This window comes from Phyllopteryx taeniolatus, chromosome 7 (genome assembly GCF_024500385.1).
Source record: "Phyllopteryx taeniolatus isolate TA_2022b chromosome 7, UOR_Ptae_1.2, whole genome shotgun sequence".
Taxonomy (NCBI): domain Eukaryota; kingdom Metazoa; phylum Chordata; class Actinopteri; order Syngnathiformes; family Syngnathidae; genus Phyllopteryx; species Phyllopteryx taeniolatus.
In genome coordinates, this window is record NC_084508.1 from 27,978,616 (window position 1) to 28,122,794 (window position 144,179).

At 41.1% G+C, this 144,179-nt stretch overlaps 1 protein-coding gene and 3 long non-coding RNA genes across 6 annotated transcripts; 1 reads left to right on the forward strand and 3 right to left on the reverse strand.

Moving 5' to 3' along the window:
- Positions 1–30,966: 30,966 nt before the first annotated feature.
- On the reverse strand, positions 30,967–35,670 carry LOC133481205 (uncharacterized). The gene is made up of 3 exons (XR_009789474.1): positions 35,555–35,670; positions 35,281–35,453; positions 30,967–31,391 (listed from the first exon to the last, which is right to left on the reverse strand). It is a non-coding gene; the product is annotated as an uncharacterized LOC133481205 (long non-coding RNA).
- A 3,933-nt stretch (positions 35,671–39,603) lies between these two features.
- Positions 39,604–58,876, forward strand: LOC133481035 (uncharacterized). The gene is made up of 3 exons (XR_009789435.1): positions 39,604–39,835; positions 40,245–40,303; positions 58,661–58,876. It is a non-coding gene; the product is annotated as an uncharacterized LOC133481035 (long non-coding RNA).
- On the reverse strand, positions 50,905–108,677 carry LOC133481034 (uncharacterized). 3 transcript variants are annotated; one of them, XR_009789434.1, is made up of 6 exons: positions 108,626–108,677; positions 102,671–102,752; positions 57,833–57,870; positions 55,640–55,724; positions 51,989–52,037; positions 50,905–51,913 (listed from the first exon to the last, which is right to left on the reverse strand). It is a non-coding gene; the product is annotated as an uncharacterized LOC133481034 (long non-coding RNA). The 3 variants fall into 3 exon arrangements; XR_009789433.1 differs by lacking the exon at positions 108,626–108,677 and adding an exon at positions 105,134–106,490 and having other exon boundaries at positions 51,989–52,034; XR_009789432.1 differs by lacking the exon at positions 108,626–108,677 and adding an exon at positions 105,134–106,490.
- Positions 102,977–105,140, reverse strand: sox2 (SRY-box transcription factor 2). Its single transcript, XM_061779907.1, has 2 exons — positions 104,014–105,140; positions 102,977–103,796 (listed from the first exon to the last, which is right to left on the reverse strand). The coding sequence occupies exons 1-2, from the start codon at positions 104,970–104,972 to the stop codon at positions 103,787–103,789; spliced, it is 969 nt and encodes a 322-aa protein (XP_061635891.1). The 5' UTR covers positions 104,973–105,140; the 3' UTR covers positions 102,977–103,786.
- Positions 108,678–144,179: the final 35,502 nt, after the last annotated feature.

Sequence of the window (144,179 nt, forward strand, 5' to 3'; positions counted from 1 at the left end):
GAAGTGTGTTGGTCCTTTGCATTAATCACTATTCAAGAAGTAGCTTTCAGTTTCAACAGGGGACAGCGCCCCAGCAACACTGAGTCTGAACCCCTCTGTGGCCTGCCTTTGAACGAAGATTATACCGGTACATTACTGTAATTATTAAAATTGTAATACAGATAGTGTCGGCATAAAAGGCAGAAAAAATGCGCATGGCTGAACATTCTAGTTGAATTTTTTTTTACCTTGCCATCTTTTGAACCCTTTCCAACAGACCACAAGGTGTATTTGAAAATGCAAATTTAAATTAACGTCTCAAGGCAACAACACTCGCTGACACTCGGGCAAGATCGGCATAACACATCCACTTAAGTCCAGCCTTCAAAATATAACCACTCCATTGAAATGACACGATTACACCACAAGATCCTTTCATGTGTTAATACGTTTTGTTGTTATACGCCACAAGCTCGAAATTACCGGCATCCGCCCAACGAGCGGCAGTCAAATAGCAAGAAACGATAACTACGAACAATATTGCAGTATTGCAGTGATACAAGTTCAGAGTAAGAGTAAGTTCAGGTCAAGAAATGTTTTTGGCTGACTTTATAAATTATAATAGCAGCCTGCTAGACCAGGTGAAATAAATATTTGAAGAACATTTTTAATCTTCATAAAACTCTGTTTATTGTTATTATGATTTTCACTCATTTCATCAAAGCAAGATTTTCATTGCTGTTTTTTGGTTCGTTGATAAGTGAGTGGCAGTGGTAAAGGCTAATATTGTACTGTGGAACAGTACAACTTTATATATATATATATATATATATATATATATAATATTTTCTATGCCCATCTACCTCAGTCAAAAGAAATACAAGCACATACATTTGCTTGAACCAAGTAACCTGTGAAGGTAATTGGTGGTATACAGCCTATAGATTCTTCATATAATTGATTTTTAAACACAATTACCACATTTTTTAGTCACCATTCAGTAGTTTTACAGGGTGGTATTGTGCAACTGATGCAGTGTGCTCACTACACTCAAGGGTGGCTGCCAAGACATGGGGTTATCTTATTTTGACTTAGATCTTGGAACCAGTAACCGCCCCCCACAATCCAGTTGGGAAACTCTGAGAAGCGTAACAGAGGGAAAAAATTTATGTGAACTGCAGGGAACTGGTGCGTGAGTTTGATGTAGTGTGAGGATTACTAAAGCTAATACCAGGTGTTAGAGACCAATCACCTTGTACACGTAGACATACGCACACACACGCACACAAACAGTCGTTTCCATCAGCAAGGAGATAAGACAAACACACCCACGGAGATCTGTGTGACTCATTTCACACACATACACTCATACAGGTATGCACGAATATCTACACCTGGGAGCTCACAGTTATGAGTGTCAAAACAAGCATACATTACAGATTGACTCTCTCTGTAATCCACATTATTTTGTTGTAGCTAGCTGTTGCTTTCAGCCTGTTTTTTCATTACAATGGGATATTTAGGACACCCAATTTAAGACATTCTCAGTTCCACAAATTTTATATTTGTGTGTGTAAATATTTTCCTCAATAGCTCTATTTTGACCTTTTTCAGTGCATTTAAAAGTAAAAAGGTAAAAATGGGCTGATATGTTCAGGTCAGGGATCTTTTAAAAACATTCAACATTCTGGGTAATAATGTAGAGGACACATTTTCATTACCATCAATGGTCATTTATTTCTGTAATGTAAAGTCATCGTCACTCCTCACTGTTCTATCTAATTTGAATACTAAAACATGACATCAAAACTTAAAAATCTAACCTGAACCTCCTAGACCTGTAGTTGTGTAACAGGGGTTAACACTCCAGCATTTCAATAAAAATCAGGGATCCTTACTTTTCAAATACTACTACTACTACTACTATTAATAATAATGATAATAAGAATAAGAATAAATAATAATATAACAATTATTATTATTTATTATTATTATTATTATTATTGTTGTTGTATTATTATTGTTGTATTATTATTGTTGTATTATTATTGTATTATTAATAATTTTATAAATTTGTCTTAAGTTTATTTTTGTTGCAAACCTTCCTCTTTCACTAAACTAAATCTCAGACAAAAACTACACAAAACCCGTTGAAAACTATACTGTTGGAAAAACAACTGCATGCTACATTGTAATAAAAAAGGACACGTACGGACAGATACGTTATGAAATAGACAGATACAGTGGACACATGTTTATTACATCTGGAAACGTCATCAAAATAAATATTCCGCACCTCAATGGTCAGTAGAGAATAAAAAAACTGTTTGGGCAGGTGCAAGCTCAAGTTCATTCTATGTTCTCAGTATTTGGATATTCTTTATTCAAGTGAGTGTGTATTTGAAAGCATGCGTATCCCTCAATTATGTCTGCTCTGTCTATCTCTGTGTGAATGTATGATGTGGGCGTGCGTGAGCTACAATACTGTTGAGTTTCAAGTGTTGAGAGACGAGGAAGGAAATAGTTCCAAAGTTCTCTCGATGAATGCATACACGGATGCCTCTGAAAGACAAAACAACCACAGGCACTGGAGGAAATACAGTGTTTAGTGTGATACTGAATTTTGAGGTAGGTCACACAAGTCTTTCATGCTGGCTTGTTATATAAAGCACCATCACATTTGGCAGTTTCTTATGGTAATGTTCCGAAGTTGAAAACCGACCACCCCAAAACAAGCTGAGTAGAGCTGAACCAAGCCAAACTGTTTGACAATTTTCTGTACACTTATCTGCTTCAGAGGGCCGAAAGATGGAGCCAATCCCAGCTGATGTTGGTCAAAGGCAGACTACAGCCTGGACTTGTAAGGAGTCAATCACTGGGCACATAGACACACAACCATTCACACTAACATCCACAGCTACGGACACTGAGTGGGAATCAGTCTCCCGCTGGCTTTATCAAAGTCAGTAGGTGAAACCATTACTTTACCATGAAGTGACCTCTACGCTAGTTCAGTTGACAATAACACAAATGGAATGTAAATCGCAAAGTCAGCTGTATGCGAGGTTTTGCATCCTTTCAACATCTGCATGCTCTTTAGTGCAGTTAGTGTGTCCTTTCTATATCTTCTACAACCCCAATTCCAATGAAGTTGGGACGTTGTGTTAAAATAAATAAAAGTAGAATACATCCATCCATTTTCTGAGCCGCTTCTCCTCACTCGGGTCGCGGGCGTGCTGGAGCCTATCCCAGCTGTCATCAGGCAGGAGGCGGGGTACACCCTGAACTGGTTGCCAGCCAATCGCAGGGCACATAGAAACTAACAACCATTCGCACTCACAGTCATGCCTACGGGCAATTTAGAGTCTCCAATTAATGCATGTTTTTGGGATGTGGGAGGAAACCGGAGTGCGTGGAGAAAACCCACGCAGGCACGGGGAGAACATGCAAACTCCACACAGGCGGGGACGGGGATTGAACCCCGCACCTCAGAACTGTGAGGCTGACGCTCTAACCAGTCGGCCACCGTGCCGCCAAGTAGAATACAATGATTTGCAAATCATGTTCAACCTATATTTAATTGAATACAAGATATTTAATGTTCAAACTGATCAACTTTATTGTTTTTTTTAGCAAATAATCATTTACCTAAAATTTTATGGCTGCAACACATTCCAAAAAAGCTGGGACAGGCTCATGTTTACCACTGTGTTACATCACCTTTTCTTTTAACAACATTCAATAAATGTTTGGGAACTGAGGACATTAATTGTTGAAGCTTTGCAGGTGGAATTATTTCCCATTCTTGCTTGATGTACATCTTCAGCTGTTCAAAAGTCCGTGGTCTCCGTTGTCGTATTTTACGCTTCATAATGTGCCACACATTTTCAATGGGGGACAGGTCTGGACTGCAGGCAGGCCAGTCTAGTACCCGCACTCTTTTACTACGAAGCCACGCTGTTGTAATACATGCAGAATGTGTTTTGGCATTGTCTTGCTGAAATATGCAGGGGCGTCCATGAAAGTTACCCATGCCATTGGCACTAACACAGCCCCATACCATTACAGATACCGCATTTTGAACTTTGCGTCCATAACAGTCTGGATGGCTCTTTTCCTCTTTGGACCGGAGGAAACGACGTCCACAATTTCCAAAAACAATTTGAAATGTGGACTCGTCGGACCACAGAACACTTTTCTTTTCCACTTTGCATCAGTCCATCTTAGATGACGGTGGCCCAGAGAAGCCGGCGGCGTTTTTGGGTGGTGTTGATAAATGGCTTTTGCTTTGCATAGTAGAGTTTCAAGTTGCACTTACGGATGCAGCGCCAAACTGTATTTACTGACATTGGTTTTCTGAAGTGTTCCTGGCCCATGTGGTGATATCCTTTACACATTGATGTCGGTTTTTAATGCAGTGCCGCCTGCACGATCGAAGGTCACGTGCATTCAATGTTGGTTTTCGGCCTTGCCGCTTACATGCAGTGATTTCTCCAGATTCTCTCAACCCACCTGTTCCCAATTAGCCTGTTCACCTGTGGGATGTTCCAAACAGGTGTTTGATGAGCATTCCTCAACTTTCTCAGTCTTTTTTGCCACCTGTCCCAGCTTTTTTGGAATGTGTTGCAGCCATAAAATTCTAAGTTAATGATTATTTGCTAAAAACAATACAGTTTATCAGTTTGAACATTAAATATATTGTCTTTGTAGTGTATTAAATTAAATATAGGTTGAACATGATTTGCAAATCATTGTATTCTGTTTTTATTTAGATTTAACACAACGTCCCAACTTCATTGGAATTGGGGTTGTATTAAAAATGTTTACTTAAAATTAATAAACACTAAAAAAAGTTGGGTTATTTCATCAACCCAATTCCTGGGTTGTTTGTGTTGGGTCAAATTTCCTTGGTTGATTTTCTGTGCATAACCAATTGTTGGGTCAAACTAACCCATTGTTGAGTTATCAAGCTGCCCTGCGCCCGACCAAAAGCGATTTCAATTGGAGTGTGCCACACCGAAGTTATGTATGCCACAGCCTCTTTGACTGCCATATTCATTGATAACAATTTAACAATCTAGGTATATTCCCAATATGATTGATCTAACAATGTTTTTGTTTCCAGCTCATCCAAAAATGTTCTCTTTGTGTCTATGTCAAAAAACCAAAAGTTGTATGTGTGTATGTTTTGGTGTAAGAATCGTACCAGTAATACCAAAACAATGTCACGTCCTGAAAAGGTGACCTGCCACATAAATTATGTACATTCTGTAATGGGCCAATTAAGAACTAAATCCTTCAAGGCCCGGCCAGCTGCTGAGTGTATGTATGCTTGTGTGTGTGTGTTGTGTGCGTGTATGTGTGTGTGTTTGTGTGTGTGTTTGTGTGTCTGTGTGTATGCCAAAGGGCTGCAGGGAAAAGGCGGATGGGAGGTGTGGAAGGGAGGAGAAAGAGAAAACACACAACCACTAGTTCACGTGTACGAAAATAACCACGCATGCTCACACTCATCTAATTTTCTCTCTTTCAGCTGTACACAGACATGCGCGCGCGCGCACACACACACACACACACACACACACACACACACGCACACATGCAAACATGACCATTTTCGCAGCCCTTGCAGGCATAGGATTATGCCTCACTAGAAAGATTATCCACTGTGTGAAACATGAGGAGTGCTTGGGTTGAACTTTAAACTAATTCAATAATTACCTCCACCAAGGTGTTAATTTTTTTATTTCCATTAAAGTTAGTTAGTTAGGGGGCAGCATGTACGAGTGTTTAGCACGTCTGCATCGCAGTTCCCAACTCCAGACTTCCTGTGTGATCTTTGCATGTTCTCCCTGGGCTTGCGTGGGGTTTATCCATGCACTCTGGCTTCCTCGCACATTCCATAAATATACATGTTAGGTTGACTGAAGACACTAAATTGTCTACAGCAGGGATGGGCAACTTAAATAATAGCGGGGGCCACAATTTTTCATCAGCGTTTCCAGGGGGCCACAGACCGCGTACTTCCTAACCAGATGTATAACAAAAATGCCATTTTAAATATGGACAAAATACGTGCATGTATGTTTTTTTTATTTAACCAATGTACACCACAGTATCTTAATGTACGTTGTAGTTCATGCACAAATGCATTTATAAAAGATCCAAGCAAACAACAAAATAATCAATTTTTTTTATTTTATTTATTCCAGTGCAAAGTGCTCTCATGCATAAAAAGCACCAAAAGAGCAAACAACATAGAGTGCAAGAACTCATTTAATAGTAATACAGTACTTTGTAATTGTTGTAGTAATACTGAATTCCAGTGTAGGTTTAAATAATCGCTCCAGAAACACATGCAGATATAGTGCTTATAAATACAGAGCTCTGGTGTGTGGCTACAACAAATCCAATCAAACAACAAAGGACCCTGTATATTGGCAGTTTGGCATTTTTGAATTCATCTATTCACTGATATTTCTGAGGGGTCCTATCCTCCAGTCACTGATGATGTACTGGTGCATTCGCCAGACTTTGGTGTGGGCAGTGTGCGTTCAGTTCCCACTCAGGGACGGAGTGAGTGGTTTCCTGTGTCTATATGTGTCCTGCAATTGACTTGTGACCAGTTTCAGGGTGTAGTCTGTCTTTTGCTCGAACTCAGCTGGGATTGGCTCCAGCACCCCACAACCCTGAACAGGATGAGTGGTATTGAGAATGAATGGATGGATGGGTCCTATCCTCCATATTCACTGAAAATAAAATTCTGTAATGTATCGGAACAGTTAGAAAAATATGATTTATTTTTTATTTTTGTCGCAAGGCATTGTCTACAGTATGTATGCTATTTATTGTATTGTAGCGTCTCTTAAATTGAGACAATGAATGGTTACTGTGGGCTATTGCAGTGCTATTTTCTATTTTAAGCTAACATTTTCAATGTTAAAAATGCTAAAATTATGTTTCGACCACTTTCAACCCACCTGTTACAACCTGTTACATACATTAATGCAGATCTCCGTCAATCACTTTGCCTTCTTAACTACGTCACGGCATACAACATGAGTCTTGTGTCCCAGAGCTTGGACACCCCATTAACAACTTGTCTTCCATTTTCGCAACACTGTTTTCGATGTACAACTCCGCCAAAATCTCTTGCTGTTGAAATCACTTGAAATCACTGGGCCACCATCTCGCTGAGATGTCATCACAGCTTGTTGCCGCTTGAATTTAACATTTTTGAACATTTTGAAAATTCTTCATGAGGCACGCGCTGCGTCGTTACGATGCCGCAGCACATACACAATGAATTGGTTGGTCGACAGCACACTGCACTGTCCTAAGAGCGTTGAGAAAAGCTTGGATCCAGTGGTCATTAAACACCAAATCGCTAACTCATTGTAGCATTACTCTGCAAGATGGAATACAGAATACAGAATACAAGTGAAAACTTAGGTAACAATGATTTTATCTGAGTAGGCTCCTAAACTAAATGTCTATGCATGAAAAAACAACAACAACAACAACATTGATCGGTCTGTACCTGTCTGCATCCTGACTTTCCCTCCATGTCGACCTACGTGTGTCCTATTAATTATCAGGCCACACAAAGTCAAGTGGTTCTCACTAAGAATTGTGTGTACTCTGATCTCCATTGTAACATAATAATGGGACAAACTGGAGGTTCTCCCACTGACCTCATAATATTTGCATGTAGCTTTCAGCTTTTAGTTACAAATGACTTAAATGACTGTTTAACAAGGTGTTACATGTATTGCATATGCTGTACACAGCAATAAATCTTCCATCCATCCATTTTCTGAGCCGCTTCTCCTCATTCGGGTCACGAGCGTGCTGGAGCCTATCCCAGCTATCATCGGGCAGGAGGCGGGGTACACCCTGAACTGGTTGCCAGCCAATCGCATGGCACATAAAAACAAACAACCATTCGCACTCACATTCACAACTACAGGCAATTTGGAGTCATCAATTAACCTACCATGCATGTTTTTTGGGATTGCGGGAGGAAACCAGAGTGCCCGGGGAAAACCCATGCAGGCACAGGGAGAAGATGCAAACTCCACACAGGCAGGGCCGGGGATTGAACCCTGGTCCTCAGAACTGTGAGGCAGACGCTCCAACCAGTCGTCCGCCGTTCCACCGCAAGAATTGTTTAGTTGACTCAATCCTAGGCTCACTTCAATTCATAACCATTACAGAACTACCAAAGGAGCTCCTTTCAGTGACATGCAGTAAAGTTCATGACTGCTGAGGCACTGATATTAGAATCAGATTTAGAAATTTAGCCAAACAGAGTGGCGTACTTGCCTCCAAATTAGCAGCCAGACATGAGAAAATAGTAAAAAAAAAAAAAAAAAACACCTATATGTCATCATTCTTTTTACACTCATAATATTTGGCCATGAAAGACATTATTTCCTGTGGTTTAGAGAAAGCATATTAGCCATTCAAAATAAGAATAACAAAAAACCAAAAACATTTCAAGACTTCAAAATCAAATTTTTTTGGTTTGGATTTTTGAATATTTGTTCCATAATTTGGTCTTCACATTCAATTTAAAAAGCTTTATCTTCTTACCTTTGCTTGTATATGAAGTCCATGTTCCGCTCCCTCAGGTTACGTTCAAGTAAAGTTGTTTTTGTAACTCAGTGTAATTGTTATATATATATATATATATATATATATATATATATATATATATATATATATATATATATATATATATATATATAATTTAACATGCATACCTGTGCGTGGGTTTCATGATGACTGGACTATAATTGTCTCTTCCAGTTGGTCGTGGTTCTAGGGCACTTGTGGCCACAGATTAACTTAGTTATTTTATGTTTATATGTGTATATGTTCATATAGGCCGGCACGGTGACCGACCGGTGAGCACATCTGCCTCACAGTTCTGGTGACTGGGGTTCAAATCCCGGCCCCGCCTGTGTGGAGTTTGCATGTTCTCCCTGTGCCTGGGTGGGTTTTCTCCAGGCACTCCGATTTCCTCCCACATCCCAAAAACATGTGTGGTAGGTTGAATGAAGACTCAAAATTTCCCATAGGTGTGAATGTGAGTGCGAATGGTTGTTTGTTTATATGTGCCCTGCGATTGGCCGGCGTCCGGTTCGGGGTGTTCCCCGTCTCCCGCCCGAAGATAGCTGGGATAGGCTCCAGCAGCCCACAACCCTAGTGAGGATAAGTGGGAAAGAAAATGGATGGATACCATTGTAATCAATGACACCATAATAAATTTGTGTTTTTTTAAATTTATTTCAATTTCATTGATGAAACCCCAGCATATTAAATTAGTGAATGAACATAATTATGGTGTGCTAGCTGTTGTGTTCATGTGAGAGCGGGTGGGAGTGACTGGGACTGCTTTTTCGTCCACCGTTGCCGTTTTGTAGTGTGTCTGTCTTGTCGAAAAATTGTGACGTGTGTCGTCTTGTGATGACGTATTGGTTGGATGCGTGCGCTGTGAGCATCCATACTGCACTCGCAACGGATACATATCTCATTTAAATCCACCTATGAAAGGCTAATGTTCACACTGCAGGTCAGTTCCAATTATTTTGCCCAATATGACATGTATCTGATTTTTTCATGTCAATATGAACAGCACAGTTCATATTTTTTTCATATTTTACCCTGGGCACTTTCATATCTGAATATATATCGGACACTAGTGCAGTGTGGAAGCTCACATCCAATTTCCACGCACTCGAGGTGAGGTAATGCCTAGATCAGACTACAGAATTTTAACCCTGATATGGGCCCAATTGGCTATAGCGGGCGACTTCTCAGATCGGCCTGCCAAGCCGTAAAGTATTAAAAGTATATGAATATACCTCAAGCAATCCTTGAATGAATGTCCTCTCCTGATCACCGGTGACGACCACCACACGTTTTTCCTCATTTTGTTCTTTTTTTCCCCACACGATACATTGGCACGATCCATTGTTGTTGTCGTCACTATGGTAACGGGTGTATCCGGTCGCGTTGACCGGGCACACATTTTCTGGTTCCACCTCTGTTTGATTTAACAAGATAAAGCCCAGTGATGGGATACGGTGGTATCGGAATACATGTCATGTAATGTTGCCGAGATACGGCAAGATTGGATGGCAGTCGTCTGACATACTCCAATTGTTAAAGACCAAATTTGTCTTTTAGTCTGATCCGGGCATAAATCAAATGTGTTGTTGGTGGCTTCTTCGGATTAATCGGAGCAACAGATTTCTTCTTGTAACTCAGTAATTTATTTGTGTGCCTCTTCCACTAACACTTCCAATTCCATCACATCCAATTTTATTTTGTGCTTGTGCTATCCCAAATGTTCCCTTGTGAAAATCAGCAGAGCTACCTAAAGCCTGCTGCGTGATCCAGTCGAAGACGACTGGACCAGACCATTGCATAAAAATAGGAGTTGCCGACGCACTCCCGTACAGTGAGCAATTGTATGAATGGACGCCCTGAACAGAGAGCCTGTGTTGCCGTCTGATGCTGTATATACACTATATTGTACTTCATCACACTTGAACCATAAAAAGATAGATTCATAGTGTAAAACAGAAGCGGGTTGCTAAAAAAATAGAGGACGTTGGCAAGGATTAATGCGAAAGTGTGGATATTTTAAAGGACTCTCGCTTCCTCCATTCACTTGTACATACCCAGCAAGGTACATATGGCTCACGTACATTTTGGTCACACGTTTCGCTTTTTCATCCACAGGCACATATACATTATGAATATAAACTCATTCACTGCCAGCCTTCCCAGTTAACATGGATATTTGACTACTAAAGTCGTCAATGGCAGTGAATGTGTTTTAAGAATTGATGTAAAACATAATATTTGATGCTTTCTGTACTATTTATATGGCTTGAGGTGGCGCGGCTCAGTTAAGCCCGGAAATAGATTTTCAGTGTGAGGGAAAGCTTATGTGCATTTTGATTGGCTGTAAACTGCGACGGTGTACACCCAGGATTTAAATTTTGAAATGCGGCAAAACCAGTGGCTGACCGATCAAGCACTCATGAAAACAATTGCCAAACTAAGCACAGTGTGCGACAGTTCAGTCAGGTTTGCCCATGTCACTCAGTGTGGGGCAGCCTTTTGGTATAAACCCGTCTTATAAATATGCCGCTCTCCACAACTTTTACACCTGTTGCCAACAGTGCGCATTCTTTTAGAATGAGTGAACACACAATTTAGAGCCTGCTATTTGGGATCTTTGGGGAATATTCTCCTGTATGCTTCAGTCAGAAAAGACGCAAAGCCCTGTGCTTTTCTGACTGTGCGCACCTTCTAGACATTTACCCACTCTGGGGGTAAAAAAAGTGTGGGCTGATCAACAGCTGGCTCACTCGCTTTGCTATTGATGGCCCAATTGCTGGCCATCCAAATGTGTTCACTCATAAGCACAGTCTTCTATTTAAATTACATCTATGGCACAGTATTTATTTCCCAGAGAATGCAAAATTACATGCTCCTTCAAAGGAGACTGTTAGACGAGCGATGCTCACTGTCTCACTGGCGACACCTAACATCCGGATGAGCTATGGGGGTTAATTTCGCTTTGAATGTGTCGACATATTTTCCAAATGGATTTCTATGGCAATCACATGTCTCAGAGAAACTTCACTTTCCAGTTATTCAAGCCTCCTTGAGATATCAGTGAGTCACGCCTCATAGGTGGTTGGGCACATATTCACGGTATGCACAGGGGTGTGTCATATTCGGGAGAATCAGCGCAACCTTGACAGTGCACTAGCCAGGCGAGTAAAAAGAAGACTTAGGCACAATCGGGAGAATATGTCCCTTAGTGAAGATCTCAATCTTAGTAGATCAAATGCAACACAACCACAAACAGCGCACGCGGTCTGTTAGAGTGAACACGTAATTTAGCGCCCACTAGTTGGGATCTTTGTAAATAAGCCCCTAAGTCATAGGTGTCAAACTCAAGGCCCGGGGGCCAGATCTGGCGGGCCACATCATGTTATGTGGCCCACAAAAGCAAATCATGCTTGTCAACTTCCGTGATTTTTGCTAAAATCTGTACCAAAATTCAAAATTTTCATAATAATAAACAATAATGTTGAGATATTGCATTTTTTCTGTGACAAAACCCTTCTTCTACAGTAACTTAAACAATACTTGAACAAACTATTATCCTTGTCTTCTGATTTCAAAACTAGTTATCCCTCAATTTGTTATGTAATGGTAATAATATGATTTGGTGATTTAACATTTCACTGTTCTAACGGCCCTCTGAGGGAAATCATAACGACAATGCGGCCCGAGACAAAAATGAGTTTGACACCCCTGCCCTAAGTAGTTTAAGCTTCAGGGATCAGTTATAGGCATTGTTGGGAAGTTTACTTTGGAAATGTAGTTGGTTACAATTATAAGTTATCGTGTTTAAATTTTAATAGTAGTGTAACTATTTCAATCCCTTTCTCAAAGTAATAAAAGTAATTACATTTGATGACAATTAATGCATCAACAGGACCCTTGGATGTTTCCTCTTAAAAAAGTGAACAAAAAGCATAGGTCATTATTTTGAAATGAACAACACTCTGTATGTATTCTTTACACAAATAATAAAGTGATAAAAAAAGATGAAATGTAAAAAAAAAATGTTTGATGCATTATATGTGTACAGCATGTGGAAAACCTCCACAGCATACCATGCTGACCTAATGACAAATCTGCACAAATGAAACAATATACTTCAAATGACAACCAAAATAAGTGAATGTTCCATAAAAAAGTCTGAACATATAAAAATGAAACTGTTCAAAAGTAAATGTTATTTTATATGTTCAGAAGTGTAACTATGAGTCAACTTTTTCAGAATTTCAGACAAACTAAGATTACACCACAAGATGGTGCTTAAAGGTCATATTTGGCAAAATATGTCACGTTTGAGACTATAGCAGAATGGCACATGACCCGAGAGAGCGAATCACAACCATCAGCTTTAGGGAAGTCAGGAAATTATATGGAACATAAACTCTGATCTTTTGCAGCTATTTTTAAAATGTAACTAAAATTGTAATACAGCGAATATTGGCTTTGGATAAAAAGGTAATTAATTTAGGAAAAGAATACGCTGGAAGCGAACGCCTGCGTTTACTTCCGGTTTAATTGACATACGTCAGAAAGTTACAATCAAACTATATTTGACTCAAAAGGGGCACCACGTCTCTTTTTATATTCATAAACTTTAGGAAAAGTGACAAAAACCTCTAACCAATCTCTCTATTCTGGAAGGTTTGATACATGGTCGAAATAAGAGTTCTAGATTACAGATGTTTCACTGTTTCACTCAAACACACAAAAATGACACAGGAAGTGGAATTTTATAGAAAATTTTATAATATCTAAGGGGGAAATCTACAGGAAAAGAATGCAGTGGGACTCGACTACAAAGATTACATGCAAATGTATGTAAAGAACAAAATGTAGTGTGAATGACTGAACTCATGATGTGAGGGTGGAATGAGAATGTGCAATGACAATGCGAGAGCTCAGAACTTCTGTGACCGTGAGTTAAGCTCAGTTATGCACCAATTTGTACCTAGGAAACAGCAAGTTGTACTCACGTTGCATAGAACAGAATTTAGGCAGGCAGGTCGCTCCTCCCACTGGATGGGCATGGGCGCCGACAGATGGAATTGAAGAAAAAGGAAGCTTGGGGTTGCGTTGGTCCTCCACGGGCTCAGGGAAAACTTGCACCGCAATTCCTTCCTGATGGATCTTTTATATGTAAGATGCCCCACACACACAAAAGTGTAGCTTCGGGGTGCGGGCAGAGTGCTTTTGTGGTAGGGCTCCCTGGCGGTGCGCCAGTGTCTTCGGCAGGCAGGAGTAACCAAGAGCTCAGAAGAACAAAAGCTCTGGCTTTTTATACCAATGAGAAAAGAGGATGCCCTCGAGGATTTCTAGCGGGAAGAGAGAACATGCCTCTGATTTTTAAAATTAATTCTATAATTTTCCTGTGGTTTTAATATTGTAATGGACATGTTGGTGAAGGAAATAGGGGTGATGAAGAAGTGATGGGTAAGTACGGCAGGAAAGGAACGTGGACGGACAGATGGTGGTAGACTGCAAAAAAAATGTACCGGCATTACCAGATTACCAGATAACTAGCAACCCTTTACTGCTCAGTGACTGTTTTTTTTGTCAAAGGCTGCCCCCGCACTGAGTGACATGGGCAATGTCTCAAAAGTGTTCTCTGTCAATTGACTTTCTGTTGTCGTACTAGAGCGGCTCCAACTACCGGAGACAAATTCCTTGTGTGTTTTTTGGACATACTTGGCAAATAAAGATGATTCTGATTCTGATTTTGGATTCTGAAAAAGGATGAAAATGGCTGTAGTGAACACTTTTTTCCAGAAGAGGCAGGAACATAGGGTGACCTACAAGAGCGGAGGTAGAACCACGCAGGTGGATTACATCTTGTGCAGATGATGTAATCTGAAGGAGGTTACCAACTGTAAGGTTGTGGTAGGGGAGAGTGTGGCTACACAGCATAGGATGGTGGTGTGTAAGATGACTCTGGTGGTGGAGAGGAAGATTAGGAAGACAAAGGCAGAGCAGAGAACCATGTGGTGGAAGCTGAGACAGGACGAGTGTTGTGCAGCTTTTCGGGAAGAGGTGAGACAGGCTCTCGGTGGATGGGAGGAGCTTCCAGAAGACTGGACCACTGCAGCCAAGATGATCAGACAGGCAGGCAGGAGAGTACTTGGTGTATCTTCTGGCAGGAAAGGAGAGAAGGAGACTTGGTGGTGGAACCTCACAGTACAGGAAATCATACAAGGAAAAAGGTTTGCTAAGAAGAAGTGGGACACTGAGAGGACTGAGGAGAGGCGAAAGGAATACATTGAGATGCGACACAGGGCAAAGGTAGAGGTGGCAAAGGCCAAACAACAGGCATAGGATGACATGTATGGCAGGTTTGACACTAAAGAAGGAGAAAATGATCTATATAGGTTGGCCAGACAGAGGGATAGAGATGGGAAGGATGTGCAACAGGTTAGGGTGATTAAGGATAGAGATGGGAATATGTTGACTGGTGCCAGCAGTGTGCTAACTAGATGGAAAGAATACTTCGAGGTGTTGATGAATGAGGAAAATGAGAGAGAAGGGAGAGTAGAAGAGGCAAGTGTGGTGGACCAGGAAGTTGCAATGATTAGTAAGGGGGAAGTTAGAAAGGCATTAAAGAGGATGAAAAATGGAAAGGCAGTTGGTCCTGATGACATTCCTGTGGAGGTATGGAAGCATCTAGGGAGAGGTGGCTATGGAGTTTTTGACCAGCTTGTTCAATAGAATTCTAGCGGGTGAGAAGATGTCTGTGGAATGGAGGACAAGTGCTGGTGCCAATTTTTAAGAACAAGGGTGGTGTGCAGAGCTGTGGGAACTATAGAGGAATAAAGTTGATGAGCCACACAATGAAGTTATGGGAAAGAGTAGTGGAGGCTAGACTCAGGACATAAGTGAGTATTTGCGGGAAATGATATGGTTTCATGCCTAGAAAAAGTACCAGAGATGCATTATTTGCCTTGAGGATGTTGATGGAAAAGTACAGAGAAGGTCAGAAGGAGCTACGTTGTGTCTTTGTAGATCTAGAGAAAGCCTATGACAGAGTACCCAGAGAGGAACTGTGATACTGCATGTGGAAGTCTGGAGTGGCAGAGAAGTATGTTAGAATAATACAGGACATGTACGAGGGCAGCAGAACAGTGGTGAGGTGTGCTGTAGGTGTGACAGACAAATTTAAGGTGGAGGTGGGACTGCATCAGGGATCAGCCCTGAGCCTCTTCCTGTTTGCAGTGGTGATGGATAGGCTGACAGATGAGGTTAGACTGGAATCCCCGTGGACCATGATGTTTGCAGATGACATTGTGATCTGCAGTGAAAGCAGGGAGCAGGTGGAGGAACAGTTAGAAAGATGGAGGCATGCACTGGAAAGCAGAGGAATGAAGATTTGCCGAAGTAAGACCGAATATATGTGCATGAATGAGAGGGGTGGTGGGGGAAGAGTGAGGCTACAGGGAGAAAAGATAGCAAAGGTGGAGGACTTTAAATACTTGGGGTCAACCGTCCAGAGCAATGGTGAATGTGGTCAGGAAGTGAAGAAACGGGTCCAAGCAGGTTGGAACGGGTGGAGGAAGGTGTCAAGTGTGTTATGTGACAGAAGAGTCTGTGCTAGGATAAAGGGCAACATTTATAAAACAGTGGTGAGGCCAGCCATGATGTACGGATTAGAGACAGGGGCACTGAAGAGACAACAGGAAGCAGAGCTGGAGGTGGCGGAAATGAAGATGTTGAGATTCGTTCTCGGAGTGACCAGGTTGGATAAAATTGGAAATGAGCTCATTAGATGGATAGGCAAGGTTCGATGTTTTGGAGACAAAGTTAGAGAGAGCAGACTTCGATGTTTTGGACATGTCCAGAGGAGAAATAGTGAGTATCTTAAGGATGATGAGAATGGAGCTGCCAGGCAAGAGAGCTAGAGGAAGACTAAAGAGAAGGTTGATGGATGTTTTGAGGGAAGACATGAGGGTGTTGGTGTTCGAGAGGAGGATGCAGGAGATAGGCTTACATGGAAAAGGATGACGCACTGTGGCGACCCCTAAAGGTACAAGCCGAAAGGAAAAGTAGATTAAAAGTTCTCATAACTGTCAGCTGGCAGGTGGTAGAGTGTGACTTCTTCAATATCCAAAATGGCATCTTTGGGGACGTCAAGCCATATTGTTCGATTGGGCAAGGTGAGTCTAGTTATAGTATCGTGGAGGTCGTAACTCAGAGTTGCACTTAGGGCTGGTGTGTTGACTAGCCCTTTGGTACCAACAATTTCCGCGTGAGTTGGAGTGACCAGGAAGCGAGGTGTAGTTTCTGCTCCACATCCTGGTTCAGGCCACAGATCTTATCCGCTACATCTCGGATGAACGGCTTACTGGGACACAAGCAATGGATGTCTTTTGTGAGGATGCATATTTACAAATTTGGCGCCAGGTACAGATCAGGATTGCTATCATGATAGGCTACTCACCACGGGAGTAGTGACTCAAATGTAAGTGTCGTCCTGCCAGATGCCATCATTAGTCACGTCTTTTAAGCGATAGATGTTTCGAGAGCCGATAATTGGGAGAGTGACAAGGAAGGCTAGTTCTCGTAACTCAGGGTTGACATACAAGACGGTGGAAATCCTGAGAGAAAAAGCCAATTGGGCTTGGACAGGACTAATGGGGCTTGCTAGAGCTTTAGAAAGGATGCTTTCTAAAGGAGCATGTGTGTACGACTGGATGCAGCATGGTTGATAGCGTTCTGGGACCAAGTAGCTCCGGCGAAACTGTTTTTGGTGGCCGTCCCGACGTGTTTCAGGTACATTTCTCGCAGTTGTAGGTGGATGAACACTTTTTGCGTGTGAGTTCGACAGTTGTTGCTAAGCAGCCCCGGTTGGTCTTTCAAGGCGATTCCAGCGGTGGGTCCCGGCCAAATTATTTCAGGTTGTGCAGCAATGGGGAGCAGGCACAGCACGAGCAGCAGCAGCGTTATTTTTCCCTGGCAACAAAAGGACAACAGGTAGGTGACTTTACTGACTTGGGTCGGTTTGGTTTCGAGACTCAAAGGTTCCAAATCTTGAGGTTGAACCTCCGAGTACCACCAGTTTTAAGTCCGATCCTGAGTCAAGGTCTTGATCACATTTAGTGTTGCAAGCATAGGTTGTTTCAATTTAGCATCTCTGTGGAACCGGATCTACTGCTCCCTTGTCGTTGGGAACGACCTCCAGTCGAGGCTCCAGCAAAGGACTTAGTGGTTCTTCATCGGGGACCATGGGACAGTGGTGTATCTTTATTTTATTGCGATGAACCCACTTTAAAAGCATGCAACAATGCGAGAGCTGAGAACTTCTGTGACCGTGAGTTAAGCCCAATTATGCACCAATTTGTACCTTGGAAACAGCAAGTTGTACTCACGTTGCGTAGAACAGAATTTAGGCAGGCAGGTTGCTCCTCCTGCTGGATAGGCATGGGCGGATTTGAAGAAAAAGGATGCTTCGGGTTGCGTTGGTCCGCCACGGGCTCAGGGAAAACTTGCGCCACAATTCCTTCCTGATGGATCTTTTATACATAAGCTGCCCCACACACACAAAAGTGTTGTTTTGGGGCATGGGCAGATTGCTTCGGCAGTGAGAGGTGGGGTCCCTCGCAGTGCACCCATGTCTTTGGCAGGCAGGAGAAACCAAGAGCTCAGAAGAAAAGAAGCTATGGCTTTTTATACCAAGGAGCAAAGAGGGCTGCCCTCGTAGGTTTCTAGAGGGAGGAGAGAGCACTCGTCTGATTTTTTAAATTAATTCTAGAATTTTCCTGTGGTTTTAATACCAGTGAATAGGAAATTAATTATTGGATGTAAGATAAAGAAATCGGTTCCCAGCTTTTGCATGGTCACGCACACACCCTAGTTAATCTATGCAATGAGTGTTTCCGCCTTATATGGTGGCTAAGAGCACTTAATATTTGTGAGGTAACATTTGTGTTGTGTGATGTAGAATCTCATCTGATTCAGTTGACAAACAGATTTAACCAGCAGACCTGTGGGGAAACAATCATTGGTGGCATTGGTGTCATAATGTGCACTAGGAGATTCATGCAAAGTTTGTAAAATATCAAAATAGACATTTAAATTTGGTGAAAACTGGGCACAGTTCGCGGCTTGCAGTAACTCTTCACCATCAGCGGGTGTCACCCATGTTCCAGCAATTGTCCCAGAGCTCTTGGCCACTTTTGAAGAGAAAACAACAAATGGTCCATTGAACTTATTTTGAGTTCCTTGTCACATTCGGAAAGAGGTTCTCCGAACCTTTCGGTCATTATCTCAGTTCTGCACAACAAAGGGTCTTTGATGTATTGAAGCCCAGATTTTTCTACGGGAGCTGTTAATTAGTTTAAGGTCCGGGTGACTAAACCGAGCTTCCTGTAACCGTCTGGCTCAGTGGAGCAGCAGGGAGGAATGCAGAGTTTATCAGTTGTGGGGCTTGCTGTTTGCACCGTCAGGGCGTACACGCTACAGTAATCATGGAAAATTTCAAGACCAACTACAATTTAATTACACATTTTCTCCCAGTAATGTAATGAATTACAATTGTATACATTTTGTAATTAAATGACTTAATCACACTGGTTATAGGCAGAGGTTGGTTATAGAGAGGTTGTAGTTTCAAATCGCAGTTTAGGCCTTTCTGTTTGCATGTTCTCTATGTGTGGCTTTTCTCCAGGTACTCCAGGATCTTCCCACATTTCAAATAATTAAAAAATAAAAACATGCCCATTAGGTTCATTATTCATTCAGTCATTTTACGAACTGCTTACCCTATTATGGCCGCGAGCGTGTTGGAGCCTATCCCAGCTATATTCGGGCAAGAGTCGAGGTACACCCTGAACTGGGCACCAGCGAATCGCAGGGCACATATACAGTAAGCAAACAACCAGTCACACTCACACCTACGGACAATTTAGAGTCTTCAATCAACCTACCATGCATGTTTTTGGGATGTGGTAGGAAACCGGAGTACCCGGAGAAAACCCACACTGGGACGGGGAGAACATGCAAACTCCACACATGCGAGGCCGGATTTTAACCCGGGTCCTCAGAACTGTGAGGCGGATATGCTAACCAGTTTACCACCGTGCCGCCAATTAAAGACTCTTAATTGTCTTTAGGTGTGAATGTGTCATTTCGGATAGGCTCCAAGTGATATATAGAAAATTGATGGATAGATCAGTTATAAATGAAGTAATATGTTTACAATTAGCATGGTAAACAACTGGTTACACGTCTGCCTCACAGTTTTGAGGTCCAGGGTTCAAATCCGGCCTCCCTGTGCGGAGTTTGCATGTTCTACCCGTCCCTGCGTGGGTTTTCCCCAGGTGCTCCGGTTTCCTCCCACATTCCAAAAACATGCATGGTAGGTTAATTGAAGACTCTAAATTGTCCGTCGGTGTGAATGTGAGTATGAATGGTTGTTTGTTTATATGTGCCCTGTGGTTGGCCAGCCTCCAGTTAAGGGTGTAACCCGCCTCTCGCCCAGAGTCGGCTGAGATAGGCACTAGCAAATCCGCTAACGTAGTGAGGATAAGCGATTAAGAGAATGGAGGGATGGATGTTTACAATTCAACAAAGCTGCTTGGGCACAAATAGTATATTTAATGCCAAAAAAGTTACTGCTACAAACCACAGTCATGATGAAGTCAAATATAATTGTACAACCCCAATTCCAATGAAGTTGTGGCGTAGTGTTAAACAGAAATAAAAACAGAATACAATGATTTGCAAATCATGTACAACCTATATTTAATTGAATACACTACAAAGACAAGATATTTAATGTCCAAACTGATAAACTTTATTGTTTTTAGCAAATAATCATTAACTTAGAATTCTATGGCTGCAACACGTTCCAAAAAAACTGGGATAGGGTCATGTTTACTTTTAACAACATTCAATAAACGTTTGGGAACTGAGGATACTAATTGTTGAAGCTTTGTAGGTGGAATTCTTTCCCATTCTTGCTTGATGTACAGCTTCAGCTGTTCAACAGTCCGGGGTCTTCATTGTCGTATTTTACGCTTCATAATGCGCCACACATTTTCAATGGGAGACAGGTCTGGACTGCAGGCAGGCCATTCTAGTACCTGCACTCTTTTATTAGGAAGCCACACTGTTGTAACATGTGCAGAATGTGGTTTGGCATTGTCTTGCTGAAATAAGCAGAGGCGTCCATGAAAAAGCCGTTGCTTGGATGGCAGCATATGTTTCTCCAAAACCTGTATGTACCTTTCAGCATTAATGCTACCTTCACAAATGTGTAAGTTACCCATGCCATTGGCACTAACACAGCCCCATACCATCACAGATGCTGGCTTTTGAACTTTGCGTTCATAACAGTCCAGATGGTTCTTTTCCTCTTTGGCCCGGAGGACACGACGTCCACAATTTCCAAAAAAAAATTAAAATGTGGACTAGTCGGACCACAGAACACTTTTTCACTTTTCATCAGTCCATCTTAGATGAGCTCGGGCCCAGAGAAGTCGGCGGTCTTTCTGGATGTTATTGATAAATGGTTTTTGCTTTGCATAGAAGAGTTTCAAGTTGCACTTACAGATGTAGCGCCAAACTGTACTTACTGACAATGGTTTTCTGAAGTGTTCCTGAGCCCATGTGGTGATATCCTTTACTCATTGATGTCGGTTTTTGATGCCGTGCCGCCTGAGAGATCGAAGGTCACGGGCATTCAATGTTGGTTTTCGGCCTTGCCGCTTACATGCAGTGATTTCTCCAGATTCTGTGAACCTTTTGATGATATTATGGACCGTAGATGATGAAATCCCTAAATTCCTTGCAATTGTACGTTGAGGAACATCGTCCTTAAACTGTTCGACTATTTTCTCACACACTTGTTCACAAAGAGGTTACCCTCGCCCCATCTTTGCTTGTGAATGACTGAGCAATTCAGGGAAGCTCCTTTTATACCCAATCATGGCACACACCTGTTCCCAATTAGCTTGTTCACCTGTGGGATGTTACAAACAGGTGTTTGATGAGCATTCCTCAACTTTCTCAGTCATTTTTGCCACCTGTCCCAGCTTTTTTGGAACGTGTTGCAGCCATGAAATTCTAAGTTAATGATTATTTGCTAAAAACAATAAAGTTTATCAGTTTGAAAATTAAATATCTTTTCTTTGTAGTGTATTCACTTAAATATAGGTTGAACATGATTTGCAAATCATTGTATTCTGTTTTTATTTATGTTTAACACAATGTCTCAACTTCATTGGAATAGGGGTTGTACAAAAACATAAACAAAGGTGAGCTCAAACTTTGACATTGGAGGTCTTGGCATGTGTGTTTGTGTGTGTGTCTCACTGTACGTTCATTCACACTGAGTGTGTTTGCGTACAGTGTCTGTATTCACGCCAGCTCATTGAAATTTGTTCATGTGGATGTTGTGTGTGTAGACCAGATGATCTCATTGTAGCACTATGAATGGTAATCACACAGCCCCCTCTCAGTAGCCGTGTGTTACCTACTGAAACCCAAACAGGAGATGAAGGCGATAATGCAGACACACTTACACACACAGTATGATAGGAGACGCTGGGCTATTGTGGAACTTGAACCCTCATGTCTCACTCCCAGGTGAGCTCATGTTTTGGCCAAATACGAGTGAGGGAGAGAGAGAAAGAGAGACAGAGAAACATTCTGATCAGCAGCAACATTTAAAAAAAAAACAGACAGGTTCAGTCCCAAATGCATGCAGCAGTTCAGCAATGAGTCACCTTGTTGTGTGACTTGTATTTTACAGTATATTACAAATTATAAAAATAGTTAAATATTGTTGTAAAACATAACAAATGTATACTTATAAACTATTTGTAATGAATTGGCGGTGGCTGAGACTCGCTTGCTTAATACCCGGAAATGCCATGTTGCCGTTGAGCTGGGTTGAGTGGCTGGATACCTAACAAATCACAACGACACCGATTTCAAATCAATCCATTTTGCAGGTATTATGCCATTTATTGCCTTTTGCCTTCAAACTACAAACCACACAGATCCATCCATCCATTTGCTACCGCTTATCCGAGGTCGGATCGCGTGGGCAGTAGCTTTAGCAGGGACGCCCAGACTTCCCTCTCCCCAGCCACTTCATCCAGCTCTTCCAGGGGGATCCCGAGGCATTCCCAGGCCAGACGAGACACGTAATCTCTCCAGCGTGTCCTGGGTCTTCCCCGGGGTCTCCTTCCTGGCCTGGAGGTGGGGCTCGAAGGCGAGCGCCTGGTGGCCGGGCCTGCACCCATGGGGCCCGGCCAGGTACAGCCCGAAAGGGTAACGTAGGTCACCCTTCCCATGGGCTCACCACCTGTGGGAGGAGCCATAGGGGTCGGGTGCAGTGTGAGCTGGGCGGTGGCCGAAGGCGGGGACCTTGGCGATCCGATCCCCAGCTACAGAAACTGGCTCTAGGAAGGTGGAATGGGGCAAAGAAAACTTCAATCCATTCATATTTTTAATCATAGGGGTCTTTTTGCCGTGCTTTGTCTGGTCCCTCACCTCGGACCTGTTTGCCATGGGTGACACTACCAGGGGCGTAAAGCCCCAGACAACTTAGCTCCTAGGATCATTGGGACATACAAACCCCTCCACCACAATAAGGTGACAACTTCCAGGAGAGGCAAACCGCACAGATGTCAAACTTAAACTATGTCACAGACTCATCTTTTACCAAAAGTATGTTATGCATTGAACAGTACCAAAAATATGATTTTGATGATCTTTAAAGTACTAGATATACTATGCATTTTTTTCCCCCACAAATTTAAACAGTGAATCTAGCTTTCATTACCATGACAACTGGAGGTGGAGCCAGACTTTGAAACTACAGAGGCTTCTTTGGTTCCCACTTGTCATCTTGCCGGCAAGTGTGCAGTGTGGCTGGTTGCTGGCTTCTACTTGCGGATGTGGACGCCAAAGTGTGGGAGGGGGGGAAGCAAACGCCCGTAAATGTAGTTAAAGCTTTTGACTGTGGTGAGGCAGCAGTGAATTGTGTGCAAACGTCACCAAACACAAATACCAATCCACAACACACATGTAACAGTTGGATTAAGCATGGGTTGATTGGTCATACCTGGGGAGTGACGCACAAGGATGACGTTATAGAAAGACAAATTTTCTTGTGTTAATGTCTTGGATGCTGCCTCAGTGTATCAACAGAGCTAACCCAATAACCCAGGCATTAAAATAACGATATAAATGATACAGGGTTGTATCGTATGGTAAACATTTTTATAATTTAGATCAATTTAGATCAACATATTGCACAGCTCTACACCACAGCATCAACAACTTCAATGAGCAATGAGGTAAGTGGCACTTATCACAAGGTACCGCTGTTAGCTATTGTTATTCTGTGCATCCAATAAAACTCAGTGCGGCTCTGCTTGTATTTTGGCTTTGACATGATAGCGAGGCAGCGGCATGGTGGACGACTGGTTAGCACATCTGCCTCACAGTTCTGAGGACCGGGATTCAAATCCCGGCCCCGCCTGTGTGGAGTTTGGATGTTCTCCCCGTGCCTGTGAGGGTTTTCTCCGGGTACTGCGGTTTCCTCCCACATCCCAAAAACATGCGGGGGAGGTTAATTGAAGACTCTAAATTGCCCGAAGGTATGAATGTGAGTGCGAATGGTTGTTTGTTTAGATGTGCCCTGCATTTGGCTGGCGACCAGTTCAGGGTGTAACCCGCCTCTCGCTCAAAGATAGCTGGGATAGGCACCAGCACGCCCGCAACCCTAGTGAGGATAAGTGGAACGGAAGATGAATGAATGAATGAATGATAGCGGGGCATCGCATCTGTTAGGGACGTGGGTGTTTCTGCCTAATATAGTGCCTCTGCAAGATATTGTTTCAGACAGTGTAGTCCGGCGGTGGGAAGCTTGTAAGTGGCTCTGAAGCATTATTATGAATCCCAATTTAGGCAGGACACGGCCCGCTGCAATATGATTGGCTGCAGGACATGCGCTACTGTACCCCACTAACTCTAACTTACTCCAACTCTAACCCTAACAAACTTGATTGGTTTTATTTGTACAAATGCGACACATATTTGCAATGGTCGTTTCATGCCCTTCGTGCCTGCATGCAATCTTCTGCAATCTTTAGCCAGCCTAGATGATGAAGTCCTGTGTGACAAAATTTAGTGTGGAGGTGGTTATTATGTACATTTTCAGAAAAAGGCAGACTTTACTTGGTACCCATTCCAAATGTACAGTGCCTTGCAAATGTGTTCACCCCCCTTGGCTTTTCCCACAATTTGTCACATTATAATCTTCAATATAAGACATTTTTAAAATCTGCATCGCATTTATGGATCGGCACAAAGTAGTTTTGGTTTTCAAGTTATTTTTTTTTTTAAATAAAAACTGAAAATTGGCAGGCGGTACAGCAGCTGACTGGTAAGCACATCCGCCTCACAGTTCCAACGTTGTGGGTTCAAATCCGGGCTCCAGGTTTCCTGTGTGCCGTTATTCTCCCCGTGCCTGCTTGGGTTTTCTCCGGGTACTCAGGTTTCCTCCCACAATCCAAAAACATGCATAGTAGGTTATTTGAAGACTCTAAATTGTCCGTAGGTGTGAATGTGTGTACAAATGGTTTTTAGTTTATTATGTGCCCTGCATGCAATCTTCTGCAATCTTTGGCCGGCCTAGATGATGAAGTCCTGTGAGAAGAAATTCAGTGTCGATGTGGTTATTGTGTACATTTGAAGAAATAGGCAGACTTTACTTGGTTGTTTAATTGATAGGTGTGCAGGCACTCCAGAGACAAAACTATTTGTATACAAACAGTAAAAAGTAAATTTTCCACAAGATGTCCCTCTAAAATTTGGTCTTAGCTTATTTATATTTGACTGACCAATGCAAAGTTAGGTTTGTTTTCTTACTAAATTTTCCTTACCTCTCAACTTGGATTGTAAACAGGTGCAAATTTCGGGGGACAGGGTAATAATCATAGTCATTATCTTGGAAGATCCTCATATCGTTATCCACCTCTTCCATGACAAATTACTTTGTTAAAGTATAATATGAAATAACAACAAAAGGAAGTGTTGCGATGTTTTTGTTTTGCCTGTAGTTAGTTCATACAAAAAATTACATCCATTATACCTAATATGTTAAATATACAGTAAATGAAACAGAAGCCTGTTAAAACTAATTATTTGTATCATTGGGTATTACAACGTTTGATGTTGGTTTGCAATAATTTGGCCATTTGATTTTTTATTTAAATGTAATACATGTTGACAAGTATAGTTTGCTGGCACCATGCAGAGACACTTAGGCCTAGTGTGGCTAAAACTGTTCATTAAGAGGACAGATGAATGGCTCAGGAGAGACACTAGGGTGGGGAAGAAAGAGGGAAGAAGAACCCTAAAGAGAGGGAGGCGGGGCAGAAGGGATGCAGAGAGCAATGGAGGGCAGTCACCTGTGGTGTGGGAATGGAGAAGCAGTCACCATGGGGGTTAATGCTTCTCTACTGATGCAGCGACAAATAGCCAGTGTAGTCTACTTTGCAGTTATAATTTGCCTGTATTCCCTAACATTTATTATTGTGTGTAAATGCAAAAAGGTGAATTCAGTGATTAACACCATAAGTCTAAAGTGCTGGTGCGCATTTGTTTGATCATTTGTGATGGCACATCACTTTGTGCTTGCGTGTTTAGGCTAGTATACTATCTAATTCTATTGATGAGCTAGCCTGTTCAGTTGATTTGTTTGCGTTCAGCTAGTATTTAACTACTGAATATAATCATTTACGTAAAATGGATTCATGATCGTCTACACGTTAGATTCATGGCGTTGAAGCTTTGCTAATATGTTTTGCCTGTGCTTTTACAGACTACAGTAAAAAAAAAAAAAAAACATCCAAACATTTATTTCACAATAAAATATTGTATTCGACAATTGCCCCAAATGCTAGGCTAAGTTTGAAAGAAGCAGAATTGTGAAGCTGCGTGGTTGCCAGCACGCATTGCACCATGCAATGTTGAACTGTTGCCCTAATACAGACGTTAATCCGTAATGTTCATAACTGATAAGGATGAATTTAACAGGAATCGTCTGTTCATGTTACCCATAGTTCCTTGAATATGTGTCTTATTTATTTCTCATGTTGCATTTATTGTTGTACTTTGTTTTCATGAAACCCTAAATGTGGGTTGTGTGCGATAAAGTGACATCACAGTCAATTCTGCTGTGTGCTAAAAGTGAAGCTAAACTAAATGTTACCTCGTGACGTATCAGCTGTGTTAGATACAAGCCTGTACTTCCTTGTGAATAGTGTTGGGCACTGAGAATCGAGAACCGATTGGAACCAGAACTAACATTCCGTTTCTCCCGGATTTGTTCAAATATTTTAAAAAAAAATTCAGTTTCTAGTTTCGATGCCTACAGTTCGCCGACCTCAGAAATGAAAGGGGCGAAAACCAACAAAGACACAGTGTAAACCAAGAAAGAAGAACAGGCACAAAAACGTGCTTGCGCTCAATGGCGGCGGCGGACAAAAGTGTATCTTAACTTAATTAAAATAAATGACCAGTCAGCCTACACCGCACTGAGTTAACAATAAATTACGTGTATGCCAACATTGAGGCAGCTAACAGGTTAAACGGTGGGTTGCACTCTTGCACTGATGGTTTTTAGTGTTTATTTTAGTCTTCAAACCAACATAAGAACTGATGAAAGACACAAAAATAAAATATAAATGACTTTACCATACTAGAAAGAAAGTAGAAACGGTCGCATTACAACCTTAACATTGAGCTAAAACTTCACCAAAGGTAAAACTAGCAACTTTACATCACAATGAATGGGACAAAATTCACATAAACGTTGTCTCACAGTATCACAAACACTAACCTTTTGCCTCATCGGTGGGTAGGTAAAGGAATCAACGTTTTACAGAGCATTTGGTTCCATTCACTACTCTTTTTCTTGCCATCTAGTTTTACGTTCGTTTTTCACCAAGTTACTTTTCATTCCAAAACAATGCTGTATTTAACTTTTAGCTATATTTAACTTTTAACTGAAACAATGAATGAATATTAAGTTAATTGGGTTAGTTCCTCACAAATTGCCTTTTAGTTCATAGTTTTGATATTGATACTGATTATAAAGAACGCCCGAATGTTCATTTTAGTCTGTGCTGGTATTTGGAGACCCTTTTTTTAAACCCAAACCCCCAATTTTGTTTTCACTGTCATCTAACTTTTATCTGTTATGTTGTTAATGGGTAGTACTGTATGTTTATGCATCCATCCATTTTCTGAGCCGCTTATCCTCACAAGGGTCGCGGGAGTGCTGGAGCCTATCCCAGCTATCGTCGGGCGGGATGCGGGGTAGACCCTGAACTGGTCGCCAACCAATCGCAGGGCAACTGTATGTTTATTGGCAATTAATGTTGATTTGCACCTTAATAATCATGTTAGACACAAACGTTTGCTCCTTGGGGGACAGTAATGAGTTCTTGAACTTAACGATTACAATATGTTGAACACATTTTATGTTAATAATAACTTTGATATCTTCATAATTCTGTTGGCAATAATTTGGAAACTTTGGGATACAACGTAACAAACTACATGTGATGACATCCTTCTTAATGGGAATAGTGTGTGTGCGTGCTGCCCTGTGTCCCCTAGGCAGCTGCTTCCAGATGACCCCCAGCAGAGAGCTGTCATTGGACATCTGCATCACACACACATGTGTGTCTCAGGGTTTGTGTATGTGCAATTCATGAGTGTGAGTGTCTGTACGAAGGTACGAGTGGGGTGGCCTCCTTTCTACTTCGTTGGGCTTCCGTCACAAGTATTCCAGGCGTCTCCCAGCTACACACACTGACAACCATTAACACTCACCAGAGGTGGCTGGATTGCTGAAGGCTCCTAAAGTTTCACATCATGATTATATGTTTAAAATACACTTGGTGAATTAATTATTTTGTAGCACAATTTCCAAGAAAATGATCTCAGCCAGGTGCTTTTAAAGGCACCTGTAATGGTTTCTGTGAAACGATAAACCAATAAAATGATATCACATGTCAACTTGACAGAAGAATTAGTGCAAAAAGACAGATGCTGACAGACAGGAAGTCAGAACTTTTTCTTTGCAGTTGTCTCTAACTCGTTCCACTGTGCTCATAAGATGCACATTTGACAGAGCAATCTCCTCTAATCTGTTGAAACAATGTGATGAGGTATGTGTGTCTGTGTGAGAATAGAGCACGGGTAGGCTAAGGTCCCACACCACTGTGATTGGGGCCAAAGGTCGCTAGGGAACCTGGGAGCTGTCATGCTTCATTACATGGTGCTACATGACAGAGCTAACAGTACAACACATTAAAAACTTTAGTTCACTTAACACACTCATTTTTCACTTATTTGGATGCATACATACTGTACAACATGGCAATGCTTATTTTCTCTGTCATGCGGTAGTATCAATAAATTACTGAAATGTCTAAATCCCTATTATCCATTGCAATTTCCAAGCATCCATCCATCTTCCATCCATCCATCCATTTTCTGAACATACAAATGTAAAAATATGTTACCAGCTGTTCATATTAAGCCATTAAAGCTAAAACATTCTTAACTTTAATAGGAATTTAATATAATAAACTTTAGTAAAAATGTATTTGGAAATTAATTGGAGACATAAAGTGAAGGTTGTCTGCATTTCCTATGGAAAAATTATTTACTGTCACTTGATTACAAAAATTACTGTGCCCTAAATTTGATTGCAGGTCACAACACGTACTCTGGACAAAGGTATTAGGACACTGCTTCTGTCATTCTGCTTTGAATGGTCTTCTGCATAGTTAAGTTGTCTCTTCTGAAGTTCTTCTTTTTAAACTTGAACTTTGACACTTATTCCATAGTTGTGGACTTTTCTGCGGGAAAGAAAATAACTCAGTTGTAATTTTAGCCCTGTGTTTTCAAGACATATTTTATTTTCATTCAGATTTTGGTGTTTTGAAGACATATTTTCATTCAGATTTTGGCCCACCCGCATTTTGGTCACATCAGCCTGTACCGGCCTGACACATTAGGTGCAGATGACATTGAACTACTAACTGTTCTGTGGTGCAATTGTCACCTACTGTAGATCGAAAGTCCGGATGTTTTGTTTTAGACAATAACAAGTAAAACATAGTGATAGTAAGACATTTTTGTTGGCTTGTTTTGTTCAAATCGATCATTGAAATGCGTCATTGAAGAAAGAAGACAGCCACATGAGGTAAGTTCTTGCAGATTCATTTCTGCCTTCACATGGCGTTTCGTCAGCTCAGTGTTGTATTGCTTGCATCACACATGCTTCTAAGATCTTTGAAAAGAGTTCCTATGGATGATGTGACACAGGCGTCATGTGACTTTGACAAACTGTAATGGCCACGGCTGGCTGCACTGTGTTTGTATCATCCAACCATCCATCCATTTTCTGTACTGCTTATCCTCACTATGGTCGCGGGTGTGCTGGAGCCCATCGCAGCTACGTTCGGGCGAGAGGCAGGGCACACACCCTGAACTGGTCACCAGCCAATCGCAGGGCACATATAACAAACAAACATTTGCACTCACATTCACACCGATGGGCAAAAAAACCTACCACGGATGTTTATGGGATGTGGGAGGAAACCGGAGTACCCGGAGAAAACCCACCCAAGCACGGGGAGAATATTCAAACTCCACAAAGGTGGGGCCGGATGTGAACCCCAGTCCTCAGAACTGTGAGGCAAATGTGCTAACCAGTCAAAAACACCGGCTATGCAGTCAATTTACCAATTGCTCCAAAACAGATTGATATTGTTGGAAATGCCTGCCAGATTAATTTTCCTCAGCAAAAAAACACAGAAAGACAACTTGTTTATGAAATATGGACTCTCTAGATCAAGGGTGTCAAACTCATTTTTTGTTGCGGGCCAGATCATAGTTATGGTTTACCTCAGAGGGCCGTTATAATGGTAAACTAGGGATGGGCGAGGTCTGATACCAGGTATCGGTATCAGGCCGATACTGGCCTTATTTCAGTGTATCGGGTACTCGTGAATGCAGATACCAGCCACCGATACTTTAGGCAAAAAAAAAGTCTGACATCGAGTAATTCCACCTCACCAGTAGTTGCCACTACACTGCAGATTGACGCATCAGCGAATCATCATGTGTGTCAGTAAGAAAGAAAGGTATTTTTTGTAAACCAAGGACCCCTTGTATTTGAACGGAAGGGCTTGCAGACTAACATTGTGCATCACAAATTCCTTGTGTGTTTTGGACATACTTGGCAAATAAAGACGATTCTGATTCTGATTCTGATTCTTTACTTATTGTAAATGTACAACTTGTCTCCTTATATTTAACTTGAGATCAGTGCTTACACATATTGCTTTTGTAGATTACAATATAATATCATTGTTACAATAGTAATAGGAGTTGTGCACTGAGTTAGAACCGAGGTTAAAAAAACAACAACATGTAAACATACATTAGCATCAATGACCATCTCCCTACCTGGCATTTCAAACTCCTCTGTCATAGGTTGCGTAGCTTGAAAATGACCACAGAAGAATGTTGATTTCAGAGGTTTGTGTTTTTCTGTCAGAGCCACCTTCCCACCAGCAGACTAGCTGTTTCCCTGACAGAAGGTGCTCTCAGATGTCCACAGTCTATTCACTCCAACAGGTTGGCTGGCTTTATGTCTGCTCACTCTGGAGAGAGACGTGTTGATGGCACACACGACAGGTGTGTCTGTATGTGTAAAGCTGTTCGTCTTCATTTGTCTGGTTTGAACAAGACATGATTGATAGGACACAAGATTGAATTTACTATTAGCGGTCCCATTACACCACTTTTTCAAAACTTTAAGATTCATTTTAGTTTTTTTCTAAAATTCCCATCCAGTGGGCCAATTCAACAAGATCAAGTCGAGTACTTAGCTCCTCATACACAATAAGGGCTTTAAATAAAAGTGTCAATTTCATTTAAAAAAACACCTTGGTTTTGTCATACAAGTGTCCACAAAAGGCTTGATTTCAGGCCTATATGCAGAAAAAAATCTGTGACTAAGTGGAAAATTTCAATTCATATTTTACATGTTTAGTGAGGCACCATCAAGGCAATATTACATCATAAATACTAGAAAAAATTGGTATGGCAAAACATGTCCACTTTAAAGAAAACTAACTAGACCCCCGACAGCAAGCACTTTGGTGACGGGAGCAAAGGGGGAAAAAAAGCAAAAAAGCACAAACAACATACATAGACTGGGACTTGAAAATAGATGCATACAACAAAAACGTTATCAATAGTTATAGTCAGGGGTGCTCACTGGAAGAACTTGTAGACAAATCCTATCTTTACTATTTTTCTGTACAAATAAAGGAATACAACTTTTTTATTTTTACTTTTTTAGTTCACATCTGGTAAACAGCCTGTATATACGCCCATACTTGTTGCAACAGGCATTCATTTAGACACATTGTATATTATTTTATACCTTGCATTCTGCATATACAGTACATGAAATTATAGATAGCTACTTATTTTATAATCCCACAAGGAAATTTTCATGTTATTTATTTCAAATTTATGGAAAAGTAGGGGACTGCGGTTGTGCCTACCCACTGCGCGATCAACCGCTTTGGCGCATTTGACTCGGGCAGCGGTCCCCAATCTTTTTGCATCACGGTCCGGTTTCACGTAAAGACATATTTTGACGGACGGTCGTAACTGCTGTGCAGCAAGACTGAGACGCCCACGCCCCACGGAGCCCGCGGCCTCGTCGGCAGTCGATGCACACACTCAGACACCGTTGCCCCCTGTGTGGAAAACTTTCTTGTGCACCACAGGCTTGCAGCTGAGCTGAGGAAAGAACGAATCAGTTCATGATGTGATTCTATTCAGTAAGTTCACTCAAAAGACTGATTCGTTTGAACTAGTTGTTCGTGAATGACAACGCTACTCGAGTCCTGTCTACTGCTGTGCTCCCCCTCCGTCCTAGAAAAAAAAAAAAAGAAAATGCTGTGGTGTGCAAAAGTGCACTGACGAATTGTGTCTGCTTTTAATATTTTTGTTCCGCATGCGCATCTGTGCACCAATTATGTGCACCCATTTTTATAGCAGTACAACAATATTCGACAATATTTGTGAGCAACCACAGGAGGGAGAAAAAAAATGTAACTCAATTCATGCATTCATCCCTCTTATCCACATTAGGGTTGCAAGTGCGCTGGAGCCTCTCCAAGCTGACCCACCAAGAGGCTAATTTCAAGTTTACAGTGACCCTCATTTGCATTTTTTTAGAATTGGAATTAAAGCTGGAGTACCCAGAGAAATATCATGGAAGCAGGTAACTTGCAGGGGATTCTTGGTTTACGACAGTCCCAACCAGGGGCGTTTCTAGACACCCCCAAACACACACACACACACACACACAATAGGACAATCTGCAGTCCCTTCTCAAGGTTTCCTTTTTCCCAAAATGGGGTTTTGAGTTGTTCCTTGCCCAATTGGGGGGTTTACATTAGGGAATGTCGACAATCGTTGCCAACTGTGGCCCTGCGAAGCCCTTTGAGACTCTTTTGTGATTAAGGGCTATACAAATAAACTTGACTTGACGAGCGATACGCAAAGCTATCCTTTACAGCATCGAGCAAGGAGGAGACGATGTCAACCCGTCCTCGTGTCTGGGGAATGTTAGATTTGTCCCCAATAAGATTGACAGACGAGCGCTGACATGAGAACGACTGCTGTTTACGGAGTCGTGGCTGGCAGCACTGACACCAGACTTGTTTTTTTGTGAGGCACTCTGTGAACCTGTCGCCTCTGCACTGTGTGCAGTTTCATGTATGTTGTGTTGATGAACTTGAGCACATACAGTAGGTAGCGTACATTTCTGTGTCCTCCTTGCTTGCTATTCCTTTTTCTTTTTTGTTTCCGGTAACAACTATTACTGCTGAAATGATGCAAATTTCCCCATTGTTGGACTAATAAACTAATCTATCCATCCATTTTCCGTACCGCTTCTCCTCACTAGGGTCGCGGGCATGTTGGAGCCTAACCCAACTAACTCTGGGCGAGAGGCAGGGTACACCCGGAACTGGTCGCCAGCCAATTGCAGGGCACATACAAACCAACAGCCATTCACACTCACATTCACACCTAGTGGCAATTTAGAGATTTCAATTAACCTACCATGCATGTTTTTGGGATGTGCAAGGAAACCGGAGTACCTGGAGAGACCTGGAATTAAATCAAATTAAATAATTGACAATGACATAAGAAAATAACTTTTACTATATTTGGTTAGCTTGCATTAATATGTTTATGCAAGTAAAGAATTGTGTGCTACAAACACTCAACATTTGACATGTGTATGGAATAAATAAAGAACAGCCAGGTGCAGTAAGAACTTCAGTGCTTCATATTAACATTTTTTAATGTAATATTTAGCCTATTCTATATCAGAAAATTAAAGAAGCTATATAATAGCTTTCTTTTCCAAACACAAATTAATCTCAGTTTGGACATACCAAGGTTGGTATCATTTGACAACAAATGCATTAAGTGATGTGAACTACTTTTGTTATGTTTCAGATACACATTCCCTCCCACTATCACATTCTTTCTGTTCACCCTTTTCTTTGAATGTTTTTTTTGCTTGTCCTGAGTGACAGGTTTGCTTACTTTTGTTGTATGTAGGTGTATTCCAACAGTGTCAAATCAGTGCAGGGTCAAATCAGTGCTTTTTCATTTCACTAGTATTCTGATTTACATACACATTCGGGTTACGTCACTGCGGCGGGAATGGAACTCTGTCGTAAACCCCCAGTATCTTAAATACGGTACATATTTAAAATTATTGTTTTATTTAATCACATTAAAGGGCGGCACGGTGGACGACTGGTTAGAGCGTTAGCCTCACAGTTATGAGGAGCGGGGTTCAATCCCCGGTCCCGCCTGTGTGGAGTTTGCATGTTCTCCCCGTGCCTGCGTGGGTTTTCTCCGGGCGCTCCGGTTTCCTCCCACATCCCAAAAACATGCATTAATTGGGGACTCTAAATTGCCCGTAGGTGTGAGTGCGAATGTTGTTTGTTTATATGTGCCTTGCGATTGGCTGGCAACCAGTTCAGGGTGTACCCCGCCTCCTGCCCGATGACAGCTGGGATAGGCTCCAGCACGCCCGCGACCCTAGTGAGGAGAAGCAGCTCAGAAAATGGATGGATGGATGGATAATCACATTAAAGAGGTGATAATATCCTGTAAAGGAAAAAAATGGAAGTAACATGTTTTATTATAGGTGGTTTGTAGTTTTGACATGTTTGAATTGTTCACAAAAATATTTCGGAGTGACCTACAGGCAAAAGTAGTGACTCTGGACCAGAGGCTTACCTCTGTTACCACAGCACAAAATATGTTAAATGAGAGTGAGAAAAGCTCGGAGACAAAAAAGAACAAATCAGACATGAAACTTGCACGACATCATTTAGAAACAGTATTTTAGATATATTCGCTTTCAATAAAGAGTAAAGTTAGCATCCCCCAAATAATTATTTCACTTTTAATTATCATTATATTGTACTTTAACTGTTGCATTTTTCTAACCTGAACGAGCTTCTGATTGTTGCTATTCCTAACTACCATTTCCTCTAGTTTACGAGTAACACTCACATTCTTGAGCAGCATTGCCCTGTTGGACAACTTTTGCCTGCTGATAAGGGGACACAAAGGTAACCTGTGAGAACTGCTGTTGCCGGGATGCTGGGATTCCCAGCAGGTCTGTGTGAAGTGGGAGGCGATAGTGCAAGCCGCTCCAAAGCAAGCAGCTCTTGTTTAGTCGAAGCCTGGTGGAAAAAAAAAAACCACACACACACACAAAAACTGGCCTAACCTGTCCCATAGTCCCTTTGCTATGTCACTGCATGCGTGTGTGTGGGCTACTTACCTCACTGGGTGCTGTAGAAAAACATCCGAACATTCATCAAAACAGTAAAACACAGATAAAGATAAGGCTGACTGTTACATGACATGTCTGTTTTTTGGTGCGTGTTCCCCCTGGAAGAAACGTGTGTAGCAGAGGTAGGCACTACCTACAGTACTGTTTGGGAAGGACAAAGAGCAGGTCACAACTTGTTTTAAAGCCTTACGCTGCCACCAGGTCAAATGTCTGCCTTTGACTGGAATGCTCGTGGAGGGCCGATAAGAAAAGCGGCATCAGTGATGTGTGGAGATGCTTTTCAGTTCTGATAACATTAAAAGGGAGTTCCGCCCAAGCTTCTTTTTTGAACAGTGTAGGTGGGCAAAACATTCTAAAAATATGGAACATGGGTGGTTTTGCTCCCCTATTGACCTGGAAAAAACATTTTAACCACCAATTAGAACAGAAATGAAAATCAGTGGTTTTGTCTTTGCAGTAGCTAATAACACTTTACAGACTCGGTTTCTTATGAAAGCTGATGTGCATCTGAGCTTGTGATGGTGTTGCTAGTTGAGGTGTCGTGCACCTGTCCAGACTGCGCCTACGACACAAACCCTCCGTGGAAAATTTCTGCTTCTGCTACATTTCTGTTTCATTCTGCTCAACTTGTGTATGAACCATACAATATGTCCCCCCCAAAATATTATGTTTAATCTAGTGGGCATGCTGGAGGAACATCAGAAATACTGTAATATTAAATCAAATAAAACCATTGTTAAATGACTGGCATGACAATATGTTGGCAGCATTTTAACTCACTCATACTTTGAAATTCAAACTTTTACCACCGAAAATTATTATTATTAGTATGTGCATAAGCTGTTCTTACTTAGCACTAAGTTACTGTTTTGATATGTAAGTATTATATTATTATAATAGCCAACTATTATTGTTTTTCTTTTAAATTACATTTGTGTAATCTACCATTCTTTCATGTTTTTAATGACAAATCTTTATGACCTTTGTTTACTGTGTGGTCAAACAATTTGTTTTACTGCCTCATAATGAGGTTGGTGGAGTACATTTTTACTTTATTTGAGGAAGAACAGTTTCTTGCCTCATAAAAGGCACATTTGTTCTTTCTGGTGAATAGCTCTGTGATTTCCTTGGTGACCGTGGATAACTTTTAGAGGTCAATAATATTGGCGGACCAGGCTGGACACGTCTGTTGTTGTGTTAGCACCAGCGTCAATTAGTATTCGGTGTGCAATGATTTTACAATCTTTGCTGCACACTTCAACGATGATAGTGTTATTTCATGATACACTGACTTTAGCTATAAGCTTGCATTGATTCAGTGGCCTTCTATAGCCTCTGACCCTGTCTTTGTTAGCCAACAAATATTTTACATATTTTACTGCTGTTCATTTGTTTGCAGTGGCTTAAAAGTAAATTACACTCCAGACCTTTTGGAGGCAATACAAATTGAATTCCTTCAGTTGCTTACAGTAAAAATAATCATTCTAGGATAACTTACACCTAATTAAAGATATTGGTTGGATAGTAATAATACTGATTTATTTATAGAATCAATAACCACCTATGGGTTTGATGAAACAAATTCAGATTGTGTAAAAAAGAAAAAATCCTTTGTCTCAGTGTCTCCCTGAGTGTGCATTAGTGTTTAGATTAATATTATTTGTTTAGCATACATAATTACAACACATAAATCACTCATTACAATAATTTGCAAAGAATGCCTTGCACATAAACAAATCATTCTTACAGTGTCTAATTATGTGAGAAACCTTTCTATAAACTACTGCATACTGGAGAGAATTTTTCCAACAAATATGATTGACTTTTGATCACATTGGCCAAAGCATAACTGAAGTACTGTAATTATCCAAAGAAAAATACATGTTGTTGTATTTGAATGAAAGAGGTCTACTTAATTAGCAGACGAATTGACTAAATGGCATTAAAAAAAGACCTTCACGAATCTTCCGCCCTTTATTCACCCTAAGATGCACGAGCACATTCCACACGACTGCAGCAAGACGAATTCTGCCCTTCTGAACTTGGAGCCAATCCTTAAACATTTGACAGTCCTGTTTTATTAACTGTTACCCAACATGCAGCTTTAATGCTGACTACGGCTTCTACTTCATCTCAAGCAAATCTACACTTTCATATTTGCTCTAAATGTTCCAGCCAAGGAAAAATATTTAATGAAATTGTGAGTGTTAACATCCACATGAAAGCATGTTCTTTTCCTGCTCCAAAAGTTAACCTTCTAAGTGAGCGTGTTAATATGTTTGATGAAGGACGAGCTTTTGACTTTCATCCCTCCCGCCCGACAACACTTTAATATGTTACACATTAACTTTGCAGACGATGTCGGAGGTGTCAGACCAATGTGTGTGTGGCAGGGGCGTGTAATTGTGTCGTCGCCCAGCTCTAAGGTTTGTTTTCCAAGTCGAGAGATGATTGGTATTGATAAGGCTCAGCGCTAAATATAAAGTTGGGAAATCATTAAAAGCACGTAAATATACCCCTCCAATCCCTTTACGCTAATCCTCACCATGGCCAATGAAACTATTCATTAGAAAATCATCAGCTTTGCTTCGTTCCAGGATTTTCACTGTGTGTGTACGTGACTGGTGTCTAAGCATATGAGTGTGTCATATGCAGCTTAGCTGCAATTATCCATTCGTGTCTGTGTGTTCATATGTTGCCTGTGTGTTTATTGCTTATTTATGCAAATCACTGTGCCATTTTTACATGGGTAAAACTGACAACATTAGCTTTAATCGTTATAGCTTTAATATGAGACTTTATTCTGGAAAATGTCAGTGGATTGGTCATCTAAAAATTTGAGAATGAGCGCCAATCTAAATGTCTTGCACAGCAAAACAACAGGGCTAGGTAAACCACATGGACATCGGCCTAAATGTCAAATGAATCACAGTTTACTTTTCAGCAATTTCACATTTTGATTTAATATATTGTTTATTTACATTGTCTTTTGTACTGATGAACCATTCTCAAACGAATGGCAATTAAAGGCCGCACATATAGTAGTAATAGTTAACAGGTCTGCCTTACAGTCGAGAGGTCCAGGGTTTGAATCTCTGCTCTGTCCTGTGTGGAGTTTCAATGTTCTTCCCATGCTTGCATCGTTTTTTCCGTGTACTCGGCTTCCTCCCACATTCCCAAAATACAGTATGAATGTAGGTCTATTGGAGATTCTAAATCAGGGGTGTCAAACTCATTTTTGTCACGGGCCACTTCGTAGTTATGACTTCCCTCGGAGGGGCGCTACAATTACGCACAACGTATAAATGAAAGATTACCTCCTATAGTGTAATTACATACAGTATACACAACATATTGATGAATAGCTAGTTTTTAAATCAGAAGCCTATAAAAACATGTTTTTCAACTATTACTTTTCTTTTCAAAGAGGGATTGGTAACAAAAAAAATGCTTTCCGCTACCAGAACGTGCCCAGCAGTGTGTTAACTATTCATTCATTCATTCATTCTTCTTCCGTTCCGCTTATCCTCACTAGGGTGCCGGGTGTGCTGGAGCCCATCCCAGCTATCTTCGGGCGAAAGGCGGGGTACACCCTGAACTGGTCGCCAGCCAATCGCAGGTGTGTTAACTAGCAAAAGATAATAATAACTAACTATACATTAGTAATAATGGTGTGGGACATTGCAACATAATAAACAATTATTAAGACCTACAGTCTTATGTTGTCACTTATTGTATTTCCCTATAGTAAAACAGTAAGTTGCACATATAGCTATAGAAATAGAAAGCTATAAAATGTTGGGATCTCAGTGCTTTGGTCAAAGAAGCAAGTCTTTTCGAGTCAATGGGTTAAAGTCCAAGTAAAGTCACGAGTCCTTGCTGTTCAAGTCCAACTCGAGTTGCAAGTCTTTTAACATAATGTCAAGTCATCCAATTCATGACTCAATTCTGACTCAAGTCTAAGTCATGTGACTCCAGTCCACACCTCTGGAAATTTATGACAATTTTTCCAGACCAACATTTGTGAGGTTACACACTGATGTTGGACGAGAAGACCTAGCTCTCAGTCGCCGCTCGAATTCATTTCAAAGTGTTCTACAGGGTTGAGGTCGGGATTGTGCAGGCCAGGAAGGAAGAAAACAGGAAGAGGCCATCTCCAAACTGTTCCTACAAAGTGGGAAATGTCCAATATATTCGCCCCTGAGCTCATATTAAACCATATGGATTTAGAATAAGATACCACTTAAAATCATTTGGAAGTCAAGGCAGGTGAGCGAATACTTTTGGCAATATTGTGTATGTGGTCGAAAATTGATGGATGGTTTCACATCCCAATGCACAACATGAAGTTTGAATCTAACTTTTGATAATTTTCAGAATTTCCAGAAGGACTAATAAAGTATTTGCCTACCTAAAAATCAACCTATAGATGCCAATCTCACCAAGAGTCTCACTGTAAATAAGTACAACTCCTGAGATTGCAGTAGCTAATTGTTGCGCCACATTTTCTTGTAATAATATGCCCTTTATTTACCACGTGTTCTCAACAAAGCTCTAAATAGGAGTATTGTCATGAGTGGACATTAATTAAATAACTCAAAGAAGCCATTTTTTCATACAGTGCAGATTGTGTTCACAAAACTAAACAATGTTTTGTGTTATGCTCCTTGCCAACAAGATGGAAGAGAGGGCCTCCGCTTCAGGCCAAGCAGTGGATATCGGTGAACCTTCCCCCAGGTGTGTGAACATGTGTATGTGCATGTATGTTTCTGTGTGTGTGTCTGTGTGTGTGTGTGTGTGTGAGTGGTGAGGCAGGCTACTTGGCAGCCAGTTTGAGGAAAGATTATCTTGACAAATTGGATAAACATCTTGTGTGTGACAGGATGCTGATGGAGGGTCCGCCTGTCCACACATACAAACACACACACTGTCGCACACAGGTGGGGTGGTTGGTTTGTTTAGCCGCAGAGTGAGTGTGTCCTTGTTGCGTGTATGTGAGTGTGAACTCAGCCTAAAGGCAGGTAACAACAGGTCTCCCTCCTCAAACAGAACATGCAGGTTCTCAGGTGTGTCTGCTTTCTCTCTCTGTACTCTTTGCATGTTTGTTTGTGTGGAAAAGGGCATGCCACAGATCAGATTTAAAAGGTTGCATTTGTTTCTATATATATATATATATATATATATATATATATATATATATATGTCGGTATATATATACATATATATATATATACCGACTGGTTGGCACATCTGCCTCACAGTTCTGGGGACCGGGGTTCAAGTCCCAGCCCCGCCTGTGTGGAGTTTGCATGTTCTTCCCGTGCCTGGGTGGGTTTTCTCTGGCCACTCTTCCTCCCACATCCCAAAAACATGCGTGGTAGGTTGATTGAGGACTCTAAATTGCCCGTAGGTGTGGACGTGAGTGCGAATGGTTGTTTGTTTCTATGTGCCCTGCGATTGGCTGGCGACCAGTTCAGGGTGTACCCCTGCCCAAAGATAGCTGGGATAGGCTCCAGCAGCCCACGACCCTAGTGAGGATAAGCGCGAAAGAAAATAGATGGATGGATGGATATTGTAATTTATTAAATTAAATAGTATGGCGTTAAACAACAAAAACACAGAATTGAGAGTTTATAAAGAAAGATACCACCTCCCCTCTTTTTCTCTATGGATACCAATATTACAGTCCTGTTCACCATTATTGGCACCCATGAAGTTGAAGTACTGACTGTGGAATATCTCCTGAAGAAAATGAATCAAGTGAAACAACAGTTTTCCATAGAGAACTTGAGCAAATGATAAAAAATATTTTATGGGCAGATGAAACAAAAATAGAGCAGTGCAATGAAGCCTTTCAGGGAAAGAACACCCTGCCAACAGTCAAGCATGGTGGAGGATCCATCATGCTATGGGGCTGCTTTGCTATATCTGGTACTGGAGTCCTTGAGTGTATCACTGTAATCATGAAATAAGAACATTATCGAATAATTTTAGAGCAAAATGTCTTACCAAGTGTAATAAAACTTGTTTTGAGGTGTACATCATGGGTCCTCCAGTAAGACAAAGACCCAAAGGAGACATCCAAAAGCACACAGGGATGGTTGAAAAGGAGAAAATGAACTGTTTTAAAATGTCCAGCAATAAGTCCTGATCTCAATCCAATTGAAAATCTTTGGGGGGAGCTGAAATCTTCCACTGGTGAAAAGAACCCTGCATATTTTCAAGAGCTTCAACAAACTTCAAAGGAAGAGTAGAAGAAAATACCACCTGAGAAATGCAAAAAGCTTATAGATGGATACAAGAAACATTTAGAGGATGTCATCGCTGCCAAAGGGTGTGCAACCAAATATGAAGGAGGGGTGCCAATATTGCTACACATGCTTTTTTTCAGTTCTTTTTTATTTGAAATTACAATATGTTAAATTACTTTGTTCCTCCAATTAAGAGATCCTGAGGATATAAGTTCGGTACATTTCCACTTATTTCTGAAGATGTTATCCAGGTTATACAAAAAATGAAGGAGTGCCAATAATGGTGAGCAGGGATGTAAATGGGAACTAAAACAAAACAAAAAAACTGTAAAGCAAGAATACGTTGCATGTGCCAGAACTCCTTTACTCTGATTCATATACTAATACAGTACTCTGATATTGTGTTCATGGAATAAGAAGTAAATAGAATGATTGAAGTAAGGGCAGTGCCATGTCGGGCAAAATCATTTGTAGCTGCAGACCGGAAGTGGGGTCATATCCCAAGTAGCTCCTTGCCATTTAATACAGCTGGCCATTAAAATGCCAATCCTGTGTACACCACAGCTGAGGTGAAAAACATGTAGTGGCCATCAGAGGAAGTGTAAAAGTGTTGTACATTATTAGCTCATAACTCGTTAACTACATGTAAATCATTTACATTATGATCATGGTTCATTATGTATTATTTGTTCGTGTAATGAAATCGAATATGAAGCTTTTTATTGCTAAAAAAAAAAAAAAGAATGCCCATTGCCCAAATTAATCACACAGGTAAGAAACTTGTGCATTAATTTCTGGAAACACAATCAACAAACCAATTTACAAACAAGGTGAAGGGAAGCGAATGGATATAAAAAGTCTACACACCCAAATGTCAGTGGTTTATTGTGCACTGCAGATCAGCGAGCGGCACAATACTCAAAAGAACACAAATACCCATCTGATATCAAAACCCATTTGGGAGGAATTGATGACAGAGATGAAAGATATGATGAATGAAAATTAAAACTGGGCTCAAGGCAAAGGGCACTTTTCTCATCCGCGGGCAAAAGAGGCTGTTGCTAGAATACCACTCCTGGTCTATCTGTGCACGTGCCTAGTTTTCTTAGTAAATAAAGCAGGCAGGAGTTGGTGAACATACTGTACATCACATTCTCACAAATTCGCACCCTCGCGAGAGTGAAAAGACGTAAAAATGGCTGACCCAGTAAACAAGTAAATACAATGTTTTAAACATATTTTTGAATAGATACTTACTTACTTAAATACTTACTTATAAATATATGATATGCATATTTAAAATAGAAAGAAAGTTTTGACATCTTGTGTTTAGTTCTTGTGCTCAGTTCCTCTTTAAGTTCAGGAGCTCCCTATATCCTGTCAAACCAGTTAACTAAATACATCTTGTGTATGTGTTTTGTTTGTAATGTTTGATGAAAAACGACTGATGTTTTAAAAGTCTCTACGTAAGAGACACGTATGAGAGAGTGCCAGAGAGTACTGCAAACATTCCACAAGTGCAATGTTAACTCTTGAAATGGGCCTAGGAAATTAGAAAAAAAAACGTTTACAAAGAAAGAAACACTTGACCACTCAGTAGCAGAGTAGAATTGAGAGTAGAAAGGGAATTAAAGCTAACAACAAGCATATTTTCACAATGGGTCAAAGGGTTTGGGTAGATTATTTATAGCTATTGCACTAAATATGCTCTTGTTGTCTGCAAATTAGTTTAAAAGTTTCTGAAATTTCTTTTTATCATCAATTATATTTTCCATCCCTAAAATTGAGATGAAGAAACAGATAAATGTAGAGTTTAAAAGTATAGAATGCTGTACATCGTCAATGGAAAAATGCATTGTTTGTAAACGAGGTCAGGCGTAGGAAGAGACTTGTAGGGTGTGACGCTATTAGTCACTGGGTGATCAAGCTGGAAAAGCAAAAAAATGCAAGAATGAACTACTCTGTTGCAACAGTTTGGAAACTTGAAGTATACAGTAGAATGGAAGACTAAGGGCCTGCTGTTCACTCTGACAGATTGCCTCTACTAAGATTGCCATCTTTTACTAAGATCCCAAAAACCAGGCCCTAAATTCCATGTTTGCTCAGTCTAATAGATTTCAGGTACTGTTGGCAATAGATGTAAAAGTCACGGAGACCGCCATATTTAAAAGAGGGTTTTGCACTTTAGGTAGCTGTGATGGTTTACACAAAGGAAAATTTGGGAATGAATGAAATATGAAGTTTGAGGTGATGGAATTGGAAGTGTTAGTGGAAGAGATGACACTAACAGACATAAAAGCCATGTTAGGTTAAAAAAGATGTAAACACTCAAGGTAGTAGGCTGGATAAATGCTGTTGTGTTGACGATGTTAGATTGTCATCTCGTAAATTTGGAAGAGATTGCTGTGAAGCCATAAAATTTTGGAATGGCACTGATTTTGTGCCTATCTGCCAATAAAATGATTAAACATTAAAAGTTATGTTTAGTTTGATTTAACTCTTCTCCAGTGCTTTAATTGGATATATCTGCCCATCTTAATTAAAATTCCATTTGAAACTTCGGACAAAATAGCTCTTCTGGGAGAGACCAGCTCCAGTTGTTACAGTGTGCTGACAAGACCAAGGCTCACGGAAATGTACAGTTTAAGGAAGTTTTGTTATCAAAATAAAAGCAATAAAAAAAATCACATTTTATTAGTACAGCGATTTTCATACGTAAAAAATGCAACCCAAAGTCCTTCTTCATACTGACTCCAAGTCAGCTCTTAGAACTTCAGAAGCTCCAAAAGTCATCTCAAGTTTCATAAATTGCATTACGTGTGCTAAAGCAAGCTGTTTGCATATACTCCTCCCAGAATTCCCAAAATTAAACTATGCAGCAATTTTGCTTGTTTGAGAGAGGCAATCCTGAGGCCACCCCGTTTAAGAGCACAATCAGGTTTGCGCTCTTTTCAGGTCCTAAATCAGTATGGCCAATGCAAAAGTCTTCAAGAGAAAAAGTGGCTTCTTCTGAGGACCATAAAAAAAGTTTGCATTTTATCATGTTCCTGCTCGTATTTTTGTTTGAGTAGTTGTAACATATACCAATTAACCCATTATTTCTGTGGCATAGCTATGAAATACTATCAGTTATTTCTTTTCACATACAGAAGATGTCTATACTGATTTTGTATAGTGATTTTTTTAATAACCTCACTAGTTAAAAATTAGTGAGACAAATTCCTTGTGTGTTTTTGACATACTTGGTAAATAAAGATGATTCTAATTCTGATTCTGAGTAATAGGTATGCGAAAGAGTGTTACATGAAGTTGGTAATAGTCAGAGTACGGTTTGCAATAATCTAGCACATTCTTTTACTGTTTTGGCAAGCAATGGTGAATGGTGGCTAATTTTTTTGTCAATTATGTTACACAGTTATACAGATATACATTATATGATCAAGAGTTGAAGGTTCTCTGTTAGAGTTCATGGTGGTTGTCTGTGACCATTTCTTGTTGGAAATCAACTTGTATACAATTCATAGTCACTGCAACACATATCTGAATTCAACGCTGGGGAGGCCATGGGCTAGTGGTTAAAGATGCTGCCTGCCACCCAGGTATTCCCTGAGCAAGGGGCCGAAACTCTAAAACTGCGTACTGGGCGTGTGCATGTAAAATGTTGATTTAATTAAATCTGTTGAGTTGAGTTCTCCTTTGCTAATGCTAATATAAAATTTACTGAGAGGTCATGACCAAAATCCCCTGGGTTTCCCTTAATCTGCAAACTCCCTTTGTTCTTCATGCTCCAAATAAAATTAAACACACAGGCACACAAGAAATCACACATGCACATCATCCTTTTTCACTCAATATAATTGTGGACTAAATCACATTTAAGGTGATTCAGACTTTTTCATGAAGATATAGAAAAATGACCTACACACGTTTACACATTTTTTAACATAGGTTAGAAGCATATACAGTAATTATCCAAAATATTCTTCCATCTGGAAGAAGCCGGCGGACTCGGTGGCAAAGCCCGCCGCTGGGAGGTCCGTTGCCGCCACGGGCTAAGGGGCGAGATCCGCTGCCACCCCGGCGGCAATGTCCACCGCTGGCTGACTCGGTCCCGCAAAGGAACGGAGGTCAGAGCCTAAGCGGTCGTGTGCGTCTTCCTCGGCTGGGACAAACGCTGACGTGAGGCTGGCCGGCGGAAATGGTCTGATGGTCCAATCCAGTCAGTTGCGGGGGGTAAAATCACGATAGATGTGATTTATTGTTCTCATATTTGTATTGGAACTGTGTAAGGCTTCAGGCTCTTGACCCTATTGCATTTTCCAGGTGAGAAATCACATCTATAGTCATCTGCAAGCTTCTGTTGCACAATTTAGGTATGTCATCTCAATAAAATAGAATAAATGTATTCTAATTTACCGGCACGGTGATCAACTGGTTTGCGTATCTGCCTCACAGTTCTGAGGACAGGGGTTCAAATCCCAGCCTTGCCAGTGTGGAGTTTGCACGTTCTCCCTTTGTCTGTGTGGGTTTTCTCCGGGTACTCTGGTTTCCTCCCACACCCCAAAAACATGCATGGTAGTTTAATTGAAGACTCTAAATTGTCCGTAGGTGTGAATGTGAGTGCGAATGGTTGTTTGTTTATATGTACCCTGCAATTGGATGGCAACCGGTTCAGGGTGTACCCCGTCTCCTGCCCGCAGTTAGCTGGGATAGGCTCTAGCATACCCGCCACCCTAGTGAGGATAAGCGGTGTAGAAAATGGATGAATGGATGGATATTGTAATTTATTGAAATGTACGTGTATATAATAAAACGCTCTACCTCAAAGACTGTGCAAGCAGTTTGGCATTGCAAATATGAATCAGTTCTCATTTACCTCACCTTGATAAAGGGTTAGTTTTTTTTTTTTTTTAATTTCAAAAATATTTGAAATTTACATTAAGATTTAAAATAAGACAGTTGAAAGCTTGAAATATCAGCATTTTGTTTTAGATCCAGGAGGTGTCGGTAATCAGCAATCAGCCTCATTTGCTTAAGCTACCCTGAACTAATAGGTGCGATGGAAAAACAAACCACATGGGCGACAGGAACCTTTTGCAAGCAGGAACCCAAAGTTCCTGGGCTGGTTGGTGGAAAAGTCCTGTATGGGTGGTCATGTTGACTTCCTTGTGCCATTTGATTGGTGACCTGGAGTCAAACATCCCTCGTGGTTACGTTGGATTGGCGCAAAAGACAAAGTCTAAAAATAGATCTCCCACACAATAATTAATAAATGAAGTAGCAAGTGGCATGTACTTTAGATCATTATAACAGAGTAAAAATACAGTCTATTCTTAACATAAATACTCAAGTAAAAGTAAAACGTATGATGCATTAAAACTAATCTGACAAGTAGCCTACAATTTATCCACAATGTTACTTACAGTAAATGTAATGTGTTTTTATTTTCACAGCTGTTTGTGCTTGCTTGCTCCACTTGTTCTTTAGCAAAGCGTGTGAGACTAATGAATGCAACCACACACCAGAAAGACCAGTGATATCGATGTGTTGTGTCTTCAAGGTTTTAATGACAGAATTGGTGTTATGTGCAGTCAGTCCAGTCACATAAACACAAAATTCAAACATGAGAAGGAAAACAATTACAAAATCCAACAAAGCTGGCTATGACCATGGCCATTATCATGCTACAGTACAATAAATTTAAATTGTATATACTTCTGTAGCCTTCACTTTTTGTTTTGTTTTTTCAGTGATTATTACAAAGCTCAATGCAGCAAAAATTTTAAATGTCCCGATGAGTTTTTAAAGCTTGAATTATAGCCTATTTAATAAAACAAAGGTTACTCACAATTGAATGAAAATACTTTGAACAATAACAAAACAAGGTTAGACTACGTTAATATAATTTAGCTCAATGCAAGCAGTGATTCAATGTCATCTTCCAGGAAGCCACCAAAAAAAAAAAAAAAAAAAAGAAACGAATTAGAAGGAGTCCCCCTCTGGTTATATGTAATGAAGGCAAATGCACAGAGAGCCAGAGAGATGTGAGGCAACGCTGCCTTCTCACTGACCTCAAAAGTGAACTGTAAAATTATTTCTTAGTTGTTCCTGTGAGGTGAGATGGAGCCAGTATTCCACAGACCTTGAGGGCATTTAACATTGTCAAAGGTGTAGGTTTTCAATTACACTGTCTGGGAGTGTGTATGTGTGTGTGCGTGTGTGTGTGTGCACGTGTATGTGTGTGTGCCTCTGAAGCCACATTCACTTCCCTCATCTAGTTGGCACATACAGTAGGCTACATGTATGCAATGACACACTTTTGATGACACCTTATATAATACTATGCAATACTACACAGGAATTTGGTCACATTGAGCAAGCATTTGAGTAAAGGTCATCTAAATGTTTCTATGAAAAACAATGACGCATTCATAGTAGGACGTCTGAGGAATAAATAATAACAGAGCAAACATGTCTTTTTTGAATTGTACAAACAACTTTTTAAAACACATCTAGATAAAAAAAAAAAACGGCGGAACAGCGGCCGACTGGTTAGCACATCTGCCTCACAGTTCTGAGGACCCGAATTGAAATCCACCCTCACCTGTGTGGAGTTTGCATGTTCTCCCCGTGCCTGCGTGGGGTTTCTTCGGGTACTTCGGTTTCCTCCCACATCCCAAAAACATGCATGATAGGTTAATTGAAGACTAAAATTTGCTTGTAACTCTGAATTTAAGTACGAATGGTTGTTTGTTTCTTTGTGCCCTGTGATTTGCTGGTGACCAGAGTCAGCTGGGATAGGTTCCAGGACGCCCGCGACCCTAGTGAGGATAAGCGGCATGGAAAATGGGTGGAAGGATGAAGATGAAAAAGTTACTGAAGAATTAGCGAATCGACAAATAAAAATAAAAGAGGAAGGAACTTGAGGTTATGGTCTTGGCTCACGTCTTCCGTTCCTAAAAGCCTTGGGTTACATCAAATTGTTCAAAGCATCCAAGTACAGTATGACAATGTTAAGACCTTAGAAACAACAAAACTTGGTCATTGATTTGTAAATTTATATGCAATGAATAGAAAATATGTCTTATTGCTCTTCACTTGACTGCTTTTACTGATTAATCTGCTGTCCAACACTATCAGCTCATCTCCACCCAGTAAACAGAGATATCAGTGGTTGATTAGCTTGATCTGTGTCAATATGGGCAAGACCAAATCAATAAGGTTAAACACACTAATGCAGTTCTCGAGAGCATGAAAGCGTATGTGAGTGTGTGTGTAAGTGTGTATCAGCATGTGTGATTGTGAGATAGAGGGCATTGGGGTATTGTGTGTGTGTGTGTGTAGGTGTGTGTGTGTGTGTGTAGATATTCAGTGTAGAAACCAGTGGTGTAACAGACAGTAACAGAATCAGTTTCATCACCTGAGGCATCGAGGATGAGCAGGAAGACATGAAGACGGAGAGACGGGAAGGGGAGTAACATAAAGAGCATAAAATGATTAGGCACGCACAAACACACACACACACACACACACAAATACACGCTGTCAGCCTCCATCAGTTGCCTGCAGAGCTTTGCGTCATGACCACAGTCATGTGATCATTTACACTCATTTCAACAGATAACCAGAGGCTACTGTTCTCGAACTTCTCACTTTGCGTGTGTGTGTGTGTGTGTGTTGTAAATAGAAAGATAAACATGAAACTAGCTGGTTAGGTTTGCAGAGATTTTGTTGGTCTCTGCTACCCTGCCCCCGGAAGAGCTGGATGAAGTGGCTGGGGAGAGGGAAGTCTGGGCGTCCCTGCTAAAGCTACTGGCCCCCGCGACCCGACCTCGGATAAGCGGTGGAAAATGAATGGATGGATGGATGCTACATTTCATCTGAGACTGAACCTTCACTGAATCGTTTTCCCTATCACTTATTTAAATCATACAATTTGACTTATTTAATGAAAGAAATACATTTATAAGACCTATATTATTTTGTAATAAACTTATACTCATGGTTAAAGGCACATATTTTACTTTAAGTCTGCTGTAGTTTCAATAATAATAATGAAAAAATTCCTGATTCAGTATAATTTATCTGCATTCATCCATCAGTAAAGTGGAGCCCCTCATGTTCACTGTTCAGCAGTTGCAGGTTTCGGGGGGCAACCTATCCTCCGTTATTCGTTCCGTTATAAATTTCACCAATCAAGATTTTCTGTAATGTGGCAAAATATGTCTGGAAATTATTAATTTTTATTTTCATGGCAAAATACTGTCTACATTATGTACGACATTTACTGTTATGTAGTGTCTCTTTAATTGAGAAAATGAACGGTTACCGTAACCACACAAAAAAAACATGAAACTAGGTGTCTGCTCAAAATCAAACTTCAACGGCGCAAGGGCAGAAAACAGTTGTGTGAACTGGAGTACATTTTCAAAACTTTGCGCGTGGGTTGCACTCGCGTATAAAGGCAATCTATGCTCAGGACAGCCGCAGTGACGTCAGCGCGGTCGCCGTCCGTGCAATTATAAAGAAGCCTTAAGAGTCCCATTTCTACAAAACTCTACAACTGTTTACATTTTCTCCTCATTGATCACTCCTACAAAATTGAAAGTCACATTCTTCATCACTAGTAATCTCATTTTAGAACAGGCCCGCGGGCTACTCATAGGATTCTCGGTGGCTACCTGGTGCAGACGGAGGTTCCGCCAGCGCGCACTGGCCATTTTAGATTTGTGATTGAAAGCGGGAGAGAAGGATTGAAGGATTGGGGGTGCCTATGTCCGCTGCGGCTGCTTTGGATAGTTTTGCCAAACTCTGACCAAACACGGCATCAAAACCAGGTGAGTCCGTAAAAACAACTCAGTCGAACATGGCTAACCCTATCTATCTACGACTGGCAGTGCCTGTTGTCACTGCATGGATCCAGTAGTTTTGGGTCAGTAAAAATTGAAGTGCTATCCATTTTACGTAACCTCGGCCTACGAAGCGGCGGCGTTTCACGCCAGGAGTGTTGGTGCCACTGATGTAACTCATGTGCTTTGTCAAATGTTCACTGTTTTACACTGGACTGCACCACCATAGTAATTCTTCATCATCAGCATCAGAATTATTGACATGTACGTACAAGTTCCGTACATTGTATCTGCATGCTTAGCAACAGGCTATAGCTATACTTTTTAAGGGTCTGGGTCAATCCTCATCTTTTGCAAATACTGAGCGTCCACAATACATATGTCTTTATTTCATCAACAACACTTACATTTTTCATGATTTGTAACAAAAGAAACAAAATTAACAGCACGCGTAGATTATATTTCCTGTTCACATTCCAAGTTTTAAACTTCACTTAATATTAAAAACTGCTTAATATTCTGCTTTCTTATGACCTGTGGTCAATAAATTCGTCAACCTTTATTACTTTTCTGTTCCAAAATCTAGCTTGCACTTCTATGCTGTGGAAATTGGAACCTGTCCACAAAAGTGAGACTGTATGGATGTACAGTATTGGCAGTAAATTGTAATTCCCTTATGATTGACTGGTGACCAGTCTAGGGTGTACTCTGCCTCTCACCTGGGGTCAGCTGAGATCCTGAACAGGCTAAGCGGTAGAAAATGATTTTCCTGTCAAGTGGAACTAAAAGATAAAATGTGATTGATTTGCTTGTTCTTCAAAAGTCAGCACCACCAACAAATGTCGTGAACAAATACGGAAAGAAATTGTCAGGTCGTGAAATTAAATGTCGAGTCTTCTTTTATTTGCAGGGCACTATTTCGGAACATTCTCAAAGCATTCAAACAACACACAGATATTTCATTGAAAGCATGTGAGAGTAAATTGTGTTTGTATTTTAAGATACTGTATGTCACTCTCTGACCCAGAAAGCAAGAAAAATATCCATGCAAAGTCCTGTATTATCAAAGCAGTTCAAGTTGTTTCAGCTCAGATCAGTTAGGCTTGATTCACTACGCTCCTCCAGCAGAATTTGGCTTACGACACAGACATGCTTTACTGTAGTACGAATGTGTCTCTGTGTGATGTCAGCATCGTAGTCCACTCTAGTGGTGGCTCACTGGTCTGATGTAACACCTTTGCCAGCTCCTACACCAACGAGAGAAAGTAATGTCAGTACGATGGTGAGACAGAGTAATAAATGCAGTAGTGAATGTACTGTACCTGAAAGTCTCCTCTCACTCAATGCAATCATCCATGAAAGGCTCATCTACTTTTGAGGAATGGAAAAAAAGTTATTTTGATGCTAGTCTTGATTCCCCCCCCCTCAAATAATAAGCAGTTTTGTTAATATTTGAGTTATCAATTATTGCATACAGTAAATGAGTGTACACTGTTTCATTATTCCATCCATCCATCCATCCATCCATCTTCTGTACCGCTTTATCCTCACAAGGGTCACGGGCGTGCTGGAGCCTATCCCAGCCATCTTCGGGCGAGATGCAGGGTACACCCTGAACCTGTCGCCAGCCAATTGCAGGGCACACATAAACAAACAACCATTCACACTCACATTCACACCTAAGGGCAATTTAGAATCATCAATCAACCTACCATGCATGTTTTTTTTTGGATGTGGGAGGAAACCAGAGTGCCCGGAGAAAACCCACGCAGGCACGGAGAGAACATGCAAACTCCACACAGGTGGCGCCGGGATTTGAACCCCGGTCATCAGAACTGTGAGGCAGAGTTGCTAACCAGTAGCCCACTGTGCCGCCCTGTGTAATTCCGTCCGTCCGTTTTCTGAGCCGCTTCTCCTCACTAGGGTCGCGGGCGTGCTGGAGCCTATCCCAGCTGTCATCGGGCAGGAGGCGGGGTACACCCTGAACTGGTTGCCAGCCAATCGCAGGGCACATACGAACAAACAACCATTCGCACTCACAGTCATGCCTACGGGCAATTTAGAGTCTCCAATTAATGCATGTTTTTGGGATGTGGGAGGAAACCGGAATACCCGGAGAAAACCCACGCAGGCACGGGGAGAACATGCAAACTCCACACAGGCGGGGCCAGGGATTGAACCAAGGTCCTCAGAACTGTGAGGCTGACGCTCTAACCAGTCGACCACCGTGCCGCCCCCTGTGTAATTGAACATTGTAAAATGTATGATATACAAAGATACACGCATACACACATACCAAATTCAATATTTTCTCTCTTCCTGGGGATGCTGTATGTATTGCAGAACCTCTTCGTACTGGAAAATCACCTTTTCCATGTCATTGTGCACCGCGGTCCCGACAGAACACGCATGAACAGCCACCGCTCAAAACATTACTAGATCAGATTTTTTTTTTCAACTCTTGTTGGGTGCAGATTGGATGCTGTTGTGACTGTCTCAGCCAGAAAATGTGACTTTTTATGTCACACTGAAGAAGAGAACTAATGTATGTGATGTGTGTTGCTGAAGTGCTTCAGCGAATCATTAGCCACTAAAAGTAGAACTCCTGTCTTGGTGCTAGCCAATCAGAGGCAGAGTAGGGAGGGTTATCGTTCCATAAATACATGGAAGACTTTTTTCGACTCGATAAATAGTCATTGTTGTGGTAACACCCGGAGTGGTGCTCACGAAAGCAGCGAGTCGCTGGCGGAACGGTGTTGGCTCCGTAGATGCACATAAGTGGGACACTTTAGGGAAAATCAACTAACTATTCATGGCTTAAAGTATTCCGCCGTAGTGCCGGAAATCCGGCGTATTATTATTATTATTTTTTTCCTGACAAGACTCGACCTCTGAATGTGTGTGTGTGTGCCTGTGTGTGTGTGTGTGTGTTTGTGTGTAAAAAAAAATACAAAAAAAGAAGCTCACGTGACATGCAAGCGAGCGCGGCAGATAGAGTTGTATGTGCGCTGTAAAAACCATAATGTTTGTAATTGTATAGTTATCTTACACTTCCCTCTTACCGCTACGAAGGGGGAGTTAGTTCACTTGAGTTTTTCCTCCAAGGAGAGAGGTGGCACAACTCACTGTGGGCTGGGTGGACAGGCTCACCGGCTTTCGCATGCGGGGAGCAGAGCAGCCACGAGCCTCGCAATCGCTCGGTAAAGAGAAGCCTTTAGGCTGAGGGAGTCTGTCTATGCCTTGGAACCCCGCAGTGGCCAGCCAGGTCGCTGCTCGGCGCCAAAATGAAGCATACACCCGCGAGGAACGTTTGAAGTGTCGTGCAGCTCGCGGGCTAGCGACCTGGCTAGCTGCCTTCTTAATCAAAGCACAAGCAAGTGCGGTGGAGTTAAATTCCAGTCCACCCCTGCAATAACTGAAATTCGTTAAGCACTTTATTTGAGCACATATAACTTTCTTTTTTATATTTTATTTGCTCTTATTGTGAAATGCAGCCCTACTTTTATTTAGTACATAAGAAAACATTACAACGTTATGCTCATATATTTAATTACCAGGGCAGCATTTGTAAGATGTGTACAATTAAAAAATATCATAATCGTTTATCGTGAAAGTTTTGGGAAAATATATCATTCCAAACAAAATTTGCTATCATGGCAGGTATAAACGCATAATGTATTGAGAGAGAGCAAGAGCAATGGATAACACAAAAAATATTGTACAACCAGTATAAGACAGTAACAACTGGAATAAAAATCTGTAATATAGCGGGACCGTGAAGCAAGAACCCTGATATAGCGGAGGATTACTGTATCTGTACAGTATTCTGTGACGATAAATTTCAGGGACTCATTGTTCCAGGGCTGGGACTCATTGTTGCCAAACATGTGCATCCCGGGACTCACATAGTCTCAAGTGTCAATGATCATGATGTATAATCGTAATAGTGAATAATAGTCATCATCAACATAAACATCATCATCTTTAAAATAATTCATCTTGTCGTATTTAATTTATATGTGAAGTGAACTCAGGTTGCTTGAACAATTTGATAACCCAACTATCATTTTAGAAATACACCATGTCGCAAAGTCAGAAACCAAAACTGAAACTCCTCATTTCTGTGTGGGAGAGAGACAAAAAAATAAATAATAAAAATAATAATAATATTTTTAAAAATGTGTCCCCCTTATACAACAGCTGAAGCCAAGCTGTAATCTGTTCCTAACTCCAGTCTGGTGTTGTATTGATCCATGATCATTTCAAAAGGGACTAATAATGGGCTTGGTAAGTAAAATATATTTAAATGTTCTGTTAAACAGTCGTTTGGGTTGATCAGGTAAATCACTGCTTAAAGAAGACATGGACCAGCAGAGTTGTGTCTGCTATTTAAATGCAATGTTAGACATGTGCTGTTAATTCAAAGTGTCGAAAATTTGCAAGTTAATATTTTGAGCATCTCCTCAAACAGTTTAGTCTTTCACAGCATCCCTCGAGTGTGTATAGGATTTTAAAGGCCTGCAATTATTTTTTTATATGAATGATTGTCTATTTTCTTATTTTAGTATGGATATTCCTGATGGGTTCCCTTCATGATTAAACAAATACAATTACTGTGTGATTTATTTTAGAGGACCATTAGCGTGTGTGTGTGTGTGTGTGTGTGTGTGTGTGTGTGTGTGTATCAGCTTGAGTGTATTTAAATAGCATTAAGTAATTGGAAAAACAGGACCGGAGACAGAAAAGAGCAGTCTTTGTGGAATTACTCTACCATTCCCGATGTACTCTCACTCATTCTCCCATTACTCCCTCTAAAATTTGTATATTATAAAACTATAATCAGCTGTGAGTTAAGACGATTTTGTGTTAATAATTACAGAAAAGCCTTTGAAATTCTTTAGTTTTTCATGTCTATATGAGTCGTAAAAAGAGGGAAGGGAAATGGAAAGAATTACTGACAGATGAGTCCATACCTTCTTTACTAATGAAGTGTAGGTGGCTCTCTGGATAGAGAGCAACTCTTTGAGGAAAGATGATTACAGCAGCGCTTGCTTCTCTCTGAAATTACATTTGTATTAAGTAGTCATTACTATATAATATTCTTGGTGGAACTATGTAGACGTGAAGTTTTGTGTAGATGTGTAATTTATATCTGAGAAGTTATTAGTATTTTCTTTTTAAATATCAGCATTGACAAAACTAATTCAACAGTGATTTATGCATTTATGAAGGAATCTTGAAGAAAAGCAATATTGTGGGCAACCACAGTGGATCCCATTGGACATCTGAAATGTATCGTTCATACCAATACATTCATTTACTGTATCATTTACTCCTTGATGAAAAAAATAATGGCTGTGATTTATTAAAACTGTAGAATATATCCCACATACCACACGCATGCAGATAAGGTTTGGATAAGTGAATGTGAATTTTATTTATTTATTTATGCTGCATAGGCTCAATCCTCTAATATCAGATGAATTCTTCTTAAAATGACTTTTCAGTATATTGAGCGTGCCTGGACAGGTGGATGGGACCCTGGACATGCCTGTGACCACTGACAAGACATTGACAACACTGACCCAGTCAATTGGTTTCCTCCATCTGCAAACACATCGCACTATGCCTTAATGAGGACAAAAACTAAACTCTTCTCGGTGTCTGTCACTTCTCTTACGTCATCGAAGCCCTCCTCTCCTCCTTTGGTTCCCTGTCCAGCTCAACGAGACCTTCTCTATCTCTCCCACTCTCTCACCCCCTGTCTCTTAACCTCTCTCGCTCCCTCCCTCAGGGCAGAAGTAAACCACGCCTTGAGGCCCTGCTCCCATTGTGAGCCCTCTGCTACTTCTGTTTGGGACCTTTGTGTGCCGCTAATCAGCCGTGGGGCCATGCTCAGCCCCAAATTCGTGTGTGTGTGTGTGTGTGCGCGCGCGTGTGTGTGAGTGTCCCTTGGCCTCATTACGTAGCCACACTGGGAGGCCAGCATGGGAAGTTTCTGCTGCACTACACACCTCGCTCCATCCCTCCATCACTGTTTGCTCTGCCGTAGCTGTCCATCATCCCCTCTTGTATTGCACACAACACTTCCCTGTTACTTTTTTTATACAGTAGAAGAACGTAACTCCTATACAGAGTAATTGATATCAGTTTTGTTTTTGCTGTTTAGTAATGATGTTTGCTGGTTTGGATCACTGAAATGTCAAGTCAGGACAGTTCTACCAAACAGCATCATTTTTCTTTTCATTTTTTTTTTTTCTTGTGGCGGGGACAGGAATTACACATTTAATCCCAACTGAATATTGTACCAGTACACAGCAATATTGCCAGTTGAGGATACTAAGGTAAACAATCAGAGAGGTAAAAGCATTTTAAAAGTAAGAAGCGCTATCTGGGTCCAAATGATATCAATGAATGACGTTTGGGCACGCTTGCTAAAGTTTTGACGGCTAGTGTGAATGCAACCTGTGTTTTGACGTGACTGTATCCAATATCCATAATTGGTAATGGATGTGAAGTGTAGGCAAATAGTACTAATTGTGTCCACTAAGTGAGAATCCAACCATCAATAATTCTGACAGCACAGACAGATGATCTCTTTGATCATATAGGTACATTTAGAGTGACTAATCAATATGAGCTGGACTGAGTAAACCTTCCATTGCCTTTTATTGCTCCTATTCTCCCACTGGGTCTCTTTTCACCCGTCTGTTCCATTCCACTCCTCTTCCATTTTACCTCCCTCTCATCTGTTGGTTCTTACTCTACATTTGCTGACTCCCGTTCACCTTGCCCCCTCCCACATCTATCATATAGCACCTGCCCGCGAGGGTCTGTATGTCTGTGCGTTTGTGTGTCTGTTTGTGTCTGACTGTATTTTAGCAACTTGTACAACTTGACTTGAGAACTCTTCTCTGGTCAACTCAGCTACACTGGGAGCCCAGGTTTCAGTGTGGCACTGCGAAGAATATTTTCTATATTTTTCTATCTCTGAGACGTTTATCTATTTATTCATTGTGGACCAAGTGGTCCTGTTGACAACGGGTGAGTTGGCCGGGGTACACCCTGGAATGGTTGCCGCGCAAGTGCAGGGTACATAACATTTAAACAAGCAGTCACATTCAAATTCACACCTGAGGGAAATTTTGATTCCTCAGTTAACCTACCCTGGAAGTTTTTGGGATGTGGGATGAAGCCGAAGAACCTGAAAAAACACATGCAAGCACAGGGTGAACATGCAAACTCTACAAAGTGGTCTGAACTGAGATTGGAGCACATATGAAAGATGAACAACTCAAATACATATACAGCCACAATTCCAATGATGTCGGGACATTGTGTTAAACATAAATAAAAACAGAATACAATGATTTACAAATCATGTTCAACGTACAATTGCAAGGAATTTAGGGATTTCATCGTCTACGGTCCATAATATCATCAAAAGGTTCAGAGAATCTGGAGAAATCACTGCATGTAAGCGGCAAGGCCGAAAACCAATCTGTTTCAATTTGGGTTACTTTTACAGGTGTTTGCTACGTTATCAATACAGCCTCGGCGCTTGTTGCAAAGTTGCGAAAAGTTAAGTCTTCTATAATTGTATTAAGTCTGCCATAATTGCTTCTAAAGAGGGACCTAACTCCAAGAATACATTGTATGTGCCAGCACTAGTCAAAACATTGCACTCTGATTTTGAGTTTGTGGAATAAGAATGAAACGGAAGAATTCATCGTAACGTAATGCCATGTTCGTGGAAATCGTCAACCGCTTCAGTCCGGAAGTGACATTACAGCCGTCGTTGCGCCTTGCCTGCTGCTATTGAATTGTGTTTGCTGACAGATGTTGAGAGCAAAGGATATAATCATTCAGTCCTGTCTAGACCATGGTTGAGATGAAAAACATACGGCGGCATGGGAGGAAATGCAGCGAGGAGTAAAAGCGTTATACATCAATTTCTCGATGCCTGTGAACATTCTCATTCATTTCATTCTCAGGGTATTGAATCGAACGCAACTGGACTGTTCTGGTTGTGTTACAAGACGTTTCGCCTCCCATCCCAGCAGGCTTCACTTTTTTGATGTAAAAAGATGCGCAAAAAGAAATCCAGATCAGCTCACAACTGTAAGTACATGTACAGGATGACGTTCATCGTCATGATTTATTCTGTAGCTTGTTTTTTTTTTTTTTTACATGTAATGAAATAGAATACATACCTGAATGTTTACTAACAGTATGGTTTTCGTAATAAATAATGTGGGCAGAAATTGGTGAACGTCAAATTCTTGTGAATTCTTACTCTCGAGAAAGTGAAAATTCCTAAATATGGCGGCCCAATAAGCATTTAAACATATTTTGAGGAATACATTGTAGATTTTAAATATACCAGAAAGTTTTGACAACTTGGGTTTAGTTCCCCTTTAAATATGACTGGAAAGAGCAAGGATCTCTATTGGAAGGCAAATTCTTTTTTTCTTCAAAAAACAAATGCTCATTCAACCTTCAATTTCAAAAACACAGCATGCGCGTGTGGTTTTGTGTGTGTGTGCGCACTTGTGTGCACGCTTGTGTGCACGTGTGTTTTTGTGTATGAGAGAGAGAGAGAAAGGTGAAGAAATAGGAAAGGAAATGATAATTACTGGTGACTCAGGGTTGTGTGACTATAATCCCCTGAAAATCTACACTCGTACAGGTGCTCACTAAATCCAATTACCAGCGAAGAGGCGAAGAGAGGAGGAGGAAAGAAAAAAAGAGAAAACCTTTTATATGGCTTTCATCATGGAAGTATAATATAAAATTTATAAACATACTGTTTGCACAGAATCTTGAAATCTTGCATTACATTCTATTTTCTACCTATTTATGTACATATGCCAGGACAACTCATGATCATATTGCTGGTGTCGGGCAGAATACTCACATTTCCAAAACCCTTACTTGTCAGGAAAACGAAACAAAACAAAACAAAAAGAAAAAACTGAATATTTGTTGAGTCATTAACATTGCATTGTCATAGAGGGAAAACCATTTTTAAAATTTGAATTGGTCAATCATTTATAAAAATAACAGACCCACGTGAGGACGGACCAATAGTATTGATTTGTGAAAAAATATTAAATTGACCAAATTTGGACAAAATATGTTTCTGCCACAGAATGATGTTATCTTAATAGATTATATCTCAACGCTCGAAGGTTGGACTTCCATATAAAATCTCAGCCAGCCCAGCTATTTCTGGTTTTCCAAATGCGTTCTGCTGCACTCCTGAAGGAAGATAAAAAAAAAAAAAAAGCTCAAGTTTCAGTGAAAAAGAGACACTATTGATAAGCATTGCTAAGTGTCTGTGTCAGGCTTCTGGTACAATACTATCTAGTACAATCGCGTCCTCGTGAGCATAAGCTGTACAGAAAATGGATGAATGTATGGACATGCAAGGACACGCGAGCTTTGGACCGGGTATTTGGAAGAGAAGACCAAGACAGCATCCCAAGAAAGAGACAGAGGACAGCACAGACACGTCTGGCCAAAACGATGTCTTCATGGACCATGACTACAGCACAGGTCTTGTTTTTTATTGACCTGCCGCAAGACCAAAACTTCTTGAGAGGAAATTCACCATCTGAGAGAGTAAGTAAAGAAAGTGAGCATGAAGCAAAGCTTTGACATCCATATTTTTGCATGATCAGATGAAAACATGAGGTTCTTTACCAGGCATGACAAGTTCAATTAGCATGAGTAACATTCATAAATCTAATGCTTACTTAAAAGTTGCTTTATTTGAAATCTGGATTCAAACAGCATAGAGTTGAGTTTCTATGCTTGTTAGAATTACTGCATACATGTAGCATCTATTCATAGTTCTGAAAATAATTCGGCACATACTGCTTGAAGCCTTTGTCCTTCCTGGCAGCTGACGTGGATTCATTTGCTTCAATGATATGACTCAAGTCTTTCAGTTTTCAGTCTTTCAAATTTGTGATAAGTCTTGGAGTGATCTTGTGAAGAATACATTCATTTTGCTTAGAGGTAGATAGACTGGAAGAAATCGAGCTGGCTCAGTCGGTACAATGGAAGTGCATGGCATATATCAATAGCACAAAATGTCAGTACTTTTTTTCAAATGTAGATCCAGATGTATGGCGTGTACAGAACAGCTCGTATGTGTCCCTGTAGCAATGTGCAGACCTCATCCTCTCATCCAATTTACGGTGAGCAGACCACACAGCTCTGGAGAGGCTTTTATGGCTCATTCAAATCAGCACCACAGTTTGTCTGGCTTGTAACTGAAGGCAATCACCCCAGGGCAATGTTGGATGGTAAGGCTCAACAAAAGCTACAGTAGCTCATTGTCATGAATAAAGCTTTCAGGATTTTCAGCATTCTAAACTGAATTCATTTTAACTGAAGATGAAATCTTTTTGGAGATATCAAGCTTGCACTGTATATTTCTAATCATTTTAGGTGAGAACAAATGCATTTTGTTTTCATTCGGCTGTAAAGTGTGAAGAATCTTCCACAATGAGACAGATAGCGCAATATAGCTTTTTGGCTGTCTACCTTTCCTTTAATTAGTTTGTGAAATTCTGACCGCCATATGACTCATGATGTGACAGTGCTGGTCCTTGTAGCTGACAACTAGATTAGACACAAAGATTTGCAATGCCGCTATAAAAGTGACCCCATCGTGTTGTTTTAATTGTTTACACCTAACGATACAAGCTCAGTGTTGCATCACAGTGACTTTTGAAATATCTTTTAGTTTCATTGTTCCACCTTCGAGACACATATAAAGATTAGCAAGGTGTTAAAATGCAGTATCCATGAGTGTGACATATCATCCATCCATCCATTTTCTGTATTGTTTATCCTCACTAGGGTCGCGGGCGTGCTAGAGCCTGTCCCAGCTGACTCTGGGCGAGAGGCGGGGCACACCCTGAACTGGTCGCCAGCCAATCGCAGAGTACATATAAACAAACAACCACTCGCAGTCACATTCATACCTACGTTCAATTTAGAGTGCTCAATTGCATGTTTTTGGGACGTGGGAGACTACCGGAGTACCCGGAGAAAACCCACGCAGGCACGGGGAGAACACGCAAACTCCACAAAGGCGAACCTGGATTTGAACCCGGGTCCTCAGAACTGTGAGGCAGATGTGCTCACCAGTCGTCCACCGCCTGTGAAATGTCAATAAGACCTAATTCAAAGCTTTTGTAAAATCCTAAAATGATGTGTTCTTTCTCTATTCAAATGCAGCATCTGTGAGAAAGGAGACTTAATCGTATATTGCGCTATATTGCTTCTTATATCTTATATTATTTTGTTGTTTTTCTAATTCTGTGTTACCACATATCATCAGCATCAACATTTTTTTGTACATGAATAGAAAGCAGTGATATTTATCTTCACATGAAAGTATTCATTCTAAATTCTATACTCTCAATTACTGTAACTGTATTTGGCAGTTTGATGTCAATGTCTATGTAAATGCAAAGCTATCTAATATTTGTTTTGGGGGTGGTGCGTCGCTTTGAATTTCCAGGGTTAAATGAACAATGACCCATATCTGATCCAAAATCAAAGCAAACCTCAAAGTCTAACTATATCAAATAAAGTCTGCACAATCATCTCATTCTTTTCTCTCATGTAAATCATCAGATGCCTTCTGAGATTATCGTGGTGTCCTGAATGCGGTCTTCAGTAATCCACAGTGACCCTGTACTCCACAGGTCTTTTACATTGTGCATGCTGTATTGATATTTAAGCTTAAAGACCTTAGTAGTTATTCCACCTGTTTTAGTGCATCTCTTGTGTGTTGTGAGGGATGGATCATTTCCTTGCATAAAATACTTGAGGGGCAGAAGAAAGGCTAGAAGACGCGCCAAAGGGAGAAGAAATAAGAAAGAATGAGACAACTTGAGCCTCCCGCCAGACTTCTAATGGAGGTTTGATTAGCAAGCATGTAATGTACTTTACCCCCACAGCTGGAGACACCAGAGGAGGAGGGTGAAAAGAGGCAAAGGATGGAGGGAAAGGTATTGCAGGAGGGAGGAGAATATAGGCAGTCCTCTCAGCATGTCCTCTCATCCCACCTCCTCCCCCACATCCTACAATACTTTGGACCAGGACAAAAATTGTCCCCCTACTCTAAAACTTAACATAACCTCCTGTGGCTGCACCCCCCTACAAACTAACGCCATCTCCCCGCCGCAAACTCCCCTCCTATGGATGCACCATGCTGTGTAAGCGGTGGGTGTGGGTGGTGTAGTGCGGGGTTGGAGGTCAGAAGCAGGAAGAGTTTTTTTTTTCTTCCCGCCCCCATTAACAAGCTGCGTGTCTTCATGCAGGAAGTTGTTTGTGCACAGACAATGCAAGTTTATTTGAATCCTGCGGGGTAAAAATGGCTATGTTGTCACTCAGCTGGTTTTAGGGTTAAAGGGTAAAGAAAATGTTGAGTAGCATCCATCAGTGGGGTGCTTTTACCGCAAAGACTAAGGACTAAAAGACTAAACAGAACCTAAATAGAAAAAAATGCTTGGAAGGTCAGCGCCAGAAATTCATAAATGAAAATATGTGCCTTTTTCATTTCTTGAAGAATGTTGAAATATTTTGGTATGCAGGTCTGTTTGTTTACCTTGCTGGCTTCATTTGAAAAACATGTATTGGAAATGTACCGTTTGCTTTAATTTATCCTTTTGAAGAATCTCTACATTGACTGACAGTTCTTCAAATGTGTTTTTTCTGTGATATCTTGCCGAAAGTTGCTGTGTTTGTTATAGCAGCGGTTGTTTTTCTGAAGTGCCCTGTAAATATAGTTGAGTAGTTGTACCAAAATATAAAATAAATGTACATACACTCTAATAACAGGTGGAATTGCACAAAAAGTCACATTGATGTTGATGATTCAACAACAACAAAATAACAACAAAAGGAAACAAATATGTATATAAAATACAAAGAATTGCAAGAAGAAAAAGTTTTTTCTTTGCTCCTGTACCTCCCACCATGCCAGATTAGCGTTGCTGTCCCCCCGCGCCCTGCCTCACTGTGCTGTCAGCTCAGGGTGTGAGCAGAGCAACGTTAATGTGTGGAGACACCTGACAAGCCCACTGGCCTTTAGGGCTCAGCCTAACCGCTCTGGATCCAAAGCCATTGGGAATTAAAACCGCAAAACCAAACAGTCGCTGTGGGTGCTAGTTGGCATCTGCTGGGCTGAGGAGGGAAAGGTCTTTTTAAGGAGCAAAGCATTGAAATTATGCTGAGAACAAGTCAAAACTGTTTGAAATTTGAACATGAACTCATTTTACTGGCAGCACGTTGGTCTTGTTAGCACATCTGCCTCACAGTATAAAGTTTTTTGGTTTGAATCTCAGATCGCTTCTCCCCAAGGTTTTCTGCGGCTACTCTGGCTTCCTCCAGCATCCCCAAAACATACATGTTAAGTTCATTGGAGACTTTGAACTGCTCAGGTGTGAATGTGAGTGGGAATGGTTGCTTGTCGATATGTTCCCTGCGATTCAATAGCGGCCAGTTCAGGGTGTACCTCGCCTCTCGCCCAGCTCACCCGCGACTCTAATGAGGAAAAGCACTATTGAAAACGAATGGACGGAAGACATTTTAGTCTTCGTGCCATGTGGTCACATAAGGAGCCGTGTCTGTAAGTGATGACTTTAATTCCAACGTACATGCATTTTCCCGACATGTTAAAAATGACAGAAAATGATAGTTCTTTACAGAGTTTCTGAAATCCTTGTTGACGACAAAAGATGTTTGACAACGAGAGGGCCAAGAGTCAATCTGAATGTCGCTGTGATGTATTTGAACGAACACTAAAGCTCTTTCCTAACAGTCAAGAGTACAGTAGTGCATTAACTTAAAAATTAATGAGGATTTTCCAGTGTTTAAAGTACAGTTGCTTGTTAACGCCTGTATCTGTTAAGCCACACATGGTCCCTCTCTACTGTCTCTCTCCAGATGCCCTCATTAATTTTAGATTGCCTCTAAATGAGTCCCCTTCATCGTGGCTGAGGTTTGCTAAATTAGATTCATTTATATTTAAATTGTGAAACAGCCGTGGTTAATGAGAAAATTGTTATTTTACGGTTATTCCAGATGAGCTGATTGGACAACTCAGTGCTGGGTGGACTAAAGTCAGTAGAGGAAGCCCAACTGATTTGAGAAAGCTCGTGTTAACTAAATGTTATATGTCATTCTTTTATTTATTATAGTCCGTTAACAGTGTTTAAAGAAAACTATTTCAAGACGGAAGCTCAAATTAACATGAATGTGCTCAGCTCCTTCCTGCGGCACAGTATTTTTTATTTTTTGTATTCTGTAATCACTGACAATGCTATGACCTCTGTTGCATTTTCAACACGTAATTTTTAACACGACATCCCAATAGCAGACACACGTTGACTCAACAGGTGTCTCAAGCATCACATGACACACAGACAAAGCAGTCAAGCGTCTTTTGACATAAACTGCTCAAAAATGTGTGGAAAGGAGATGGAGCATTTTGTATAATGACACAGCTTCCCCCCATCAACCCACCCATCCAGCCCTCTCATATAAAAACACAAATCATACAGCTGCAGGTTTCGTTATAAGACTTCTCACAGCTCTCAGCATCCTCCAGCAAACCCCAGCTTCTCCCCGGCAGGAATTTGACTGTTAGGAATCTAAGTGCCAGGCGTTTAAAACCGGAGGAATGCTATTGTTCTGGTCACAGCTGCAGTAGCTCGAGCCCAGCTACTGCTGCCAGTGTGTGTATGTGTGTGTGTGTGTGTGTGTGTGTGTGTGGTTTTTGAAGAGGGGGAGGAGGAGGAAGGAGGGCAGGAGGAGTCGAAGGTGCGAAAAAAGGCAACTTTACGTGTTTCTAGTGCTCTGTGGTTTCATGACAAAGCAACACATAGTTGACAACAAGTTGACACATTCCTCATGCCTGGGAGGTGGTGCCACTGTCTCTGCCTTCAGAACACATAGAAGTGCCACAAAACACAGAGGATTAAAAGAAGAACAGAACAACTCATTTCAAAGAAGAAAAAAAACACCCCCCAAAAACGCTCATCACGACAGCAAGATACCAATACTACCATTATAGAGATGACTATCCTCTGTATGGACTAATAATGTCAAACAGGTATTAATAGCCACAAATATAATCATGCACATCAGCAGCACTTGACACTATGAGCTTTTACAGTATATGGTATTTTGATGGCCTATTTTAGCTAAGAGCGAGGCGGAACTACAAGCAAACCTCCCAGCATTGTGAAATAAACAAAGACTTTGGAAAGATGAGATTTTTGAAGCAGCTTTTGGTTGAATCTCAATAAGATCGTTCAGGTGTGCCCAATGAAGTGGCCAGGGAGTTTCTACATTTGTGAAAATATTTTGTCTTTAGTGATGGATGGATGGAAAATAAGAGAACCCCAACACATCCAGCTTCTATATCAACACTTGAATCAAAACTGCTAATTGTGATCTTTTAATTTCCATTCTTCCCTCTCTGCTCATCTTCCTACCTGCTCCTTATTGTACCTCCAGCCATTGTCATTAATTTATTAGTGATGTAAGGTGACTTTGAGTGCCCTAAAAGGCACCTTGACAAAAGAAATGCATTATTATTATTATTATTATTATTATTATTATTATTATTATTATTATTATTATCATTATTATTTACCCGAAATCAAATGTCTCAGTTGTCCAGAACTGGGTTTTCTCCCTTTTACATTGACGCTTACGATATAGGTTTGTGCATGTTAAAGGATTTGATTTAATTCCAATGTGCCTTGCCCACAACTTCTATTGCTACCCAACTTAAAACCCTGATGAAAATATATTTGATGAAGCTCAAGCATTGTAGATAAATAAATGACTGAATGTCCAAATGGGCAATGACATTTTACCCTCTTATGCTTCTGGACCTCTTTTAAAAGTTTGCACAGTAACAGCATATCCATCCATCCATCCATCCATCTATCCATTTTCCAAATCAGTTATCCTGTTACGGGTCATGGGTGAGGTGAAACTTATCGCAGCTGACTTCAGGCAAAAGGCAAGGTACACCCTGACAGATCGCCTGTCAATCGTAGGACAATTGGGAAGATTGTGCATCTCACATTACTTCTGCCATACCACACTCCCAGAAACGCAGACTGGCCAATCGCGCCACAACACAGAACTGGCTTTGACTGCACTCAATTGAATCCAGTGCTAAAGTTTATGAATTTATAGTTTTCAAGAAATTTTCGCTCTTGTAAAAATAAATTAAACGGAAATTAGAGGATGGAAGGCAGTGCAAAGGTCAGCAATGTGAACCACTAACATTGGAAGCTAATGTGATAATATTGCATAAAAAGGTCTAAATGTTTCAACAAATACTGTACAATAAGTTATTGAAGGAAGTTCTTTAAAATTTTATTTTTTTATTACACAGTGCTGGGATTGAGTATAGCCTACCTGAGTTAAGTAGTGATGGGTTGATTTCCATTCACTTCTCACATTGACACAGCATTAGACTCTCTTTTAGAAACAATTCACTTTAGCATATGAAAATGGTTTCCTCTGAAGCAGTGTGGTGAATTTACATACAAGTATAAGACATTCTTTCTGCTATCATGGTTCAAATTTGGTTCCACCTTTTTTCTCTGTGCAGTAATGTATATGCAAGTCAGCATGGAGAAATACAAATGAAACTCCACTGGGTTAGAAGCACCCATAGGTTAACAAATATAGAAGTATTCAGATTTTTAAACTAACTACTAACTTTGATGACCTAAGCAAAGGTGGTAGGGAGTCCAAAATTTCGTGTCTTTAGGTAGATGCAGTGGAATGTTAATAAATGCAGATATTTAGACATCAAGTAGAGAGCAGAGGTCTGTAAGCAATAAAACTTGATATTTGTCTAAAACAAATTTAAAAAGAGAATCCCACATAAATAACATTAGAATACATTAAAAAACGGTTTTGGGTACATGTTAAACTTTCAACGATTAACAACGATTTCAACAATAAATCGGATCTATCATAGAAAAGAAAGTAGTAGGGCAGCAAAGCGTCTCAAAACCTGACTGTATTGATTTCTTTTAATATTTCTTTCTGCTCCTGTCCATCCTTCTTTGTAATAATTATCATCCAGCTGCTTGGAGGAACAATTCTTGGCATTCTCCCAGACGGATGACTTCATACACTTTGTGCCACGCTCAATTTGGAGTGTAACGGAAGCTGGGCATGACTGGCACCCTCCAGGGCATTACTGTGTCTCTCTATGAGACACTGTGTGTGTCTGTGTGTGGGGGGGGGTGTGTGTGTATACCCTCAATCCTGGAGTAACCATTGCCATTCGGATCATTTGCCACACTGGCAATAGATATACAGTGTATAGATAGATAGATAGATAGATAGATAGATAGATAGATAGATAGATAGATAGATAGATAGATAGATAGATAGATAGATAGATAGATAGATAGATAGATAGATAGAGAACTTCAAATGTAAGTGATCGTATCAGGCAAAGCTCCCTCTTTATACTGTATGGGGCGAAGGAGGACACTGTTACCCTCTTCAACTCTCCCCGCAGGCAGTCACCCAAACAGAGAGTATTTGGTGAGAGTTACAGCACTAACAAGTCATTCAACATGGACAGTTTATACAATCATTGTACACACACTGTACACAAATTTAAAAGCATGCATACAAACACACACAATGCCTCTCTGACTCCAGACTTGAGTGAATAGGGCGCAGTACAACTCAAGTCTTCCTCCTTTTGTACAATGAGGAGCTGTCAGTCTGCAGTAACCCGCTGCCTACTGACAAAAAAAGAACAACAACAACACAACAAAACTGAAAAGGCGCACACAATCCGCAGACTAGCTCTTATGTTTAGGACAGAAGGTCATTCAATGAAAAGAGACAAATGGCAATGATCTGTTGTGTTATCAAAAAATATGCCTCTGTTCCATAAAAAGATTTAAATAAGAACATAAAGCCTCACAGTTTAGCTGACATGGTGTGATTTGGCACTACATGACACCATTAACACAGTGATCCTTTGAGAATACAAGATACATGAAACAATACATTATATTCTCTGTTTTTTGACACAGGAAATACTGTAAAGTTCAGTTTGATCTCGCTATCAGTTGCACCAAAATTGCGGTTTTCTTCTAAAAATCAATTCAATGAGTAAAATTAAAATCTCTAGGTCCACTTATGTTACTGATGGTGTAGTGGTCCACTGGCCTGACTTTGGTGCGGGCAGTGTGGGTTCAGTTCCCACTCAGTGATGGTGTGAATGTGAGAGCGAATTGTTGCCTGTCGTCTATATGTGCCCTGTGACTTACTGGCGACCAGTTCAGGGTGTAGTCCGCTGTTCGCCCAAAGTCAGCTGGAATAGGCTCCAGCGCCCTGCGACCCTAACCAGGACAAACAGTGTTGCAAATGGAAGGTCCAGTTATCTCTATTTGTAATAAAATGGATGCCTTATTTATCTTTGTTTGGCCAAAAATCTATTTGGCTAAACGCAACTGTACAGAGAATTTGATATTATTTCGTGGCTCTGTGACAGTGTAGTGGTTTATTGCGTGACCTCCATGCAAGGAGTGTGGATGCGTTCAGTTCCCACACAGCGACGGTGTGAACGCAAGGGTGAATGGTTGTCTTTATATGTGACCTGCGATTGACTGGTGACCCTTCCAAGTTGTCGTCTGCCTTTCACCTAAAGTCAGCTGGGATATGATCCAGCTCCCTGCAACCTTCAACAGTATAAGCGGTATAAATAATGGATGAGTGGATTTTACATGAAACCTGTTTATGGATACAGATACAAGCATTCATAGCAGTATACAAAAAAAAAGTTTGATTTGAACAATCTGTCTCACTGAGGTGTATTTCAAAGATTTTGGATGGACATACTGTCCACAATTTAAGCCTTTTAAATGGGATCATTGTTGATTCGGCTCTGTTCAAAGATCATTTCAGCCAAGAAGGACAATACTCTCGGTATGAAGGTAAACACAAACAAAAATCAACTCTATTTGTCAGAAAATACTTAAAATAAACAATTTGACAAAAGATTTTTCATTAACTATGGATAATCAACTCACAATTGCAGCAGGAAAATAAAGATTGTTAGCAGTGTCGAGAAAGGTGAGTCTGGTTGGTTTCTGGAAAAGGTGCGGATCGAGAATTTTAAATCAAGTTGTCATCAAATATAATAAAGTTGATCAAATGTGTCTTAATAATAACTTGAACTTAATCTTAACCATGAAACCGATGAGGCTGTGGGACCTTTGCTTTAGTTGGTTATGTACATGCTTTGAGGGACAGTTGTCTGATGGTCAATGGAAATACTCGTGTAATTAATAAAAGGGTGTTATCAAATGTTTTCATTGGTTGATAACCTACACTGCTTGAACAGGATTTCAATGTGTTAAAAAGTCCAAATGTGTTACCATTGCTTCATAATGGATAATACGTATATTAATAGCAACTCCAAGTCAGATACAATAACAGTAATGTCATCCCCCATTTGAAAAGCATGCAGCTGAGTCTGGTGCAGTGTGGCAGAAGGCCAGGCCAAAGCAAACAGAGGTGTGTTCTAAATTTGAATGCACATTCACTAGCTTTGACAGGGTGGGTACTAACAAATAGCACACTGTCAAACAAATTGTCCTATGTGGAAGGCAACTGAATGTGGTTGTAGTTTTTGTTTATGTCTTTTACTTTAGGAAAACATTGTAGAAAATGGGATTGTAAAGCGGACATGTTATGGTAAATCTAGTTGTTATTTTCGGTCTCTATGTGCCCCGTGAGTCACACGCGACCAGTCCACGGTGTAGTCCGACTTTCATCGAAAGTCGGCTGGGATAGGCTACAGCTCACCTCAGACCCTGCACAAGAAAAGCAGCATAGAAAATGGAGCAATGGACAAATGGTGTCTGTGAGCGAGCCGTCCTGCAATTCCACGTCACTGTTACGAAACAGTGGGGCTAATTAACATAATTGCAGCAATTGGAATTGCAGGAGTTGAAGTTTCAGAGCGTGAGACCACTTTAACACGACGGCCGAAGCACTATCAAGTCAAAGCCAAAAAAGTAAACACAGCTGCAGTGTTAGCACACATTAGCATTAGCTAACAGTGTGACGAACATTGGCTTCTAATAATAGTGAAGCTGTCAGCATGGGGGTAGGGCATATTTGTATTTGGCAATGTCATGTTCCACTCCACTACATTCATTAAAAAGCGCAATTTGATGATGATGAAATGTCGCATCCACCAAAGGTGCAATAAGATCTTTAAGGGTGCTCACGTGTGTGTGGGTGTGTGTGAAGGGGGATATGTTTTTAAAAGACTGGTAGTAAGCAAGGTAAACAGAACCACACTGAGTGTAAATGAATGTCGATCAGCGGTATATACGTAGTAACAGCGTTAGCTTCGCACAAAACGAAACTTACTTGAGGGCACTGTAGAAGTTAGGGGTTGTGTTTGGTGATGTGTTCATGTGCTCCATAAACAGTGAACTGCTGCTGCCACAAATTGAAATGCTTTAATTTTCTGCAAGATAAGGGCACTCGCTTTGCTTTCCACTCTCTTACTTTGTTTCCGTGGAAGTGGAAGCAAGCACTCGCCGTCGAACAAAGCTGAAGAGGAGACGGGCAAATGATCCTGACGACTGGTTGTCAATCTAATGAAAGCTCGTCTCGCTATTGGCCCAGCCGTATAGTTCTTGATCCTTTGGGTATTTTAAAGAAAGCGTGCCACAAAAGTGTTAAGATACATTAGTATGAAACGTTTTAGCCTGGTTTTGTTGGTTAATGGTAGCAGGCCCCCAAAACAAGGCCCCTCACAGTGTGAAGGGAGATTGTGTGTAGTTGGAAAAGGGTTTGCCAGAATGCTTTGTTTGTCTCTGTGTGCTGACATCACTGTGCTGATGGCACTAAATCCCTGTTTTACTGCACACAGCACTTTCTATACAAAACACTAGCACATGCACACATGCACGCAGTACTCTAATGCCAACTTGACCAAAAAAAGCCCCGCTCAACACATATATATATAGCAACGTATGCGCTCATGATCGACAAAGGCGATGCATGATGAATATAACTTTTAGCTTAATTTGACCTCTCTCAATGACAAATCTGACTTTTTTCCTGATATTTCCAACCAGTTGACAATGTAGGGCCATGTGATATGGCGTTGTATCATCCACTGCAATTGTGATACACTGGCTTTTAAAAAAGAGAATAATTTCTCTCTCAATGCCATGGTGACCTTGGATCACCTACTTTGGCTGTCTCTTGTGTTGTGTTAGTACGAGTGTCTCCACTAATGTCATTGAATTGTGTGCAATGGTTGTTCAAACTTTGGTGCACATTAAAATGATCAAACAACTATTGAGCCAGCTGTAGAAAATTCATGGATGAAGTTAAAAGGACTTCTGTTAAGAATACAGCAAAACAATTATTAGCTTTTCTTTTTTAGCGCCTGAGCATGTATTTGTGGAAAACCATTTAAGCTACCAGCTTTTAATTGCCACTAAAGACAGAGTAAATTCCATTTAACGACTGTATGGAGAGTATTCCCTCTGCAACAATCTTGGTGATGTTTGTCGCTGCCAAGTACCTTAATGGCTTTGTTAGATATTACACCAATGATATACAGTCATATACAATATGTTTCTATTGTTATTTTCCTATTTTATTGAGTTTTGACACATCAGCTGGCTTTTACCCCTTTTGGATATGAATTACTTCACTGGCTCATCAGAGCTGCACTATACTAATGCATGTCAGTCATTAAGCTTTTTGTTGTCCCACACACAGTGTATTTGTTCATAAGCTCAGTTAGCTGACTGTGTCTTTACATAGCCTGATTAAACATTAATCAGGTGTCTTTCTCTTCTCGCCATAGTTGTCTTTGGTATGTATGAAGCTGAGGACAGGAAGGATTGCACTAATCAAGGTGACAACACTTGACCTATTCTCATCATTGCATTGGTTATGAGCAGTGTTAGGAGAAAGATTCATTTGATGTGGCTGGTTGCAATTACAGGTTACGCTGTTGAAAATGTAATAGAAATGTAATTATTTCAATTAATTACATTTGATTATAATTTGATTACTTTTCTTAAGTTTGAATGAATGCATTGGATTTTTCCTCTAAATAAGTGCATTGAAACCATAGATAATTATTTTGGAATTAGCTACATATTTGTTCTGTCTACAAATATGTAAAACTGATACCAAAACATGATGAAATGCGAAATATATAATAATTTTAAAAATGTTGTAATATATGTGTACATGTGGAAAACCACCAGAACATTTTTTGACCAAATAACAAATTTAGACAATATCACTTCATATGACAAACAGCATAAGTAAATGTTCCATAAAAAGTCCAAGATTATAAAGATGAAACTGTTCAAAAGTCAAATTATTTTATGTGTTCAAGTGTAACTTTGGGTCAAACCTTTACAAAATCTCAGACAAACTAACAGATTGCACCACAAGGTGATGGTTTGACCAATGGAACCTCGGGTTACGAACGCCTCTGTTTACGAACAACTCCGGTTACATACAAAATTTTTGTAGAAAAAAACCCTCTAGTTACATATTATTTTCAGTTTGCGAACAGTCTTGGTATGGATGAAAGAAAAGATATATTATTCTGCTTCTACTTGCAGTGAGTGACAATCATTGACTGTGCATAATGCTTGGATGTACACTGAAAACTAGTTGTCTGCTCCACCGCGTAAGGCGGAAATCCGTTCTAGGTGGAAGTTCCGCCTAAACATCCTCGATCATCCAATCACAACTCTTATAGCATTTGTGATTGACGTCGTAAAAAAAATAATGACATTTTTGTCAAAAGAGACTATTTTCAATATTTTTTGTCAATAGATACTATTTACAATATGTTGGTTGTTTATTGAATTGTAGCGTCTCTTTAATTAAAACAATGTTGTTCTAATCACGTCAAAATAGCTCTCTACGGAGGCATTCACTTGGCAGAAGTTCTGCATATATGCACATTCAGCCAATCAGATGCGACCAACAGCCGTCATATAACGAAAGAGAAAAGAGGTGCACTATCGTAGCGCGGAACTCTTTCTGAAAAAAGTCATCAATGGCCTAAACAGTCAGAATGGCAACCAAGATAAGATGGGAAACTGCTAGATAAACTGCTTAATTTAAGAACCCTTTGAGTTACAGGGTCACGGAACCAATTATGTTCGAAACACGAGGTTCCAGAGAGAGCCAATCACAAGTGTCGGCTTTCGAAGGAGGAAATTAAATGAGCTTTTACAGCTATTTTTCAAATGCAACTAAAATTGTAATTATGTACATTTCCAAAAACAACTGTAATTTAATTACACAATTTCTACCAGTAATGTAATGGATTATAATTACATAAATTTTGTAATTAAATTACATAATCTCATTACATGTTATTAGTTACTCCCCAACATTGGTCATGTGTTATCATGTATTGCTATGTGCAAAAATTCTCCTAATGTCCACTGAATCACTGACACATTTGTTGGGGATCCAACTGAGGTTGTGGTAGGAAAAGGCAATCCAGCAAGTTTACTTTTTGTGTTAGATATATGAAGCTAAAAGCACAAAAAGCTTGACTTTTGCAACACCGCACCTGTTCGCCATTTCAGTCACTGAAAGAGGAAGTGTACATTTTGAGTTTGAGGTGTACAGTAAGATAAAAAGACACAAATCTCAGTTCATTCATCAATCAGGTGTTGGGGTGTTCTGCATACTGGGATATTTTGGGCAATTCTATGCTCTGAAGTGTAGAAGCAGTTTGGGAAGGCCAATTTCAATTCCTGCATGTCTATGCACTTGCACAAAGACCTCAAGGGCATAGTTGGATGTGTTTGGTATGGAAGAACTTGAGAGCCCTCACCTCAACCCTATCATATACCTTTGAGATTAAGGTGTGTTAATACTTTAATCCAAATAGTTTAGCTTTCAACAGTATAGCAATTTTAACAACAGGACAACAATTGTGACTACGAGAGATACATTCTTGTCTGAATGTGCCAAATGCATATATGTATACATAATGCAATTGCATATATTTGCCATGTAATTACTGATTTATTTGGACCTATTTGGTTTAAAGAACACACATACCCACGCACATATGACACACCAATCACTCTATGGACCTGGGAAGTGGCTGGGATGGACCCAGCACTCACAGCCACTCAAAGCCAATCAGACCTGATGATAGTGTAGACATTTACACGACCTCTCTCTATGCCCCCCTTTCTCGATCCCTCGCTCTCACACAGACATATACACAAAACTACCCATCACTTCCATAAATAAAAACAAATTATAGGAATGATGACGGTACGGTCGAGGAGTGGTTAGCACATGTGCCTCAGAGATCTAAGGTTGAGGGTTTGAACCTGGACTGCAGCCTTCCTCTTTGGTGTTTGCATTTTCTCTCTGTGCTTGCATGAGTTTTCTCCATGTACTACATCTCATATCAAAAATGTGCTTCTTAGATTAAGTAAATTGTATTTATAGTTGTGAATCTGAGGGTGAATGCTTGTTTGTCTTTATGTACTTTGTGGTTGGCTGGCAACCGTTCCAGGGTGTACCCTGCCTCTCGCCCAAAGTTAGCTGTGATCCAGCTCCTGCAACCCTAGTGAGGATAAGCAGTATAGAAAAAGGATGGATGGATGAATAAAATGAGGATAAGGTAGCACCAACAGTGAAAGTGATTTTACAAATTTAAAGTTTGTCTTTGTCCAAAGACAAACAAATAATCATTGTAGTGAAAAGCTTCACCGTTAGACGTTTCATAGGGGTTGCCAGTAAATTACTGGAAACTTGAATTACAGTAACTATCCATCCATCCATCGATTTTCTGAGCCGCTTCTCCTCACTAGGGTCGCGGCCGTGCTGGAGCCTATCCCAGCTGTCATCGGGCAGGAGGCGGGGTACACCCTGAACTGGTTGCCAGCCAATCGCAGGACACATAGAAACAAACAACCATTCGCACTCACAGTCATGCCTACGGGTAATTTAGAATCTCCAATTAATGCATGTTTTTGGGATGTGGGAGGAAACCGGAGTGCCTGGAGAAAACCCACGCAGGCACGGGGAGAACATGCAAACTCCACACAGGCGGGGCCGGGGATTGAACCCGGGTCCTCAGAACTGTGAGGCTGACGCTCTAACCAGTCGGCCACCGTGCCGCCTTTCTATTCATTGTGGTATTGATGAGTTACATATGGTAAATAGGAGCTCTTGGTTTGTAAAAGAAGTAGACCAGGTAACACTTATCTTAAAGGTCCCATATTTTGGCTATTTAGACCTCCATAGAGTCACTCTCTAACATGGACTTAGAATAAAAGTGTCAATTTCATTTAAAAAAGACCTTGGTTTTGTCATACAAGTGTCCAAGAAAAGGTTTGATTTCAGGCCTCTCCTACGAAGAGTGTCCAGAAAAGGCCCCTCTGACAGCAACTTCTGTTTGACCCAGTTTTGTATCCGCTTTGTCCATATTTGGTTAAGACCGCGCCCTTTCCTATGATTGGTTGCTTCCATGTAGCTTCACATGTTTACCATGCACCATAGAGCCAATATACCACCCCAAATAATGGAAAAAGTTGGCTTGGTATAATATGTCCTTATTAACTTCACTTAGTATACTGGAGAACTAACAGAGATGTCAGTTGTCAGCTCTGCACACAACCCACAGTCAGGGTTTCATAAAAGTGCAACATACATGTAAAGTTTCAATGAACTATGGGGAACATAAATACACATGATCAATGTTACGTTAATCCTTATCATTCATAAACATTAAGGATTAACGTCTTTATCACGGCAATAGTTAAACATTTTTTTGGCACAAAGCATGTTTGGAGCACACGGCTTCACAGTTCTGCTCCATGTAAAATACAGTAACTCTCTGTTTGACGTCAAACAAAATCCCATGATGCAGTGGAAACTGTAGTTAATTACTGTAAAATCACTTTATAAAGTTTTTACTGTAAAGTACTGTATGTGGTAAATTACTGTTGAATTTACAGGAATGTCTAATAGTGTTCTTTGACTCTTTGCTTTCAAGAGGATGGAGGATGAGGATGATGTAATGCCATGTAGTGTGTATCAATAAAGTATTCAACACATTTTCACAAAATGGTTTTATAGGAAGTTAGAATGAAATGTTGTGAAAAAATCAACAGTCAAAAGTTTTTAAAAGTAGTCTCGTGACGTTAACATCACGAGAGTAAAGCCAAAGGGTCAACGGATTGCTTTATCTTTAGCTTTTTGAGGACAAAAAGGGATGACCAGCCTCAACAACAGAATGTGAGTAGAAAAGAAAAACGTGGACTGATGTTAAAAGTAAAAAAAAAAAAAGGTTTTACGTGTTAATATTACCAATGTTATTGTTTTTACACTAGTATGACAGTAAAGGATGTTAAAATATCACTTTCAAAATCACAGTTAATTTATAAGATTTTTTGATGCCACCAGTTGAATACACGTGTATAGTTTAAAATGTGTGTCTTTTAATTAGACTTGTTTGAAATACTTTGTGAAAGAAGTCTAGCCTTAACTATGCAGTAATAACTACAGTACATAGAATATGTAGACATGAAAGTAGAAAACATTCCATATTTTTATGCACATACACACACACTTTTTTTCCGGACGAGCTACCCACACAAACCTTTTTTTAAACAGCTTTCTAATAAACTTTTAATAACCACTCAAAAGGCTCAGCTCATCAACAAATGCTACTGAAACACACACGCACATACGCAGGCGCGCACATGCGTGCACACACACACACACACACACACACACACACACACACACACACTCTCACACACACAAGGTCCTGTCAGGACTAACTAAGCGGAGTGGCCACTAAAGCAGCATTTGGATTGGCTGGACAGAGGTTGCCGGGGGTTACGGTGGATTTGGTGGACCACCTGCTGAGTTTCAGCCACCAACTGACTGAAAACATTTACATCAGAAACCCCTCGCAATGGAGACAGGGGAGAAATAAATAAAAGACATGAGGAAATTCCGAGTTTAAGATTTTAAATTGCCTCCCAAGAATATGTGGTGAAAATGTCACCAAGATTACATCACTCAACCGCCCAGACAACCAAGGTTTCCCTTTTCTGCTAGATGAATATCTCTGCAGTTAATCTAACCTTCACAATAGATTCAATGGAAAAGTGGAGGTTCAGATGAATTCAAGTTTTTTTTGACAGCCATCTTCCACTTCAGTTAAATTGCAAGAAACATTTTGTAATTCTTGGGAGAGTTGAAGAGTGTTTTGTTTTACAGCACTTAGACTTTTGGGGGTTGCACCTGCAATGGCAGTGTGATGGCAGTGGAGAGCTTCCATCTTTACTTGGAAGCACAGTCATTGTTTTTTGTTTGTTTTTGCTTTCAAGCAATTCAGAGTTTGTTTCATAATAGAAGAAGAAAGCATATATAATATGTAAATCAGTGGAAAATGCGATTGTTTGTTGTGCTGGACTTTTCATTTTAAGTTTAATTACTCAAGGATTTTGTCAGTCTCATTCATTTTGCTTCGTTTTTACTTTTTTATTTTTACATTTGAAGCTTATAGTATTATAATGTGTGAATGCCACAAACTACATGAAAGTAAAACAAAATACAAAATGACATCATTCTGTATTCAGAGACATCAATCTAATCATCAATATTCTTTTGTTTCTAGCCCCAAAATGAATATCTTTGTATGTCACCAGACATATACACACAGTCAGTTGAGGATTTGGATTAAAAAGGTGGATTGGAAGTCATTAACATGCATCTTGTTGTACAAATGAATTAGTGGAAATGAACCACATGACCAACACTGTAATCAGCTTCATTTCAGTCCCTTAAACTGAAGAACTTGATGTCACAAAAGTTTTAGATGCTGAACTTCGTAGTGGCTCTTTCCCCCTCCTAAAAATGTCCATCCACCCCCCATCTCATGTATATGGACCCAGCCCCATAAAGGGCTCCCCCACAGCACCCCTACTCCATGTGTGTGTGTGTGTGTGTGTGTGTGTGTTGCTGGGTTGGGGGTGGGATGTGTTGGGTGGGAAAGGGTACTCTGACCCACAAACTGACCTCCTCAAACTTCAAACTGAATACTTCTGACAGTTTCCACGACGACAGAGCTCTCCAAGCTTTATCCTACTTACTGAGACCAGACGAGGAGTGAGGAGAAGTAGGAAGATGAGGAGGAGGAGGGCAGCAGTGGGAGAGAAGGCAGAGGGCGACCGGTGTGGACATAGAAAGCGAGAGACCGATATGGTTGGAGAGCGAGAGAACGGAGGAGGGGCAGCAGCCATGCAGAAAGCGAGAGTTGCTGCTGTTGCATCTCTGTTTTTCATGAGTAGACAGTTTACTGTGAGATTATTCAGTCTGGTATTTAGCCTTATTAGGCCACTGCTCACTCCCCATCATCAACCGCCATATTGAGGCCTCTTGTGTTTGTTTGTCCTTTGTATTTTTGCCTTTGTTCATGTTTCAGTTATCTAGCCCATTTCTGTGTTGTGTCCATTTGTTTGATACTAATAAAGTTGATGGGCGATTGGCTAACGTTTGTGTTACCCACATCCTTATACCAGAACTGAAGACTCTCAGCATGTCAAACAGCCAATATAGGAAATTATTTGACCACTCATTTAATTGCTAATTTTTTGACAAAAAAATAGGGGACGTTTTTGTTTGATTCAGTAACAATTATTATGTGACCATCCACTATTCTATGCCTTTTTATTGGGGTTCTAATTGTCCAGCACAGGTTGCAATGTAAGTGACATGGCAATAGCTGTGTCAGGTACTGTATAATGTGCCATGATAGTTGCACAACGAGATAAATTGTACAAAAATCACCAGTGAATTAAAAAAATATACATATGTTGAACATAAGTTAGGGTGTTGTGTGCTAACATGACCTGTAGAAAAATTCGCTGTCAACAAAACAACAGAGAAAATCTGATTGCTCCACTGTTGAGATGGTTACTCTACCAAATGGAAATGCCTGAGAATTTGCACTGAACTGAGCCAAATCCTGCTGCTGCTAAAGTTACCTGCGTGAGGAGTGACATCATACAGCAGTCTGCTGCAGATCATAACACTGAAGCAGACAGAGCGACCACTTTGTCACTAAATTCAGTGAGGTCAAAGGATTCAAACAGATCATCCATCCTGTCTTCAGGACACGTCAACATGAAGAGACATGGAACCAAACTCTTTCCTCATTTGAACAAACATACGGTAGCCAGGTTTACATGCATTTTTTTTTCATTCTGATTGAAAATATCAGGTCAACTGTTTACAAATGATCTATTCCGATCTGGTGATCTGGTATTCTGCATTTAATCAGAACAGTTGTTTTACAGATGTGTGACGTGCATATCGATGTAAACGTCAAAGGATTTTTCAAGATGGAGGTCAGTCATCTATTTAGCACAGTAGTTGTGACTGTTTTTACACTTTTATTAAAGCAACAGCTTCACAAAAACAAGTTACATGTAGTTATAAACATCTACGTCACAGATCAGCTCTGTTTGGAAGCTGATATATTTTCAAGTGCGATGACGTCACTGCGCATTTGCGTCAAGAAAGAGCATGTGCATACAGAACGGAGCCTGACAACATTCCAGGTGACTGTTTACATGGATGTTGATCGGTTTGGGGAAAGGTTTTAGCCTGTTTATCATGATTGAGGTGTTTATATGGGGCACTTTTAATCGGTTTGGGCTTCTACCCCGCTTCTAATCAGAATACAAGGTTCCATGTACACCCGGCAAATGACACAACCTGCCTGGACTGCACTTAATTGGGAAGTGGCTATGTAACACTGAACAAGAATGATGCTTTTTTTTTTTTTTTTTTTTTTTTTTTAATCACAAACTGCATGGTTGAGGAGAATTTGCGAAGCTTCTCGATAATTATATTATCGAGAAGCTTCGTGTGTGTTGTTCTCCATAACTAACACAACATCATTTAGAGTCAGTTCTGCTCCAAAAAGACTCAAACCATTTTAATCAATTATGGAAAGTGTGATTGATCAATATGATGCACAAGTCAATAAACTAGCAATACATCTAGATTGTCCATGACTTCAGGTTGGTATTGTGAGCACCAATGATCACAACTGCCTTTTGGGTCCATCCAGTTTTGTGCTTATGTTGTTTCTCGGCACGGTGGAGATATTTCTGTGAAAAGTTTGTTTGTTGTGTAGAATAAAGTTGTTCAACCCTACATGCTAATGTTAATATTTGACTCTGCGAATAAGTCACGGGTAGCATAAGTCGGGGAGATGGGATGGAAGGCGACTCAAAATCAACAGTGCCCGTTGTTTGTGTCCCCTGGCTAGCTGTCACTCACCAGCAGAAAGACCAGGATGATTGATTAATCTAATATTTCTCCTGATGCTCCAAAACTGGCATGGACATGGCACACATTTAAACATAAGCCTTGGGGGAAATGAAGGAGTGAAAGGTGGACAGACTATCCTAATCAGACACGAGGCTTATACCATATAATTCAGTCTACAGCCTCATAAAACAACATTGCACGTTTTCATGAAACAGTAAGTACATTGTTACTGTTTTTCTTTGACAACATGATTTTTACTGCCTCGGAACATAGTTGGAGGCCCTGGACAAGACTGACACTAATTTGAGTTCAATAACTAGACCTGCGTGGTACATTAGTGTAGATTATGCCATTAGGAACAATAACAGAAGCCTACTTATTTTTCATAGTGTACCGTAGGCTCGCATTACTTTCAGTTACACGCTGTTGTCCGATGAAATATCCTGTTTTGTTTATTCGTCTGTTTGTTTTTTTGTTAGGTTTATTTAAGTACGCGTTGTCTAACAGAAGACTGTGAAATGTTCTATTTGATTTGACCGAATCCCTCCAATTCTATTTTAATCAAAGGGATTTTTCAGAATGAATTAAATCTATTTTGCCATTATTGTAATGATCCTTATAAATGACAAAAGTGATCAACAAATGTAAGTCATGACAGATATATTCCATGTTTTTTGCTTTTTTTTTTCAACCATATTACTTGTTGTGACAAATGTTGCACTGACGGTTCTGCATTAAAAATGAACAGCGTAATCCAATGTGCGTCCTACGGGGTCACAGTGGTGATGGAAGGATGATGTTCACATTAAAGGGATGCCTGTGAACATAAAGTGCCGGCTGTCAAGGCTAACAGTCCTGAGCCCTCCCTCGGGGCTGCGTCACCGCCCGTTCAAGCTCCGTCAGTTGGTAAATCGGTAAATGATCCTGCCTGTCATTTAATCAATATGAACAGGCAGCAGCTGTCACACATCATTGTCTCCCCTGGGGCTCATTGTCAACACAAGATGAAAAAAAATGTCTGTGTGTTCCTAAGTGTGTCTATCCATTTTCTTGAAAACAAACAGGCATATGGACTCTTCTTTGCTGTAGCTTTGTATCAAAGTAAAATAATGTATTCGATGAATAGTTCCATATATATATAAAAACATCTGAAAATGAAATACAATAATTATTTTGTTATTTAACATTATTTGACCTAGACTAGAATTACACTCGTGCAGACCTCGACCAAGGCCAAACGCTTCGTTTTTGGGGCAGTACCAAAAAAGACAACAACCTGGCACCCACCACCTTCACAAATTTGGTCATTAATACATATGAATTACCATATTTTCTCATATCGTGGCAGGGACCAGGTGTCTATTAAGGACAAGGAGTTAATCAGAGTGAGGCTATTATTTGTGTAAACATATTTTCACAATAATATTAAATCATCTTATACATATTTTTTTCTACAAATAATGACTGATCAAAACAGTACACAGTATATCAAAAAATGGTGGCAAGTTGACACACGTGGTTAGCACGACTGCATTACAGTCAAGAAGCACTGGGTTCGGTTCTCAGCTCAAGCCTTCCTGTGTAGGACTTGCACGGTTGTCCAGGTATTCTGGCCTCCTCCCACATTCCAAAAAACATGAATGTTAGGTCAATTAAATACTGTGCTGTACTCTAAATTTTATATTGTTGTGAATGTGAGTGTGAATGGTTGTTGTCTGTGTGTGACCTGCCATTGACTGGCAACCAGCCCAGGGTGTAAGCTGAGATATGATCCATCTCACCAATGACCTGAACAGGTAAAGAGCTAGAAAATGCATGAATATATTATTATAAAAAAATGTCATGTGAAAATGTCATGTGAAATAAAACTAAATAAAATGACTATTATAGAGACAATTTAGAGAAATGACAAGAACCTAGGCAGGCGGGGCAGTGGCAGACAGCGTGGAACGTATTGTATCTGAAGGAGTTTAGCTTCCTGTGAAATAAATAAAATAGTACATAACCCTGTGGAGCAGAGGTGGGACCAAGTCATTGCTTTGCATGTCACAAGTAAGTCTCAAGTCTTTGCACCCAAGTCACGAGTCAAGTCCCAAGTCAAGACATGGAAGTCCCGAGTCAAGTCGCAAAGTCCTACACTGAGTTTTGAGGCCTTTCAAGTCATTTTACCAACAAAATAGAAATATATTTTAATATATATGATATTTATATTTAATTAATATGTATATATTATAGACTTAATTTATATATTTAATATATTTTAGAGTAGTGCTGCAATTAGTGATCGAATATTCTACTGACAATTCTATCAGAATAATCAAGTGTAAGGATGAAATATATTTTTGCTTGGTTAAAGCGCAATTATGAATACAAGAGAAGTGAGACATTTCACATAATAATGAACGACCAATTGGTTTCCTCTTTTAGATAATCACCAGTATTTTCCTTAAATTCACATTGAACTGTATTTTCTTGTTTACAAACATTAATAGTGAGGCAATTTCAAACACGAACAGAAATAGATTTCAGTTTAAACTTGGCATTTCTTGTGATTATCTAAAACATAACATAATTTAAAAAAAGAGGAACACAAGTTTGTCATCTTATTATAAAGGTACAATTTTATCCAACTGTGTTATCTCAATCAGAACACTAAGGGGCAATATGTGAAAAAATATTACATCAAAAGATTTTAAGAAAAGAACTTGAAGAAGAATGTAGTTTCTTGTTGAATAGATGCTAGCTTTGTGCTGATCGATTGGTAAATAAAGTGAATAAAAAAGAAATACAGTACAACTGATTGAGAACACTACACTGACTTAACCAGATTGTAATGAACAGGAACCCCAGACAGCGGACAGCCGGTCCGCCGTGTAACCATTTGCATTATCACTCACAAAGCTAGCTGCTAATGCTAACGGAAACATGCATATGTGACGTCAAGCCCTGCGATTCCAACAATGCAATGTGGATTATTATTTTTTAAATAATTAGCGTCCTGATTGTTACGTGAACTGTTGTTAGCGTTTCTGTGTATGTTAATAGTGGTTCTTGGAATGTATACCTTATTTAGCTGTCACGTTAATTGTTGATTTATGTTGTACTGTTTTTTTTTTGTTGTTGTTTTGTTTTTTTAATGAACCCATTACTTACTTGTGTGAAAGAATTAGCCATTGGTCAATTCTTCAACCAGCGCGTGCCCAACAGCCTGTTAACTGTTAAAAGATAAGAACTAACTACACATTAGCGATAATGCCGTGGGATACTTTGACCTAATAAATAATCATTGAGACCTTCAGCATATTGTTGTCACTTATTATATGTTCCTGTAGTAAAACATTAAGTTGCACATGTAGCTATAGAAAGACAAAGCCACAAAGTGTTGTTTTCTCAGTTTTTTTCAGAAGTTTTGAGTCGTTGCTGTTTAGGTCCAAGTCAAGTTGCAAGTCTTTTATTGTCGAGTCTTCTTCTTTTCCCCACGGCTTGACCCGTAAGGGGTCGCCACAACGTGTCATCCTTTTCCATGTAAGTCTATCTCCTGCATCCTCCTCTCTAACACCAACTGCCCTCGTGTCTTCCCTCACTACATCCATCAACCATCTCTTTGGTCTTCCTCTGGCTCTCTTGCCTGGCAGCTCCATCCTCATCATCCTTCTACCAATATACTCACTATCTCTCCTCTGGACATGTCCAATCCATCAAAGTCTGCTCTCTCTAACTTTGTCTCCAAAACATCGAACCTTGGCTGTCCCTCCGTTGAGCTCATTTCTAATCCTATCCAATTTAGTCACTCCTAGAGAGAACCTCAACATCTTAATTTCCGCTACCTCCAGCTCTCCATCATGGCTGGCCTCACCACTGTCTTATAAACTTTGCCTTTCAACCTCTCAGAGACTCTTCAGTCACATAACAGACCTGGCACCTTCCTGCACCTGTTACAACCTACTTGGACCTGTTTGTTCACTTCCTGACCACACTCACAATTGCTCTGGGCTGTTGACCCCAAGGAAGTCATCCACCCTCACCATCTCTTCTCTCTGTAGCGTCACACTTCCCCCTTCCCGTCTTATTTCGGGTAATCTTCATTCCTCTCCTTTCCTGTGCATGGCTCCACCTTTCTAACTGTTCCTCCACCTACTCCCTGCTTTCATTGCAGATCACAATGTCATCTGCAAAAATCATGGTCCACAGGGATTCCAGTCTAACCTCATCTGTCAGCCTATCCATCACCACTGAAAACAGGAAGGGGCTCAGGGCTGATCCCTGATGCAGTCCCACCTTCACCTTAAACTCCTCTATCACACCTACAGCACACCTCACCACTGTCCTGCTGCTCATATGTGTATTGTATTATTCCAACATACTTGTCTGCCACTCCATACGTCCACATGCAGTACCAGAGTTCCTCTCTGGGTACTCTGTCGCAGGCTTTCTCTATATCTACAAAGACACAATGCAGCTCCTTCTGAACTTCTCTACTTCTCCATCAACACGCTCAAGGCAAATAATGCATCTGTGGTACTCTTTCTAGGCATGAACCCATACTGTTGCTCGCAAATACTCACTTCTGTCCTGAGTCTAACCTCCATTACTCTTTTCATAACGTCATTGTGTGGCTCATCAACTTTATAGTTCCCACAGATCTGCACATCTTAAAAATGTGATTCCCATTTTTAAGAATTGCAGAGCTGTGGGAACTATAAACTCTCTACTAGACGAGACTAAACTATAAAGGGCACTCTTTTCCTCATTCCTTAGGCATCTTCTCACCCACTTGAACAACCTGATCAAAAACTTCACAGCCACCTCTTCCATACCTCCACAGGTACAGTATGTCATCAGGACCAACTGCCTTTACATTTTTCATCCTCTTTAGTCCATTTCTAACTTACTAATCATTGCACTTCCTAATTCACCAATCTTGCCTCTTCTACGCTTCCTTCTCTCTCATTTTCCTCATTCATCAATTGTTTCCATCTATCCAGCACACAACTGGCACCAGTCAACACATTTCCATCGCTATCCTTAATCACCCTAACCTGCTGCTCATCCTTCCCATCTCCATCCCTCCTTCTTGCCAACCTGTGTAGATCCTTTTCTTTAGTGTTCAACCTGGCATAGTCTTGTTTGGCCTTTGCCACCTCTACCTTCACCCTACATCGCATCTCCATGTATTCTTGTCTCCTCTCCTCAGCCCTCTGAGTGTCGCACTTCTTCTTAGCAAATTTCCTTGTATGATTTCCTGTACTTTGAGGTTCCACCATCAAGTCTTCTTCTCCCCTTTCCTACCAGAAGATACATCAAATACTCTCCTGCCTGTCTCTCTGATCACCTTGGCTGTTGTGGTCCAGTCTTCTGGAAGCTCTTCCTGTTCACCGAGAGCCTGTATCATCTCTTCTCAAAAAGCTGCACAACACTCTTTCTTTCACAGCTTCCACCACATGCTTTTGTGCTCGGCCTTTGTCTTCTTCCTCTTCCTCCACACCACCAGAATCATCTTACACACCACCATCCTATGCTGTCTCGCCACACTCTCCCCTACCACCACCTTACAGTCGGTAACCTCCTTCAGATTACATCGTCTGCACAAAATGTAACCCACCTGCGTGCTTCTACCGCCACTCTTGTCGGTCACCCTATGTTCCTGCCTCTTCTGGAGGCAAGTGTTCACTACAGTCATTTCCATACTTTTTGCAAGGTCTACCACCATCTTTCCCTCCAAGTTCCTTTCCTGGATGCCAAACTTACCCATCACTTCTTCATCACCTCTGTTTCCTTCATCAACATGTCCATTTCAATCTACACCAATCACGACTCTCTCTCTATCTGGGATGCTTAGAACTGCATCGTCTAGCTCCTTTCAGAATTTCTCTTTCACCTCTCGGTCACTTCCTACCTGTGGGGCATAGCCACTAATCACATTATACATAACCTCAATTTCAACTTTCAGCCTCATCACTCGATCTGATACTCTTTTTACTTTCAAGACAGTCTTAGCTAACTCTTCCTTGAAATTAACCCCTACTCCATTTCTCTTCCCATCTACACCGTGGTAAAATAATTTGGACCCTGCTCCAAAACTCCTCTCCTGGACACACAAAGTATCAACCTTTCTCCTAATCAGCATGTCAACCAACTGCTGCTTTTTCTGCCATAGTCCCAACATTCAAAGTCCCACATTCATTTGTAGGCTCTGTGTTTTCCTCTTCTCTTTCTGCCTAAGAACCTGCTTTCCACCTCTCCTTCGTCTCTGACTCAAAGTAGTCTGTAGCTTAACGGCACTGATGGTGGATGTTGTTAACCCGGGCCATGACCAATCCGTTCTGGAATTCTTTGGATGAACACTCATATTTGTTTGGCAAAGTTTTAAGCTAGATGCCCTTCCTAACGCAACCCTCTGCATATATCCAGGCTTGGGACCCGCCTACAGTTTGCACTGGGTTGTGGTCCCCATAGGGCTGTATTGTCAAGTCAAGTCTAAAGTAATCAAATTCATGACTTTTTTTTTTTTCCTAAATACATTTTTGGAGCATGGCGAAAAGATAGCCCTGTAATGAAAGTGGGCTGGGGTGTATACTTTCTGACATGAGTCCCCTCCCCCACCATATAAACACCAAGCGCCCTTGTTCCATGTAGTGGCCATTCAGCAGAATTGCACTTCCTTATTCATAATAACTTGATCCTGTTTTATCACTATACCGTGCAGTTCGCCATCAACATTTGCCGACAACTCAAAAAAATACCTGCCGTGGTGCGCCCCACGCATGGTGCCTAGTGAGGCAGCAGCAAGCAGAGGGGATCCGCCGCCATGGCGGCCGCTTGCCGACCCGCCAGCACCTAGAGTAGCCGGTGGGAGTCCGGACCAAGGGCATTAGGGCCATCAGCCTCACAGTTGCAGAACACGACGTCGTGGAGTGAGGAGAAGAAGAACAAAAAATCTATATGCGGCCACAGTTGGTGCACCGTTTGGCGGCTTTGGTGGCCTGCTGAATTTCAGCTGAGCCTAACTAGGGAAAATTGGCCCATTGTGGGGCTGAGAGGGTGCCTGGCCGGCACAGAATGCCTCACTGCAGCCCGTAAGAGCGTGTGCAATGTGCATCGTTGGGAATTCTCCTTTCCTGTTGGCTTAGGAGCTGGGATCGGAGGCACGTATTTGATTGATAGCTGAAAGCTCCAAAGGGCGGGGTTTTCAGAGCATTCAGCAACATGCCCACAGTGTCCACAAGCTGAAAAAATGTCTTGATTCTTGACCATTTTGAAGCCTAATTTCACATAGATTTTTTGATTCATTCAAATTTGGCTGGCTTGTTAACAATACTCTTATCTGTGATGTTTCAAATTTAAAGGACATTTTTGGGCCAGGCGGCACGGTGGCCGACTGGTTAGAGCGTCAGCCTCACAGTTATGAGTTATGAGTGAGGAGAAGCGGCTCAGAAAATGGATGGATGGATGGATTTTTGGGCCATTTTAGTGGGCCTTTAAGTAAATCAAATTTAAAAATGTTAACAAAAGTGAATTTTTTTGTGAAACCTTGCTGACTAGCAAAAGGTGAGAAACGTCAGTCACTTTAAGCATTTTGAACATGTCATTATGCTATGATTGAACTTGTCAGATAACCCATGAGAGAGCACAGTCTGGAGAGAATATCTTTATCTTCAGATAAATATTGCAGTTTTGTTTTTGTTTATGACAGATGATGTTTTACTCCAAAAATGAGTTTTGCTTCCTTGTCCTGTTCTGACTGTGAGAGACGACAGGTGCCAGCAAAAGTTCCAGGATGGTAAACGACTGCGGGGGGTATTCCTCTCCTCTTTCTTCCTTTCCTTTCTCTCTTTCGTCCCTCCTGTGTCCTGACGTGGGACACTGAAATCTCATCCAGCCATTCTGCCAGCACTGATAGTCAGCAGGGAGGGACTTGTCATTTCACTTGTGTGTGTGTGTGTGTGTGTGTGGGTGCGTTTGTATGTCTCACTGTGCAACTCACAATGATGAGAGCAGAGGCAGGGGGCAGGTGAGAGGTTTGCTGGGGAGGTGGGTGTGACAGGGCTCTGATCTCTCAGATAGGGAGATAGCCACCTGATTCAAATGGCTCGCTTGTTCCTGGCAGTCACTTGATCGGCGTGTGAACTGACTCCTCTCTTATTTACAATCGGATGCTACGAGCTGACCTGCCAAACCCAGCCAGACCAGAACATCTCTCTCTCTCTCTCTCTCGCCCTCTCTCTCTGTCTGTCTGGCTCTCCTATATTTAACATCTCAGCCAAGCATACAGGTGAACTTGGAAAGCCACAACAGAAAAGAATAGTCAAGTTGGTCTTTACTACTTCGGTATTGCAAATAAATAATTCAACCTTAGTAGCCATTTGAATACCTAAACTCAGCTGTGACATACAGTGATGCCCAGACTTAAGAGTTTTATTCAATCGTAACTCAAAACACTCATATCTCAAATCATCTTTCCCAATCCAGTATCTGCGCAACAACTTCCGCATTTGGCAAAACAGGTGAACGCACTTCCTCTCGGCACAGCTAAATGGAGGAATGGGACTTGGACAAAGCACATGCAAGAACTTTCAACATCTCAAACAATGTCTTTTTTTTAACACAATAGCCGCCGAAGATGACAATATCTGATGTTTAGGTTTCATTTGTGTTTACATATATCACATAATATTTGTGTAAATTAAGGATATACATGTATTTAACTTTTGTCAGAAAATACCAGCTGTAAGAAAACTACATTTTAGCAAGTTCGGCTTCAAACTACCATGTCGTCAACCCCTAATCAATTTCATCAGCGCAGCATAAACAGGAAATCCGCAAACCTGTTTTCTGGGTTTGGTCATGTGACATTCCGCATAGAACGGATTGCTTCCTTTTGTTCTTTTCCAGCCCTACATTGTGCTCCTTCTGGTGTGCATGCCTGGGCCACTAGAGGGCGGTATAATACAGACACACACGGAAAAGTTTCACAACGGACTCAGCTCCAGTAATATTAGTCATTTTACACAGAGGATAGGGAATATATGCCTGTGAGTATTGTTATTTTGTCTTGTCTTTGTTGCTTCGCCGTTTGTGTTGCTTAAACGGCTGTAACACATAGATCATTTTACACTTGAGACTATGTGAGTCCCAGGATGCACATGCCTGGAAACAATGAGTCCCAGCCCTGGAATAATAAGTTCCTGCAACTTGTCATCACGGAGTACAAATACAGCTCTCCTCTGCGATACGACGGTTGTTGCTTCGCAGTCCCGCTATATTGCAGAATTTTAGTGGTACAATTTGTACCATATGTTTGTGTTATCCATTGCTCTTTTATCTGTCTCAAAATATTATTGTTTAGCCAGCCACAATAGCACATTTTTTAAAACGATATATTTTCCTAAAAACTACCACAATAAACGATAGTATCGTTGACGTTTTCTTTTTTTTTTATGCCACTGGCATAATGGTATTGTAGATCATAATTATGCAAGTACATCTTGGCATTGGCATTGGAATGTAGAACAATAAATATAATATCTTACATAAATGAAAAAAAGAAATGAATTAGACTTACGCACTGCTTGCAAAAACTGCACTTAAACAAATATTAAACATTTGGCAAATAGGTATAGAGTCATTAACCCACTAAGGAGGCCCAAAAATTGTCTTAAAACCTGCCAAATTTGAATGAATAAAAAAAAACTCCATGTATATACTCAAAAACATTTGGGCTTTGTCAAAGTTTTTAAATCAGATGCCAGACATGTTAATGTCACTGTTATTTTTTTAGTCTTTAATTTTATTCATTGTTTGAATGTTGTCGCGTTATGTACTGTACAATATCTGCTACCTGTATAATTTCTGCTGCCTCTTGGCTTTTGGAAACTAGATTTTTTTTCCTTTCAATTAGCCTTTACCTGGTTAAATAAAGGATAAATAAGATGTAAAATAAGGCCCACCCTCGAGCTGCTGGATTGTGATGTGAGACCTTTACGTGCCAGTCAAATGGCGCTGAAAATGAATTTGCCGAAGTCAACTACTACCTGAATATTGATAACGTGTGATGCTGTTGTTATGTTATATAAACAGTTAACTTTCCCGTATGTGTGTGTGTGTGTGTTGGTGTGTTATATGGGGAACACACACACAACTCCGACCACTGACATTTTAATGATATTGTCGCGGTGGAGTGAGCTTTTTAGCTCGAGCCCTTAGCTCGCAAGCTCGGTAGCTCACATGCTAGCGAATGTAATGAACAGTGAATGTTCCATTTGTCCCAGTTGTATGATCTAGGAGCAAGTCTATTCTACCAAAACAATGACTTTGGAAGAACTTGAAGGGCGAATACGAGAAGTTATGTCTTCCATCCCGAAAGAGTTCCTTGTGAAATCAATTCATGCGGTTCCCAGGTGGCTTAAGAAACTGGTGGCTAATGCTCACGCCCATATCGAATTTTAAATAAAACTCCATGCACTACACTTTCTTCTCATGATCATTTCTTGTAAGAATTATAGTTCAGAAATGAATTACAAGTACTTAAAAATAGGGAGTTACTTTTCAATCACCCGGTACTAGCCTTCATATGTCGGTGGATAAAGGCTGTATTTGGCAACCGATACAGTGCGGCCACAGCTGCCATTCAAGGCAGGCACGTCGCAGCTGCGAAGAAACGCGAGGTGCGTTCAGGGACACTGCATAAATAGGAGTGAATCTGTTCTTTGGTGGTTCTTTTGTAATACAATACAAAATTGTAAAAATTGAATACTTGGAAAATTATATATTATAAATTATGGTGTATCAGAATGGTTTAGTTAAAACACTGATCGATCCCACTGTCATGATATGGAATTAAAAAAAAATTATAATATAAAAATAGATAAAACAAAATATTTGGTTAATATAGTCAGCCAGAGCTGCGAGGAATGCAAAGTTATCAATGTCCTTTCACCATCATTCCATTCATACTGTGTTACGTGTTTTTGGTTGCACATTAAGGACAAAACTCCTGTTTTTGTTTTAATTTTAAAAAGAACCATTCAAGCAACACATTTGTCCTCATGTTTTTGAGACTGTTGGGTGAAACCTGCAGCTGGCTACTTGTGTGGACTGAATGGGTGGCAAGAATGGGAAAAGGATGTGCCAGTATTTTAAGAGGAATGGCCCGTCAGCAACATTGAGAGAAAACAAAAACTAACTATGAACTCGTTCATTTTTGGAATGGTAAACTTAGTTCAAAGTTTTGAATTATGAACTATGAACTGAACTAGTTCATTTTTGAACCAAACTTTGAACCAGTTTGCATAGAAAATTAACTTTCCCAACACTGTACGTTGGGCGGTTCTTAAACCAGGCGTCCAGAGACGCAGATTGAAATGAGTTCATCTGAGACACGGGACACATATCAAACGAGATCCCTGTCACATCTTGACTACTGAGGCCATTCGTTAGTGTGTGTAATTCTGTGTAAAATGTAAAAAAATATGTAGCTCTCTTTTTTCTATTTTTAGTTTGATAGTATCCCGGCCCCGCCTGTGTGGAGTTTGCATGTCCATCCCCGTGCTTGGGTGGCTTTTCTCCGGGCACTCCGGTTTCCTCCCACATCCCCCAAAAAACATGTGTGGTAGGTTGATTGAGGACTCTAAATTGCCCATTGGTGTGAATGTGATTGCGAATGGTTGTTTGTTTCAATGTGCCCTGCGATTGGCTGGCGACTGGTTCAGGGTGTACTCCGGCTCCCGCCCGAAGACAGCTGGGATAGGCTCGAGCAGCCGGCGAACCTAGTGAGGATAAGCGGAAAAGAAAATGGATGGATGGATGGATATTTTGACAGTAAACTTCAACTGGGAGTGCTGCTTGTTGTGAAGAGAATTGATTTGAGTTTGCCGTCACAATCTGATGCTTGTCTCTAAAATTTTTGCTTGAAGTCAAAACAAAAAAATCTTATCTCGACATACTCGTAACTTGGGTCACTCTAAAGTCAATGCACCACTGTAATTCATCCCAAATGTAGCCAATGCTGAATGCAAATTTATACGAATCAAAAGCTTTGGAATACTTTTGCATTCAACGGTATGATAAAGTGTCTCCGTAGTTATGACCAGCACACAGTATATGTAAAAGTCAAATAAGACTTCAGAATAAGAGGGCTTCTACACATGTAATGGTTATGCAGTATTTATTTATGTATTTATTTTTAACAACTCTGGTACATATTTAAAGTGCATGCCAAAGCAACAAGTGGCGGTATATCTCCTAACCGAAAGGCCATTTTAACCAACCAGAAGCCTGTACTGTAGATATCATTTTCTGGAGAAGGCACAATAACAATAATGCTACATTGTGGAGAAGGGGAGTTGTACTGGATGACAAAAGACAAACAGCAGCATCAGACAAAGTAAACACCAAAAATGCTTTTGGTCCCATCTATCCACAAAAAAAGTCTGGTTGCATTAATCTAAAATTCAGTTCGCATGTGGACAAAAGGCCAAACGCATCGATAAAATCCACAATATTTTCTTGGAAAGATGCGAGCACAGAGCCAAAAACAAAGTTTTCAAGGCATCGGCATATGTTTATGTAACAATATCATTTCAAACATTTGTGATTTTGTTTTGTTTGGACTGTCTCAATAGGTTTTGCAGACTTACTCGTGTAGACAAGATTTTTCTCAGAAGTGAAAGGAAATGGGGTTGACTTTCAGGGTGAATGTAATCGTTTTTTAGATAGAGGTTCTTACTGTGTGAGACAGAGACAAGTTGAGTCTATATGGCATCTGCCTGGCTGCCAGTCTGTAACTGTCCTGTCTGATTATCTCACCCAGTTGGCCCCGAGGGGACACCAATACTGAAAGAGGCCACTCTTCCATTCAACAACAGCTTCTGTCAGAGAATCAGAGAGGGAGACCTCAGAGTCACCAGCTCCAGAATAGCTTGATAGCAACTGATGCAATCAATAGAAATCTACACTGCTGTCAACACAAGCTGGGTGCACGTTTTTATGTATAATGGGGGGGGGGGGGAAATGCCCTTCATACAAATGTCTAAATATTGAACAGCATCCACATAAACTGTCATGTTTTTTTTTTTTTTTTTTTATCATTTCTTTAGCAGAAAATGAACGTATAGGTCATTTGCAAGGTTATTATAGTAAACGAAAACAAAGGAAATAACAAAAACTAAGATTCAACAAATATTTTTGTAAATAAGATAAAATAAAAATGAGAATGTTTTTTAAACTCACTAAAACAAAATTTTACATTTACAAAACAAACTAAAATTAACTATAATTGGAGCAAAATGTCCTTAGTTTTTATCTTTCTCTATTAATTTTATACATGAGCTCTCAGCGTTAATCTTAAATGTATTTATTTCATATAAATACATAAATACAGAACGGATACGGAACAGTCATTTGGGAATTGTAGTTTACTTGCTGTGTGTCGCCTAGAAGTGACGTCATCGGACAGCGCCGTCGTATTGACTGCTCACCAGACTGACAGCCAGACCAAGCGCAAGTTTTCCCGTGAAGCTAACTTATACGCGCGAGCTGTTTTTGCTACGTGTTGCGAACGTAAATGGCTCGATGGTTACCGACCAGCTAGTGCCTTCACAGAACCTGCACGTCTGTTCTTCGTCTTTCGGGGGGAAAACGCCGCTGTTTCCCGCCACAAAAGGCAGATGTGAAAGCAGAAAAGGAGTTTGTCTCACTGACACAGCAGATGATTGAACTACTGCAACAACAAGACATTTTCATTGCACTACTTGACTACTTGGAAATTTTTTAATGCTTTGTCACAATAATCGTGCTCTCAAAACAAAATAAAAAAAAAAAAAAAAAAAGACTGAATGCCCTTTCACTGGAGATACAGCAGGTAAAATCTTACTTTTTAGCTATCTGTCTAACAGAACGTTTTTTTTTTTTTGTAAGTTAAAATATTAACACATACAAACTGCCATACTACAGCATGTGTCTCATGAATGGTTTTACTGTACGTTGTGATGCATCTAATCCAACCTTAGAAGCAATAAGGTTGCTTCACTGCACTTATTGCACTTCAAATTCTGTAGACTGTTATAGACTACCTGTATTTGATTTGTGGATGGTTGATCGTCTGTTAGTAAGTTAGTACATTTCTATGGTATTTTCTGTTGAGTTTTTATGACACAATACTTATTGTAATCTTTTTTTTTTTTTTTATCTCACACTTGACAAATACCCCAAATAAAAAAACTAAAACAAAGCGGTTTTGAACAAATTAAAACTAATAAAAACGAACAAACTTGCTCTAAAAACGAATTAAACTAACTGAATTTGAAACAGAAAAGTCAAAATGAAATCCAAAACTATTATAACAATGGTCTTTTGTAACAGCAGCATGGTCTCACCGAACTTTGGATGCATTTTGTATGATAAAGTAAGGCAGTAACTCGAAAGAACAGATATTTTAGGGGGGTAACTCGAAAAGGCCTCCCAATAAATCGCCAAAACCACTTTGATGGTCAAAAACAGGGCCTTTTTGCGACATGATCTGCACAGCATTGGTGAGGTGTATACGGCACATCTAGCTGTTGTGTTGGACAGGCTTACCCAAAGAGTCAAGATTTATTGTGTCGCAGAAGTAATTTTGTTGACATCAAATGTTTTTTTCTTTTAAGCATGTTGTAATAGATTCTTGCCTGTTATGGTCCTTATCATAATCGTAGTGATGTTATGTTACTTCAAGATTTAAATACAGAAAAATACTCTGGAAATCAATTAAACTCTCCATAAACTTGACACCATGTCATGATGTTGCCTTATATACGCTAAGATACTGTGGCGGTAACCTTGTCAGTATAGCTTTAATGTCTGATAATTACTGATTAAATTTGAGCTCTTCCTCTTATCAGTACCTGGTATGCAATTCTATTAATATTAATATCCTTTTTTTAAAAATGAGCTGAGATCATGACTTGCATGAATGATGAATGAGTATTTTATGCCCCCCCGCAAAAAAAAACGATGTTCCACAATAGGGGGGGAAAAAAATGATAATCACTTTAATCAAACATTATGCAAAATTCAGTAGGAAATGAAGCATCAGAGTTATGATAGGTCATATGTGTAATTAACCACCGAAAGAGATTATACCATTTAAATATGCAGGAATGTCATCTGAGGTCTTTGGTCTCTGCCATTTGTTCAAATAACGAGGCCACCCTACCTTGAAGAGTCTGAATCAGGGGTCACCAACCTTTTTGAAACTCCTTGCGGACTGATTAATGCAAAGGGCTACCAGTTTGAGACACACTTCTGAAATTATTTGTTCACCCTTAATTATATAGAATTACTAATGCGTAATGATATTCATCCATCTAAAGACACTTATCATGTTAATGATTTATCAACAATGAATTTACAAAGTAGGAAACAGGTCAATATTAATATGCAAGACTTTTAATAATAAGTGTAATAAAGCTGTGAATAAAGTGTTTACATTTTCAATTGAACACTTCTACATAGAGGACCTAGGAAATTACAATGTCCCATCGCTGGTGAGCTATTTTTAGAACAGGCCCACGGGCTACTCATGCAGTTCTGGTAAAATGTTGGTGAGGCATGCTCTATATCAAACAGCATGTTTTTTACTGAAATTTGTAAAAAAATAATAATAATAATAATAATTTGCAAAATGATATTTAGAGGGTGCTGGTGATCCTTTAAAACTGGAAGAAAAAAAAAAAGGCAGCTGACAAACTAAAGTATTCGTAACTGTTGTTTAAGTGAGAGCTGCCAATTTGATTTCAATGTAATGTACTTTGAACAGTTGAAACCAATCTGTGTGAATCTTTCATTCTATTCTTAAGACACATGAGAACTTTATCAGAACACATAATCGTGTTACACACATAATACAATTAGCTGCACGTATATTGTAAAAAAAAATAATAATAATAATAACTCTCCTGCAGCTAAGTAATGTTTAATTATTAGCCAGTCGGTAGTTGCAAACAACAGCCACTTTGACAAACAGTGTTAAATTCATTCCTGTTGTTGTTTTTTTTACCAGATGGTTATTTGGTTTATTTGAAGTGCTGCTGTCTCATTGATCAACAATGACCCTCTTTTCACAACTTTTTTAAACATTTCAGCCCCCTTTAGCCCCTCTTTTCTCAACACACAATTCTGGATGTGTAATATTCTAAATTAGGACAACCCCCGTTGCCCCCCCACCCCCCTCTCCATTTAATGTGCGAGTAGAGTTGTTGGTCAACAGTTGGATTGAGGAGCCTCAGAGAGGGAGGGAGCCCTGGAACAATGGATGGTGCTGTTGTGAGCTGGAGTCGGTGGAGGGAAAGAGAGAGAGTCCGGCTGATGACAGAGTGAAAGAGGTTAGTGTCTATGCTGGGAATTGAGAGCAGAGAGTGGGGGCGGGTGTTCCTGTGTCTGTTGGCTTGCTAATGACGATGCAGTCCCATCAGCTCAACAGCCTTCTCTATCAAGAAATCTCCAAATGCCTCCAAAGCACCTCTTGCATGGCCAGGCCTTCATAAAGTGTGGAAAATACTGGAGATCAAACTTTGATGGAATCAAAGTCTTCCATCAAAAACACATGTCGCGTTCATACAACTTTTTTTTTCCAGCCAATCAGAAAGTAAATGATCTCTGTCTCTGCAACTTTGGCCTATTGTGATTTCTGACACCTTCATCAGTGTTTTAATGTTATGTGTGTCTAATTCTTTCAAATCCCATTTAATCATTTAACCAACACGATGAAAAATCTGCTGTTTTTGCAACAATATATTCACCAGCCAAGTACGTAATAAAGGATCTGGATTGAAATTGTGCCTTAACAAAAAGGACAATGCTGACTGACTTTCTATAAAGGTATTTGTTTACTTCTTTAATATTTTCATTTGTAGTGGAGTATAGAACCATTAGACCACAGCAGTTGTGCATACAAGACAATGATTCAGTTAAATTAGCGTCTCTTTGAAAGTGTCAGTCAAATCGAAGCAATATCTTCACGAAGGCAAAGTGATAGTATACAGTATGATGAATGATCTCAGTTGTTGTACCTCCCCATAACAGCTGCACATCATATTCTCGCTAAGCTAGAAGGTTTTTTTTGGTTTTTTTTGCCATTAAATGTTTTGAAAACATAAAATTAGCATTATTTCTTCCAGCATTATCAGTCAGACTGCGTTACTGTATTTGACGTTCTGCTATTCGCATGCGTCTTTGATTTATATGAGCCAACAAAATTATTATTATTATTTTTTTTTTTTTTTCCTTGCAGCCAATAGTCCTCTGCCTTCACCCCCTCCCCAGGCCCGAGGAGAGGCAGTCCTCATCACAGCCACCGAATTTCCGGACAAAAGAGAAGCAGACCATGCAGCACTTTCACTTGTAGCTGCTCCCATGCAGTCACCTGTTGCCTCATGCTGCTTGCAGCTGCTCAATCTTTCCTCAGACTGAGAATACGTCTGTTGCAGTGTAGGATTGTGAATCGGACTTCATTTTGGTTTCATTCACAAATATTTCATTCCGACCTAAACAAAAGTCTGAGATTTTTACACATACCGTGTGATAGGTATTGCAATTACAATTACACCAAAGGTCGCCCCTCCGCCTTTCCCCACTGACTGTATAGCTTGTCGTGAAGCTCCTTAATTGGAGCTGCATTGTCCTCTTTGCATGAGCAGCCTCCAGCACAGCCAGCCAAGCGTTTGACCTTATTCAAATAATAAAGAGATGCTGATCGGTGATGGGAGAAAAGACCAATTAGAGTGTCCTTGTATGCTGTTATTATAAATGTAATAGCTCACATGTGTTTCGACAAGACCGGAGGAATAAATCCCATCCTAAAAAAATGAAGTGAAAATGTGATTGTAAAAGTTCACAACCTCAACATTTACAAAATACAACATTTTTGGTTGCACATGATTAAAATGTGGTAAACTGATGTAATTGTCCTGTCTTTGCCTCAAAAATATTCAAATGATATAGTTTAGCTTTTCCATCACTTTTGAATCATGTGCAACCCATATACATGTTTTGAAATTAAATCAATTCAAAATACTTTTTTTTTTTTTTTTACCCAGTGTACTACAAATGCTTAAGATCTTAAAAAGGACCTAGGAAATGCTGCATTGACAATGATTAGCAATAATGAGACTTTAGTCATGTAAAATGAGGCTGTAGAAAAAGAAATCAAATGAGGTAGAAGAGTTACTCAAATCTTTGTAATAATGTAGCATTTCAATGACCTCATCTGCTACTTAGTGCCAGCGTTATTTTTACTGCTGGTTTCAGACCAGAGTAACCGCAGAGCAGGATTGCCCTGGCAGGCTGGCCGTACGACAACAGGCCTTACATTGTTGTCGGTGGGCTCTTCTCACAAATCCTCAGCTCCTCTACCCCCCTCAGTGCCCTTCTATACTCCCCCTACCCGGCACTTTCTCCTGGCCTAATCTCATCAAGAGGCAAAACAGGAATATGTTAGCAGAAGCGTGAAAACCATGGCTTCATTTGTCATTAGGCATGTGTTGTTTTTTGCACATCATTGTCAGTAAACACTCTTAAGTGGGCCAAATTGGAATCCAAGGAGCATTATAAACAGAAACAGCGTGAAAGTTACAGGCAAAAGTTATCGCGAAGGAATGAAAGAAACCCTCACTTCCATTGCTGCTCGAATGCACAGATCTGTCAGAAAGGTACATCAGATAACCCCAGTCAATTTGTCAGGCACAGTTCCCGTGCTGGCCTTTACAGGATAGTATGACAAAAATGTAGCCGTTTATTGTGGCTGGCCTGCAGTCGTGATCCGCTGTGAACCGTGCGTGCCGTTTAATGATGGAGCTTTATAAAGCTGTCAGCATCAATGAGCGGAGACGATAAACGGAACTCGAGCTGCCGGTGACGTGATGGTGTGGGTTGTGCCGGGTGGGTGCATGTGGGTGTTGGCGGGGGGGGGGGGGGGGGGGGGGGGGGGTCACGGAGGCCTCCAGCCACCTAGAACAGAGGCCGGGAGCTGTGCGAGGTTGATGGCATGCTGTCGTGTCAGTGTGTGGTCTCGTTCACTGTGTGTGCGTGCCAAAGAAGTGCAGGTGCAGGGAAGAGGAGCAGGCGGCGTGCTCGCGTTCTCTTACTCATGCACGGCAGATCTCTGGTTTTACCCCTCGGCTATATTCAACCTCGTCTTGTTGCGACGAAGATGTTTAATAACACACATGAGAGTAGAATATGTAAAAGCTGCCCTCTGCAAATGCATAAAACCATTATTTTAAGATGGAAATGCATTACAACATCATGATTTATATATATATACATATATATATATATGTGTGTGTGTGTGTGTGTGTGTGTGTGTGTGTGTGTGTGTGTGTAATAATCTTGATTACATATTGTGAGGATGGAAAACTGGATTGCTCCTGTGGTAGTAACATTAAGATGTTTTCATGTGTGTGTGTGTGTGTGTGTTTGTGCAGTGTAGGGTTGTGAATAAAATAGGCGTTGTCATAATTTGACCTATTTAAAAAAAAAATATATATATATATATATATATATATATATATATATATATATATATATATATATTATATGCCAATAATCTGAATGCTAATACAAATGCGGTGAAAGTCGAGTCTTCGATGGATCAAGCGCAAGATGAACACGTGATACCTTTAAACCTGACGTTTTAATTTCTGTGGTGTTAAAAGCCCCCTGAAAGCCACACACACCCAAAGCCTGGATAGCCACACGCCGTGGCTGCTTATCACGCGTAACATCTGGGAGTTTTTTTTTTTGTTTTGTTTTGTTTTGTTTTTCAACCCGAGGCGGAAAAAAAAAAAAAAAAAAAAAAAAGCAGAGGCGCGCGCTTACCACCTGTTGCAGTCTAAATATCCCCGAGCGCCAGGGCGACACTCAGCACGCGAGCACAGGAAGTGGATGGACGGTTGCTTAGACCTGGATGAGTGCTCGGGGCATGGAGAGGAACACCTTTGCCTACCCTCTTTTTTCACAAAACACACCAATACACTGGTTTGACAAGGTCAAAACAATGCAAGCCAACTGGTCCAGAAACACCTTGCTGTGCCCCTCCAAGTTCAGATTTTTGCAGCGGCATCGTGGTGCATTCGCGGCCTCTTCGAGTTTGTATCAGCGAAAGCAGCTGCCGGAGCGCCGAGCTACTTTTTTTTTGTTTTTGTTTTTTTTAATATACATGCGTTTTACACATTTTCTTTTTGTTTCATTTTACGCACACAAAAAAAAAGTATTTGTGAAAATACATAACGCTAACTATTGTATTTTTAAGGCCGGATTCTATATGAAAATCGAAAGCCCAAAGGTACATTTTTATTTTTATTTTTTGTAGTTTTAGGCCGCCTAACAAGCCACACAGCGGAAGGCCAATTTACATAAAAAAAAAAGAGATAAATGTCGCAGGCTTTGTCTTGGTCTCTTGTAATAATACAAATTAACCTGCGTTTTTTTTTTTTTTGGGGGGGGGGAGGGGATCCTACAGAGCAAATCTAAAATGAGGATTAAATAAATGAAACGTACAGTACGTTGCATAATTTCACAAAACCTTTTTTTCGCCACATCAAAGGTGACAACGTAATTTATTCTGTCCTCGGGGCCACTAAGCAAGTTGGTACAAAGAATCGGGGGAAGGGGGTGGGGGGCACTTTAATAGGCCTTCTCGTTCAGCCTTTGAGACACAAATTGTTTATCACCGGTGTTCTCGGCTATTACAAACAATTCGGCGTCTTGATCAATCAATAATGAAGCGACCAATGATCCCTTGACCTTTTCCGGGATGGAGACTAGACACACAGAGAGAGAGAGAGAGAGAGGGGGGGGGGAGTGGACCGAGGGGCCTCTTCAAATATTCATCTGCCGGTTAATGTGAGCTGCGATCCCCCCCCCCCCCGGGACCCGAGCCTGAAAAACACAACGGCCCTAATCTTAACCTGCCTCGCACACACACACAGACCAGATTTAAAACCGTTAGTAATTCAAAGCGAGCTGTTAGCTCATTTGAAGGATTATTTTTCCAGGAGAGAAGCGCCGGCTGGCCGCCCGACTCTGAGACGCGTTTAGGAAAGAGCTTATTAAAAGACAAGAGGTCTCGTAGAAGTGAGAGTCACCGGAGAAGCGAGGTTCACGCCAAACATCCATTAAAACATTGCATTGAAAATACCCACACTCGAGCATATTCCGAGCCGGGGAAATACACTTTCCAGAGGGACTCAGTAACTAACCTCACTTCCACTTAAGTGAGACAAAAAAAAATAAAAAAATACAAAAAAATAAATCCAAATAATAAAATACCAGGACCACCTATTTCATGTATATATAAAATTAGTCGGCGTCATAACTAAAAAAAAAAACAACTCAATTGCTGTCGATTTGCAAACCGATGAACTGATTACTGGCAAAATAAATGATCTTTATCTCCCTCAAAATCAATCAAAAATCGGCACAAAGAGCAAATTGTGGATATAAACATAGACACAACGTCATGTATTTCAAATTGCAATTGCAAAATATTGCCAGTTGTCATTGTGGTGAGATGGGCCTTTTGGTGAATTTAGAAGAGCACAAAAAAGATATACCTGAAGGTCTTGGATATTTTGGTGGATTAATCTTCCCAACAAACTTTGGCTTTGGTGGGGCGTGAAGGGGCGTCCACAGTCACTAGAAAACAGAAATGTGGTTAACCACGAAGCACAAAAGCCACTATTTTGAATTTTAAAGGAGAACTAAGCCCACCAGGAGCACTGCGCTCCAAATTCCTTCGAATACATTAACATTTGCACCAAAATAAAAGGGGACTGCACTTAACACGTGATGACCTCCCTCCGCAGACACAAAATAAAGGCACGTCAAATCAAATCAAAACTCCAACCATTTCAAGTATCCAAATTTTCAAAATTTATTCTTTTCAAACTGCATATGGAAAAGAAAAGAAAAAATATACTCAGTTGAAATCGTAGCTGTTATAAGGATGGTATTAGTTTCAGTATATACATGGAGTGGTTGGCTTCTGCGTACAGGCCGCAAATTTGAAAATACAACTACAGGAATGAATTTTGAGATAAAAACATAAAATATCACAGTAAATATACATAAATTGTACAAATCAATTGGAAAATAAAGAGCACAAGCATCATACCTCAAACAGATGAAAAGTGGGAGACGGGAATATAAATTAACTTGGATGAGCTGGGGAAAAGTCCCATTTATTGATTTATTTATGTATTTATTTAAGAAATGAAAACGATGTAGTAATATTAAGCGATTTGTCCCTTTTCTTTCCAAAGTATTTTATTTGTAATTTTTTTTGCATAACTGATTGCTCCAATAGTTCTGCCGTCGTTGTGATATTTTCAATTGAACTGGCTTTGTTATTATTTTTTTTTCAACAGGTGTGTATATGTATATATATATATAGATATATATATATATATCTATATCTATATATATATATATATATATATATATATATATATATATATATATATATATATATAGATAGATAGATAGATAGATACAAAAAGATGCAACCTCTTGCAGTTTAACAATTTCATCTGATTGTAATGTTTCTTTGATAAATACTGTACAAAAGATGATTGCAACAATAAAACATTTGATTGCGACTCCCACTTTCTCGTCTTGCAAAGTTGATCCAGCAGTGAAGAGGGCATCTCCTGCCTGCCTGCTTCGTTCCTCTAGAGCTTCCTTGAAAGAAATGAAAGGGAGGGGGGGGGGGGAGAGGCGTTTTTGTCCTTTTCCTGCAGGTGACTTCTATACAATTTTTCCCACCCCATTTTTTTTTTTTTTTTTTTTTTTTTTTTTTTTCCCTGTACAAAAATAGTCCAACGTTAAGTAGTCCGCAGTTTTGTTTTTTTTATAAAAGTGTGTTTGTTTTTCGTACAGCACGTATATCGTGTCTTACATGTGCGTTAAGGGCAGCGTGCCGTTGATCGTCGTCCCGGGCACGGTGCTCTGGTAGTGGCCGGACATGTGTAGTCTGGTCTGGGCAGTCTGCTCGCTGACCTCCGCCCCGGGCAGGTACATACTGATCATGTCCCTCAGATCGCCGCTTTGGCAGCCCGGGGCGGCCCGGTGGGAGGACGAGGTGACGATCGGCGGGCTGGAGCTGCTGGACTCGGATTTGACCACCGACGAGGGCCCCATGGAGCCCAGGGCGCTCATGGCCGGCGCCGTTTGCTGGGAGTAGGCCATGGAGTAGGTCGGGGAGCCGTTCATGTAGCTCTGGGAGCCGGTCATGGTGTTGTATTGCAGGGCGCTCATGTCGTAGCGGTGCATGGACTGCATCTGGCCCGGGTTGTGCGCGTTGAGTCCGGGGTGCTGGTAGCTCAGCTGCTCCTGCATCATGCCGTAGCCGCCGTTGGTCCAGCCGTTCATGTGAGCGGCGTAAGTGTCCATGCGCTGGTTCACCCCGCCGCCCAGGCTGCCGCCCACGCCCACGCCGACCCCGGCGCCCATCCCGTTGCCGCCCGGGGCCAGCATCCCGCCGGGCAGGGTGTACTTGTCCTTCTTCATCAGGGTCTTGGTCTTCCGCCGGGGCCGGTACTTGTAGTCGGGATGCTCCTTCATGTGCAGGGCCCGCAACCGCTTGGCTTCGTCGATGAAAGGTCTTTTCTCGCTTTCCGACAGAAGTTTCCACTCGGCGCCGAGTCTTTTGCTGATCTCCGAGTTGTGCATCTTGGGGTTCTCTTGCGCCATCTTCCTCCTCTGGCCCCGGGACCACACCATGAATGCGTTCATGGGTCTCTTGACCCGCTCCGGACTGTTTTTTTGGTTGCCGCCAGACGTGTTGCTGTTGCCCGTGCCCCCCGCGTTGGTCTGGGGGGCCGGGGGCTTCAGTTCTGTCTCCATCATGTTATACATCAGGAAGGGTTATTGAGTCGGCGCTGCCGAGCCGGTGAAATGTGAACGCACGCGCTGAGTCCGAACGGGACGAGGAGAGGTGGCGCTGCCCAAAAGGAAGGGGGTGGGGGAGGGGAGGGGGGAAAAATAAAAAATAAAAAAAATAAAATAAAATAAGTTACCTGTCGATTCTCTCAGCAACTTTTTCTCTGGAGAAAAACAGGGCGAGCTTCCACAGCCTCTCTCTCTCTCTGTCCCTCTCTCTCTCTCACTCTCTCTCTCTCACTCTCTCTCTCTCTCTCTCTCTCTCTCTCTCTCTCTCTCTCTCGGGCTCCGTGAGCGTGCGCGTGCGGGTGCGTGTTGCAGTGCGCCTTCTCCCAAAAGGTCCCAGCGATGTTGTGTCCACAAAAACTTCTTCGCCTGTCGCTTCTCCAAAAAGGCATAAACAAACTCGACTTTTTCCTCCCCTGTCCGTCCGCCCGAGCCTTGACAAGTCCAGATAGTTTGGGAACAAGTTAATAGACAACCATTCAAGTGACGCGGCTGTCAGCACATAAATGGCCTCGACCTGGCCAATCGCGGCCGCCGTGCTCCCCCGACGCACCAATGAGAGGCTGCGATTAGCATAAAGAGGCGTGGCTCGTCCTGCACCGACAAACACGCTCGTACGTGCGCGCACACTCAAGCTGCCTGCGTGAGCCAACGCAAAAGTACATATTGGCCACTTCTTGGTGGAGGGAGACAGATTTGGATGTCAAATAAAAAATACAAAGACATGAAGATCATTCGGAAGCAGGGTTATATTTGTTTGGTAGTCCAGTATTTAAAATGTTGGCCCTATTTTGTTTTACAAACTGCAATCCACAGATAGAGCGGGGTTGGGGGGGGGGCGGATTTTCGTTAAAGAAGACAAATCAAAATAATAAAAAGAAACTAATGCAATTTCAATTTGGTTCACTTTCAATTACCTTAAGAAACGAAATTTAGATAAATGAGTACCTTTTTTTTTTAAAGTGACATGAAAATAAAAGCGCAAAAAAAAAAAAATAGTTTCATTAATGTTGTTAGAAGGCCGACAGTGTTCTGCTGAATGAACAGGCAGTGTTGTGCTGACAGCAGCCCCAGCCAGTGACGCGGCTCAATATTAATAAAAAAATTAATTTAAAAAAAGTCAGTAATACCCCACTTGCGACCCCAATAACATAGCAACACCGAAATAAACTTTGTTAGTTAACTCAAAGCATTTAATTGTTGTGGTGAGTGTGTGGGACGGGCGGCTGCTGACTTTTTTTTTTTTTTTTTTTTTTGCGTTGAAAAGAGACGAAAAAGGTAATCCAAGATGTTCTCCCGTGCAGCCCTTTTGTTTGGCGAAGTTGAATGCCAGCACACGGAAGGCAGACGGGCTCATCTCAGCACAAATACGCGCTTTTTGTTTGGGATGTTGTCGCTACATCTGTCCGGACAAAGACACGACCCCACTCCACTTCCACGGCCACATAGTGCGGGCCGTTGTTGTTGGGGCTTTGGGAAGCGGGGGAATGGGAGGGGGGGGGGGGGGGGGGGGGGCGCACGCGGCCTACCGGGGTTTAGAAGTGGACGAGAAATAAAGATAAGGAATATTTTAAGATGAAGTGTGTGATGGAGTAAGGGCAAAGCTCATTGATTTAAGGCTGACCGCGCGTCAGCCAATTAGTGAATGAAAAGCCACATACACCTGCTTCTCTTATGTTGCGGATCAAACCAAACCAGAGTCCCAATTATCACGACATGAGGCCAGCCTCACACACAATGACATTGAAATAATTCGCTCATGTGTATTTCACCCCCCCCCCCAGCAAAGTTTGTTTGCAGGCTCAACCGATTGCCACTTGTTTTGCGTTGCAATCTGCGGCCTGTGCGCGTGTTGTCCTGCTGCGTGACACTAGCGCCGTCTACTGGCGAGAGGAAGCACAACACGCAAAGCCACGAGCGGGCGTTTCTGTCAGTAGAAGGAAGTTTGGGAATCGCTCCTAGTGCCATCCATCGCAAAATAATACAATTTAGTGTCAAGAAAAGTAAACAGTTCAAGTTACGCGGTGCCATTTTCACTTGATCTGCAAAGACGCCAAACCCCAAAGCAAGATCAGATACCCGAAGTAATTTAATGAAGAAAAAAAAAAGGAGTGTCGATAGATTCAATCATCATCGAAAGCGAATAGATCAAGCCTTGTTATTTTGTTTTAGCCATTTGATATTCGATGGAGGAGCGAGGCCCCCGTGCTCTCATTATGCCGGCCCTGCTGCAACCTTACATAAGATTCATCTCGCGCTTAATAGGCTGTGAGAGGCGACACATGCAGCTCGCTCCATTATAATGCAAGGTTGAAATGGGCCGCTCGGCTCCTATCTGCATCTGAGTGTGTTCCCCGCTACCTCTAATCTGCTTATGATAATAAAGGAACAGCGGGGACCTGCGGCTCCCTGAAAGCGGGGCCCAGCCAGTCGGGAATGGCCCTGCAGCCACAATCATCGGGAATCAAACCCGTTGTTTCACAAACATAGGAAATAATAATAATACAAAATAATAATAATAATAATAAAATAAAATAAATACAATTTAGAAATAAAAGATAAAGAAAAGAAAACCGGAGAAACTCGCAATGCAATCCTCGGAGCACTTGCAAAAGCTCCCCCACTTGCAATGGATGCCGCTCATGGAGCGTGATATCCAAAATGTTTGTGTTTAGACGCATTTAGTGATATGATCAATAACGCTGTTAATACGTGTGTTTTAAAAATCAAAGAAAAAAAAAAAAGCTGCCAGGTTTAAACATCACCATTCGACAAATATGATTAAAATACAATTCTAATTAGCGTAACTGTAATTATAAGGGCCACGTCGTTACTTACTAAATAGTAAATGTAACGTCATGTCTCTAATATGTTCTATTTATACTCTTTAATATTTGAAGATCATAACTCTTAAAGACACTGATGTATGGATAGGGGAATATGGAATAATAAATTATATGTTTTGCCACTAGGGGCCGTAAAAGGGACTGGAGACGCAATAAAAAAATAGTCAAATCATCACCACTCCTGCTTCAACAATATTAGAATACCTCAGTTAAAAAGAAGAAAAGGAAAAAGATCTATTAAATTGCACTGACTTTTACAGCGAAATCGGCGCCGTAAAGAATATTTTTACTGCCTCGCTAAATTACTGTTTGCTTTCCTCGAGAAATGGATATGGAATAAAGTTTACTTCATAAAACATAAAACGAAATGACACCGTAGCAATGGGGAAACAGTCTGCGAGTGCATTGCGGTCGCAAAAACCATCAAGTCATGCAAAGCCATGGCAAAGAATGGTGGAAACAAATCATATTGTAGAACATGTCAATTAAGATACACTTCAGCGAAAGACGTTTTCAAGGTGCCATTTATTTTGACAAGAGTAATGTTGTTATTTAATGCTTTTTTCTTTAAAAAAATTAATACTTAAAAAAAAAACGATCAAATAAATAATTTCAAGTAAACGGTACATAATAATAATATAAATGTTTCAGCGGTCCATCGGGCGTCATGATGCCAAGCAGTGTCATTCCACAAGACTGAAGCGCTTTACACACCCACTACTGTCACACACACGCACGGATACACACCAGGTTTCTCCTGTCCACGCTCCAACTTACTGGCACTTTGGGAGTGTTGTCTTTTCCTCCCGTCGCGATTGGCAGAAATAGAAACCCCCCCACCCCCCCCCCCCCCCCCCAAAAAAAACCCCAAAACAACTTGTCTTCCCCCTTCAACCTCTTGTCAAATCTTCTCCAACTGCACACCGAACACGGAGCTCCGATTCAACGGCAGCGTCAGCGTGTCACGCCGACTAGTCCGGAGGGTTTCTCGATCCGACCAGCGGCGCGCTGCGTCCGGCTCGCATCCGCGCGGGACCCGCCGCCAGTGCGGAGCTTCTGCTGTCTGCTCTCCGGCTCGCCCTGCAACGAGAAAAGCCGTTTATGGCGACACACAATGTGAAAAGGGGCCGATTTAAAAAGGAGAAGAATGCAAGCAAGAACAACAAAAGTCAGTTATAGCAAAGTCTATGCCTCTCCTCTCCTATCTTCCACCCCCTAGCTTAGCTCACATAATGAGCAGGAAAAAGCTTTATATTTTGTTCACTGGGTATTCACAGATAATTTGAAGCCATTGTTTCTGCCACAGATGGTTCTTTTTAATACAATAACGGTGCTCTTTGTGAATAGCAAGCCCACAATAAAAATCTAAAGCGCCCTCCTGAATAACCATTTTGTTCTCCTTGTATAGGCCGAACAAAAGCGCCAGTGAGGTAATGGCCTGCCTTATTGAAAGCTGCAGAATGGGGATTTGATAAAGATTCTTTTCGCTCCTTTCTCCTTTTGCACAAAGTACATGGCAATGTCAAAGAGAAAGTGACACTGCAAGAAGAGAAAACATGTTGGGAACATTTGGTCTGCGTGTCCATTATTATTATTATTATTATTATTATTATTATTATTATTATTATTAATGAATGCAGGAGTCAAAGGTGAGAGGTTGTACGCAGGCTGCAGCCAAGCCCGTCAAGTGGAGGCGTATCATAGATTTTTACAATGGAGCTTAAATCCAGAATACATTAGCCACCAAAGGTCTGCTGTGCATTTGAAACAATTTTCAGTCAAGTTGTGCTTGATGGAATTACAGGACCAGGATGCATACACGTCAAACCTCCAGTTATTAATCGACCAATTTAACTGCAATCCCTGCATCCAATATTGCACGTGCTGTGAAGTATCACGGTTGTGCAGATGCTCACGGAGGCTGAGATGCGAGCCTGCAGGTGTGCCGTCACGGACAAGCTCCCTCAGTCTGTCCACGGTTCACGTCGTTTGTAATTAACTCACGGCTAATCAATAAAGCGTTCATCGCAAAACACAATGGGCACACAGGGGATGATCCCAGGCCAAACATATTGGATGTCACCGATCGTTACAACGTGAGCGCTCCATGTCTATCAAAGGGGCCATGGTTTGTGTGTGCGTAAGTCCCTCATTTGTGAGGTGGCCGGACTACCACCCTTGTACGCCGTCCCATTAATTGTGATTAATCAAATACAATCATGTGATTAACCATACACCTCGAATAAAGCCACTCTGCAGCTGTTGCTCGCTGTACTGTATCGCAGATGGTAAGTTCGCAGAAAGAGTTTCATGAAACTTTATTGGTCAAAATTTTAAAAGATTACTGCTGAAGGTGTACGAGTTCATTGAAGTACATGGGCTTCGAACACAAATATATTGACAGTTCCAGATGGGACTTTTTGCAGTAATTTATTACAGAACCAAGGGTAATGCCTGAACAGAAAATGATAACATGAAGTAAATCCTGAGAAAATTCAACAGGAGAAACCCCACTCTAAGGACGGCTGCTGCAGCTCTCTGAGTTTGAGACGAGAAGGCTTCTGAAAAGTACAACACAGCAATGACCAGGGCAGATCTGGAGGCTCAAGGGCAGATTGAAGCGGAGGGGGAAACGAGGAGAAAAAGCAGCAGGATATAAGTGCTGGTGGAGATTTTAAGCCTCAGAGACAAACACAGTGGATGACACAGAGACGGGCTGAGCGGATCAGTGCTCTCACTCTGAATAGGCTTAGTGGGAAAGAAATAAGACTTTGACTTGGTATCTGATCAATCTGAGCTATATAGTCGAAATCACAGACATGTCACTCATATTAGGGAAGTGGAGCAACTTTAATTATAAATCCATCCACAGAGGCTATGCAACGCGATAGCTAGGCTGCTAGCAGAGAGACAGGAAGAGTGCAATGACACCATGGGAGCTTTGGGAAACATCAGAATGATCAGGAAATGTTAGAAGACGTACTGAAATCACTGTAAGTACACTCAGACAGACACGATTACAAGAAAGCTGTCAAATGCATGACGTTGATTCAACTTTTTTTTTTTGTACTCTCAGTAGTTGAGGAAGAGAATTTATGGCTCTCCAAATCATTGACCAATCATTCACACATTCATCATGGAGTGCCCGTGATGACAACCAAAGAACCAGAAATGGACCTTATTGCAACGCACGAATGGAGGGCGACCATTTCTGTTCTGGTTGCTCAGTACAATATGACTGTGTTGACAGGGTGGTGTGTTGGTCTTTATGTGAAGAGGCTCACTGGCAAGCGGCAATTAATCTTCCACTTTCGGTTACCGTAAGTGTCAATTTAATGTTGTGTGACAGTTAAGAATACTACAAAGTCAAATGCTTGAACTCCTTATGTGAGGTGACTTGTTTTTCAAGCACCAGTCTTGCTCTCCACCTCCATATGCATGTTTCACAATATACACGTTATCACAGTTAAAGTTAAATAACGCATTTTATCTTTGTTGCAACTTAGTTCAAACAAAGAGGATGATTATCAGGTTTTGAAACAGCCATTTAAAACACTTTGCCATGAGTGCTCCAAATGTATTTGTTCAATGTCCACATTTCCACATTGCTCTGTTAATAATTACTATTATCAAATTAAATTTAAACAATAAATAATTTACTTTGCTTGCATTGATGAGCTTAGGTTTTTAGTTTTTTTCTCGGGATGACGTGTCCATGTTAGTTTAGTGGTTAGCACATCTGCGTCTTAGTCGAGAGATTCTGGGTTTGAATCTCGGCTCAGGCCCTCCTCGGTGAGGTTTGGATGTTCTCTCTCATGTGTTTGCGTGGGTTCTCTCAGAAACATGCATGTTGGGTTTATGGACTCTATGCACGCAGCACTTCTGCGTCTGGGGTAAGGAGGCGAGCTAACGTCCGGTCGCCAGGCAAACAACTCAACTTACTTTATAGAGCACTTTGAAAAACAACCACACCTATAAAAAAGTGCTGTACATAAAGATTGAGCAGAAACAGAATAGAAAGGCTTTTTGTCATTATATAGTACAGATACGAGGAAATTGGGGTTACGAAAACATAAAACACAACAAATAATAAAACAATAATGTATAGTCTACTGGCAGGTCAATGTTTCTCACGGATCGAAAGTTTCTCAATCCTTGTGGCTGGGTCTCGTTGACGGGAGTGGCTGGACGGGGAGCGAGCGGGAGACGGAGCTCCGCCCGCTGCCGACTCTTGTTGTTGCGATGATGAAATTGTCTCAGCAAATGTTAACTTTCCATCTCCTTTGTAGTACGTCGTGATAAACGTGATAAGATAAAAAGCCGAGTTTTTGATGACATTCCAACCTCGAAAAGTATTAGTCCCGAACTATCACACGACCCCATGTTCTTACACATTTAAAGAATGAGATAATTTTTTCCATCAGGTGGCGTCCTATAGTAGCTCGAAACATACGGACACCAGAAACCTGTACGTTCCTCACCTATCCACCGGAAATGCTTATTGTGTTCCCGTGCATATGGACCATAGAAGACTTTAATTTGTTGACGTGTGAGTGTGAAAGGTTGTTTGTCTATACTGTATTTGCCCTGTGATTAACTGGAGGCTAGTTCATGGTGTACCCTGCCTCTCTCCCAAAGTCACCTCGGATAGGCTCCAGCTCACTCACGGGCCGAGTGAGGATAAGTGGCACAGAAAGTGGATGGATGGACATTTGTTGAAAATTGCGGAACAACACATATTTCATCCTTCGTGTGAGATGCTTTTTCCGGTCCGCTCTTTAAACAGACCGACAATGAAGTTGTACTCCTACAATCCGAAATTAATTGGAATCTGTTCATTGCAGTGTTGCTCAAGCCAGCAATAGATTGTTCGTACATGGCCGTGACTCGTGAGTGTGCGTTGTTCTAAGTGTTGATCATTGGTGTTAGTGATGAAATTATGACACAGAAACAAAAACAGTCTTTGCTCAACTCCTACATGATTCATGCTGAATCTTTTAGTGATTACAGGTGGCATACATACAATACGAACACAAACATATTCTGCTACCATCAATTTACAGCTGCAATAGCATTTTCAAATGGATCTGTCACAGTCTAAGCATGCTCACATTTAAAATGCAGGACAGATGCTGACCACTTGCAGAGAAAGGTTATTGGTAAGTACAACCACACTTCCAATGAAGTTGGGATGTCGTGTTAAACATAAATAAAAACAGAATACCATGATTTGCAGATCATCTTCAACCTATATTTAATTGAATACACTACAAAGACAAGATATTTATTGTTCAAACTGAGAAACTTTATTGTTTTAAGCAAATAATCATTAACTTAGAATTTTATGGCTGCAACACGTTTCAAAAAAGCTGGGACAGGGTCATGTTTACCACTGGGTTACATCACCCTTTATTTTAACAACATTCAATAAAGGTTTGGGAACTGAGGACATTAATTATTCAAGCTTTGCCAGTGGAATTCTTTCCCATTCTTGCTTGATGTACAGCTTCAGCTATGCAACAGTCTGGGGACTCCCTTGCCGTATTTTACGCTTCATAATGCGCTACCCATTTTCAGTGGGAGACAGGTCTAGACTGCAGGCAGGCCAGTCTAGGACTTGCACTCTTTTACTACAAAGCCACGCTGTTGTAACACGTGCAGAATGTGTTTTGTCTTGCTGAAATAAGCAGGGGCGTCCATGAAAAAGACGTTGCTTGGATGGCAGCATATGTTTCTCCAAAATCTGTATGTACCTTTCAGCATTAATGGTGCCTTCACAGATGTGTAAGTTACCCATGCCATTGGCACGAACACAGCCCCATACCACCACAGATGCTGGCTTTTTAACTTTGTGTCCATAACAGTCCGGATGGTTCTTTTCCTCTGGCCCGGAGGACACGACATCCACAATTAAAAAAAATAATTTGAAATGTGGACTCGTCGGACCACAGAACACTTTTCCACTTTGCATCAGTCCATCTTAGATGAGAAGCCAGCAGCGTTTCTGGGTGTTGTTGATAAATGGCGTTTGGTTTGCATAGTAGAGTTTCAAGTTGCACTTACGGATGTAGCGCTGAATTGTATTTACTGACAATGGTTTTCTGAAGTGTTCCTGAGCCCATGTGGCGATATCCTTTACACATTGATGTTGGTTTTTGATGCAGCGCCGCCTGAGGGATCGAAGGTCACGGGCATTCAATGTTGGTTTTCGGCCTTGCCGCTTACATGCAGTGATTTCTCCAGATTCTCTGAACCCTTTGATGATATTATAGACCGTAGGTGATGAAATCCCTAAATTCCTTGCAATTGTACATTGAGGAACATTGTCCTTAAACTGTTCGACTATTTTCTCACGCACTTGTTCACAAAGAGGTGAACCTCGCCCTTTCTTTGCTTGTGAATGACTGAGCAATTCAGGGAAGCTCCTTTTAGACCGAATCATGGGACCCACCTGTTCCCAATTAGCCTGTTCACCTGTGGGATGTTCCAAACAGGTGTTTGATGAGCATTCCTCAACTTTCTCAGTCTTTTTTACCACCTGTCCCAGCTTTTTTGGAACGTGTTGCAGCCATAAAATTCTAAGGTAATGATTATTTGCCAAAAAACAATCAGGTTTACCAGTTTGAACATTAAATAGCTTGTCTTTGTAGTGTATTCAATTAAATATAGATTGAACATGATTTGCAAATCATTGTAGTCTGTTTTTATTTATGTTTAACACAACATCCCAACTTCATTGGAATTGGGGTTGTAGTTATCTAGCTGTTTACTTGGGAATAGGAGGCATTAAGACATACAGACACACAGACACACGCAACTACTTTTTTGAATCTTAAGAAAGTACACTAAACCGGAATCCTGGAGAAGGCCATATTGAGAGATTAAACATAGCACTCCTAACACAAATACTGTATGTGAAAACACTACGATTTTCAGGCAAAGGTTACATTTTCAAATACAACTTCATTTGTTTGTGACATCAACCTGCCTAGAAGTTAATGTGTCAGGATGGTTGAGTGGCCCAACCCGTCAGACTCAAGGACTCCCTTGAAAATCATGACAGACTCCAACTTGGGTTGAGGTTATGAGAAGGGTAAGAATACTACAAGCTACAACCACTGTAATAAACACATTTCTTGTTAGATATAGTTTACATTAATAATTTAACTAAACAATCAACTAAAACTGCACTATTAACTTTATAAACGCAGTTTTTTTTTCGTGCAGCTCTTGCATTAACTCTCCATAGACTCTGCAACTGTGCCTAATAAAATGTCCTATGTAAATGCATATTTAACCATTTTTATAGTTACCAAGTAGTTTGAATATACTGTTGCCAGTCAACCCAAACAGCAAGTTATAGCTCATACATCCAAACAGGCAGACAGGAGAAGATTAGATTCTGGATTATTAATTGAATTTGGCAACATTAAAGAGTATCAGTCCATGACATTAAGGTTCTGGATGATAAAAGTGACATTTAGTTCATTATCAATAAATGTATAACGACTAATATTTATATCGTACGATTAGATCATTTTATATCACAAGTGAGCCTTGAAAACAATCAATCAGTGTGGATTGCCATGACTGACATCACATAGCAATAGATTAAACCAATCATTAGATTGTTTTTAAAATATAACAGATGAAAAGGAGGCTTGGCGATCAGATCAACTAACTATAACGCTGATATTTTATAAACAAATTTACTCTATAGCACAGATTTTGATTGTCATCTGATAAAAATCCAAAAGGGCTATAGCCATTCATTAAACTAGATTGAGGGGCATCAAGAAATCTGATTATTGGCTAATAAGGCAAAATATTTGGTCAGTACTAAAAGGGAAAAATATCATCAGATCTCAGACCAACAAGATGAAGAAGTGACAGCCTTATTTTCAACTAAAATTTCCACGAGTTTCTTGATGGTGTTGGATGATCCAGTCGCATTACCAGCCAGACCTGCTGAACGGACAACTATCTTTCTTTGAGTGACTGTTGCTCTGCAAAGCCTGCTCCTGCAGCTGCACCAAGCTTTCTGAAAAGAAAATTGGTTCAGAGGCGTCAGTTGGATGGTGGTTGGGTGACTGGTGTGCAGAGACTCATGCATTAAAATTTTAAGCAACATATTAGTTTTTTTTTTACCTCACCCCACCTCCACTTGACCAAAGAGGTCAAGCATTACCACTGGGAGAAAATACATTTTAAAGGTACGATTCGTAAAAAAAAATTTTTTTGGGGGGGGGGGGGAAATGCGCATTATACACGAGAAATTATGGTACACTTTGAGATAATCAAAGGTGTAATAGCGTTCACCAGAACCAGTAAACAGAGGCCATAAAAAGTGTTGATTTTTGTGTTCAGTGGATCAGGCCATTATAAATGACTAAAATAAGTTTGTATTGACGAGTCAAATTGACAAGGGATGGGCGAGTACTGATACCAGGTATCGGTATCGCACCAATACCATCCTTATTTCAAGGTATCGAATACTCGTGTAGGCATCCGATACAAGCAACCGATGCCTGAAAAAAATAAAATAAAATCTGACATTGAGTAAGTCCTCCGCACCAGCAGTTGGCGCTACCCCCAGTGTTTGACACTGCAGTGAATCGTGTGTCACTTCCTGCTCTGACAACAACAAACCCAGGTGCATGGCTGCTTTTCTCGCCAAAACTTCGCAAGTTTGGAAATACTTCAAGGTGAATGAAGACAAACCAAAAACTTGTGCAGATGTGCTAACCAGTTGGCCACCGTGCTGCCATTACCGGTACTTTTAAAAAGATTTTTTAATTCCAACACTTTAGTATAGTAATATTTCAACATTATTCTCATTGTCATATTTTTAGGGAAATTGTAAAACCTGGAACCCCAGAAATGTCAGTAAAAATATAGGAAATACGAGGACAAACTACAATTTATGAGACTCCACCTTTTTTCTCTCTTTCACAGCTGATTTAATGATGAAGCTTCTATTCCACGCTGCAGCCCACACTTAGTAACACACAACAATGCACAAGGCTCAGCACACAAATTCCTTATTATGACACACCAGGCGGCACAGTGGCCGCAGTTCTGAGAACCCGTGTTCAAATCCGGCCTCTGCTGTGTGTAATTTGCATGTTCTCCCTGTGCCTGCGTGGTTTTTCTCCGGGTACCCCGGTTTCCTCCCACATCCCAAAAACATGCATGGTAGGTTAATTGAAGACTCTAAATTTCCTATAGGTGTGTATGTGAGTGTGAATGGTTGTTTGTCTATGTGTCCCATGCGATTGGCTGGCGACCAGTTCAGGGTGTACCCAGAGTCAGCTGAGATAGGCTCCAGCACATCCGCGACCCTAGTGACAATAAGCGGTATGGAAAATGAATGGATGGCTACATAGACCAGATGCTTCTCACTCACTCCATCACGCACTTATCCCTCTCCTCTCTCTCCAGACCACTCTTGGTTTTGTTTACAGGCCAATTTGAATGTGAATGAATCTTTGTCGGATGTTTCTAGAAAGCAGTCTAATCCGTGCAGGCTGCTGTGAGGCCCTGGCCCTTTGTTTGGGATTACTGCAGCTTAGCGTCGGCTAACAATGAGAAGATGAGCAACTCACCTCATCGCCGCTAATGAAGTGTGGCGCGTTATTTCGCCGTTAGCTAGCTGGCACCGAGCAGAAACGATACCTTCACGATACACAAATGCACACACACAGTATCACTCCAAATATGAAAACACAGATTGATCACATTTACAAAAATCTCACAGTATTCTGAACTATTTGAATCTATGGCACTGACATTTCCCATTAACTCAATCAGAGGTATTTGATCAAAATGGGTACTGTATGATGTATAATTTGATAACATCCAATCAGACCCACAAATTTAGTTATTAAATGTTCTTTATTTCTTTCAAAATTAATATTCCTGGTGACTAATGGAGGGAACAATTATTTGTATTTCACACCAAGAATCCATTGAAAAAAGTCACACATAATTTTAGTGAACAAAAAATAGATTATTTAATATATTAACTGCTTTACAAGCATGTAATGGGAAATGTAGTATAAGCCAATGTCATTGGGGTAAAGAGGCACAGAGGCAACAGGAGGACCAGGAAGATTTTGGCTTGGCAAATTCACACTCAGATAGCAGCTATCCCCACTGAGAGAATGCTGGCTTGTCTTCTGAGAAAGAGCCTGGCATTTTCTAGAAAGGATAGAATGATTATTTTTTTTTTGGCCTGACCCCCACACGGGTTTCCGAGACATTGGCTGTGTCGTTTTTGAGCAATCCAGCCAACAAATCACTAACAAACTAACTAACTGTTTTTGTAAAAAAAAAAGGAAAGCGGAGGGTTGTATAAATGCTATTAAATGTAATATGACAAGTATTTCCCATTTCACTGTCAGAAAGAGGGGTAATTAAAAATCACTTTCTCTCCTATGCACAATTGTCTTGTACCCTTTAATCATTGACCTGTATCTGTTCTAGGATAAAAAGCGTACAGTTAGTTAGTCCATCCATCCATTTTCTGAGCCGCTTCTCCTCACTAGGGTCGCGGGCGTGCTGGAGCCTATCCCAGCTGTCATCGGGCAGGAGGCGGGGTACACCATGAACTGGTTGCCAGCCAATTGAAGGGCACATACAAACAAACAACCATTCACACTCACATTCACACCTACGGGCAATTCAGAGTCTCCAATTAATGCATGTTTTTGGGATGTGGGAGGAAACCGGAGTGCCCGGAGAAAATCCACGCAGGCACGGAGAGAACATGCAAACTCCACACAGGCGGGACCGGGGATTGAACCCGGGTCCTCAGAACTGTGAGGCTGACGCTCTAACCAGTCGTCCACCGTGCCGCCACAGTTAGTTAGTTAGTTAGTTAGTTAGTTACTTAATTAGTTCCCAAGTTGTAAAAGAATTGAAAATGAAGTGGTGGTTCCATCTGCTCAAATCAAAATCAGAATCATCTTTATTTGCCAAGTATGCCCAAAAAACACACAAGGAATTTGTCTCCGGTAGTTGGAGCCGCTCGAGTATGACAACAGACAGTCAATTGACAGAGAATATTTTTGGGACATAAAGACATTGACAAAAAACAGTCACTGAGCAATTACGGGTTGCTCGTTATCTGGTAATGCCGGTAAACTTTTTATTTTTTTTTACAATTGTGCAAACAACCTTCTAAACAATCTCATCTTGTGTGTGTGTGTATACAGCGGCAAAAGTAAGTATTTAACACGTCACCATTTTTCTCACTACATATATTTCCAAAGGTGCTATTGACATGAAAATTTCATCAGATGTTGGGAACCACCCAAGTAACCTATACATACAAAGAAAGTAGAACTAATTAGCTCAGAAATTAAGTTGTGTGTAATAATGTCAAATGACACAGGGGAAAAGTATTGAACAGGCAAACTGATATTTATTTAATGCTTTCTACAAAAGCCTTTGTGTCAAGTAAGCAGAGGAGCTGGACCCAAGAGCAGGCGGAGGCAGATAGATAGTAATAAACAGTTTATTTAGGAAGGTAATGGAGGTAGTCCTGGTTGCGTTGGCAGGCAGTGGCGTGGACAGGTGGCAGGCAGTCGCGTGGACAGGTGGCAGGCAGTGGAGAGGACAGGCGGCTGGCTTGGCGGCAGGAATGACGTGGATCAGGAACACAGGGGAATATTGGGAACGAGGAGAGACACGAGTCAAAAAGAGAAACAAGGAACAGTGTGGCTTACGTGAGGTAAGTGGGTCGTGGTACTGCTGGAATAAGCTGCAATACTTTGGCGAGAATTTCCGGGAACAGGCAGGCTTATAAGTAGGTGGCGACGAGGGCTCATTGGAGACAGGTGTGCGGCTTGAGGAAGGTGCTGAAAGAGAGAGGGGACGGGAGAGAGAGCGGGCGCAAAGCGCCATCCAGGCTCCAAAAACGGTACTGCATGGCAGTACATGACAGTACTCCCCTCTCAACGGACGTCTCCTGGCATCCTGCCAGGCCTCCCCAGGTGAGTCGCAGAAAAGTCATCCAGAAGAGCAGGATCAAGGATGAGCTTCCGGGAAATCCAAGCCCGCTCCTCCGGCCCATACCCTTCCCAGTCGACCTGGTACTGGAACCCCCTCCCCCTAGGCCTCACATCGAGGATGCACAACACCGTGAAGGCCGGATGGTCGTCAATAATCTGGAGGGGGCTGCTTGTTATGTGCCACAGACCAGGTCAACACCGCCCGGACGTCCTCCCACACCGCCTGGACTCTTAGGAGATAATCCTGTACGGTTGGAACCGCCACTGCCTGCTCCTGTACTTTGAATAGTGGGGGTTTGAAACTGTAGCAAGTCATGAATGGGGACATACCCGTAGCAGAGCTGGTGAGGGAGTTGTGAGCGTATTCGATCCATGGGAGGAATGTACTCCATGAGGAGGGGTTGCGTGCGGCCACACAGCGGAGAGCATATTCCAGGGATTGATTGGCCCGCTCTGTCTGGCCGTTGGTCTGCGGATGATACCCCGAGGATAAGATGGCTGCTGCGCCCACCGCCTTGCAGAATTCCTTCCAGACCTGTGAAGAAAACTGGGGACCTCGATCGGAGACAATGTCGATGGGTATACCATGGAGTTTAAACACGTGCAAGACAAGGAGGTAAGCAGTTTCCAGGGCGGACGGGAGTTTGGGGAGGGGCACATAATGGACACATTATGTGTACCAGGGCTGTGACTTTTTTGGGAGATGGAAGTGGTTGGAGAGGGAGTTGTAGCAGATGTGCTATACTTTCATGAATAAAATTCTCATCTACACCGGAATCTATAAGGGCTACAATGGGTGTGTTGTGAGCGGAACCGAGAATGCAAGCAGGGACAGTCATACGGGAGGGAGAGCTAGAGGAAGTAGAGGTGTGGGTCACCACAGCGCTCTCGGTTCGAGGTGAGCCTGGTCTTTTAGGCCACAGGGGACATGTGATAATGAAGTGACCTGATTTACCGCAATAAATGCACTGCCGCTGGATGACACGATGCTGGCGTTCCTGGGGGAGATGCTGCCGGCGCTGCACTCACGGTTGGAAAGAGCTTGCGTGCACGAACCCCCCTCTGTCAGTACATGACACTTTGTTTGCAATGACAGGTTCAAGACGCCTCCTGTATGGAGAAACTAGTTGCAGGCATTTCTCTGTTGCGATTGCTCTGCATTGCTCTGATTCTGATCTCGGTTTGAATGAGAATCAGCACCTCCAAATCTGAGGCCATGTTTCTCAGTCAGAAAGGGGTGGAGTGCCCTCTCTGGGTCGAGGAAGAGATCCTGCTCCAAGTTGAGTTCAAGTATCTTGGGGTTTTGTTCACCAGTGAGGGAAGAATGGAGCGGGAGATCGACAGGCTGATCAGTGCAGAACCTGCAGTGACGCAGACTCTGTATTGGTCTGTCGTGGTAAAGAAGGAGCTGAGCCAATGTACGAGTCGATCTACGTTCCTACCCTCACCTATGGTCAAGAGCTGTGGTTCTTGATGGAAAGAACAAGATTGTGGATTCAAGCGGCCAAAATTAGTTTCCTCCACGGATGTCTGGGCCCTCCCTGAGAGATAGGGTGTGAAGCTCAGTCAGCCAGGAGGGGCTCAGAGTAGACCGGCTGCTCCTCTGCATTGAGAGGAGCCAGATGAGGTGGCTCAGACATCTGATTTAAATGCCTCTTGTACACCTCCCTGGTGAGTTGTTCCAGGCACTGCGAGGAGATGCCAGGGACGACCCAGGATATGCCGAGAGATGTCTCCAAGCTGGCCTAGGAACCTCTTGGGACCCCCTGGAAGAACTGAATGAAGTGGCTGGGAAAAGGAAAGTCTGGGCTTCCCTGCTAAAGCTGCTGCCCCTGCAACCTGACCCCAGATAAGCGGAAGTCAATGGATGGCAATGAATAAATGAATGAATGAATGAATTGTATGTTACTCCAAGTGATATGTGTCACAAATTATTTGTGCAGTGATTAAATTAAATCCTTTTCTGTCCACATAGCTGAATTTGTTGTGTGGTGGTGTTTTAACTGAAATGTTGGTGCAATCTACGGCTCCAAATATACAGGTATGTTTAGGAAACCCATGTTTAATATCGGCTTGTTGTTGATGTCTGTTTGGAAACTGGATGTAAATTGGGGCTAGGAAAATAATTTCATCCAACACAGGCTTCGGCTTACAGTGTTGGTTGCGTAATGTCTCCAATCTCCCAGTGGTCAAAAGTCCCAGGCAGGACAAGAGCTCGATCTGCACTCAAATGCTTCGGTGATGCTCCTAGTGAGTTCTATTTGTAGTTTCACTGTTCTACTACATGGTTTTATGTGTACACATCGTCAGAGCTGTGTATGTATGCACATCCCCACAAATACAGGAAGTCAAACTTGATAAATCCCATACTTCAGCGTGGGAATGTTCGTCCATGCTTTACGTACACTTCTCGGGGTACGCACATTTGATATAGAGTATGAGGTTCAAGGAGAGTTTGATCACTGTCCAGTTCTGTTATTGTGGATGGCAAGATCACACCTCTTTGGTAAGGATTGGCAAGTTAACAAGGAAATGGCTATGTATTTGTACCAGAATATATACCAAGACATTCCCTTGTCATTATAGACACGCACAGACACGCACACACACACACGTGCACATGCACGCGCACACTCACCCGCATACACAGTAACAGTATATATATAGTTTTAAATATTCCATTTTGAAAACTATTTTGAAGAGCACACTTGCACATAAAACATGCACAAAGAAGAACATACACATATATACACAACATTTATCTTTGCCTCCGCAATCTAATTCCAGAAAAATACCTCCTGGAAATTCTTCTCATTCCATAAGATGTCTTATATATTATCTTTGTAAGGGCCACGTATATTTTTTGCTCTTAAACTGGATTTAGTTGTGGAATGCGTCGGGCGACCACTACACCTTTGCATCCATGTGCAAAGTGCGGCCTTGTTTTCTCTCACAGTCTGGTGTCAAGTGTACTGCAGGACAGCGTCTCGGGAACATACTGTATGCTTGCAACATACTCTTCAATAACTGAGGTATGCAATACTCTTCAAGCACTCAACATGACTGAGATGACACAGAAAAAAAAATGAAGTAATCAATGAATAATAATCGACCATAGATTTTAACAATATAATTCTTTAAATGAATATTTCTACATTACTTGAGGTAAATGTATTTTTATACAACTTGACAGCACTGCACAGCAAAACACAAATAAATGCAAATGTAACTTTAAGGGCATCTGTGTATAGAGAAGCTCGTCTATATCATTCCAACACACTGACAAAAATATGTTGTAGGCAATGACTCACACAAACACAAAGTACTACAGAATGTTCAACAGACAGAAACAGCAGCAGTAAAGTGAAGAAGCCATAAATGTTCAGTGTTTATCTTCAGGCTGAGAAACCTCACACCTCTCTGATAATGTGTGCGTGCATGTGTGTTTCAGCACCTACTAAAACAGTCTGGTCAATGTGAGACGTGACTTAACACTCACCAAACACACGCACACACACACACACACACATCCGTCTGCTTACTATTTAAACAACACTTGTTGAATTTCACAACAATCTCATAAAGGATGCAGAAACGTGTCGGTGTCCACGGGAAAATAAATCAAGACAGTTTGCGTTACTGTGTGCATGTGTGTTTGTATAAAAGGTCAAGAAAGTTTATGACAAACACCAAATTACAGCTAAAATCCAAATTACAGCCAAAAATATTGTGAATAACCCGAAGACTTAAAAATATATTATAATATAATATATAATAACATAAGTAAAGTACACTCATTTGCTCTATCGTTGTTGGTGGAATTCTGGAAAACACAATGTCTGATGACAGTGAATAACAAGCTGAAAATTTCAAGCGGCATATAGTTTGTCAAGATGAAGTTGCAGGAGCTATTATCTGCACATCAATGTTTGGGGGTTGTAATAGTTACTTGGAAGATAAAGTAGAATTTATTGATGGGGAAACCAACTAATAATGGATGGAAGTGTTACAGGTGTGGCTATTGTTGAATAGGCACCGTATCATTCAGAAACGTTAGGACAATGAAGTAAAATTTTTCATTTTTCTTTCTTCTTGTGTACGGTCGAGGGCAAGATCTTCTAAAATATTGGACATTTCCCTACAACAACTTTTATAATGTACTACTGTCCACACATTCATTTGTATATGTAAAAACTGCTGTCAAGTGATTAAAACTTTTAATCGATAATCATATGTCTGCTGTGTGATTAATTGTGATTAACCACACATTTCCCTTGAGCTGAATAAAGTCGATCTATAGATAGAATCCATGAGCTTAAATTTTGTTTTAAGACAAAAAGTATGGTGTTTGAATGACGAAAAACTCATACAATGTCTATAACGGCACATGGCTTGAACTGATTAAAGCGCCTCATCACTAGACTGAAAAAGTTCTGCAAATAGCTTACCACTGTTCAGTGGTCTCATGTCATTGTTGCTTTGGCAAAGAGCTCCTCCATCCATCCGCACGGGAGTACTATAGGATTTTGTTGTTATTTTTTTTAACATTTCCAGATTAATCGCGGGCGTTAACATTGACAGGCCTAGTAAAAATGCTTCTCCTGTCAGGGGTAAAAACAAATCTACTTCCGCAGCAAACAAGAAAGAAAATCTCTGCCCACATAAAAACAGTCTTGACAGCTGTCAAGTGGTGCTGATCAGAAGCCTTATAAACAAACAGCAACTCCATTGGTTACGTATTCTGATCTGTCATTGCTCAATAATAATGAGAGACAGGATTTACCAGGTTTGTCCATCAGGAAGGTGAAAAATCCTCCATGTACTGTATGCTTGAAATCATAAATCTTATGGCTGTCATTTATAAAATGATATGTAATCAGTTCACATCAAAGGTGATAACATTTAAGGCAATATTTTGTTAATTCAAGATTTTTAAGCATGCTGAATTTCTACAGCACAGTTTGAGTGTGGCTGAACGCTCAAAAGGTATAGCTAAATAATAAATATAGCCAAGATTTTTCTTGTGGATGCGGCCTAAATCCAAGTGAAGCAAAGTGTGCGAAGCGTGTGTGTTTGTGTGTCTGTACGTGTGTGTATGTGTGTGTGCCAAACTCAAGGCCGAGGGGGCAGGTCCGGCTCACGAAATAATTTTATGTGGCCCCTGAAAGCAAATGTGCGTCGACTTCAAAAATTACACCTTTTCTTAACTTTTAATAACATTGAACTATTGCATTTTTTTCAAAAATAAAATGAATATATAGATTATAGATATTATATAGATAATCGATTCTGATTTCAAAACTAGTTATCTATCTATGTTTTGTGTGCCTAATAATACGAGGCGATCGTGCATTTGTATGGGTTGACAGCCACACCGGGCCTTATGGAAATCATAACTACAATCTGGCCCGCACCAAAAATAAGTTTGACACCCCTGCTCTATACCATGAAACAAACTGAATTGAACAACTGATGTGCTTTCTTTCATTTACTCTACTGGTGTATTTTAACAGCTTACAAATGCATGTGGGTCCCACAGCGTGTGTGTGTGTGCGTGTGCGTGCGTGCGCTCGTGCTCGTGTGAGCTGTCATGTTTTAGCCTCCTATAATTAAATTGTTGCTGTGCGATATGCACACTGTGATCACAAAATGAAATGACTACACGATTCCACAGTTATTCAGGAAACAGTTCAACCTACCCCCATGCTCAACTACATTACCACAACTGGGATCTGAAAGTGATTTCAAACTACTTCCAAATGACTCTCTGTCTCACAAAAGACATTCTTAAAATCTAATCTTCAAAAGGCGCAAACTGTATTATCTGTTAAAAATAGATGACTTCAATAATGTTCACATGAGCAGGCCCAACACCAAATATTTCTTGGATCCTGAACCCAAACAATGACAGCATCTGCTGCCAGACCAATTCTGTAATGGAAAGCCCTCTCGCTCATTCTATGATCTGTGAGCCTTGTTCGTCCGGCCAGTCACTAATGTAAATGAAAAGCGGTGGGACAGAGAGTTGCTAATGTGTGGGCAGGGACAAAGCCTGAGTCCCAGTGTATTGTATGAGCTCTGTGACACACATCCCAACATTACGTGCACACATGCATGGCACGCATGCAGTCACTCCCTTGTCTTTATTGACAGCTCCTCAAAATCAATAAAATGATCTTGAAGACCACCCCTATTTGGCTGAATCATCTTGGAAGTGGCTTCTCTAGAACATAGCAGCCATACTGTACAATGGTCCAGCCAAGCGTGTGTAATTTACCATTGATCCCCCCCCCTGCCTCCTTAGCCCCTAAGTCACTGAACACAACACAATTTTTTTTTTTTTTTTCAAAATTCATTGCTTTCACCGTTAATGCACATTCACAATGCCCCTATTTTCTCCTGCCCTCTGGTAATGTCACTCTTTCTTTCTCCTTTTTTGCTTTCTTTCTTTTTCATCTAAAATCTTCTCCTTGCTTCATGCTCAGACCGTTTTTTTCTGGAAATCTCTTCACAGGTCACCGTTCTTTCACTTCAATGGACGACTTCTGCAAACGCTGTGTGTGCCGCATTTTTGTTTACTTTTCCCAACCTCAAGTGCTAATCACTGATATTGCTAACTTTCTTTTCGTCAACAAAAAATGCAGCGATATAAGGTTTATCTTTTTCTTATTTTAATTGTAAGCCAAGCCAAAAACTATTAACTATTAACGAGCCAATACAAAGGGGATAATCATGGATTTCTTCGATCATCCCCATACTCCTCAGAGCCTCCAGGAGCATATTTGCTTCCTAACTGGGAAGTACTATGGTATATTGTGATATAATAAAGTGTGTTGTACTACAAACATAATTTATTTATTTCTTTGACATTTAACCTGTACTGTTGACTAAAATAAAGGTGTAAAAGTACTGTAATTAGTGAAGCCCACATTTCCAGCTACTGGTAGAAATGTAATTTCTGGTCAAATGAGAACTTTTCATAACAACGTGATAAATTTCACACTTTAACGTAATACATTTCACGTGATACATTTCACGTTGTAATGTTCAAAGTTCAGTATGACGTTATGACGTTAACATAAACTTTGTCACGTAAGTTTATGTTTTAAAGTGATAAATTTCACTTTGTAATGCGATGAATTTCACATTTTACCGTGATAAGCTATCGAGTTATAATGTGATAAACTGCACTTTTGCATTTGGCAATTCAAAACAAAGCAATTGCTTCCAGTTCTGGTCACTGGCGAAGCCGTATGACGTGTGTCTTCTTTTTTGTCTTATAAATCAAAGTTACTTTCTACGTAACTACACTGCTCGTCTACTGATACTGTAAGAAAAAAAATGAGGCAAAGTGTTTAAAAAGAAATACGATTTAAAAATAAGACACACATATCTTCTAAGGGCTCCCCCAGTGACCTGAACTGGAAGGAATTCCTTCGTTTTGTTTTAGCTGAATGGTGAAGACAAACTCATCACGTAAAAAGCGAAAATGATCACATTATAACATGATACTGATTTTTTTTTCTTCCTGGTGTGGCAGCAATAAGCCTCTGTGGAAATTAGCTCACATTTTTGGGATTGTGAGATGAAGAATACAGGGAAGAGACCTTTCGTGACTCTAAATTTGTTCTAGGTTGCTCCAAATGACACTCTGATAACATTTCCATCTTGATAGAATTTTTTGCCAGCGATATGATTTTCATCTGTGAATATTGTCTGAATATTGTCAGTTTGACTCCAAATCTGAGGATCACACACACGCACACACGTACGAATGCACGCAGTTACACGCACACACACAAACGCATGCACACAGACAGCTGTCAGTCAGCCTTTTGAGAGTGTCGTGTTGTTGGTTAAGTCTGACACTGTGCCTCAGCCACTCTAAGCCTATTACTGTAGTCATTCACTGCTGTTCACAACACACACACACATACACACACACAAACAGTGGTGCTATCACTGAGACCTTTTAGTAAGCCGAGCATATCCTCCAGCCATATCACACATCATTCTCCCAACAAACACACTCTACTGTATGTCACACACGAATACACACAATATCTGGATCTTCTTTTTCCTGAGAGGTGGTGTGTTGCTGTTTGTTGAGGGTATCGTTTCCAGCCAAGGTGCTTGAAGAAAGACACCTCTCCCATGACGTTGCTTGTGTGTGTACGTGTGCGCGTGTGTTTTTAGAGTGGGGCTTTGCTGTTTCCGACACCGTTATCTGTTCTACTCCAATGTATTTCTTATCGAGGTGGCGGTGCGAAGGGAGGCGGGGATGGGGGCAGTGAGGGGGTGCAGGGGGGGGCGACCGACAATACAAGCTTATCAAACGTCCTCAGCCTTGATTCCACCTGTCACTCAAGACCCACATGCACACACACATTGACACACAGTACCTCTAAGAGGAGGCCTTTTTGATTGATAGCTGGCTTTGCCAACAAATAGAAAGCTGGGATCAACATTCGTGTGGCCTTTTTTCCTTATACACACTATGCACTGGCATAACCTGTGTATGGACGTGTGTGTTTCTGAAGTGAGCCAGAACATTCCAGAGTAACAAAGGTGGGATTAGGGATGCATTAGTTGGCCTTGTAGCGAGATTTCTGTCAATAACAGTGGCCAGAATAAACCGTGAAGCCTCGATAAGAAGACAAAGGACAAGTGAGATAGCACCAAAAGGATAGTGGGATAGGGATGGGGAGGAAAGCATCAATAGAGGTGGATGGCTGGATGGATGGATGGATGGATGGGTGGATGGATGGATGAAGGGATAGATGGTGTGGAGGAGAAAGAGACAGGATCAATATGAAGTGAGGGGAGAAAGTCTTCACAAAGGATTTTGGGTGAAGAAGGTTGAGGCGGTAATAGATTGAAGGATGGAGGAGGGAATGCTGAGTGTTGGGATTTAGGAAAGAAGAAGGCTTTTGACCAAGATAGGTTGATAATGACAGTGTAATGGTTCCTTTTCTACTTTTAAAGTTACAGGTACATCTCGTTAAATTAGATTGATATAAAAAGCTTAATTGAGTTCGGGAGTTCAATGAAACTCATATTATAAATATGACATATTATGCACTACACACACTCAGAGTGAAATATTTCATCATTTCTTTTCTCTGTATAATTTTGATGATTATAGCTTATAGCAAACAAAAACCCCAAAATTCACAGGAAAGCAGAATATTATGTCACAAAACAACCAAGAAATGATGGAAATTATTTATTTTTATCTAGAAATTAGGCAGTGTTTAATTAATCTATATAATGTACAACCCCAATACCAATGAAGTTGGGACATTGTGTTAATCATAAATAAAAACAGAATACAATGATTTGCAAATCATGTTCAACCTATATTTAATTGAATACACTACAAAGACAAGATATTTAATGTTCAAATTGATAAACCTGATTGATTTTAGCAACTAATCATTAACTTAGAATTTTATGGCTGCAACACGTTCGAAAAAAGCTGGGACAGGTGGTAAAAAAGAGGAAAGTTGAGGAATGCTCATCAAACACCTGTTTGGAACATCCCACAGATGAACAGGCTAATTGGGAACAGGTGGGTTAGATGATTGGGTGTAAAAGGAGCTTCCCTTAATTGCTCAGTCATTCACAAGCAAAGATGGGGCGAGGTTCACATCTGTGAAGGCACCATTAATGCTGAAACATACATACAGGTTTTGGAGAAACATATGCTGCCATCCAAGCAACGTCTTTTTCATGGACGCCCCTGCTTATTTCAGAAAGACAATGCCAAAACGCATTCTGCACGTGTTACAACAGCGTGGCTTTGTAGTAAAAGAGTGTGGGTACTAGATTCGCCTGCCTGCAGTCCAGACCTGTCTCCCATTGAAAGTGTGTGGCGCATTACGAAGCGTAAAATACGACAACGGAGACCCTGTTGAAGCTGTACATCAAGCAAGAATGGGAATTTCACCAAAGCTTCAACAATTAGTGTCCTCAGTTTCCAAACGTTTATTGAATGTTGTTAAAAGAAAAGGTGATGTAACACAGTGGTAAACATGACCCTGTCCCAGCTTTTTTGGAGCATGTTGCAGCCATAAAATTCTAAGTTAATGATTATATGCTAAAAACAATAAAGTTGATCAGTTTGAACATTAAATATCTTGTCTTTGTTGTGTATTCAATTAAATAGAGGTTGAACATGATTTGCAAATCATTGTATTCTGTTTTTATTGATATTTAACACAATGTCCCAACTTCATTGGAATTGGGGTTGTATCAGTACCGGACTACAGTGGGTACGGAAAGTTTTTAAACGCCCTTAAATGTTTCACTCTTTGTTATATTGTAGCCATTTGTTAAAATCATTTAAGTTCATTTTTTTCCTCATTAATGTAAACACAGTACCCCATATTGACAGAAAAGAAACATAATTGTTAATTTTTTTGCTGATTTATTAAAAAAGAAAAAGTGAAATATCACACAGCCATAAGTATTCTGACCCTTTGCTGTGAAACTCATTTAACTCAGGTGCTGTCCATTTCTTCTGATCATCCTTGAGATGGTTCTCCACCTTCATTGGAGTCCAGCTGTGTTTGATTATACTGATTGGACTTAATTAGGAAAGCCACACACCTGTCTATATCAGACCTTACAGCTCACAGTGCATGTCAGAGCAAATGAGAATCATGAAGTCAAAGGAACTGCCTGAAGAGCTCAGAGACAGAATTGTGGCAAGGCACAAATCTGGCCAAGGTTACAAAAAGATTTCTGCTGCACTTAAGGTTCCTAACAGCACAGTGGCCGCCATAATCCTTAAATGGAAGACATTTGGGACGCCCAGACCCCTTCCTCAAGCTGGCTGTCCGGCCAAACTGAGCAATCGGGGGAGCCTTGATGAGAGAAGTAAAGAAGAGCACAAAGATCACTGTGGCTGAGCTCCAGAGATGCAGTCGGGAGATGGGAGAAAGTTCTTGAAAGTCAACCATCCCGCCACCATTCGGGGCTTTATGGCAGAGTGGCCCGACGGAAGCCTCTCCTCAGTGCAAGACACATGAAAGCCCGCATGGAGTTTCGCTAAAAAACACCTGAAGGACTCCAAGATGGTGAGAAATAAGATTCTCTGGTCTAATGAGACCAAGATATAACTTTTTGGCCTTAATTCTAAGTGGCATGTGTGGAGAAAACCAGGCACTGCTCATCACCTGTCCAATACAGTCCCAACAGTGAAGCATGGTGGTAGCAGCATCATGCTGTGGGTGTGTTTTTCAGCTGCAGGGACAGGACGACTGGTTGCAATCGAAGGAAAGATAAATGCGGCCAAGTACAGGGAAATCCTAGATGAAAACCTTTCTTCAGAGTGCTCAGAACCACAGACTGGGCCGAAGGTTCACCTTCCAACAAGACAATGACGCAAAGCACACAGCTAAAATCCCGAAGGAGTGGCTTTAGAACAACTCCGTGACTGTTCTTGAATGGCCCAGCCAGAGCCCTGACTTAAACCGAATTAAGCATCTCTGGAAAGACCTGAAAATGGCTGCCCACCGTTCACCATCCAACCTGACAGAACTGGAGAGGATCTGCAAGGAGGAATGGCAGATGATCCCTAAATCTAGGTGTGAAAAACTCATTCCCAAAGAGACTCGTGGCTGTTTTAGCTCAAAAGGGTGCTTCTACTAAATACTGAGCAAAGGGTTTGAATACTTACGGCTGTGTGATATTTCAGTTTTTCTTTTTTAATGAATCTGCAACATTTTTTATTTATTTATTTATTTTTACTGTTTATATGGGGTGCTGTGTGTACATTAATGTGGGGGGGAAATGAACTTAAATGATCGACTATTCTACTATATTCTCATTTATTGAGACGTACCTGTATTTTCGAGGATTTTACAAAGCCAAAACAAATTGTAGAAAATATATATATAATTCTCAGTAACTACCGTACTCTGGCAACCAGACACATACTGTGTATACTGTACACTCACCACACATTTCATTTCTGTGGGTACTGTACACTCATATCAGTCTAAAGACTGAACACATGACATTTATCAAAACCTCAGCTAAAATTAATAATGCTGATTTTTGATTGATTTACTCAAAGAAGTATTAAAAATGTGGACGCCGGGATGGGATGAGGAAGGTTGTGGTTAAATAGTGGAGTCTTTTCCTCTTACATATGACTCCCCGATACACTATTGATCAGTGGGTCAAAGATCCATTAGCCTATGGAGTGCAGGTGTCGAACTCAAGGCCTAGGGGCCAAATCCAGCCCACCACATCATTTTACGTGGCCCACGAAAGCAAATAGTGTGTCTACTTCCGGTTTGTTGGTAATGTTATTTGTTTCATTCATTCTGTGTCAAATTTGCAATTTTTAACTGAAAATTACAATTTTGACCAATTTTAACAAATATTACAAGCATCCCCCCACCAAATCCACTTCTTAACATAAATTGAACAATAGCTTTACGCTTAAGTATTTAGTTGTCACTTTTTTCCATGACTTCTGATTTCAACATAATTTTGTTTTAAAAAAATAATACTTATAATCTGATGCAGACCCAATTGTGTATAATAATATGATGAGGTGACTATATATTTATATGATTTTCACAGTCATACCAGGCCAGCCCTCTGAGCCAAACCATAACTACAATCTGGCTGTGACACAAATGAGTTTGACACCGCTGCAAGCCTCGAACCCAGAGATGAGTGTGGAGGGCAGCTAAGAGCACTAAGGGAAATACAATAAAAAAATTTGCTAAAGAATTATTTTTATTCATACTCAGTACATAGCGTGGGAGTTACAGTATCGGTAATGATCTAGACAGAGAGACAAGAATACAGAGAGAGAGGGAGAGAGAATGAGAGCGAGAGAGGGAGGGAGAAAGAGCATCCTGTTACTGTCAGCAAGCAGCTAGCTGTCATACAAAGACACAATGAGGCCCTGCAACAAACAGCCACTTAAAAAAAATACAGCCTGGCAACAGAGAGCAAATTCAATTAGAGAAGTAATTAGCAGATACAGGCCGGGCAAGCAGGCTGTGGCGACACCACAAAACAGTATTTAATAGGTGCAAATAGGAGGAGGACGCTGTCATAATTAAGAGGCAATGAATACCTAAAAATATTCAGCCTCCCCAATTCAAAACTATTAATTCAGTGATCACAAAATATTTCAGATGATTAATACAACAAATTCATTTTAAATGACTAATTTCTGAAAAGATAGCAAGACAATTGCACATAATGCATTCTGCCTGGCATTTATATTGCTAATTAATTTCTTTCTGATAATTTATGGAGGGACTCTTCCCCCTCGTTCTCTGACATGCATGAGTGAGTGTTTATCGCTCATGAGGCCGCGCTCACTCAAACACACGGCAGAGGCTGTTGAACAGAGCTCGAAACGCCTCCTCACAGAACGTCGCTACTCATGAGCGAAAATGAAACAACAAAAATACAAAAACAAATAAATATAACTACAGCTTCTTACCTTTCCACCTCACCAACCCTGTAACCTCTCTTCATTTATTTCCCTTTCCACTTCATAGTCCCACAGAGACAAAAGACAGCAATTACATTAGACGATAAGGCAGTGAAATATATCACTAGGTTATTGATTGATTTGTCTCTCTCTCGGGGTGAGGACGGAGCACGACGGCGGCTATCGCTTCACATCTGCAGCTTCTCTCCCCTGAAAAAAAATTTGCTTGCTCCTTCAAGTTGAGACAACATGCTTTCAAACAAATGACTGTGGAACAGAAGACTCATTGAAGAATTCAAGGTAGTTTCTGCTGTTTTGCCCTTCTATAGCTGTAAGATGACATGATTGTTTGTCACTGAGCCTGATGCTGCTGTCACCCCATCGGTGTTAACGCCATGATCTTGTCAGGAAGTCATTAATCTTAACAATAGCCCGAAGGAGCTTCTGGGTGAATCTCTCATTCAATCATTCAGTGTTTCTCATCTAAAAGCATCCTTCGAACGCAGGAATGAGAGGGCAACCACAGACTCAAAAGACGTTCCCCATGATTTCCTGACTATTACCTCATATTTGTAAAGACATATCTCTAGAAACAAAGGCATGTTGTTCATGCCTCCAATCAGCCAATACATCACTCTGTAAAACATGACTGATAATGTTACAACATTATTACATTTATCATGTTGTGTTATGTAAATCAAATTCATAAACTTTATTCAGAACCTTTTTCTGGCTTGAATGTTAGTTTCATGACCCTCTATGTCTCCTTATATGGACAATAGAGGGGCACCATATAGGCTCAGCTCGCACCAGTTTGCAGCATGAATGAAAATTCTGAAAACAGGCGCATGTCCAAACTTATGTGGGGATGAATGAGGCTCGATGTCAGTTAAAATCCAGTAACTATGCTCGGACTACCTTTATTTGTCACGTGAACCACAAAAAAAGATCACTATCTTGCTTTATTATATTGATTTCTGCTGAATTTTGTGATTTAAAACAAAGCCAAAACTTGGGTGACCACAAATGAATAACACGATAGCTGGAGTTTGCTCAGCCACTATGGTAAGTGTATTCTGAAGTGCAGGTCAGGAGTACAACATACCGATTTTGAACAGCTTAACTGATTTTTAAAACGTGAGAGACCCCACACATGACGACAGAAAATCTTTTAAGTGTTTTCTTGTAGTTGTACAGTGTGTGTGTGAAATGACCAACACAGCACACCACATATAATAAAATCTCAACTGACAATTGTGAGTCTTCTTTCCAAAATCAGGGCATCAAGACTGTTGGAAAATACCAAGAAGAAGGAGTAGTACAGTAATAAATAGAAAACTTGGCTACCTGTTATCCTATTTGATAATTACATTGTGTTTGTAAAGACTTCTCTTTGGAGAAAAGTAATACGAAGGTTAAAACAACCAGTTGCTCTGCTGTTTGTGGACAGCAACAGTGTGGCTTCAGCTGGCTTCCTATTGGTTATCGTTCAAACTCGGTGTTGACCATATACATAAAGATTTGTGATCATAAATATTGAACAGGTTTAATAGTTTCAATTAGGGCTCCACGATTATGGCCAAAATAATCATTACAACTATTTTGATAAATTTTCTAATCACGAGTATTAGTAACGATTATTCTTCATGTTCGGTAAAAAAGTTGTTTTTTATTGCACTACAACAAATTTTCCAATTATATTGTAAATATTCTAAATTCGGGAGGCCGACTGAATAGCACATCTGCCTCACAGTTTTGAGGATCGGGGTTCAAATACAGCCTTGCCTATGTGGAATTTGCATGTTCTCCCCGTGCCTGCGTGAGACTCTAAATTGGCCGTAGGGGTGAATGTGAATGGTTGTTTGTTTGTATGTGCCCTGCGATTGGCTGGCGACCAGTTCACGGTGTACCCGGCCTCTCGCCTGAAGATAGCTGGGATAGGCTTCAGCAAGCCTGCGACCCTAGTGAGGATAAGCGGAACCGAAAATTAATGAATGAAGATTCTAAATTCGACTACTCCACTGAATAAATATGCTATTACAAAGTGCAACCACAAATTGCAACTTAATGGTAGTGAATACAGTTAATGAATAAAACGCAATAACATTAGGCTCCCCCTTCAATATAGTGGACAGTCAAGGACGTGTAAGTCTCCATTGTTCTAATTCAGTGGTCAGTCGTGCACAGTCACAAACTGCAAAGAACTCGACAGTTGTGATTTGCCATTTGGGGCGGCTACGGCTCTGAAGGTAGAGCGGGTCACTGGTTCAAATCCCGTCTACGACTGTTCGCTTGGGCAAGACACTGAACCCTAATTTGCTCCCACTGGGCCTGGCAGCGCCTGGCATGGCAGCAGTCACCCATTGGTGTGTGAGTGGGTGAATGTGAGGCTTTGCAAAGCGCTTTGAGCATCGTGATGGTGGAGATAAAGCGCTATATAAGTGCAGTTCATTTACTTCTGGCATTTCTTTTTTTACTGCGGTCAGGCCAGCCGACAAGTTGAAGTTCTTACTGTGACACGCCGCCTCGCCACCAATGTGCTGAGAGGGCCAACTTCAAACTAAAAGCTTCACATATTACTACATTGGACATCAATCCCATTTGAAGATTTTAATTTGAAGCTGGCCGTGAGCAGGATGCCGGTCTCATGAAGCTTTAACCGTACGTTCTCCCCCTGGTGTCTGGCTGTCTAGGTTGCGGGCACTGCTGCAAAGGAAGCACTTTTCATATGAAGCAGTGCCTGCATTTTAAATGTAAAAAATCGCAGCAGACGATCAGGCTCATTTAATCGTGGCAGACAAAATCGCGATCACAATTAAAATTTGATTAATTGTGCAGCCCTAGTTACAATTGTCAATCCCAAACCTTTTCCAAGCAGATGAAGGAGGTATAATCAATATCTAATAATCGGGCCTTTGCTGACTTTTTAGTTGGTGGGTTTCAGGGAGGATACTGAAATTTGGCCCGATTATTACCGTCATTATTATATTATGCAGGTACCCCACCATACCAAACACAAACATTGCTGGAAAGTGCTTCTTATGATTCCACAGGTTTGAATTTCAACATGTGATAAAACTCTTCACACATTTTATTTTATCTTTGGTGTGGAAATGAAATGCAGGGCCCAATCTGAGTGGGGCATGAGGAGGGACTTCAGGCTGTGACCATTAACTGAATTTCCACAGCCACATCTTTTGAATACAGATTTAGTTTGTCAAGCTTGGTTAAAAAATGAGAGGGAGATCTCCATATGCAGAATTTGCATATTCATCTGTGACAGTTGCGATTATTTGGTGCCCCATTTTGGAGTGATGTGAGCGAAAAATATCCACTTAGGCCTATCATCTTGACTGATCTGGACTCATAAGCCAGGCAATAGGCTGAGAGGGGAGGATAACACAAATATGGCCTCAGATTTCTATACAGGACTAGTTAATGCCTTTCACTGCGGAAGGTAGCTGATCAACTGGGGAGCAGAGAGAAGGAAGGGAAGGAGATGGACATTAAGTGGCCTTCGGAGTCTGTGGCCGCCGCTTTAAGAGCCAATTACCACTCTAATGGAGTTAATGCCAGAGATGAGATGAGCTCACCAGATGAGAGGAAAGGGGATAGCGAGGAAGCATGACAGTGAGACAAACTGCAGCGGAGGGAACGATTAGTATTTGTTAATCTGATGGGAAAATCATTAAGCATCAAACATACTGTAACAGGAGAGAAACCAAAGTGAGACTTAGAGCAAGGAAACATGGAGCAAAACACGCAGAGATCTCGAACCCGTGATCCATCGTGTTAGAATGCAGATTATAACTGTGATCTCCGGGCTTATAAACGATTTACCCAATTACTAATGTTATCTAAAAACGCTTTAATTTCCATTCAGAGCTGCAACAGGGGCCTCAGAGCTGTCAATGAGGGTGATTAGAGCCCAGATTGCAGCTTCGGAGGGCCCAAACATCTGCTGCCAGAATGACTTGGAGATGTCAACGCAGGAAATGAGCTCCTCTTCAGAGCCTGGCATCTGATTAGCAAAGAGAAGACAAGGAGAAGAGGAGGAGATAAAGAGGATGAGAATAGAGTGGAAAGAAGAAGTGGAAAGACCTGTGTTGGTTGCCTGCCAGCGAGTGCCGCGACAAGGAAGGCCCATCTGTGTGCCCTCACACTCAAGGCATGGCAGATGTAGAAGCAGTTTGATTTTCATTCAGCTGTCATGATACCCAGGGACGCACACGCACGCACGCACACACGCAGACACACACACACACACACACACACACACAAACACGGAAAATCATGGTGTTTGGAAGCTCCGTCAAGTACCCAGGCTGCTGTTGGATGTCACTTTGCCAAGCTTTTTCTCTCCTTCCTGTCGTTTCCTCATTCTCCAGCCCTCCCTCTCTCTTCACCCTCTCTCTTCCTCCGCCTATCTCCCTCAATAAGTGCAAGCAGCATCTAAACGCCACATCTGGTGCTCAAATTAAATCATTTACAGTCCATAGAGAGACATGACATTTCGTGACAATACAGCCGGTGGGGAATCAGTGTGCTTTCTCTCATGCCACTAACGCTATCGTCTCAACTGGCATCTGATTAGAAGTCAATGATGACGTGTTTTTTGCAGCATGCTGTGAATGAGAGGTTGAAAATGTAATGGAGTGAGCTGATCATGTGCCAGCATGGCCTTTGACTCCGCCTTGTGTCTTCACTAACATCTGCACTTCTCTCATTGTCAGGTATCAATGTAGGCTTGATGACCTTAAATAAGAAAGTCATCTAAAACTCTATAAATAAATCTTAAAGCACTGACAAACTAGGGTGCAGCTCCTGATGCCAATGTATTCAAGTATTTAACATTACATCAGATGTGGAACACCATGTGTACACTATTTCGACCAGATAATTACTGTACTGTTTTACAATACTACTAAATTTATTCCCATCCATCCATTTTCTATACTGTTTGCCCTCACAAGGGCTGGTCATATCCCAGCTAACTTTGGGCGAGGACTATGAAAAGTAAATAAATAATTTCATTAACTAGATCCCTTAGGTAATTATGGACAACCGTTTTTGAAAGGCCCTTTCCTGTTCCAGCATTACTAATACACCAAGCAAGATCCATTAAAAGCATGCTTGTAAGAGTTTGCTGTGGAAGAACCTGGACCTCAAATCCATCAAACACCGTAGGAATAAGGATTTAATTAGGATTCTTTGTGGTCAACTTTAATGTAATAAGTCGAGTCGAAGTTGATTAATCGATGACTCATTGATATTTCATCAGCACAGTACAGCGTTCCTCCAACCTTGTCACAAATCGGTTCTATTGTTTTACTTGTGTTCTCAGTGTTTTTCCATTCATTTTTCCACATCTCCTCGCTGTCAGTCAGCCACGCCCACCTCATTAGCCACGCTGTTCACCTGGACACAGGTGGTTTGAATCAGCAATCAAGCCACTATTTAAGCCTCTCCTGCACACTCACTCTTTGCCAGATGGTTCTTTCACTCTCATGCAAGACTCTCCAGCACCCTTCTGTGGATAGATGCCCCATTGCTGACTCTGACCACCTCTGACCTTCCTCCCTTGTCATTTTCCTGATCGTCACCTCAGCCTTCTGTCCCCGATTATGAGTTCTGGCTTGGCCCTTCCTGCTTTTTGTTTTCCTGCCCCCGTGGCTGTTCAGTGTTGTGCTACAACAGCATCACAGTATATGTTTCCCTGTTGTGCTACTGGTGGATTACAGAATGTTTCCTGTCCGCTACCCTGAACCCTTCCCAAGTGTACAAAGGTGTGTGCACTTTTCTTTTTTTGTTACTCGCCTGTCGTTCTCTGGGACAGTCACATTCGACGTTAAAGTTCTTCTTCTACGATTCTTGTGGTCTGGTGTACTGCGTTTGGGATCTACTCATACCCATGACCAACCTTTTTTACGGGTTTTATGGAATGACATTTTGACGAACCAGCAGAGAAACGAGGACAAATGATTACAAACACACCTCATCATTCATTGTTTAATGCAGTTGTTACAATTAGTGGGAACCCCTACGCATGTTTTTCTCTTTAACGAGCTGGCCGGTCTCATCATGTGTTCCATAGCATAGGGTGTTGTAAGATCGGACCATCATAGCCAGGCTCCAAAAACTAAGCATTTTTCTGTTACCATTTCACTTCTTCTTTTAGGGCCATATTCTCTCATATACTTACATCAGAAAAGCCTTGTCTGACTGCACCCATTCTGCCATCTACTTAATTCTTTCATTTGTGCACCTACTGGGCACTTACACACTCCGGGTGGAGTAACCCTGAAGTGTGGGCATTACCTCTCATATCTGGCCAAGAGGGCATTCTGCCAAAGACTTGAGTGTGCTTCCTCATCGGCACTCCAAAAGCTGTATTAAGTCTAGTGCTATTGCACGTTTCGATGTGCTCCTAGCCTCCGACGGCTGGAGGCGGCCTAGCGGGTAACTTATGTTGAATCTGCAGAAGACACCTGGTCCAAATGCGCTCACCGACTGCCTAATGGCCGTAATTCATCCCTACCGCATCACGCTGATCGACGGCTGAACGTCGACATTTGTCTGGCAAAAACAAATTGGAATTTTGTCTGAAAGCACCGCTCACAACAACTGCACAGTCTGCACTACTCATAATGATGCGATGGTGTCTTAGATTTTCATGTTTTTATTTGAGCTATGTCATCGTCGGTCGACAAATCCTTTTAAGTGACCTGCGGGTGTAGCACTTGTATAGTTGCTGGACAATGCTGATCAAGAGCTGGCTCACTCGCTTTCCTATTGATGGCCTTCCAAACATGCATTCCAAATAAACACAGTATTCTGATTGGAGTACATTTATTGTACAGTATTCTTCATAGAGAATACAAAAACACATGCTCCTTCAAAGTAACCTGTTACACGAGTGGTGCTCTTGTCCCACTGCATGGCGATGCCCAATTTTATTCCTGTATTGAATCAATCGCAAGTAGACTGTTCTGTTTGTCTGAGAAGATGTTTCTCCTCTAATCTGAGGAGGCTTCATCAGTTCATGCAACAAGGCTTAGTTAGAACACAATAGACAGTGTTTGTGTGTAAAAGTCAAATATGTGTGCTCCAACTTAGAGGCATGGCCCACACCACCGGTCTTTGGGGTGTACCAGCCTTTGTCTCAGGGTGTTCCAAGGAATGACAATATTGTTGCATCTGTTACTCTTTTCTGTCTTTCTGTGCTCCTGTTACTCCTGGGGTTGGATGCACTTTTCACAAATGACCAGCTGGGGTAAACCTCCAAACCTGTGGTTAAAGACCAAAGACCAGACACCGTGCATGCAGAAAAGAAATTTGGTGTATGTGGTCAAGTGCAGTGAGGAATGCACAGATACATACATTGGGGAAAACAAGCAACCACTCAGCAGACGCATAGCACATCACAGACGGGTAAACTCCTCAGATCAAGACTCAGCTGTCACCTGCACCTCCAAGAGAAACAGCACTCTTCTGAGAACAAAAATGTGTATATTCTGGACAGGGAAGACAGATGGTTTGAAAGAAGGAGGGGGCTTATGAGATCTCCTATCTCCTAATTACAATGCCATCCTTTAGTTCATTCCAAAGAAACTCAATAATTCTGGCTCCAACAAACAACACGGCCTCCTTGACCGTTAGGTAACTCCATAACCACTTTACAACTTAATAGAATTTCAATGAGGGAGTTTCCACTCAACGACACTGGGCGGACAATGGCCTCTCGGCCAGGCGGCCTAACGGCTTCCTCACTTTTTTGTATTCCACAAGAATGAGTTAACTGGACTTTTATTTTTGCAGTACTGCACAAATTTGGCTTTGGTGATTCATATGTTCACTGGATCGCAACGTTATACAACTCACCCAAAGCAACTGTCACCACAAATGGGGTCACATCACAAAGTTTCACTTTACAAAGAGAAACTAGAGAAGGACGTTCAGTCTCACCCCTGTCATTCACACTATTTATCAAACCACTGGCAATAGGTAGACGCAGAACACTAGTATTAAAGGTATCTGCTCTTCTGTGTCAGAACACAATATCAATTTATACACAGATAGATATCCTTCTTTATTTACAAGAACGCAAGTCATCACTTCAAACAGTTTTTAACCTCATTAAGACATTTTCGCAATTATCAGAATATGCTATCAATTGGTCAAAATCAACAATACTCCTATAACGACTAACTCATGGAATCCTGTGGATCAAAATCAAAACTTTCCTATTCCTAGAGGGAAAATCAAATATATACGCAATAATACCCATCCATCCATCTATCCATTTTCTGAGCCACTTCTCCTCACTAGGGTCGCTGGCGTGCTGGAGCCTATCCTAGATATCATCGGGCAGGAGGCGGGGTACACCCTGAACTGGTTGCCAGCCAATCGCATGGCACATACAAACAAACAACCATTCGCACTTGCATTCACACCTACGGGCAATTTAGAGTCTCCAATTCATGCATGTTTTTGGGATGTGGGAGGAAACCGGAGTGCCCGGAGAAAACCCACACAGGCACGGGGAGAACATGCAAACTCCACACAGGTGGGGCCGGGGATTGAACCCCGGTCCTCAGAATTGTGAGGCTGACACTCTAACCAGTCATCACCGTGCCCACGCAATAATATCTCAGCAAAATTTACAGCGCTAAATAATCTAAATCACGTACCTCTACTGTAAAAAATCTGTGATGACGTAAAACAGAATTGTTTCACTTCTAGGGCACATAGCTACGGTGAAAAATAAAAACGTTACCTCAAATTAACTTTATTTTCAATGATCCCAATCAAACCAACGTTGAAGTTTAAATTATTATTAAATTATTATTTTCTCTAAAAATAAGAAAAATAGATTAAGCCTATCTACCCTTCAAAAAAGTTAAACAGAAAAGGGACGAGACGCACCCAACTTCAAACACAGTTACTTAGCTAGCCAAATACAGTACCTCATTAAAATGGTTACATCCAAATGTTGAACAACCCTCTTGGCTGGAACAAGAACAGATATGTGCCTTTTCCATTACAAGTTCCACAACGGCCTGTCCCCGCTTGGTCTGGCCTCGCTTTTCCATTACAACAGGCATCAATCAAAAGTGGGAGGGATTGGAGCGGGATCAAGAAGAAGGTGACGCGCTCGTTTCTTGTCGCCCCTTCCAGCTCGCTGTATTTCATCTTCTGCCAATATGGACAAAAATGCCCGCACATCCTCAGTCGACCACAGAACGAAAGCTGCTTTAACCCTGCGGCACACTGCGCGACGTGGTCGAACCAGACTAGACCGGACCACTGTGTAGAGTTGCCGATGCACCCCAGCACATGAGCGATTCAAAAGTGCTGTGTATTCAGTATCTTGTACTTTATCACATTCCTTAACTGATAAAAAGATAGATTAATCATTAAGGAAAAAGCAGGTTGCTAAAGAGAGAGGGTGTTGGTGAGAATAAAAGCGAGTGTGTGGGTACCCATGTACCCACTGTGTACGCACTTTTGCGTACATTCTGGTCACAAGCTTTGTTTTTTCATCCACAGGTACATTATACATTATATAGTTAAGTATTGATTCAAAACATGCTATTTGATCCTTTATATAATATTTATATGGCGGCACGGCTCACTAAACCCGGGAATGTGTTTTCCCTGTGAGGGAAAGCTTACCTGCCGCGACGGCCATTCAAATTTTTAATCGCGGCAAAACAAGTGAGAGACTGATCGGCGAATCATGAAAACAGTAGCCAGACCATGCACACTGCGTGACAGTTGAGTCGGGTTCGGCAGCGTTGCTTGGTGTGCGGCAGTCTTTTGACGCCATGATTGTGAAAGTGATAAGTCACCACACTTAAAGAAGTGCCTACATCTGTCGGCCAATCAGATGACAGTTGCGTCAGGGCCTTCCTCGGCCTGCGTTTTAGAACCAGGTCGGAGGAGGTTCTGGAAAGCGGTGCCATTTCCACCCCTAGGCCTCGAAAAAGTGTAATGGAGAAGCAACCACACGGGCAGAGTGACGCTGGTTTGGGGTAGAACCAGTACAATGGAGAAGGGGCACAGATAGACAGCAAACTTTCAGACCTCCCATTTATCAGCACAAGACTCAAATGCCACAATTGATTCACAAATCCGATTAATTGCAGCCACTTTATCAGCTTGGTGGAAAAGTCTAGAAACCACAAAATCTCAGTCAGCACCATATCATTCCTCCCTAATCTGGCACAATCACGATTTTGAGAGTAACACAATACCCGTTTACTGCAGCACATGGGAACAAAGTGGAATTGACTGCCTACATCATTTATTCAAAAATAATGCCCCCCCCCCCCTCTTTTTGGTTGGTGGGCCCCCCTTGCCAGTTCTGTCCCTTGGTCTAGCCCCTAAAACCCTTTTCCTTTCCTCCTGCATTTTCAATTAACACCAGAATGATAAAAAAAAAAAAAATAAGCAGAGGAAGAATTTCAAACTCCCCTGCTGCACAGCAAAACTGTTCCAACGCAAAAGGCCCACAGATCCAACATCTTGCATGGCCATGCTGCTGAACAGGACAGGTTAAAAAAAAAAAAAAAAAAAGGTCATACATGGTGTGGGGCATGCCTCTAAGTTGGAGCATGAATATTTGAGTTTTCCACACTAACACTGGCTTGTGCGTCCTTAACTCTGTTGCATGAACTGATGAAGCCTGCTCGGATGAGAGGCGAACCGTCTTCTAAGACAGTCCAGTTGCAATTGATTCAATTTCCTGAGAATTAAAGTGCTGACATATTTTCCAACTGGATTTCTCTGACAATAGCAGGTCTCAGGAAACACTTGCCAGTTATTGAAGCCTCCTTGAGACTTCAAT

What these genes read in the sequence shown, in the direction of transcription:
- sox2 (XM_061779907.1), bottom strand. Translation starts at nt 104,972, where the DNA reads ATGTATAACATGATGGAGACAGAACTGAAGCCCCCGGCCCCCCAGACC.